The sequence below is a fragment of the Natator depressus genome, chromosome 18, assembly GCF_965152275.1.
Source record: "Natator depressus isolate rNatDep1 chromosome 18, rNatDep2.hap1, whole genome shotgun sequence".
In the NCBI taxonomy this organism is placed as follows: domain Eukaryota; kingdom Metazoa; phylum Chordata; order Testudines; family Cheloniidae; genus Natator; species Natator depressus.
In genome coordinates, this window is record NC_134251.1 from 3,505,878 (window position 1) to 3,648,548 (window position 142,671).

The 142,671-nt window shown below is 48.3% G+C and overlaps 3 protein-coding genes across 6 annotated transcripts; 2 read left to right on the forward strand and 1 right to left on the reverse strand.

Annotated features, from left to right (window-relative positions):
* Positions 1–1,983: 1,983 nt before the first annotated feature.
* On the reverse strand, positions 1,984–31,171 carry P3H1 (prolyl 3-hydroxylase 1). Of its 2 annotated transcripts, XR_012642347.1 has the most exons (16): positions 31,040–31,171; positions 24,857–25,009; positions 22,954–23,143; positions 22,496–22,627; positions 15,395–15,534; positions 14,249–14,338; positions 13,909–13,961; positions 13,280–13,401; positions 12,870–12,997; positions 11,903–11,998; positions 11,269–11,419; positions 9,703–9,820; positions 9,139–9,214; positions 6,657–6,797; positions 5,326–5,793; positions 1,984–4,572 (listed from the first exon to the last, which is right to left on the reverse strand). XR_012642347.1 is itself a non-coding variant. In XM_074975520.1 (15 exons), exons 2-15 carry the CDS (start codon positions 24,938–24,940, stop codon positions 5,650–5,652), a joined length of 1,665 nt encoding a protein of 554 aa, XP_074831621.1. In that variant the 5' UTR covers positions 24,941–25,009; positions 31,040–31,171; the 3' UTR covers positions 5,144–5,649. The 2 variants fall into 2 exon arrangements, 1 of the variants encoding a protein (XP_074831621.1); XM_074975520.1 differs by lacking the exon at positions 1,984–4,572 and having other exon boundaries at positions 5,144–5,793.
* Positions 31,172–31,460: 289 nt separating this feature from the next.
* Positions 31,461–44,576, forward strand: C18H1orf50 (chromosome 18 C1orf50 homolog). Its single transcript, XM_074934047.1, has 5 exons — positions 31,461–31,468; positions 31,644–31,800; positions 38,199–38,285; positions 39,934–40,065; positions 42,555–44,576. Exons 1-5 carry the CDS (start codon positions 31,461–31,463, stop codon positions 42,738–42,740), a joined length of 570 nt encoding a protein of 189 aa, XP_074790148.1. The 3' UTR covers positions 42,741–44,576.
* A 6,424-nt stretch (positions 44,577–51,000) lies between these two features.
* On the forward strand, positions 51,001–98,531 carry CDC42 (cell division cycle 42). 3 transcript variants are annotated; one of them, XM_074933973.1, is made up of 6 exons: positions 51,001–51,146; positions 67,153–67,294; positions 83,675–83,747; positions 87,469–87,578; positions 87,691–87,888; positions 96,584–98,531. In XM_074933973.1, exons 2-6 carry the CDS (start codon positions 67,190–67,192, stop codon positions 96,671–96,673), a joined length of 576 nt encoding a protein of 191 aa, XP_074790074.1. In that variant the 5' UTR covers positions 51,001–51,146; positions 67,153–67,189; the 3' UTR covers positions 96,674–98,531. The 3 variants fall into 3 exon arrangements, with proteins under 3 accessions (XP_074790074.1, XP_074790073.1, XP_074790075.1); XM_074933972.1 differs by lacking the exon at positions 96,584–98,531 and adding an exon at positions 95,048–95,900; XM_074933974.1 differs by lacking the exons at positions 51,001–51,146; positions 96,584–98,531 and adding exons at positions 51,712–52,025; positions 95,048–95,901.
* Positions 98,532–142,671: the final 44,140 nt, after the last annotated feature.

Sequence of the window (142,671 nt, forward strand, 5' to 3'; positions counted from 1 at the left end):
CAAAGTAAAACTATTTCCCCATGTTTCCCCCCCACCCGCCTCAATTCCTCAGACGTTCTTGTCAACTGCTGGAAATGGCCCACCTTGATCATCACTACAAAAGGTCCCCCCCCCCAGCTCTTCTGCTGGTAATAGCTCACCTTACCTGATCATTCTCGTTAGTGTGTATGGTAACACCCATTGTTTCATGTTCTCTGTATATAAATGTATATAAATCTCCCCACTGTATTTTTTCATGTTCTCTGTATATAAGTGTATATAAATCTCCCCACTGTATTTTCCACTGAATGCATCCTATGAAGTGAGCTGTAGCTCACGAAAGCTTATGCTCAAATAAGTTTGTTAGTCTCTAAGGTGCCACAAGTCCTCCTTTTCTTTTTGTAAAGGGTGTGGTAACTTGTGAAGTCAGCCTGTAAGTATTCCTAGCTGAAATGTGTCATCATCTGAGGAGCACACCTACTGTGGAAGGTAAATTTAACAACTCTGCCTGGAGATTGGTATCGTATTGAACCTTTCTTCCTCTATTACACTATTACTCACTTTTAGCAATGAACCTGACCAGCACTGGTTGTTTGGTCTCTTGAATATATTTCACACTGAACCAAAGTGTGGTCAAGCAATTGCCTGTGCAATTTATCAGCATCCTAAAACACCTCTGCATGCCCAGAGATGGCTGGATTCCTAGAAGAAGGGCACTGCTGGGCACCAGGTTATAGCAGTATGCTGGAGTTTGCTCTGCAGTATCCACCCAAATTCTGCATCCTTCCACACAGCTCAGGGGCAATCATTAAACTAGGGAACAGAACCGTGTAGCAGAGCACAGGCCTAAACTGAGTCACATACTGCCCAATGCTAAAGCCCCCTCCCCTTCCTTCTGTTGGTTACCCACATCCTCCCTCAGGTCCACCTTAGATTGGAGCTTCTTTGGAGGCAGGGACTGTGGGGGGCACATGGTCCCCCTTTGTTGGCTCTATACAAATAAATCTGAAGCTGGGCTGCTCACAGCCTGGGGAGCAGGGAATGGCTGACTGCATCAAGGCCCCTACGCTTACCTCTACATCAAAACGGGTCTTTGGGGTCCCCCACTTCCCATCCCTGGACCGCGGCATACCCTCAGATTTCAGAGCATGTACAAATAGCCTCAGGCAGCTGGAGGCTTCACAGGGGCTGCCAGCGTGCTCTCTAGGAACGCCCCTACTAGCTATCAGGGTAAGTGCTAGCAGGCAGCTGGGTTCCCTTGCGGGGCTATGAAGCCAAGAGGAAGAGGACGGGGCTGGTGCTGCTGGGAGCTGACACCAGCTTTTAGTTTCAGTTGGAATCTGATCCAAACCTTCTTCATCAGCAGCAGGTTGTTACTGCAAGTGTCCGGCTGGACATTCAAGCAGCTTCCCCCACAGGTCATCACAGGGGGCTTGGCCAGTCCCTCCAGCAGGTGAAAGTGGAGGAACCCAGCCCTTCGCCCTGCCTGCAGAGACCGGGCTGACAGATGAATTGCCTGTAGAGACCCTATCACTGCAAGCTGCCAGTATTTTTGCATGCCCCCAGCTCCTACATACAAACACGCCCCTTCCAGAGCCCAGCCCTTGGCCTAGTAACAGAGCTCTGGTGCTAATGGCCAGGTGTGCATTTCATTCCCATGGAGGTCAGAGAGAGGTGCAGAGACTCACTAGGGCTACTGCAGGCCACTTTACCTTTGAGAACATGAGAACAAACGGTTGTCTGTGCCCCAAATCGAACAGCCCTGCTCCCCCCCTCGCCCCCGGAAGGCTGCTGGCTCTCAGCAAAGAGGAGCCACATTAACGCTAATTGTGGGGACTCCACTGATTTTACAGATTGGTTCAAGCTAATAAAAGCCTCTTGCTAAGCTCTACGTGCAGCACACAGCCCCCTCCCTTCAACTCACTGCCTATGGGGAAAGCCGGCCTCCATGGCACAGCGTGCAGGCTGTTGAATCGGGGGGGGGGGAGGTGGCAGAGTCAAGGACCCCTCCCTGAAAACATCCTGCTGCAGCCCCTCTCAGTGAAGCTAAGAGCCTGCTATGCTGTAGCATCTCCACTGATTCATTCACCTGCTGCACTGTCACTCCTCAGGTAGCCAGGACTCAAACCACTGCAGGCTGTCAGCTGTGCAGCTGCTCCCTGGGAATTCTGTGCCAACCCCATCAGATGCTGCTGCTCTCACAGCCCGGTAGGCAATTGCTGCTGCTCTCCTACAAACCCTGTGCTGCTGGCCCCTTACTCCCTGGCTGGCAGGATCCTGTTCTGCCTGGTTAAATCCTTTACACATTCCCAGACAGCATCCAGCCAAGGGGACATCGCGACATGAAACAGTTCCACCCCCCAAAGTACAAATATAGTTGGAAACAAAGGCTTGATGAGAGCAGGTCCAATAATGAACAAGGGGAATAAAATAAGTGCTAACTTTACACTGGCTGAACTGCTGGCTGGCTTTGCAAACAGCAGGAGGTGATGCATGTCGCCCATTGTGCTCTCTAGCCCTGGGGTAGTTTCTTTCCCTGCCCTCACCCTGCCCCTTAGTTCTTCTTTCACAGGCACCACAAGTCAATATCGCGACTGATGCAGCAGTTAGATGGCTGAACATCAAGGGCAGCGAGGTGTTGCATTTCACCCTTCAACCATCTAAGTGCACACTCCTCCCACCTGTTTGACCATCTGCCCCGCAATCACATTGTGACGACTGGGGTTAAGCCAAATTTCTGTATTGTGGCAGCCACTCTCACTGTTCCACTAAGCAGCCTGTTAAGCACAGTCCAGGATCCGTGTCCCAGGGTGCAAACAAGTGGATGTGAATTCTAAAATTCATCGGCATGTCTGCGTCTCTATCCCACAGTAGCTGCCACTCTGCGAGGACACTGCTGTCTGCCCTGATAGCATTGTTCATCTGAGATTGGCACCAGACTGGCAGCACTGGACGTGAACGCACAAATGGCTGCTGCAAAAGGATGTCACGGAGTCAATCATAGCAAGTCAGCAGAAACTGCAGGTGGAGGGGTTTTCTTCTGGAGGTGGGCTGGTCTTCTGACAGGAAGCACATTGCTTATTTGCATCTATTGGAACCATTGTTAGCCTTGCATGCAGCAGGTTGTTTTCATCAGTCATAGCCCTCCATGCAGTTTTAAGGGTAATGACATTGGGTCGAAGTTTAGAGGGAGCTGTATGAGCCAACACACAGATGTTAACGTGTGGCCAAGGCAACCACTAATGATATGGATGGCTGTATTCAGCTCTGCATCAACGAGATGCGTACGCTGACTTCTGCCCAAACTGTAGCAATTCTACTGAAGCAAATACCAGCGCCAGGACTGAGGTTCATAAAACATCTGCCTCTGCTCCTCAGAAGGTTCCTGCTAGTTTCTGGATCAAGGTAGTGCGGGAGGTGAACTTTTTTCTTAAGTGTTCTAGATGGGACCTTTATGGTAGACTATGGTCCGGTCCGACTCCTAAATAAGTGACAACTGGCTGTAAAGTGAGTGGACAATTAACAACACCGACTGTAATGGGCTGATTGGCCAGGTGATTGTTTAGAAGGAAGGTTGCAGCCACTATCTTAGACTCGCTTAATGTACGACTCCACTGATGAAGGTAACTGGCCAGAGCATTCATGTCCTGGCTGAGTGACCTTCAATATTGCTTAGAGTGTTACCCACATCAGCGCAACAGATGTTCCCCTGCCCTCTCATGGCAAGTCGCATAAAACAAAATTTAAGTAGACAAGATGCAGGATGCATGCTTGCGTTCTAAGCAAATCCTAAGTTCAGTCCTTTTCATAGAGGGAAAGAGTCCCTGTGCCATGAACCGCTCAGCTCAGCTCACTCTCCGTTGGCCTGGTTAGGAACTGCTGCCCTCAAGTGGGCAAACTACAGCCAGAAGGCTCTTCAGCCAACAAAACCGGAAGAGACTATCTATCCCAGTGCAGGTTCTATCCTACTTGCTGAATGCAGAGGCATCGTTGCTTGCTGAGAGGCCTTTAGCATGGAAGGGCTTTGATTCCCAAAGGATGCTCCAGCTGGTCCAGTAATCCCCATTAGCTCTGAGCATGGAAAAGCAGGGAGCCAGCCAGAATGGCAGCTTACGTGACACTGGGATTCTAAATCCTTCTACATGTGCCATCTATCAGCTTCAAGAATTGCACTGACAACAGCACACGCAGAGAGCCCAGGAGATCCCAGGGGAATGTATATGGAGTATGGCAGGACAGCACAGCCCAGGCAAACTATATGGGGAACTAATATTCAATAATGGGCTCTTCAGGCTAGCAGACAAAGGTCTGACATGATCCAGTGGCTGGACGCTGAAGCTGGACAAGTTCAGACTGGAAAACAGGTGTCCATTTTTAGCAGAGAGTAATTAACCATTGGAAGAAGTTGCCAAGGGTCACAGAGGATTCTCCATCACTGGCCATTTTCAAATCAAGATGGAGGTTTTTCTCCCAGATCTGCTGTAGGAATGATTTTGGGGCAGGTCTCTGGCCTGTGTTACACAGGCAGTCAGATGAGGTGACCCCTTCAGGGCTTGGAATCCAGGACTCGACTTGCAGCATTCACAGCAAGCGCTACGGAAAATAAGCAGAGGAGCACAGATGAGGGTTACAGGCACGAAACCTCGAAGGTGCAGAGATGAGAGAAGGGCCAGAAAGGAAGCAGCAAGACAAGTGGGAGAGTGGAGACAGGCAAGGGAAGGATAAAGTGGGGGACAGAGCAGGGGACAAGAGCATCGCTGCCATAAGATGATACCACAAGCATGGACAATACACAAGGCAGAGTGGGATCCAGATGGTCCATTGCCAGAGGGAGACATTCATTAAAGGGCCGTTGCAGGGCAAAGGAGGACAAGGAATGCAGTGGATACCAGACACCTCCCAAATGAAGTCCTCAGTGGGGAGTACGGCACAGAATCCACAGCTCTGTAGCAAACAGACTTGCAACATGAACCCGGGCACTGAGTCAACAGACCCGTCCCCGTCTTCACAGCATCCCATGGTGCAGGGAGCCAATGGGTGTCTTGACTGCTGCCTATCCACTCAGTGGATCGACACTCTACTTATCCACACAGACACCAGGCTGTGACCCAGGGAGGAGCCGATCAAAGGAGACACCAACAGATTAGAAAAGAAACCTTTATTCCCTGGTTGTCATTGGAAGGCACAGCCGTGACACAGTGTGTTCGAACCAACAGGCCCTTTGAAAGTTCACTGGCTGCAGCTCCAACCCTGACCAGCATCCCCCTAACTCCAGGCACTGGAAGTCCTCCCAGCAGCCCAGAACTTTGATCCCTCCCAGAACGTGTATGTCTCACACAGTCTTACCCTGGGTTAGTCATGTCCTCGCTGCAGGAGATGGGGAGTCAGGATGTGACTAGTGACACCAGGCACTTCTCAGGCATGTGGCCCAAAGCAAATCCAGCAAAGCTTCCTCTCCAGCCCCAGCTATGCCTTGGCTTCTGGGCAGGCCAAGGAAATCTCTGCTCCTGACAAGAGCTTTAAGGGAGTTAGTTGCCTTCAGTTCCAGGTCCAGTGTCCTGAATCCACGAGCTGCAGTCAAGGGGGTTTGAGTCCTGAAACGCGATAGCTAGTCCCGCTTCCCTCAGCGGGGCCGAGCTGGCGCCTAACAGGGCCCTTCCTGGAGGGCCATCACAACTCGTCCTTTCCCTCTACACTCTGCCCAGGAGCCTCTGTCATGGCTGGCAGCTCTGCTTCCGGCCCCTTCAGCTGAGACAAATCCACCTCCTCTGTGTTGAAGAGCATCTTCACCAGGTCATCAGCCTGCACACGCTCCTGGGGGGGAAGGGCAGGTTAGAGCACGCTGCAAGAGCCAGCCCCCTGCTTTGCCCTTGTGGCGCTGGGGAGGGGATCCCCAGAGCATAATGGGATCACACCCCGAATGCAAGGGCATAGGACTCAGAGGGACCTCCTGGGTCAGTGAGTCCTGTCCCTGCTATCATAGCCAACCATTCAGATAACCCCATTCAGAAGCTTGGGAGCCTGCTCCAGAATCTCACTGCCTGGATGGCTAGAAACCTCCTAATGTCCAGCCTGAGTTTACTCCTGGCCAGCCCATTTTTTCTTGTGCTGATGCTGTTCTTTAGCCTAAACAGCTCTTCCCCGCACCTGGTATAGAAATAGACAGCAGTCAGCTCCCTCTCAGCCTGCGTTTCAGGCTACCCAAGCCCTGCTCTTTCAATTTGCTCTCGTAAGATCAGCTCTCCATCCCCCTGAGCATCCCAGCAGCCCTTCTCTGCCTCACTCCAGCATGGATTCATCTTTCTAGCACACAGGGGACCAGAACAGCACACACTGCTCCAGATGAGGTCTCACCAGGGCTTGGTACAATGACATTAGAACGTCCCAACCTCTACTTAAAACGTGCCCCTCCTCCCCTCCCCCCCACACACAGCCTAGGCTTGCCTTTGCTATTTTCACAGCCTGACACTTGCACAGCAGCTGCAGGGGGAAAGGCAAGTCCCCAGGGACCTCACCCAGCTGTTTTCCGTACCCCAGAGCCCATTCCAGCGCTATGGAAGCCTCCTTGAGGAAGGCAGGGCAGAGGAGGAGGAGGGGGTAGGCGCACAGCTGGGGGACAGGTATGTGTGTGAGTGGAGAGGTGCCGAGGCAGTATGCCAATGCGGGGCAGTACTTACTCGTTCGCTGTGTCGCGGGTCCAGAGTGAACCACAGGGCGATGGCACACCGCTGGCCCTTGGTCACGGCCTTCACCCCGTGAGGGTTCTCCGAGCCAGAGGAGAAGCCGACAGCACGCCCGCACTGCGGCTGCACCTCTGCCTGCAGGGGACAGGTGCACGGATTAGGACCCCCTAACCATCCAGGCAGCAGCGGGTAATGAGGGACGGGTGAGGTAAGAGCCAGCAGACAGGCCAGTCAACGGGGGAGACAGGACCCTGGGGGCCAGCTGGAGAGGGGATATTGGGGGGATTAGAGTCCCCAGTGCAGGGCAGAAGCAGAGGGGTGGCAGCAGGGGACTATGCTCTCAGACCCTGCTGTGCAGAGAGAACTCAAGGCAATGTCGGGCAGTGGGAGCGTCTGCCCAGGAAGTGGCTGAGACAGCCCAGGTCATACCCACTCGGCTCCCCAGCTCTCCTGGAGGTTCCATCTACACCCAGCCTGAGTGATGCAGCACATGCTCTGCCAGTGGCGTCGTCCCCCGTGGGAGGAGCTCCCCAGGTTCCTGGAGGCCATGGAGGCTAGCCAGGCAGTCAGGTGCCAGGGGATTAGCCTCCACAGGGATCACTCCTGCCCTGTACTGCGGCACAGCCCCAATTCTGCCCCTTGTGACGATGATGTTGTCTAATTTATAACTATGCAAATCATTATTGCTACCACCATTATATAATTCCAACTAATCTTATACAAAATATAACTCATGGCCAGAAAGGGTTAAACAGCTTGCAGGCTAACTAGCCCAAAGCCGACCTTTAAAGACATGTTAGAAATAGCAAGTAGGGCCATTCTATGGCTAGATAGGCTAGAACTTTGCAATGCAAACCTGTATTATCAGAAATTAGAAGTGATACTATTTGTGTGTATCTTAGATGCTAACTGTGTAAACAGACAGTGCCTGTCTGTCACTATAGCTACTAATTCAGAGCTCAAAAGGGAATATTAACATTTAGATGAATCCTGGGCGAAATAATGTCATTGTTTGTATGTCTCTGAAGTTTGTGATAGACTGCCTAATGGATAAATTGCCCTATGTTAATTTGTGTAACTAATTACTGGTGGTGTTTAGAAAACAGAAGGTTACATCCAAAGCCTATTGTTTATCCAGGACTGTGTGGTCAAGCGGATGCTAGAACATCAAGTGGATGTATAAAAAGACTCTTGGGTCCTGATCCTGTTTATCTCAGATCTGCTTAAGGTTTCATGCAGGGGAAGCCTACGCCACAAGGACTGAGCTCCTACCTCTGACTGGACCGCCCTGAAATATAACCATTGGACTATAACCTATGGACTATTTCTGAAAGAACTCCTTGCAACTACAAAGCTCACCATCTCTGCTATGAATCTGAACCTCAAGAATTGAACTCATGTCTGTATTTATATTGATCTTTTAACCATACTCTCTCTCTCTTGATTTTTAATAAATTTTAGTTTAGTTAATAAGAATTGGCTGCAGCGCGTATTTGGGTAAGATCTGGAATATTCAGTAACCTGGGAGGTGATGTGTCCGACCCTTTGGGATTGGTAGAACCTGTTCTTTTATACAGATGCTCCCTGGGTTACACAAGACCTGACTTATGCAAATCCGCACTTATGGAAAAAGTTCCATAAGCTAGAAATAGGAAGGGGTTTTTTTGTGTGGTTTTTTTTTTTTGGCGTAATGTTGGGTATACGTTTCCGACTTACGCAAAATTCAAGTTACGCAAGGCATTGCGGAACGGAACGATCGTGTAAGTCAGGGAGCGTCTGTATGATGAAGTAAGATTTTCAGAAATCTTCATCATATCTGACATGGGTACCTGGATGGAGGCCTGAGGCTGGGTCACTTCAAGGGAACTGTGCTGTTTGGACTTCTGAGTAACCAGTGAGGTATAACAGAAGCTGTTTAGTGCTGGCTGTGTAAATCTAAACATTGAATTATCCACCAGTTTTGGGGTTTGTCTGCCCCATTCTTTGCAGTTCACCCTAATTGAGTGACCTCGGCTGGCTCCCCACTGGGACCCTGGTCACACCCCTCTGTAGAGATGGCCCCATCCCACATCAGAGTGCAGCCATCTCCATTTCCCAGCCAGGGTAACAGCGGGAGTGCTGCCTCCCAGCCCTCTCAGCACCGGAACAGTCACGCTGCTCCAATGGGGAGTTATTCCTGATTAGCTCCATGCACAGATGCTCGTAGTCCAATGGATTACGCTAATTTGGAATAAAGCATTCTGGAATCAAAGCATCCACACAGGAAGTTAATTGGGAGTAGTTAATCCACTTTAAAGTCACAACCTGCCTCATTCTGGATTAATTTTCACGTGTAAACAAGCTCTCAGGGTGAACCCTGAGTGTCAGCCACAGGCAGAGTGATGCAGGAACTGGGTAGAGCAGAAATGAGTCTCCAACCTCTCCAGAGCTGCCCAAACCAGAATCACTGTGCCCTTGGGGCAGACAAGCTACTTACAGTCACGGTGGTGGCGTCCAGTTCGGTGAAGTAGAAGGCTCCTCCTTCGAAGTCCCCATTGAGATACAAGATGACACTAGAGCCAGACAGAGCAGAGAAGGCATTCACTACCCAGCAGCCTCACCACGCCTCCCTCTGCCCCAGGACTAGCCAGAGAAGAGACACACACCAATCCCTCTCCCCCTTTCCCAAGCAGGCAGCGAGCATGGCAGGGAGCCTTTCTGCAGCCTTGCTGCTATGGACTCTGAATGCCGGACAGCTCTGGATCTTCCTTCGCACACAACAATGTCGAGGAGCAGTTGTAGTCACACTTCTGAGACTCCCTATTCAGCAAGGTCCCTGTAACTAAGTGTGTTGGCCCCTTTAAGTGCAGGTGCGGGCAGCCTGTCTGTCACTGGGGCTCGGTGTGGAATTCTGGGAAATGTAGTTCCCCAGTAAGGACTGAAAGGCCAGTGATCAGGTCACCAAGTAGAACCAGGCAATTGCAGGATGGGGACTCAGCCTAGCTCCTGTGAGCCTAGGCAGACTGTGCCTTGAGCCAAGCACTGCTCGCATGGCTGTTACCTGTAGTCCCGGAACGTGTACGCTGGCGGCTCCTTGACGCACACCATGGCCTCTGCATTGAGGATGCAGTTATCCACGTGCACGGCGTGGCTGGAGTCTGTCCGGTCCGCTTGCTTATCTGAGATGGAACGAAGCGTGGGTGGTTACAGAGCCTGTCCTGAGATGGCAGGATGTCCATCTATGGTCACCAACCCCTGCACCCCAGGTCACTCACAGCAAGGATGCCCTAACCCCATGAGCCTCTCCCCTCACAACGCTCTGACCTGCGATTTTGGGGAGGCCAGAATTCAGTGGCAGCTGGCAGAACTGTGGTCCCTTGTTCCCTAGGCCTATAAGGAGTGGCACTGCTCCATGTTTTAGGGGTGCAATACCCCCAAACCTACCGCATCATCTCAATGGGAGCTCATGATTCCAGTTCAAACAATGACATGTTATAACTATCCCACTGCTCACCCTAGCGGACACATCCAGCCAATGCACTTTCCAGTTAGGTTGGATGCACTGGGGGATACTGGGAATGGCTGGCCAAGTTCCTGGGGTGGGGGAACTAGCAGTTCAAGCAACCCCCAGAATTCCCAGTCACATCTGCCCCCACCCATGAGACTCAGCACCTCCCTCCCAGATTTTTAAAGGTACGTACATATCGTTGGGCTCAGCACTGCAACAGCAAACTGATTTCAGAGCCTAAGTCTCATGCTCTTTAGGAGCCTAAACTCACTGACAGGATTTTGGCTCTGTTCCTAAATCACTTTGGAAATGAGAGTCTCCTAAGTCAGCTAGGCTCTGCAACACTGAGAACAGCAACACCATGATACATTTCACAATCTGGGCCAAGAGCTTTAAGTGCCTCTGAATGCTGCAAACCTGAATCACTTGCCTCCTCTGGTGTCAAGAGCTCCAACGCCCCCCTATCCAGCTGCCAACCCCCTGGCTGTCACTTTATGTGATGCTGTTATTTGCTGCCAGCAAAACATGGAGGCATTTTTGAATTGAAGCCACTGCAGAATCAAGGGCTGAGTTCTGCGGAAGTGACGGGGTTCAGCTTGCCACAGAGCAGGCAGGGCCTTGGTGCCAGTCTAGGACACACGGCTGAAGTTCTGAGCAGTGACTATAACACGCCGTCTCCCTCTCCCACTGCCTAGTTTGCTCTCCATGTCCTCTGGATTTAGCAACCAAATCTGCACAGCTTCTTTCTCCTGTTAGCCCTGCAGAGCCAGCCCAGACAAGAGGGAGGGAGCTGGAGTCTGTCCCCTCCTGCACATCAACAGAATGGTTAGCTAAGTGCCAATCAGTTACACCTGGGCCAACTCACTCACACTACCTGGGCTGCACAGGTGGCATCAAGGGCAGAATCCTTATTACGAGGCAGGTGTGAGACAGAGAGCCCACTGGAGAAGTGGTTTGATGGTTGTAAAGGGAGTCCCCCCGGCAGCAGCTACCCACAGGACTGTGGGAGGAGAGGGCGGGGTCCTGCCACCAGCAGCAGCCTGAATCACGAACACCGGGAAGGGGAAGTGCAAGACCAGCAGCCCACTGAGCAAGGGGGGGGGGGCGCCAGCTACTCGCCTGCGATTGCCGTGCGGCACACCAGGTGAGAGTAGGAAAAATAGAGCGGGGTGTCCAGGCGGAAGTAGGACTCCATCACGCGCCGCACCTTCTCCGTCACATTGTAGTAGAGCCGGGCACTGTGCATGGACACCTTGCCCTCCTGCCCCAGCTGCAGGGGGAGACAGAGAGCAGGAGCAGCAGTCAGGCAGCCTGGCTTCTTCCTCAGTGATCTCACCAGGCTTTGTCCCCAGAGCCAGCAGTTTGGGCTGGAGCGAAGGGCAGCAATGATAGAGACATCTCCTCCTCTCTGCAATCCATGAAGGTCCCCCCACCCCTTGGCTGATACAGGGACAGTTCTGTAAACTCACCAATCGTTACTGTGGGGGGCCTGAATGGGTAGGGCACACCCTGGCGACTCCTCCATTCTCCAAACTGGGCTTCCTCAGGGGGCTCCCCAAATTTGTTTATGCCTCCAGGTGAGAGAGCAGGTTGGGCGCAAAGCATCCTGCTAATGCCTCCTTCCCCCGACCTGCCTCATCCCTTCCAGCCCATCTCCCCCACCCCCCAAGCCTTTCCCCAGTGCTAGCCACCCACACTCTTCTCTCAACCACGTCCACAGCATCCCCCCCCTCAGTCAAACAAGCAAACCTACCTTGAGGGACTTATAGACCGTCACGCCATAGAAGGTCTCGCTGGGAGTGTGAGGGGAGGTTTTCCCGCGATAGCCATCCCCAGCAGACGCAGCTGCCTGCAAAACCCAGGGTCAGACGTGAGACCCCATGCTGCCGCCTGCTCCTCAGAGAAGGGCAGGAGTGGGCTCTAGCCAGGGCACGGAGACTGGCCAAACCCTCAGAGAAGCTGAGCAAGCGTGGTAGGGCCAGAACCACCCCTCCCCAGGCTTTTCCCTGGAAAGGAACAGATGTGATGCCAAAGAGCACTGGGGCCTGGACAGGCCAGAAACTGTAACAAAGTCCCAGTGAAATAGTTCAGGGTCCTTGGCAAGGAGTTCAGATCCTGCCCCCTTGACATGCTGGTACATGCTGCAGATCCTCATTACCCCAAATCCAGCCTCCAACCCGAGCTCTCCCCACCCTGTCCTGGACCAGCCCTCACTATCGCACCCCCTTCCTGCTGCCGGTCAGAGGCCCCACCCTGCAGACACAGACCCTCCCAATATCGGCCTGAGACCCGTGGTAGCCAATGCCACGGGGATGGGGGAGCACAGTTATTGCTCTGAGCTGGGTAACAGGATGATCCCGGTGTGCAGGTGCCGGTGGGGCAGACAGATGCGACATTCTCCCCAGTCAGGGGGCTAGGAGGGCTGCTCTGGGGAACTAAAGTCCTGGCTTAAGAATCGCAGAATGAGACTGGATTTAATTCCTCTCAAGTGGTTCACTCTGGATTGTACTTTTAAATAGGCGACAGCCCCACTCCCCAATGCTCTCCACACTCCAGCCCCATCCTCCCCTCCCAGGGTCACTCAAAGCAACCCCTTCCCTGCCCCTTGCTCAGCCCGCTCTCCCCCGTCGCTGAGCTGCCCTTCCCCAGCCTCCATGGCAGCCGGCTCCTCTCTTGCCTCCCCAGTCTCCGGGTGTTGGAGCCGGTGACGAGCTACTCACGTTGGTGAGTTTCTGCAGCTCCAGACACTCCTCCTCAGAGATGACTCCGTCCACCACCACTCGCTGAGAGCCATTCAGCAGCCGGGAGTTCATGGTGATACTGAGCCCATCGTACAGCAGGGGCCCACCTACAGGGCCAAGGAGCAATACTGGAGTCCGGGGAGCCCTCTGCCGGGGAGTGCGCATCAGAGGGCACTGCTGGCACTGGGTGCGTGACATGTACAGAGGATTGCATGCGCAAGGAGGGGGAGATGCCATTTCGCCTCAGCCACAGGCCACTCCTTTGGTAGCACTGAACATCCTGCTCCTTGCCCAGAGCCCCCAGCTACAGAGCACGCAGGGGTGATGGCTTGGCTGTCTGCTGGGTCACTGGGGGACACATGGGCACATTTCACAACTCCCTCTCTTACCTTCCCGCATGAACTTGCTCATGTCCGCAGACTCTCTGGTTTTCTCCTCCACCAGCGTCTCTATCTCTTTCATCAGGTTGCTGATCTCCTCGGAGATTCGAGCCGCTGTCTCGCGCTCCACCCTGGGCACAAAGAAGCTGTGAGCTGCTCTCCTGCCTCTGGGGCAGACGTCTAAGTGATCAGCCAATTGGGAGATGGGCAGGGGGCTGGCGGCAGCAATCCTGAGGCCTCCACAAAGGGGGCAGAGACCAAGAGGTGCAGGGGAAGGAGATGAAGCTGTGGGATGGGTTCAACAGTCAGGCAGATGGGGTGGGCAGTGCCCCTGGCTGGGGGCTCAGCAGTCTGATGACATGCCCGTAACACCTTCCTGATGGGTTCATTCCAGCCCTAGCTCCCATTTTACATAGCATCCCATCCCACTGGCATGCTCAGAAACTCTCGCAGCCTCCAGCCCAGCCCACGCAGCTACTCCTGGAACCACCAGGCTCCCCCGCCTGCTGCAGCAGATGGGTTCGGAAGATTCCAGCTACAACGTGCATTAACAGAAACCCCCACAACAGCGATTCCACATGCCAGCAGTGGGAGCAAAGAGATGATGCTCCTGAAAGTGTTACTGAACGAGTTCTCACTTCTGCTTCTCGCGCAGCCTCTTTGGGATCACCTCCTCTGGGGTCCACGTGTCCTAAAGACAGGAAAGAAACCAGAGATTACCTCATCCTTGCCCGAGACACCCCAATCCATGGCTCAGACACAAGGGTGCAGCCCTGTCCAGGGACAGACAGCAGTGCCATTGAAGAGCAATCAGCCCATCACAGTTCCCTCTTCTCCTCTACAAAACCACCCCCTCTTCCAGCACAGCTCCTCCCCTTGGTGCCCCACAGATCCCACCCCCGAGCATTCAGTCTAAACTTGCCCACTTCTAGTTCCTGCAGGTGTGTCCAGTACCAGGCCAAGGGAGTCTCCACTCACCGGGTCCACAAATGGAATCCCGAAGGCATCGTAGCTGAAAAAGAGCAGCTCCTTCTCCAGCAGGCTGCGCTGCCGATACACCTGGATATTCTGAAAGCGTGGGAGAGATGGATGCGTCAGAGCAGCCTACGTGGGCTTTCCAATAGACACGCTGGTCTGGCCACTGCGGGGAACCAGGCGCCATGAGATGAGCATTACAGAGAGCAACAGAATTCCAAAACTGGAGGTGTGGTGGGAAAGAAAGTGCAGGACTCTGCTATTCTATGCCATGTTTCAATCCCTCTCAATACACCTCAATCCAGTCCTGCAGCCCCCTGCTCTTCCAGTCCCAGGTCCCTGCATAGCTCTGTCGATGGAGACCATTTCCAGTCTGAAAAACTTAGGGATGAGCGTTAGCGCCAGGTTCAAATGGAAAGCTGCTCTCACCACTACCCATAGACTCTCTATAAAACATTCCCCCTTTCCATTAATTCCCACTTTGTAATGGTAGCAAATAAAGCCAAGAAGTTAATTTGGCGAGATGTTTTTATGACAGGTGGGGCTGGTTGTACCATCCCCATGTAAGCTGCCTGACACTCCCCATTATAAGATCCTGTTTTCATTTGCTTATCACTTTGCCAAGCTTTAACCATCCGGGCTGAAATGTCCCACACTGAATGTCTCCTTCAGGCTGGGTATTTTTCATTTTGGCCAGTTTGGCAATTTCTGCAAATGAAATGCCTGCAACACCAGCCAGTCCCTGATGTTTCAGAGGAAGGTGCAGAACCCCACACTGGATTAGCACGCACTAACATGCGGATGGGATAGGCTTCTCCCTAGCCCTGCCAGTCAGTGATTGGCCGGTGCCCTGAGGCAGGAGGCTAGCTTACGCTTATTCCTGGCTCACATAACCACAGAAATCTGCAAAGTACTCCAGCCATTTTTACTGCATTATGTCAGCTGAGCTTTGACCAGGGATTCTGCATCCAGTCCCTTCAGCACCAATTGGAACGTAAGTGTGAGGAATGAAGACGGCCAATCCTAATGCTGAGCAGACTGCAGCTCATCTGCCCTACAAATACCAATCCCAGGTCTGCAGATGCTGCTTCAACAGGCCTGGCAGAGCTCGAGGAGTGGTTTGCCGGGGACAGACTGAAGATCACTCACTTCTCGAGGATCGATAGGTGCAGCCAGCCCTTCCCCAAGGACAGCCGTGTAGTAGGCCAAGTTCTGATTCATCACTTCATCATTAGGGAAGAAAAGCAAGTAGGTCTTGGCGCATTCAATGGCTTTCTCATAATTCCCACCTGCAAAGAGAAATCAGCTCATTGAGAGAAGCCGTCCCTCTGTACTTTGCAGGATGCCGGCAAGGAGGGGCACAGATCAGGAACAGGGTACATTTCCAGCACAAGGACAGTCAGACTCAGATTTAGCAAAGGGTCAGATTCAGACATAAGAATGGCCATGCTGGGTCAGACTAATGGTCCATCTCACCCAGTCTCCTGTCTTCTGACAGTGCCAATGCCAGATATCTCAGAGGGAATAAACAGAACAATTATCAAGTGATCCAAACCCTGTCATCCACTCCCAGCTTCTGGCAGTCAGAGGCTAGGGAAACCCTGAGCATTGGGTTGCATCCTTGACCATTTTGGCTAATAGCCACTGATGGACTCATCCTCCATGAACTTATCTAGCTCCAATTCCCTGCAATGGGAAACCTTGGTGTTCAAACCCTTTTCTCTCTGAAGACTAGGACTGGTTAGTTACTCATGTTCAGTCTCATTATCATGATCAGACTGATTTCCATCTTTTGTCTCCCGGTTTCACAATCATGGGGAGCAATTTTTCCCTGCACTGCAGAAGAACTGCCATGAGAAATGGCTCTGAAGCACAGCTGTAACAGTACTGCAACACCTGCTATAACCCAGCCAGTATTTCTCAGAAATACAAGGGTCATGGTGTCAGACCTGGCGAGTGCTGTAAGTGATGAGAAATTGGCTCTGCAGCAGGAACTGTCCTGGCTTCTCTGGAACCAGGGAGATCTCTCCTCTCAGCTCTTCATTCTGCTTTGACTACTTCTACACCAGGCCAGATCCAAAGGCAAAGTCCCTCTTCCAAGTAGACAGAGGCAGGACCTCCCTGCACAAGCCTGGTTGGCTTGCAATCCTTCGCTGATGTACTTTGTAACTCCAGTAAAACACGAAGATGGACCAAGAGAACAAACCAGTTTGGAAATCACAAAAGGGAGCAGAAGGGAGCTCGGAATAAAAGAAGATCTCCAAGAAATGAGATCCAGTCTGTGCTGCAACCAGCTAGCATGAAATCATGCACCTCTTGTACAGGTGTGTATCAAGGGGAAGAGAGAAGAGTGAGTCTGGCATCTTCCCTCCTCCTCCCAGGCCTGGCCAATCTGCTTTGGACACAGCAGAGTTCACCTGATTTCAGAGGAATGAGCCCTGGAAACAACACCTCCCTCAGTCCTGAAAGGAGCTTTCAGAGAATGGTAGAGTGAGTCCACACCAGGATGGGAAAGGCTCAAAAGCATGTCTGCATTTGGTAAGAACCTTTGCAACAGGGTATAGCAAGGCCCCCCTTGGTCCTGCTTCTGCTCTGCTCCAAAAACCACTTTAGTGTAAGATTATGCATTTAGGGATTAATAAAAAGAGTTTTAGTTATAAGCTGGGGACGCATCAATTAGAAGTAACGGAGGAGGAGAAGGACCTTGGAGTATAGGTTGATCATAGGATGACTATGAGCCGCCAATGTGATATGGCTGTGAAAAAAGCTAATGCGGTCTTGGGATGCATCACGAGAGGTATTTCCAGTAGGGATAAGGAGGTTTTAGTACCGTTATACAAGGCACTGGTGAGACTCACCTGGAATACTGTGTGCAGTTCTGGTCTCCCATGTTTAAGAACGATGAATTCAAACTGGAACAGGTACAGAGAAGGGCTACTAAGATGATCCGAGGAATGGAAAACTTGTCTTATGAAAGGAGACTCAAGGAGCCTGGCTTGTTTAGCCTAACTAAAAGAAGGTTGAGGGGAGATACGATTGCTCTCTATAAATATATCAGAGGGATAAATACTGGAGAGGGAGAGGAATTATTTAAGCTCAATTTGGACACAAGAACAAATGGATAGAAACTGGCCACCAGGAACTTTAGACTTGAAATTAGATGAAGGTTTCTAACCATCAGAGGAGTGAAGTTTTGGAATAGCCTTCCAAGGGAAGCAGTGGGGGCAAAAGACCTATCTGGCTTTAAGATTAAACTCGATAAGTTTGTGGAGGAGATGGTATGATGGGATAACATGATTTTGGTAATTAATTGATCTTTAAATATTCACGGTAAATAGGCCTAATGGCCTGTGATGGGATGTTAGATGAGGTGGGATCTGAGTTATCCAGGAAAGAATTTTCTGTAGTATCTGGCTGATGAATCTTGCCCATATGCTCAGGGTTTAGCTGATCGCCATATTTGGGGTTGGGAAGGAATTTTCCTCCAGGGCAGATTGGAAGAGGCCCTGGAGGTTTCTCGCCTTCCTCTGTAGCATGGGGCACGGGTCACTTGCTGGAGGATTCTTTGCTCCTTGAAGTGTTTAAACCATGATTTGAGGACTTCAATAGCTCAGACATAGGTGAGGTTTTTCGCAGGAGTGGGTGGGTGAGATTCTGTGGCCTGCATTGTGCAGGAGGTCAGACTAGATGATCATAATGGTCCCTTCTGATGTTAGTATCTATGAATCTATGACTCAGCAATCATTGGTGCAGTTTATTTACAGGGTGCAAACCACCCTTTCTTACCATTTACAGCTTGGGGGTTTCAGCCTTAGGGCCTTCTCAATCTCTGCAGGAAGGAAGGAAGAACTACCAATCATCTTTCACTCTCTGGCTTCCCACCCTGCTTCCTTCCGCTGGGCCTGTATATAGCCCCAGGCTAATACAGCCCCAGGCTAATCAGGCTGGCAGCTGTTTCCCCGTTGCCAATCAGGTACAGGTTTTTCTAGCCAGCTCCAATTAATCTCCCTGAATTGGAGCTGGCATGACAGAGGGCTGGCTCTGCAGTTCCTCCTCCTCCTGTTACAGCCTTGTTTTGGGTCTGCAAGGGGTGACCATACTCCTGTGCAACTCAGGTTTGTGATGGTCCCACTGCCTGTGGGAAAGGAGGGGATGTGGGGGTGATGGGAGGGAGACCCTAGAATCAGCCCAAGTTAAGCAGGAGAGTGTAGCACTGCTCCCATAGCTGGTGTGGCCAAGAAACGGAGCCAGGCATGCACTTACTGCAGCTTCTCCACTGAGTGTGGAAGGCTCTGAGAGGAGCAGGGTGGAAGGAGTCTGGATTCAAGGTCTCACCATGCCATGCTTTGGCGAGCGCCCTTACCATATGCTCAGGTCTTCCACTCTCACCTGACAGTTTTGCTCAAAGTTCAACAGGAACAAAATATTGACAAGTGTCTGTTTTGTGATGGGAACATCCCTGGGCCTTTGCTACTCCCATGTCTATCGTGCTGCAACAGCCACTGAGTCGCTGGAGCCTGCACCTGGGGAGGGGAGCTCCCTGCTCAGAGCTGCCCGAACCTCACCACTCTGAAAACAGCTGCAGCCTCCTGCCAGACACCTACCAGCCTAGTGGAAAAGAAACCATGCCACCTGCTGAAGACAAAGAACTGTGTGCCAGGAAGCAATGAAATCACCCAGTTCTCATCTGCTGACAGGGAGGAAGTACACGAAAGCACCTGGACCAAAGCAGAATACACAGACGATGATTTCCTAGACAGCAGAGAGGCTTCAAAACAGTTTGGTTGGAGGCTGCAAGTAGGAAATAAATCAGACACTTGGAAGATAGAAATGGGATGGGAGCGTACCAGGAGCATGGACAGTTATCCCGGAGCTAGGGGACAGGTAACGGATGTTACCAAAGCAAGGAGAAGGATACTGGACTCAGAGGCTCACCCCATCTCCATATCATCAGGCACCACTGCTGCAGGCCTACTAGTTTTCACACTCGGAATACATGTCTAAGCACTATTTTTAAGCAGTGCACAGAGAGACCCAACACGTTCCATTATGACCCTCCATTTTCAGTCACTTATAACTCCAACCAACTAATCATCTGAGCTGAAGTTTTCCAGGTTTCATTTCTTCCTCGGTACTATGGGTACCCGCATGGCCCCACAGTATGCCAACATTTTTATGGCTGATTTAGAACAACGCTTCCTCAGCTCTCGTCCCCTAACGCCCCTACTCTACTTGCGCTATATTGATGACATCTTCATCATCTGGACCCATGGAAAAGAAGCCCTTGAGGAATTCCACCATGATTTCAACAATTTCCATCCCACCATCAACCTCAGCCTGGTCCAGTCCACACAAGAGATCCACTTTCTGGACACTACAGTGCTAATAAACAATGGTCACATAAACACCACCCTATACCGGAAACCTACTGACCGCTATTCCTACCTACATGCCTCCAGCTTTCACCCTGACCACACCACACGATCCATCGTCTACAGCCAAGCTCTGCGATACAACCACATTTGCTCCAGCCCCTCAGACAGAGACAAACACCTACAAGATCTCTATCAAGCATTCTTACAACTACAATACCCACCTGCGGAAGTGAAGAAACAGATTGATAGAGCCAGAAGAGTTCCCAGAAGTCACCTACTACAGGACAGGCCTAACAAAGAAAATAACAGAACGCCACTAGCCGTCACCTTCAGCCCCCAACTAAAACCCCTCCAACGCATTATTAAGGATCTACAACCTATCCTGAAGGATGACCCAACACTCTCACAAATCTTGGGAGACAGGCCAGTCCTTGCCTACAGACAGCCCCCCAACCTGAAGCAAATACTCACCAGCAACCACATACCACACAACAGAACCACTAACCCAGGAACCTATCCTTGCAACAAAGCCCGTTGCCAACTGTGCCCACATATCTATTCAGGGGACACCATCACAGGGCCTAATAACATCAGCTACACTATCAGAGGCTCGTTCACCTGCACATCCACCAATGTGATATATGCCATCATGTGCCAGCAATGCCCCTCTGCCATGGACATTGGTCAAACTGGACAGTCTCTATGTAAAAGAGTAAATGGACACAAATCAGATGTCAAGAATTATAACATTCAAAAACCAGTCGGAGAACACTTCAATCTCTCTGGTCACGCGATTACAGACATGAAAGTCGCTATTTTACAACAAAAAAAACTTCAAATCCAGACTCCAGCGAGAAACTGCTGAATTGGAATTCATTTGCAAATTGGATACAATTAACTTAGGCTTGAATAGAGACTGGGAGTGGCTTAGTCATTATGCAAGGTAGCCTATTTCCCCTTGTTTTTTCCTATCCCCCACCCCCCTCAGACGTTCTTGTTAAACCCTGGATTTGTGCTGGAAATGGCCCACCTTGATTATCATACACAATGTAAGGAGAGTGGTCACTTTGGATAAGCTATTACCAGCAGGAGAGTGGGGTGGGAGGAGGTATTTTTTCATGCTTTTTGTGTGTATATAAGAAGATCTTCTATACTTTCCACAGTATGCATCCGATGAAGTGAGCTGTAGCTCACGAAAGCTTATGCTCAAATAAATTGGTTAGTCTCTAAGGCGCCACAAGTACTCTATTTCTTCCTCGGGTTGACTTCGTTCTGGAAAGTTTATGCAGAAGCTGAGAGGCAGTTCAGCTGTTTCCCAGGAGGAGGATAGTGAAAAATAGCCAGTTTTGCCCATGTTAAAAAAAAATTCTGACTGTTTTCTGAATAGTTCTAATGCCTCTGTGGTTTGGAGCAGGAGCTTGAATGCTGGCAGGGGGCAGCTGTGGGACCAGGGAGGTGCCTTTCACTATCCTCACAAAACCTGTCCAGATCTGGCCTCAGAAAATCATTTGCACATACATAGCAGAACTTGTTCGACATTTGGCCCTTAATTTTCTGAATGTTCCAATTGCACTGGGCCTGACACCATGCCCGCCTGAGCTTCCTGCAACCAGCAAACACAGCGAGCTAGTGCACCAGATGGGATATGGACAAGAGAGAGGATGACCCTCCTCCAGCTGCTACTTCTACTTTCTTTCCCCAAAATATCCTTTGGCCAAGTGAGGGTCACTGGGTTAGAAGACCATGTGTTCTAGTCTGACCTTTCCCACTGACTGATGTTAATAACTTGGCACTTCACAGCTTTTCAAAAGTTGTAATTAACAGAGGCCTCCTGCTGGCTCCCAGTGTAGGGGTAAGTATAATTTCTCCCAACTTATAGATAAGATAGCCCAGTACCAGACACTGCACCAAGAATGGAACCCGAGTTTTAAATACGGCGGAGCTGGGTCTGCCAAAATTAAATGCTGCCTCAGGCTGAATTTACCAAACCTGCGACTCTAGGTCAGTAACGTGGAGTGGGTGGGCTGGGACACCATCACAGAGGCGAGGCCACTAGGGCAACGTTTGGAAAGGATTAGGAAACAAAACCAAACGAATCAAGTGCGGTGTATGTCGCTACACATTGTGCTAGTCTCAGCCGGTCTTGTTTGTCGGGACCGAAAGGGCCGATCTCACGCCCTTGCTTTGTCCAGCACCTGGCATGAGGGATCAGCGCAACCCCGATCGGGGCCTCTACGTGCTACTGTCATCCACATCAGGAACACTGATCTCAGGGTTAGGGCGCCGCCCTGGGAGCCCGGAGAACTACATTGTATTCCGGGTTCTGCCTGACTTGCTGTATAAAGTTGGGCAAGTCACTTAGACAAACATTTTCTGGGTGCCCAGCTGAAGACACCTAGGGTGTCATTTTTCAGCCCAGGAAGGAATAAAAGATTCCGTTGTCAGTGCAGCATCTGGATAACGAGCAGAAAATAAGTCCTGGGGCTACACAGTGAACGCCAAGCAACAGAAGAAATACTGAACAGCTGCCTCGTTCCCTTGCACCATCCCTCCTGGGCACTGAATGATGCAAGGGCTCTAGGGGAAAATATATGAGCTAGTGTAATTTACGGTTATATCATAACGCATGTACATAAAGGGGCAGAGCAAGTTGCCTGGATAACAGTAACTCTGGTGTTTCCTAACTTCTGAGTGCCTGACTCTGCAACACTGATGACCTTCTTCTAAGGTAGTTCTTTTGTCTGGACTCTTGTACACTCCACTATCTGTGCAAAAGAAAGAGGGATCAAGACAGCTAAGCTGTGTGCCAGTGATCCCAAGAACCCTAATGTCAAGGCTTCCCAAGCATCAGAGAAATAAGAGAAATGCTTCTTACTGTTGTAATAGGCAAACTGCAGGTAGTTGAAGTGGGATGGAAGGAAATCCTCAATGGGCTTGTCCTGGCCCGGCTGGGAGGCTAGTTCTGTAACACAGCTCTGCTTACAGCTCAGCACCTGCACGTAATGATCTGGGAGAAAAAGACAGCACATTTTATTGGTCAGGGGAGATCTGTACCAGAGCAGCCTTCTTCAGCCTGGAGGAGGCTTCACTCAGGCATTACTGTCATTAGGACCAAGAAAATGGGCTGGAGAATTTAAATCCCCATTAGCCCAACCTTAGCACAGTCTCTCGAGCCATCAACCCCCCATCTCTCTGGTGGAAAGTTCCCCAGAAATCTGAACTGATAACCAAAAACATTCAAAGAGAAAGCTGCAGCAGTAAGTACAGTATGCAGGGGCTCGAGGCAGGCAGTCCCTGTGCTACACGCCAGCTGGTTTACTGTGGTGCACACACCCGTAATGGCCTGGACCAGGTCAGCATTGTATTCCAGGTAGTTGTAGCCTTCGTAATCGTAGGGCCCCTCGCAGAGAGCTCGACATTCGGTGTCAGCTACAAAATATTCCTCCAGCGCCTTCTCCATATGCAGAATGGCTGGTTCTGGCTGCTCCTCTGTGTAAAACTTCACACCCAGGCGGAACTCGTGCTGCAAAGAGCCAGGAGGAAAAGTGAACCTAGAACCTAGGCCCCAGCCAGACACATTCCACCCTGGGTGCAGTTCAGCACTGTCCCCGCAAATATCTCGCCCACCCTCTGCTCACTGAGGCCCAGGGGCAGTAGATTGTGGCTGCCCAACTTCACAGGGTCCCTCAATAAAAAAGATCTCCAAGCAGATGGCAGGCTGAATACATAGCACACAGACCATGGGGCCAGAGGACAGATGCTCTCTCAACAACAAATCATTACAGCCTTCAAAGCAAAACTGCACCGTCAGAGAGGGGGTTAGTCTACTGTGGCCAACAATGCTATCCAGGGCTCAGGGTTCTCATCTTTCATGCATCTGTTTGGGCCAAGGTCAATACATGGCCAGTTAGGCATGTAACATTTTGGCTCTTCCCCATGATGTGTCCGAGTGTTTGGGGAGGGAATAGAGTGGAAGAAATCCCCCCATCCCAATATTTGCTGCTGGAAATTTCACAGTTCCACATTTCAGGTATTCCCAAAGATGAAGAGATCTCTGGTTCTGTGCTATGTGCACTGGGAGAGGCTCTCAATTCAGCACAGTGTCGCAGGAATGGTGCACTTCCACGCTGCTCCACATGGGAGAATCCTCCTCTCCCCAAAGGCCCCTTTACTGGTGCCCCCGACACGTGGCCACTTCACTGCAAACAGAACACAGCTCTTTTAGCCAGCCAGCCAGGCCATTGAGTTCTGGTCCCATATAACCTTTCCCTGTCCAGTTGCACCCCTGAATCTCATGTGTCGGTGACAATGCAGGCTGGATGGTTTAGGATCCCTGGTTCTGGGCCTTTTCAGTCATTTTAAATTAATTACCATCTATTTTTTAATTCTGCCAGTTAGAAAAACAGCTAGAGTTTTATTATCTGTGATGATGCTCCACAAATGCCCAGCCCCCTCCATATTCATTGGCTTCGATGCAGAATCTGACACAGCAGGGTAGTCAGGAGGGAACTGGGGGTAGGATACCAGGCTGTTGCCTCCTCCTGTCATGTGAGCCCCTTTGCTACAAACTCATAGCCAAGGCCAATCTCGAACCTTAGGGGTGGCCTGCTAAAGAAGTGATTTTGACACATGGGCTTGGGTTCCTTACGATGTGGGCCCTTCCCTGAAAGGTTGCTTCCCCTATCTCCTCCCAAAACACTCACAAGTACTGATGAGGTCAGGTTAGATCTTCCTTGGCTGTCCTGGAGGGCTTCACCTGAGCTGAAGGGCAGGGGAGTTGAATCTTTAACCAAGACATCCTTTCTCAACAGTGTTCACTGGGTGTTGGTAGTTAAATAGGTGTTTAAAAATAGCAAGACCTGAAAAGTTTTACAACATTGACAAAATCCTTTACTTCTCAATCACTCAGCTTTCACCTCTCTGCCCTGTTTCACTTGGTCGCCATCACCAGACAGGACCTGAACTTCTACCCCAGAAGCAGAACTCTCCCCCCAGCCTCTTTACTGTCATAAACCAGCAAACAGGACACCCCTTTTATTCCATCGTTTGTAGCCATTGCAGGTCAGCTCCAGAGATCACCCGCCTTGCAGGTGCTGAGGGAGACTTTGCTCATTCAAACTCTCCACACAGACTTTGAGTGCCCAAGGAAATGATGGTGCCAGGCTGGCAGGTGCGGGTGGAAGCCTTGACCCTGAAGAGAGACCTCAAACACTTGCGGGAGGAGGGTTGTTCTTACCATGTGAGGCTTGGCCTCCAGGTCTGTGAAGTCCGACTCTTTGACTCCTGCCATCATCTGGTAATACTCCAGGTTCTGCCTCATCTCCACATGGTCAGGGTTCCCAACAAAGAAGGTATGAGCGGCAGCCACAGCCTTATCGATCTTGTGGATCTAAGCAAAGAAAACATGGGGAAAGGTGAGACCGAAGCCCGGACTCCCCACCACACAGGGACAATGTACTCGGCACCCCGGGAACATGTTACTATATCAGCACAGCACAGGTCTCGGCCACTTCTCTCTACGGATTTGCCTAACTCCACCCAGCCATAGTCCCTGTCCCCCCAGCACACCCCAATTCAGCCACTCTCCATGGGCCCTGTGCATGCCCACACCACGTTAATAACAGGACTGGTAACCTCACAGCACCTGACCCCTCCCTAACAAAAAAATGCAATTTATCTGTGCCCACCAGAACTCCAATTCAGGTCTCTTATTCCCACCACCCAAGAGGGCCCTTGGCCTAGTCTGTGTGGCAGCACTGAACTGGGGCAGGAATAATCACTGCTGGTTGATAGAGATTGCGCTGGACAAGCTGCCTTGCCTCCCTGCTTCATGCTGCAGACACACTTAAAGAGGCAGTGGGGATCTCAGCTTAGAGAAACATTCCCCACTCCCAAATAACAATATAGCCAGGGCCCTAAGGTGTGGGAAGCTGCACTTCGATGGAGCAGTTCCTGGTTTTAATGAGTCTGTGGTTTGTTTTGCTTTGTCACACTGACTCTTTGGGGCAAGGGAACACGACTCTTAACGGAGGATTTCCTGGTTTTCGAATGCTCGAATTGGGGTATGGCGATCTCCTCCCCCACAACGGACATGGGGAGCAGATGGGACTGTTGAGGCAACAGCCTGAACTGCATCATAACTAAGTTGCTTAGAAATGAAACCATCAAGCACCTTTTGGTAAATGTCACAGGTCAACTTTACAAGGAGACTTGAGAGCACAAATAAACCACCCAGTGAATTCAGGATGATGCGCAATGCTGGAGAGTTTCAGAGCAGCATCCGTGTCAGTCTGTATTCGCAAAAAGAAAAGGAGGACTTGTGGCGCTTTAGAGACTAACAAATTTATTTGAGCATAAGCTTTCGTGAGCTACAGCTCACTTCATCGGATGCATGAGAGTGAAAATCCCACACTGCTCTGGGGGAATCCTAGGACCAGACAAACTTAATCTACTGGGGAAAGCTACTGGCTTCTTCAACTGCTTGTGTACTAGAACCACAGGAGAACTTCCCCTCAAGACAATTTGTGCGGAAAACTGTACCAGCCCAGCCTTCCCCTGCAGGGCACAACCAGTCCCTGCCAACTCACCGGGAACATGTCCCGGACCCAGACTGAATGAAACATCATAAACTGCCCATGTCACAGCTGGATGTCATTACTTACTAACCAAAACACTAATCCCATCTCTTCCTGTCATAAATATAAAGGGAAGGGTAAACCCCTTTAAAATCCCTCCTGGCCAGAGGAAAAATCTTCTCACCTGTAAAGGGTTAAGAAGCTAGGATAACCTCGCTGGCACCTGACCAAAATGACCAATGAGGAGACAAGATACTTTCAAAAGCTGGGGGGAGGAAAAAACAAAGTGTCGGTCTGTGTGATGCTTTTGCCGGGGACAGAACAGGAATGGAGTCTTAGAACTTAGTAAGTAATCTAGCTGGATATGCGTTAGATTATGATTTCTTTAAATGGCTGAGAAAATAAGCCGTGCTGAAAGGAATGGATATTCCTGTCTTTGTGTGTTTTTGTAACTTAAGGTTTTGCCTAGAGGGATTCGCTATGTTTTGAATCTAATTACCCTGTAAGGTATTTACCATCCTGATTTTACAGAGGTGATTCTTTTTTACTTTTTACTTCTTCTATTAAAATCCTTCTTTTCAGAAACTGAATGCTTTTTCATTGTTCTTAAGAGCCAAGGGTTTGGGTCTGTGGTCACCTATGCAAATTGGTGAGGATTTTTACCAAACCTTCCCCAGGAAGTGGGGTGCAAGGGTTGGGAGGATTTTGCGGGGGGAAAGACGTTTCCAAACAACGCTTTCCTAATAAAAATAAACCCACGTTTGATGGTGACAGTGGAAGTCCAAGGGCAAAGGGTAAAATAGTTTGTACCTTGGGGAAGTTTTAACCTAAGCTGGTAAAAGTAAGCTTAGGAGGTTTTCATGCAGGTCCCCACATCTGTACCCTAGAGTTCAGAGTGGGGAAGGAACCTTGACACTTCCCCAGCTCTCCATACACACCTTATACCTTGCATCAGTCTAAACATTTATTTTCTTTTGAGTTCCACAGAGCCCCAGGCTGTGGGCTGCTACTGCTTTAGCTAATCCCAGCTGTTTGAAAGTGTGGCTGTCCTGCAGGGGCAGCACAAAATTTCAACTAAGATCTAAAGGTCCCTGGTTCATTCCCAGGTTTTGGGAGGCTTTGCCCATGCTTCCTTATTTTGGAATGGAAGGATGGTTTTGAGATTAAAGCACTGGACTGGGACTCAGGAGATCTGAGTTCAGCTCTTCGCTCTGCCACAAACTTCCTGTATGACCTTGTGCAAATCTCTGGGCCTCATCTCCCCCGTCTGTACAAGGGGAATAATCATCTTTCCGGTCTCTCACCCATTATGTCTCTTTAGATTGCAAGGTCTTTAGGGCAGGGATTGTCTTTTATTACGTATAGTATGTACAACACTGAGAACAATGGGGCTCTGATCTCGGATGGGGCCTCTAGGTATGATGGTTAAGGCTGCATGCCTTCTGCAGTGTTCGGTGTGGCTGGCCCCGGGGCTGCCCGAGCAGATCAGGCGGCCCCTGGGCCAGCTGCACTGGCCGCTACTGGGGCAGTGTGGGTGTGGGAGGGGGCTCAGGGCTGGGATGGCACTTACCTGGGGCTCCCCAGAAGCGGCAGGCATGTCCCTGCAGCCCCTAGGCGGAGGAACCAGGAGGGGGCTCGGTACACTGTCCCCCGCCCACAGGCTCCGCCCCCTCAGTGCCCATTGGTTGCAGTTCCCAGCCAATGGGAGCTGCGGAGCTGGAACTCATGGCCGGGGCAGCGTGCTGGAGCCCCCTGGCCTTCCCTCCTCCTCAGAGCCGCAGGGACATGTGGAGCCAGGTAGGGAGCCTGCCAGCTCTGCTGCCTGGCTCCCCCTCCCACAGCAGGGGTCCCGGGCTGTGCACCGCCGCCCCCCCCAGCACCAGTGGGGGTCCCGGGACATCCCCCCAGCACCTCCGGCCCACCCTCCCAGAGCACCCTTGGCCCAAGTTTTAGTTAGGGGTATATAGTACAAATCATGGACAGGTCATGGGCCATGAAATTTTGTTTACTGCCTGTGACCTGTCCATGACTTTACTAAAAATACTCATGACTAAAACGTAGCCTTAGCGATGGTCATTCAAATGATAATTAATAAGAGTCTCCCAAGGGAAAACAGCCTCCTTTTCCCTTCCCCTGGGGGGAGAGAAAGAAATGGAGAAGACATCATGTGAGACAGATGTCAGGCATGTTGTTTAATGCAGCTCTGGAAGGCATTCAGACACTGTGCTGATGGGTTCAGTATAAAAACCTGAACAGAATATACAGGGCAGTAGTGGAAGGCCAGACTCTTAGGTTATTTTAAATTGGACGAGACAAAGCCCAGAATGCACCATACAGACTGATCCTGCCCTGGCAGGGGCTGAACAAGCTGGCTTTACAGGTCTTTTTCATTTCTGCCTTCTGAGAATCTATGAATTGCACCTTATCCCAATGGTTTAATTTTCATGAGAACTTAAAGAGGACCCATCCAGGTGAAATCTAATCAATAAAAACCAAAACAAAACACAGCTGAATAGTTTCAGGTTCTGCATCTACCCAATGCTGCGCTGCCAAATTTTTAGTTTTTTAATCTACATTTTTCCATTTAAAAAATATTTTCTCTTCCCTCTTGCTCTGTGAAAGACAAGTAACAAGAGACACCAACGGAGTGTAGAGTGGAGAGTGAAACTGTCAAATGCACAAAGTAAACAAACTGAAAACCAAATATTTTTTCCTCTCATTGCCTTCAGTATTTGATTTTAGCTGTTACTTGTAATGCCAGTAGGTAAAAACTATTCACACAGACATGGGATTAAATGGACATTTAATCAGCCTGACCCAGTATTTTCTTTAAAGCTTTCTTGGGGAGCAAAGCAGAGACAAAATGTCTGTGGCCCCCTATTCTTGGGCTACAGGAGAGTCTCTGTGCCACAGAGAGTCAATGTGATCACCGATGCAATACAAAACTTCCCGAAGGAATCAAGACCCCCAACGCCACATAAGAATATTCTTTGCAGTTATTTCCTTTAAGTGCCCAGTGGGGCAGATTGTTAGCGCTAGCATCATCATTACCACTAAAAATATAGATCTAATGGATGTAAACACTTATATGTCTCAGTAAGGTCACTGAATGGGACAAAGACATATCAGCGGCAAGGAAGGGAGTGTACAAAGGGGCCATTTTTTCCACTTTTCTGACTACAACTGCACTTGACATCAGTTCTGAAACATGTGACCCTCATGGATTACATTACACTGGGCATGAAGGATGATACAGCCCCCAGCTCACTACGTGGCATTTCAGCTTCTGAAGAAGGGAGGAGGAGAATAGAGGGGGCTGGACTTTCTGCTGCAGGAAAAGGAGGGGAAACATCTGGATTGCACATGTGGCATAAACTCCATTACCCTTCCCTGCCCTGGGGTCGGAGAAGCAGCGAGAGGGGAGGATGGAGAGCTCCGTGACTGGATTCTGTTACATGTGCTGAACTGGGAAAAAGGAAATGTGCTAAATACAAAGCAAGGCACAAAAGGAGTTAGGGGGGATATCCATTTCACTAGCATGTGGCACCCCCGTGAGGCTGGGGCCACAGACTTGGCACTGCCCCCACCATCTAGCCTACCCGTCACAGCACAATACTGGCCTGTAGCTAACTCCCAGAGAACACCCTTCTGCCCATCTCTAGTGTTATCTCATGCTCCCACTGATACCTCATGTATTTCCTTGGGTCATAGCCTGCACTTTCCACAGCACCCTTCCCACTGCCTCTCTCCTTGCACCATCCTGTTCCCCCTCCAGATGCAGCTGCCTCCCTTCCTAGCACCATCCAGCACCCCCGCCTAACACAACTGCTCGCAAGCCCTCCCCAAGGAGGAATGTGCCTGCATTAAGAGCAGCGCACAGCTCCTCTGGATTGGTACCCAGGGAAAGGACTAATGGATCTGCATGCCCTCCGTTTTGACCCTTGTTAAGGGAGCCAAGGTGGGTGAGGGAGTATCTTTTATTGGACCAATTTCTGTTGGTGAGAGAGACAAGCTTACACAGAGCTCTTCCTCAGGTCTGGGAAATGCACACAGAGTCACAGCTAGATACAAGGGCAACAGATTGTTTAGCATAATTAGTGAACACATATTTCAACAGACCATTCTTCCCAGATTCAACCCAGCCCACTAGGGACAGTACTGAGTGTGTGCACACCGTCAGAGTGGAATGGGCATGGGGTTTCAGCTGGGCCATAGCTTAATAAAACACTCAGCTCCACTACCACATAGGAGTGGATGCCCTGGATGGCGTCCGACGTGGACAGAACTCCCTTCCTTATTAGCAGGCAGCAGACAGACCAGATATGGTCCTGTGGCCTTTCAGTCTCACATTGAAATGAGCTCCTGCATTTGGTAACAGGTCTGATCTGCCAACAGAGTAATTTCTCAACCTCAAAAGTCCTAGCGGCTGCAAACAGCCCCCACGCTGCCGGCTGTAGCTGGTGAGTGAAGTGCGAGTGCCCAGCTTTGGGGCAGTTTGGAGCCCATGTACATCACAATGCAGAGCATGGGATGACAGGGACCCTGCACTTTGATTTCCCCTGGGATTTATCTAAGTGGAGCAGAGCGCGGGGCACCTGAGACAGAGCCACACCCACGGCTTCCCATTCCACCTGCTGTCAACCTCACCTGGGGCCCCAGCCCCTCCCTTCACTCTGAATTTGCCTGGAAAGTGCCCTGGGGATCCACCTGGAAACAGCCCCCCTGCAGAGACATGGGGGCCCAGGGCGGCCCTTTGTTCCCTGGGGGCTCCCCCATCCCCAGCCAGGCCTGCTCTGCCTCCCCGGTCCGGTCCCCCCGGTTCAGTCCCCCGCCCGGGCCCGCACCTTGAAGTAGGCCACCTGCAGATAGTTGTAGGGGCTGCGCCTGCGGAACTCGAGCTCCAGCTCCTCGCTGAGCAGGGAGCGGGACGCGGCGCCGGCGGCGCAGGCCCGCAGGCAGGCGGCGCGGCGCAGCAGCTGCCGGAAGAAGAGGAGGTCGCGCAGGGCGGGCGGCGGGCCCGGCTGCCCCGCGGGCCAGGCGGTGCTGTCGGCGCAGCGCAGCCGGCAGCGCACGAGCTGGGAGCGCAGCGCCCCCCGGGCCCGCAGCGCCCGCTCCATGTGCAGGATCACGGCGGGCCAGTCCCCGCGCGCGTACGCCTCGGCGCCGGCGGCGAACAGCGCGTCGGGCGGCTCGGCCGGCTCCGGGGGCTCCGCGCCGCACGGCGCCAGCAGCAGCAGCAGCAGCGGCGGCAGCGCGGCCCGCGCCATGGCCGAGTGGGGAGAGATGGGCGGGGCCGGCGGCAGAGCCCCGCCCCCGGCGAGGCCCCGCCCCTCCGGGCCCCGCCCCCCGCGCGCGGAGCGCGGCCCCGCCCACGGAGCGGGGCGGGCGCGGCGATGGCGGAAGGCCGGGCGGAGGCGGTGGCGGCGGCGGCCGCGGCGGGTGAGTGAGGCTGAGCGAGCGTGGCTGTATCGTCCCCCGCCCTGGGGCCGCGCCGCTTTCTAACGGGGTCTCTCTCTCCCTCCCTCCCGCAGGAGCCGCTGTGGCGCTGGTGGAGCGCGGCGCCGACCCCGGCGAGCTCGTGGCTCTGGCGCAGCAGGTGCAGAAGGTGAGGAGCCCGGCGAGCCTGGGGTTTGGAGGTCGGGGCCCCCGGGACTTTCCGGCGGGGGCGAGCCGGGCTGCCCCGTTCCCGGGGGTCGCGGGTGGCCCCATGGGCTGCCCCGGCCCGGGGAGCTGGCGCGGCGCTGCTCGAACCGGTTCCGTTCCCGCGGGCTGCGAACCGGCCCGGGCGGGCCCTGCCGGGAAAGGGGCGAGCGAAGCCCTCCCAGAAATGTGGGGCGTGAGGGGCTCTCGCCGGCTCGGCTCGCCCCGTCCCTGCGCCAAGGCAGGGCTAGAGCTAGCTAGGCCAGGGCTTCTCACACTCGCCTTGGTGGGACCCGCGCTGAAAAGATTTGTGGCTGTGGTGACCCCCCCAAAAGTGACGACCACCCATACCATGCCACCCTTATTTCTGTGCTGCTGGTAGTGGCCCTGCTGCCTGCAGAGCTGGGCACCTGGCCGGCAAAGGCTGCTCTCCAGTAGCCTTACAACCCCCATTTTTGGGTCTGCCCCCCTGGTTTGGGAAACACTGTGCTAGACCATCCTGGCAGGTGTTTGGCTACCAGTTCTAAAAATCTCCAATGATGGAGATTCCACAACCTCCATAGGTGATCTGCTCTAGTGCTTAACTACCCTGACTGCTAAGAAGTTTTCCTGATCTCTAACCTAAATTCCTTTGCTGCAAATTAAGCCCATTTCTTCCTGGCTGCTGCTAGCCTGTGCACTGCAATGGTGCCCACTGAAGTAATTGCCAAGTGGTGTGGCAAAGTGTCCTACTGTGGGGGAAGAAACAAGGCAGCCTTTCCCAGAAATCTTTGGCAGACGATTGCAGATTACCTCCAGGAAAGTTTCCTAGAGATCTCTATGGAAGCTTCACGGGACACCCTGGTGTTCATAAACCTGCTGTTTGGCAGGGCCCTCTCTCCCCCTCGTACAGGGGAATGAGAAGCAGACAGCAACTGTCTCTGTATTGGTTATTTCACTAGCTCTTCTAGCCTGATTAAAAATGCAGTACATGAGCAGATGTGTCCCTGCAGTATTGAAGCAAACTGTGTACTGACCAGACCTTCCCTCCCCTGCATCAGGCTTGCTAGAGCTAGACTGCTCAGGAGTCAAAAAGAGGTCCTGGCTCACCACTCCACCGGATCTCGCTGTCGCCTGCCCCGATCCTTCTTCGCCTCCACTTCCTCGTTCTCAGAGTTTGCTCTAGTGGTCTGTGACTCCAGTCCCGTCCCCCCCTCGAAGTATCCACTGGGTTCTTGCCTGTGGAGGTGGGGTCGCTGCAGTGGATGGCATACACCTCCTTGTAGAGGAGCATGTCTGCAGCTCTGTACCAGAGTGATTATTTGCCTCCCTTGCCTTCTGGTATGCCTGCCTAAGCTCCTTGATTTTTACGTGGCACTGCTGTGTTGCTGTCATTGCGCAGGGCATGGAGGACAAGGGCTATCTGGTCATAGATATTGAAGTGCCCATGACTGCACAGACTTCTCTCCCCACAGACTTGGGAGATCCACTACCTCCAGCGTACTCCAGGCAGGAGCCTGTTTGCGTGCGGCGCTGGCATGATCAGCTGGGCAGTTGCTATGTTAGCTCTCCATGCCAAGCAAACGGGAAGAGCAATTTCAAAACTTCCTGGGGCTTTAAAAGGGGAGAGGCGCATATTTGTGTACCTGGCTGCAGGACAGCAGACGTCAAAATGGTGACCAGAATGGTCACCGTGGGCATTATGGGACACCTGGAGGCCACTTAGGTCAGTGTAAGCACCACAGTGTCTACACCAGAGGTGGGCAAACTACGGGCCACATGCGGCCCGTGGGACCCTCCTGCCCAGCCCCAGAGCTCCTGGCCCAGGAGCCTAGCGCCCGGCCCCTCCCCCATAGCCTCAGCTCCGTGCACTGCTGGTGCAATGCTCTGGGTGGCGGGCTGCAAGCTCTTGCCGGCAGCGCAGCTACAGAGCTGTAGCCTGACCCAGTGCTCTGTGCTGCGCGGTGGTATGGCTGGCTCCAGCTGGGCAGCATGGCTGCCTGTCCTGGTGCTCTGGGCAGCACGGCTGTAGTGCTGCCAGCCACCAATGCTCCAGGCAGCACAGTAAGGGGGCAGGGAGGGTTGGATAAAGGGCAGGGGAGTTTGGGGTGGTGGTCAGGGGTGTGGATAGGTGTTGGGGTGGTCAGAGGATGGGGAATGGGGGGGCAGAATGGGGGCAGGGGTTCCGGGGGCAATCGGGGGACAGGGAGAAGGGGTGGTTGGATGGGGCAGGGGTCCCGGAGGGGGTGAGAAGCAGTGGGAGTCAGATGGGGGCAGGGGCCGGGCCATGCCTGGTTGTTTTGGGAGGCACTGCCTCCCCTAACTGGCCTTCCATACAATTTCGGAAATCTGATGCGGCCCTCATGCCAAAAAATTTTCCCGCCCCTAGTCTACACTGACACTGCCTCACTCTGTCAACCTAAGTGCTACATCTGTTGCCACAGTGGTTTTATTATGTCGGTGTTGTGGGGGAGTTCAAAGTGGTGGGAGAACCAATGCAGTGTGCACAGCTCCATAGCTAGGTCGATGTAAGATGCCTTATGTTGACCTAACTCTGTAGTATAGACTAGGGTTTGTTCATCCAATCGCTGCTACCCTTTTTGGTGAAAACAGCAAACAAGGCATTTAACACTTCAGACGTTGCTGGATTTTCTGTTACTATTTTTCCCTCCTCATTGAGTAAGGGGCCTGCCCTCTGTTTGCGCTTCCCCTTGCTTCTAATGTGGGCATCTTTAGAAGCATCTGTTGTGCGACTTGGCACCCTTGGGGTGGGATATCACCAGTGGGTCAGCAATGATCTCTACACAATGATGTCTGACTGTCTGAAGAACTCACACTGGACCCAGACGGGGAAGCAATGGAGGCCAGCAGAGCCCCTTGGTACACCTAAAACTTAGGTTGACCGAGGTGCGTCACTCGGGTGTAAATTTTTCACACAGGCCAAGAGTCATACTTAGCTCAACCTAAGCCTTGGTATAGACACCACTAGGCTGATGAATTAATTAGTTACTGCCTTGTGAGGGGGTGGCTTTATTGCAGTGACAGAAAAACCCCTTCCATCATTGTAGCACGTGTCTCCATGCTACAAGAGCAGTGCTGCACCTGTGCTGCTGTAGCGATAAGAACATGGGTTCACGTTTGGTTCATGCGACTGCCACTGCAATGACAAGAACTAGAAACAATTAAACCCTTGAAAGCTCAAATTCTGGAGCTCAATTCAGCAAGGGATGAAATCCACTGTAATTCTGCTGCTGCAGAATTTTGGAATACAGAGAGTCCTGGTTAAAACCAATAAGAGACCCGTTTGTAGTAATGGGCATTACTGCATATACAAATGGGTGGTACGTTCTCCTGTGGAATGCAGCATTCAGACAGGAAGACGGGCTCGTCTTCAGGTTAAAGTACTGGACTGGCAAAGCATAAGAATGGCCCTGCTGGGTCAGACCAAAGGTCCGTCTAGCCCAGTATCCTGTCTTCTGACAGTGGCCAATGCCCGGTGCCCCAGAGGGAATGAACAGAACAGGTAATCATCAAGTGGTTCATCCCCTGTTGCTCATTCCCAGCTTCTGACACCTGACATATGTCACCTGACATTAGGGCCCTGATCTTGCTTGGGGCCTCTATGCACTACTGTAATACAAATAATTCACTTTTGGTCCCTTCTTTCAAGGTTGTACTTGAAATAGAAAAAATCAAGGGAAAAGGCATCACTTGCTTATTAATCAGCATGAGGAAGAAGAGGCAGTTGCTTCCATAGCAGCAGACTAAGGGCTGTTCTACACTAGAAAACTAGTTTGACCCAGCTACTTTGCTCAGGGGTGTGAAAAATCCACACTCCTGAGCTACGTAGTTAAGCTGACCTAAGTCCCCATGTAAACAGCACTAGGTGGATGGAAGAATTCTGCCTTGCAGGGTGGTGGATTTTACTACAGTGATCGGAGAACATTGCTGTAGTAAATGTTTACACTGAAGCACTGCAGTGGTGCAGCTGCAGTAGTGTTTTAAGTTTAGACAGAGGCTTATACTCCATATGGCAGCGATCGAGATGGCTCAGAGAAGAGTGAGAAGAACGATAGAGGAAAGGACTGGACTTGTTTGCCTTTGAAAGGAGAACAAGAAGACAGGACATGATAAAAAATACGTAAAACAATGAACGGCTTAGAGAGGGTAGATCAGGAACTTCTGTTCTCCCTGTCTCAAAACACAAGAAGAAGGGAATGTTTAATGGAATTAAAAGGTGGGAAATTAAAAATAGATAAAAAGAAATACTTTTTCACAGAATGTGTGATTGAAGAGTGAAACTTATTGTTACAGGAAGTTTGGCTAAACTTTTATGCTATACCAGGGGTGGGCAAACATTTTGGCCTGAGGGCCACATCTGGGTGGGGAAATTGCTTGCAGGGCCATGAATGTAGGGCTGTGGCAAGGAGTTGGGGTGCAGGAGGGAGTGTGCGGTGTGGGAGGGGGTGCGGTGTGCAGGAAGGGGCTCAGAGCAAGGGGTTGGGGCAGAGGAGGGGTGCAGAGTGTACGAGGGGGCTCAGGGAAGGGGGTTGGTGTGCAGGAGAAGGTGCACAGTGCAGGAGGGGGCTCAGGGCATTGATGTAGGGAGGGGTGTGGAGTGCAGGAGGGGGTTCAGGACAGGTGGTTGGGGTGCAGGCAGGGGGTTCAGGGCAGGGCGTTGGGTACGGGGTGCAGGCAGGGGTTCGGGCTCCGGCCCAGCGCTGCTTACCTGGAGCAGCTCCAGGGTGGCAGCGGCATGCTCCGGGGCCGGGGCCAGGGCAGGCTGCCTGCCTGCCTGCCCGCCCTGGCCCTGCGCTGCTCTGGGAAGCGGCCGGCATCACATCCCTGCTGCCCCTGGGGAGGGGTGGGGGCAGAGAGCTCTGCACGCTGTACTTGACTGTGGGTATCTCCCCCGAAGCTCCCATTGGCTGTGGTTTCCCGTTCCTGGCCAGTGGGAGCTTTAGGGGAGGTACCCACAGACAAGGGCAGCATGCGAAGCTCTCTGCTCCCCTTTTGCCAGGGGCTGCATGGACGTGGTGCTGGCCGCTTCCCGGAGCGGCGTGTGGCCAACGGCACCACGGGGGTGGCAATCCCAAAACCCTGCGGGGCTGTATCTGGGCCGTAGTTTGCCCACCCCTGTACTATACCATCAAAGCACTCCTGGTGGACACAACTTACGCTGGCAAAACTCAGCTTCTACTGGTATAGCCTATTCCAGCTTCTTGAATTAAACGAGCGTTACCAGCAAAAGTGAGGTTATGCAGTCTAGCTGTATTTACACTAGGCACTTTTGCCAGCACAGTGGTGTCAGGGGTGTGATGAGGCGCAATCCCTGACTGACATGAGTATGCTAGCAAAAGTCTATAGTGTAGACATGGATTAACTATTGGAGATCAGGAGGAGACCAAATGAAGGAGACAGATTATCCCACAGTTCTGCCTACTACAGGGTTCTTACATCTTCCTCTGACAGTGGTCAGTAACAGATGCTTCAGAGACAGAATACTGAACTAGCTGGAACTCAAATCTGATCCAGTCTGGCAGTTCCTATAATCCTGAAAGGCCAAGACTATTTTTCTTAGTGATGTAAATCCTGATAAATTTTGAATTTAAAGTCTCAGTGACTGAAGAACAGCAAATGCAGAAGTACTGCAAGCTTCTTCCATGTAGCCCTGCCAACCTGCCTCAGACATGAACCTGCAGGACCACCATTACAGGTGAAAAGGGAGTTTAGTCTCCATGGCAGAATCAGTTCTTGACTTTTCTGCAGATGCTCAAATGGAGTGGTAGGGGCAATTTGTTCCAACTATGTTGGTAATTATGATGTGACTCTGTCCACCAGGAACGTGGTGCTGGCTGCTTCCTGGAGCGGCGTGGGGCCCACGGCGCCACGGGAGTCGCAATCCTGTAGGCTGGATCCAAAGCCCTGAGGGGCCATATCTGGCCCGCGGGCCGTAGTTTGCCCACCCATGCTCTAAAAGCAAATATGTGGCAAATAGCTTAGCAAGATTAAAAAAAATATTAGACACCTGAAAAGGAACCACATCTTCAGCGGATACTTTCCTGGCTAAATGACAAATCTTGTGTTTCAGAGCATACACCTCATCAGACAGGTTCAAAAAGAACTTACTTTATGACGATACCAAAACTCAGGCTGCTTATGGCAAGTTTTCATGCCAGTCTTCGTGTAAGAATGCACACTGTGCAATTTCCATAACGTTACCTGAAATAACCAGCCTGAGTTCTGGTGAGGTCAGAAAGGCCAACATGGTGGGAGTGGAGCTGGCAGGCATTAAACCCATACAGACTAATCTTTACAAGGAGTGAGAAGGCCAGTAAGTTTTCTCTGGTGCCTGTTTATTAACATTTCCCTCTTTCTTACAAGGCAGATGAATTCATCCGAGCTAATGCCTGCAACAGATTGACCGTCATAGCTGAGCAAATCCGGTATCTGCAGGAGCAGGCCCGGAAGGTAAGGGAGAATTTAGCATTATCAGTGCTTATCTGTCAGTCCTGCAGGTTGAACTGATTTCTAGTACCTGTCAGAATGGTACATGGTTTGTAGTTGTGTATCCATTTCATGGAAGAGAGAACAGGAAAAAACAGGCAGCAGTCCAACTCTTCTTTCTGAAACCATTCTGTCGCTGGCAGAGAAATGTTTACCTTTTTCCAGGTAGAGTGAGTATTGTGTGGAGGGCAAAAGTCTTGATACTTGAATATGTGACCAGAAACTGTAAGATCTTTGTTCTGGCTCCCAGCTTTATGAAGTAAAGAAGATTGCTCCTTTCCCAAACAGTATGAAGTGTACAGTCTCTAAAGCAAAAGCAGCTGTCTCTCTGGAATGATAGGATTTGTGACATAAACCTCCCATACCACAGAATTGTGCTCCAGTATCTAAGCTAACATCTTAGGTGTTACAGAGGAAGAAGCAACAAGGTTTGGATGCAGCCTGAATGTGTGGGGTACGGGAGAGAGAGCACTCAAAGATGGCTCACTCCCAGGTTTGGGAAGGAAGGAGGTTTGGGAAGCTTGGTTTTAGCTATGCTAAATTAATCTTGATTGCAAAACATCCAGGAAGAGATCTGGGATTCCATAGAGTGGAGAGCTAGAGCTGTTCTCTTCATAAAAAACTAAATGAAGCATGTGAGTAGGTAGATTTCCAGAGAGGATGGATGTAATGGGAGAAAAGGATTGGGTTTAGGATATAAACCTGGGGGACTATGGAGAATAGGAGGAGGGTCCACCAAAGGAGTTACTGTATGAATGACCAGGGAGGTGGAAGTCGAGCCCAGAGCTGACACAATTACAAAAGCCAAGGGAGGACAAGATTTGGAGGTCTGTATGGCTGACTGTGTCGAAAGTAGCAGAGGTATCAAGGATGGGTGTGTAACATGATTTTCATGGGGAATTTCTGTCCTCGCTTGTTAAAGACACAGTTCCCTATAGATACCCACCATAATAGATTTGATCTCAGCTACTTGGCTGATTTGTGATCCTGAGACAGATTTGAACCCATGTGTGAAAGGCAAGTGCTTTACCTAGTAAAGGCAGGATCTGTGTTGCTTCCCTGAATTCAGCAGCCCTGAGTCTTTGGTGGTGATCCATCATTGACAGGTCTTAGCCCTGCCACTCCATTGGGTTGTAATTGGCCATTGTAGACATATAGGTAAGCCTCAGAGTTAACAGAGAACTATACAAGTCCCGTCCCGTCCCGTCCCGTCCCGTCCTCCCCCCCCCCCCCCCCCCCACTTCTAACAAGCAAGACCTGGAACTTGAAATTTGGAGCCATAAAGCCCCATGCTCACAAATAAATCTGTGGCCTTTTTCTAGCAGGTCTGTTAGATGGAACGGCCAAGCTAGATTCCAAGGGAGGAGTCTACGTAGTGCCGATAGTTATGAGACGTCGGCACAAATTAGCCCACATCGTTGAGTTGACTTTACTGAGGGAGTTTCTTCCCTTGCTTTCCACAATTACAGCATAGTGCTCCTGGTGGAGAATTGCTGCTGTGTTTCAGTGCTGGAAGGCGTGCTGTATAGTCTGAGGTGTGAGTGTTGCACTTTTCTTTTCAGCTGTGTGGATTTCAGAGGGGACAAAGGTCTTACAATTCTGTTGTATGTAGGTCTTGGATGAAGCTAACAGAGATGCTGATCTTCATCATGTAGACTGCAATATTGTAAAGAAACCAGGAAACATCTACTACCTGTATCGGCGGGAAAGTGGCCAGAGATACTTTTCCATCCTTTCTCCTAAGGTAGGCGGTAACCTACTCTCCTGAAAGAGTAGGAATCAAGAGTGAGCATGAAGCGGATGTCACCAGCACACATTGGGGGCTGGCTCATTCTGTCTGGGGTCTCTCAGCAAAGAGTCCATTGACCCAATGGGGGTGCACTTATGAAAGCTGCTCTTAAGAGGGTAGGTTTTTTTAATGGTGACTTGGTTTGTGCTCGCAGGTTGGCTTGGGAGCTGTATTGTGAAATAGTCTTTGAGGAAAGTTGAAAAGATTTTAGCTGTTTAGAAAGCAGGCCAAAAAAATATTCTAGGTTGACCTGAGAAGTGAATGGGAGATTTCAAGGAGTCCCCTCCTGGTGGATCTAACACACATGCTTGCAGATCCCTCTCCTCTGAACCCCATGTCAGTGAATCTCCTCAGGACAATCTTTTCCAATGTTAAGCCCAAAAGTTGTTTCCCTGCCTCCTCACAGTTCAGCATTTCATGTGTTTAGACATGGAAACTGGGGGCTACTTAACTCTTAGTGGGAAGGTCTCAGAGAAGCTCCCTTCCTCTAGGCCCTTTCCTTGGGTGTGAACTAAAGAAGCTTTAGAGTTTTCATTAAATATAAAATTGAGGATTCTTGTTACAGATCAAGAGGATTACATATGACATGCCCCAAAGGGCTGGAAAGCTGTGATACTATCTCCTCCCATCCCCATGTACACCAGCAGCGGATTTCTAAGTAGTCCCCGTTCTGGTCACTATGCTCACTCTATACCAGTACTGTGATTGTTCAGGAATAGACAGGGGTGAAAGAAACTTAAAGGACTTACCAGTATGCTGGAGTCCTGAGCAGGGGGGCGGGGCCTCAACTGGAAGAGGCGGGGCCCTTAAATCCCCAGACTTTAAATCGAGATTTAAAGGACCCGGGGCTCTGGCTGAGGTAGTGGCGGCTGGGAGCTACCAGCTGCGGAGGAGGCTGGGAGCCCCGGGGCTCAGTGGCGATTTAAAGGGCTTGGGGCTCCGGCCGCCGCTACCGCAGTGGAGCCCTGGGCCCTTTAAATTGCCGACAGAGCCCCCAGCTGCCGTCGCTACCCCAGGGCTCTGGTGGAGAATTAAAGGGCCCGGGGCTCTGAGTGGTGGCTGGAGCCCCTCGCCCTTTAAATCACTGCCGCAGCCCCACCGCCACTACCCCAGGGCTCCAGCAGTGGGACTCGGGTGGCGATTTAAAGGGCCTGGGGCTCTGGCTGCCGCTACCACCCTGAGCCCTTTAAATTGCCACCGGAGCCCCCAGCCGCTGCCACTACCCCAGGGCTCCAGCAGCCGGGCTTGGGCGGTAATTTAAAGGGCCCGGGGCTCCCCGCAGTGGCCAGAGCCCTGGGCCCTTTAAATCACCGCCTGAGCCCCGCTGCCGGAGCCCCCCAGGGTGGTGGTGGTGGTCCGGGGCTCAAGCGCTGATTTAAAGGGCCTGGGGCTCCCAGCCACCGCTACCGCAGCGGAGCCCCGGGCCCTTTAAATCGCCGCCCAAGCCCCGGGATCCCAGTCACCTCTGCTACCTGGAGGGCTCTGGCAGCAATGGCCTGGGGAAGCCAGTCAAGTACGGCATACCAGCTCTTGCTGGTACCCCGTACTGGCTTACTTTCACCTCTGGGAATAGAGATCACTGCCTCCTAGGGCTTTGCTCATGATGTTACCCCACTCTGAGGAACCTCCTCTGAGGTAAAAGTTGTATTTTCTTTCTGATGTGTCCAATATTCAATTCACATTCTTTAATAAAAGCAGATTGTAATGGCATAGTACAGAAAAGAGCAAACCAGAAATTGAGGCCCATGGCAATGAATGCCTCTAGTTGGCTAAGCCACTACTCTGTCCCTGTCAGCTCTGTCACTGCACAGAGCTTGTCTTAGAAAGTATGGTAATGGGCCTTAAAATATGTCTGAGTCATTGTTCGTGTTGCTAACATGTCCAGGGAGGTCACAGACTCTGAATAGCCTGGTACTCGTGTTAAGTTTTTGAAACGAGTGTTTGGGTATTTCATCACCCCAAATCAAACTAATATGAGTGAGTTTGCTTGAATCCTCCAATTCATATGACTCCTGGTACCTGTCCTCTCTTTTCCCCCCCTGCTCTCCCCTTCCCCCAACAGATATGTCTAGGCAAAATCCTGAGTCCCATCCCCCGAAATATCGCATGCATATCTATTATATGCTTTACTATTCTTAACATACACTTTCCATTTTTATTTTCCTGTTGGAGAGTGCACGCTCAAATAAACCCCAGTTGTGCCTAGGTACAGCTTTTTCCTTCGGAGGGCTAACAAATCATTAATGCCACAAGAAGGGAAGCAAGCCTTCAAAACTGCAGAAAGTCCTTTGTTAGGAAGTTTGACAAGACTCTGAATATTAAAATCTATCAATGTTGGTAGAGCTGCTCAGTCCTAGTAGACAGAGCTGTGTATAATCTGTGTAACAGCTGAACTTCCCGTGAGTGAGACCAAATCCTGACATGAACTTGTCTGTTTTTTACAGGAATGGGGGACCAGTTGCCCTCATGAGTTCCTTGGTGCCTATAAGCTTCAGCACGACATGTCCTGGACTTCATCCGAGAACATTGAGAAACGAGATGCTGAAATTAGCATCCTTGACAAGCTGCTGAGCCAGCAGGCAGTGTTGCCTCAGTGTACAGAGCCCAACTTCCAAGGCCTCACCAAGTGAAGCAGGCTGGCAAGAACAGCGCAGGCATTCTGAACAGCTTCTAGAAGAGGATGGATTGTCCTTTCCTGACCACTGCAAAAGGAGTTCTAAGAATGGAGTCCAAGAAATGAAAACAGACCAGCTGCTCAGTTCAGCTACCCCTACTTCCAGATTTTCATTTAAAACTCTTAACACAAACCATTTCTGCCTTGCCCCACAGCATCTAACAACTTGTAGTTTAGTTAATTACTCTACCAGGTCTAAGAACAGACATCTATCTTAAGTTCCTCTAGTATCTTCTCCCATGGTCTACACTACAGAGTTAGGTGGACGTAAGGTAGCCTACATCGACCTAATTATGTCAGTGTACACACTACAGCCTTGCTCCTGCTGATGTAAGTGACCTACTACACGGATGTAATAATTCCACCTCTGTGAGAGGCATAGGGCTTATGGTAGTGTAGTTAGGGTGACAGTGTGTGTAGACACTGTGGGATATTTACATTGGCTGTCATTCTTGTCAATTTCATGGTTCAGTGCTGGAGCCATGAAATAGACAAGAAAGCTGCTTACAGCTCCGTCTGTTGCCCCAGGGTGAATGGAGGGCTCCCCCTCCCAGTCAGGCTGTTGCCCCCAGGGGCTCTCAACTCCCCACCAGGAATCTCATGTTCTTGAGTTCTACAACTGAAAGTTCCTTTTCTGTGCCCCCCTCTGCTCCCACACCATACCCCACTCACAGTGGTTGTTCTTGGTCAGTGAGGACCCAGGGTTCAGAAGTGCACCTATGTGAGTTCACCTCTTGCTCAGGGGAAAAGACACCTGGCTTGCTCTACCATCTGAGCACTTGCTCTGGCTGGCTGCCCTGCCAGCTGCTGCTCCTTGCTGCCTGTTAGTTACCTCTTGCTACCACCAGTCTGTCTCCTGTGATCTCTGCAGGTCAGTCTCTTAGTGATTTTTTGCTCTCAGTAGGTTGGGCAGAAACACTGCCCCACTGCAAGTGATTTCAGCTCTCATGGAGTACTTAACAAAGGCTCCTAATGACACCTATTTAGCTCTATCTTTGAACAGGGGGGAAGAACAGGTTAAACCAGACTGGGGACCCTTAGGGAGAGTCAGCACCTGTCCCTGCCCCTTTAACTTTCCCAAAAAGAAAAGGAGTACTTGTGGCACCTTAGAGACTAACCAATTTATTTGAGCATGAGCTTTCGTGAGCTACAGCTCACTTCATCGGATGCATACTGTGGAAGCTGCAGAAGATATTATATACACACAGAGACCATGAAACAATACCTCCTCCCACCCCACTCTCCTGCTGGTAAAACTGGACAGTCTCTACGTAAAAGAATAAATGGACACAAATCAGATGTCAAGAATTATAACACTCATAAACCAGTTGGAGAACACTTCAATCTCTCTGGTCACGCAATCACAGACATGAAGGTCGCTATCTTACAACAAAAAAACTTCAAATCCAGACTCCAGCGAGAAACTGCTGAATTGGAATTCATTTGCAAATTGGATACTATTAATTTAGGCTTAAATAGAGACTGGGAGTGGCTAAGTCATTATGCAAGGTAGCCTATTTCCCCTTGTTTTTTCCTACCCCCCCCAGACGTTCTGGTTAAACTTGGATTTATGCTGGAAATGGGTTTGTGTGTGTGTTTTGGGGGGGGGGGGGTGAGAAAACCTGGATTTGTGCTGGAAATGGCCCACCTTGATTATCATGCACATTGTAGGGAGAGTGGTCACTTTGGATGAGCTATTACCAGCAGGAGAGTGAGTTTGTGTGTGTGTGTGTTTTTTGGGGAAAAAAAAAGGGGGGGTGTGAGAAAACCTGTATTTGTGCTGGAAATGTCCCACCTTGATTTTCATGCACGTTGTAAGGAGAGTGGTCACTTTGGATAGGCTATTACCAGCAGGAGAGTGAGTTTGTGTGGGGGGGGGCGGAGGGTGAGAAAACCTGGATTTGTGCTGGAAATGGCCCAACTTGATGATCACTTTAGATAAGCTATTACCAGCAGGAGAGTGGGGTGGGAGGAGGTATTGTTTCATGGTCTCTGTGTGTGTATATAATGTCTTCTGCAGCTTCCACAGTATGCATCCGATGAAGTGAGCTGTAGCTCACGAAAGCTCATGCTCAAATAAATTGGTTAGTCTCTAAGGTGCCACAAGTACTCCTTTTCTTTTTGCGAATACAGACTAACACGGCTGTTACTCTGAAACCTAACTTTCACAGGGGTCTGGCATTTGAGCCATTGGCATAACAAGGTCCTTTCAGCTAAGGGTGATCCCCTCATTTGGATTAAGCACAGTTCTGCTCCCCTTTATTCATACAGTAAAGAAGACAACACTGATAACAGCATTTCACTACCCCTATATTCAGTATTAAAGTGATTTGTAACCCAATACCAGCCAAAGTTGATCACTTTGAGCAACACTGCTCCCTCTGCTGGATATCTAAGCAGAGTAGGTGTGTTCATGTAAATACAGTTTGCTCCTGAAGTCTCTCCACCTCCCAGTTACGTGTCAAGGGAGAGTTCATTCAGACCCTGCTTACAGTAGTTTGACTTGTGCCAAATGGTAGCAAGGTCAGTACTATCCAGTGGAGTAAATATATGTACCTTATTCTTGGAGATGCCTCACTTCCAGGGTACTGAGCAGGTTCCCCCTGGCTTGATGATGCATGAGCCAGACTCAGTGCGGGGAAGCTTTTCATAGAAGGCTCAAGAAACTAGGCCCTCTAGGCCACCTTTCATCTGCTGCCTCCTTCAGGGGAGTGAGGCCTGGGGGAGTCCAGCAGGTGCGATTTTGGGGTTTGTTTTTCTGATAAGGAAAAAACCATTTAAATTTTTTTAATTAAAGCTAATGTTAAAATTATCAAATACACAGGTTAAGGAAAGAGCATTTATACATCTGACTATAATGCTTAAATTATTCAAAAGTACAGAGTTTGGTTTAAAAGTCAGAAAATACATATAATCTAGAACTCTGCCAAAACACTTAGAATGCCATTTCCCATCCACATGCCTGGCGCTTGCAAAGTATCTAGTGACTGAGTGCAGGGCTCTTAGATGCTCATCTTAAATGTTGTAGCATTGTGTTAGGTTTTCCTCGAATATTGTAGAAATAAAAATATGCTCCACCACAAAAGAATTTCAGAAGCAGCTGTGCTGCCAGGAATAGGAAAGAGATGTCTGTTCTCCCTTCTTTATTATGCAATTCCCATTACTTGTTGGGTTTACTTTCACATGAATCATAACTTCTAAGCACAGGGAGTCAAAGCACTGGTTTTAAATCACAAAGCCTATGGGATTTCCAGCAGGGGCAGGAGGTGACTTAGTGAAGGTATTTTCTGTTGTTCTCAGCTGCTCGCTTATATTTCAGTACCAAAGAATAGAAATTTGAGAATTGAATTAAAAATATCTTAATTTGTTAGATGACACCTTCAGAGCCATAGGACTAAAATGCAAACTATTCCTTGTCTCCAACTTTATTACGGGTGATGCTATATTATTTATATAGAGATGAGGTGCACATAATGTTCAGTATGCACACAGGAAAACTAGGTCTCTGCCCTGGTAACTTAACCATCTTTTAAAAAAAAATCACTTCTAGCTAAAGATTTAAACATTGTAAAAAGAGCCTCAGTTATTTAAGCGGCAAAGAGTCCTGTGGCACCTTATAGACTAACAGACGTATTGGAGCATAAGCTTTCGTGGGTGAAAACCCACTTTGTCGGATGCACGTCAGTTATTTAAATTAGTCAGTTATATAACAGAGTATTGATCTCTCTGCCCATTGCACAGGAATCACTTTCAGCATCCTTTCTGTTGACTGGAATGTCACATGGACAGGGACATCCAGCCCAGTTCGAGAGTCAGTTAACTAGCTCTGGTTATAAATTGCAGTGTCTTACAGCAGTTAATGTTAATATTAAGAATATTTCCAGTGTTGTTTTCAGCCCTGGGGAAACACTTAAATAGGTGGGAGGCCCCTATGACTTGAGCTATGCCTGAAAGAGCATTTGAAATCTCATGCACTGGCTTTGCAGGAAGCAAAGAAAAGGTTCTGGGTTTCCCTCACAGCCTATGCACAATCTCCAGCTGTAGTGGCCAGTTTGGTGAATCCACATTGCTTCCATTTGGTGGCAGCACAGAGCATTTCTTGCTGTGAGGATTCAGAGTAGCAGGCGTGTTAGTCTGTATTCGCAAAAAGAAAAAGAGTACTTGTGGCACCTTAGAGACTAACCAATTTATTTGAGCATAAGCTTTCGTGAGCTATAGCTCACTTCATCGGATGCATACTGTGGAAAGTGTAGAAGATCTTTTTATACACACAAAGCATGAAAAAATACCTCCCCCCACCTCTCTCTCCTGCTGGTAATAGCTTATCTAAAGCGATCACTCTCCTTACAATGTGTATGATAATCAAGGTGGGCCATTTCCAGCACAAATCTAGGGTTTAACAAGAACGTCTGAGGAGGGTGGGGGGGGGGGGGTAGGAAAAAACAAGGGGAAATAGGTTACCTTGCATAATGACTTAGCCACTCCCAGTCTCTATTCAAGCCTAAGTTAATTGTATCCAATTTGCAAATGAATTCCAATTCAACAGTCTCTCGCTGGAGTCTGGATTTGAAGTTTTTTTTGTTGTAATTTCGCAACTTTCATGTCTGTAATCGCGTGACCAGAGAGATTGAAGTGTTCTCTGACTGGTTTATGAATGTTATAATTCTTGACATCTGATTTGTGTCCATTTATTCTTTTACCTAGAGACTGGACAGTGTTACGTAGAGATTGAAGTGTTCTCCGACTGGTTTATAACATTCATAAACCAGTCGGAGAACACTTCAATCTCTCTGGTCACGCGATTACAGACATGAAAGTTGCGAAATTACAACAAAAAAACTTCAAAACCAGACTCCAGCGAGAGACTGTTGAATTGGAATTCATTTGCAAATTGGATACAATTAACTTAGGCTTGAATAGAGACTGGGAGTGGCTAAGTCATTATGCAAGGTAACCTATTTCCCCTTGTTTTTTCCTACCCCCCCCCCCACCCTCCTCAGACGTTCTTGTTAAACCCTAGATTTGTGCTGGAAATGGCCCACCTTGATTATCATACACATTGTAAGGAGAGTGATCGCTTTAGATAAGCTGTTACCAGCAGGAGAGTGGGGTGGGGTGAGGTATTTTTTCATGCTTTGTGTGTATAAAAAGATCTTCTACACTTTCCACAGTATGCATCCGATGAAGTGAGCTGTAGCTCACGAAATCTTATGCTCAAATAAATTGGTTAGTCTCTAAGGTGTCACAAGTCCTCCTTTTCTTTTTGCTGTGAGGAGTTGCTCTAATTCACAGGGAGCTTTGAGTGACTCTTAAAAGGAATACATTACCTTTGTGCTCTTATAGGTACTGGCTGCCCCTTTAAAGTGCAGGTTTTAACCTAGAAAGCCTTAAATGGATTCTGTCCTGAACACCTGCAAGATGTGCCTGTTATAGCCCAGTGGCCCAGATCGTCCGAGACATCCAAGCTTAATCCTCCCTACCCAGGGGTGCTGGAACATTTTTTATAGTGAGGGTACAAACCCCTTATATATTTATAGGAAACCACTTCAAACCAGAGGCTGTGGTAGCACCCCTAGTTCCTGCACCTATGTCCCCAACCTATTTAACTGGAAGGGAGAGGGAGGGAAGCTCAGAGAGGGGGCTGCAATGGTGGAATCTGCTTCCTGCTTCAGTTTAGCAAAGTTTTGAAGCTGTTGCCCTTCAGATCATATTGCAAGGTCCATTTAATTGTTCTCCTGGTGGATAAGGGCTGAGCTTCTAAGAGAACTCCCATCCCCTTTCCTAGAGAGCTGGGGTTTGGGTGAGAGGTATGTTGGGGACCCTGTATGTGGATTGAATGGATGTGTCCCCAGAGCACCTAACCAGGCATTGCAGAAAGTGAAATAAATCAGTTGGTCTTAAATGACTAAAATGAAGTACCTTTTTCTTGGCGCGGCCCCTCTCCTGATGATCAAGGATCCTAGAAATCTGTTTGCCATGGAAAAATGTGGAATTTGCATTTTTACAGAGAATCTTTTGTTTTTACATTTTGTGAAAACATAAAAACACACAGTGGAACCCCGATTATCCAATCTAATTGAGACTGAGGCCAGATCAGATCATCAAAAATTTGGATAAAGGGGAGAATTGGTGGAGCTTGGGCTGTCAGCTTATATTTAAAATTTTTAACTATAAAACAGATATCCATATATATTGTGGCTAGGGAAACTAAAGTTCAGTGTTTTATTTTAATTGTTTTAAAACTTCTTTTTTTTACTGGACAATTTTGGGTTTTTTATCACAGAAAATTAGAATCCCTGATGATGATGCATGAGTCAGACCCAGTGGGGGGCGGCCTGTCATAGAAAGTTCAGGAAACTAGGGCCTGCAGGGCACCTTTCATCTGCTGCCTCTTTCAGGGGAGTGAGGTCTGGGGGAGTCCAGCAGATGCCACCCTTGGGTTTGCTTTTCTGATAAGAAAAAAAAAAAATCTAGGATTTTGCCAAAACACTTAGAATGCCATTTTCCATCTACATGCCTGGGGCTTGCAAAGTGTCTAGTGACTGAGCCCAGGGCTCCTCCGGACCCATGTGTCATTCAGTCCATATCTGACAAGTGCTGAGTTGTGAATGTGCTTCTAAGCAGGATGTGCATGTGTAGCCTGTCTTTGCTTCAGGAGGTGCTCTAAAGTGGTAAAAGTTACAGACTGTTTAATGTCTGACCCCCCAGTAAAACTAAAGTCTGGGTTTGGCAGAGCACTATGTTTCCTCCTAACTCGTTCAGTCTCTCTCCCTAGTTGAGAAAGGAGGCTAATACCAGTGCTGTGCACTTACATAACTAAGAGCATTGTGCACACAAGTGCATTGGTATTATTAACCCCAATAAGAGGGGTGCTGTCACCTACTGGGTAAGCCATTCTACGGCCAGATAAGCTTTGTTTCTCTTGATATGCTACAAACTTTCTGTGTTATCACTGGTAAATCACTTAAACTCAGGCCCAGATCCTCAGAGGTAATTAGGCTCCTAACTTCCAAGGGAGTTCAGTATCAAACTGCAGGCTCTGAGCATCTCACAATATTTACAGTATTTATTCTTCACCACCTCTGTGAGGCAGGGCAGGGCTAATATTTCCTGTGGCATAGAGAGACTAAGTGACATGCCCAAGGCCACACAGGGAGGCTATAGCAAAGCAGAAATTTTAACTCTGCTCTCAAGCCCCAGTTTAGTGCCCTAACCACTAGACCACCCACTGCACTATCACTGGTAAAGATAGGGTGGGAGCATATCCCAGCCACCAGTGATTTAACCAGTGTCACCTAACCATATTCAAGCAAGGCCCAGGTGACATGGTGATTAAAAATCTGGCAGATGACAGTGGCCTGTCCACTCCCCACTGTTTGTCCCCTCACTCTTCATGTCACTTTTACAGCTTGGATTAGAAGCTCCATTGAGCTGGGGCCAGGCACATGGGTGGTGCTGTAAAATAATTAACAGTAAATAATGCCCCCTCTTTTGCCCTCCAGTGTCCAAACTGGCTTCGCTGCTGGAGGAGAGACAAGAGAAAAAGCATAGAATAGGCAACAGCGCAGAGGGCTATGGAGAGGCCACAGGCTAGCAACAGGCACAATGCAATGCTCAAATAAATAGGGCAGGGTGCTCTGGCAGTGGGCGCCCAGAAGGATGGGGCAGGGCACTGTGATGATGGGTGCGCCCAGGGGGATGGAGTAGGGCTCTATAGCGATGGGTGCAATGGGGCACCCAGAGGGATGGGGCAGGGCACTGAGGCAATGGGTGCGCCCAGAGGGATGGAGGGAAAGTGCCCTGGCAATGGGGCACCCAGAGGGATGGGGCAGGGTACTGAGGCAATGGGTGCGCCCAGAGGGATGGAGGGAAAGTGCCCTGGCAATGGGGCACCCAGAGGGATGGGGCAGGGTGAGGTGGCAATAGGTACAATGGGAGCCCAGGGGATGCAGTAGTGCTCTATAGCGATGCGTGCAATGGGGCAGCCAGCGGGATGGGGGCAGGGCGCTGTGGGGATGGGTGCGCCCAGGGGGATGTAGGGCTCTATCACAATGGCCGCCCAGGGGGATGGGGAGGTGCCGCGCGCAATGGGCGTTCCCAGACAGACGGGGGGAGGGGCGAGCCTCTGACCCTCAGTGGGTGGAAACCGGCTCGGAGCGGGCGGGGCCGAAGGTCAGGTTTGGGGGCGGAGCTACCACCGCAAGGAGGCGGGGTCGGGAAGTTCCGCTAAGCAGCGGACCCAGCCCACAGCCTCTCTTGCGCCGGCCCCTCCGTGCGTGCGCGGTAACGTAGCGTGCGTGCCCCTGCTCCTGAGCGCAGGAGAACCCGCACAGAGCTGCCAACGCCCGGCGGAGACTCTGAGGTGAGGGAGTGCGGCGGGGAACGGGACCCAGCGAATCCCGGGGGGAGCCTCGCCCCGCGTCCGCCATGGAGTGGGGGGCGCGGGCATCCCCGCGCGCGTGGCTGGGGGGCCCTTCGCACAGCGGGCGGGCCGGGCCCGGGGTTCCGTGTACGCTGAGCCGCCCTCGGTGTGCGCCCCCGGAGCAGCGGGGATCTGGGCCCGCCGGGCGCAGCGGGGCCGGTGGGCGGTGGCCGCTTGTCTGCCGGAGGGGCTTCGATCTCCGGGCCCCGGGAGCTGGCGGGCGTTTCTGGGGGTAGGGGGCGGATACCGGGGGGGCGCTCGCTCGCTTCCCTTCCCCTGCGGCCCCGACTTCCTGCTTGTGCTGAGCCGCCGACATTTTACAGCACTAGGGAGGGCTGCGGGCCCCGGCCTCTCCGCTCGCGCCTTCCCTCCGTGCTGAACGGCCGCAGCGCCCGTGTCCGCTCCCAGCGCGGTGAGGGGGTTCCCGCAGCCCCCTGCTCTCTCGGCCCTCGCGGTGGGTGGGGTGGGGGAGGAACCCGCCTTTTGCTGTCCCTGCTCGTAGCAGCTGCGGCCTCCGTTGCCGAGGGTGGGTCTGCACTGCCGTCCTGCTAACAAAAATCCCCTAGGAGCGGAACGCGTAGGCCTCCGTGTATTAAACCATTTTTAGTGGGCTTACTGGGCGGCACCCCCAACACCGAAGGCGTATACTTCAAGTATACTGGGAGCAGAGATTGGAGGTAGAGGCCTCAGCACCTGGCTATTTCCTGGCATATGCTGCACGTACAAGGTTTTTAACTGTAACTTCAGATCTCCAGTACTTCACTGCTGTGACAAGCTAGATGTGTAAAAGGGACAGAAACCATCCTGTCTTTGTCAAAGGTAGATGCCACATATCATGCGTCAACCACCTAATGACACTTGTGTAGAGTAGAGCTGACTTAATATTACTTGACCAGCTTTATTTTTTCATTTCCTGATTCTTGTTCATTGAATATTTTAACTGTAATGTGACATTAACTTTTTTGTATACTTGTATGTTGTTTGTTCAGCCTTCTGGTCCATTGTCTAATGCCAGAGAATATATGAATACTAGTTTGTCTAAAAGGATTGCAGGATTGTTTTTTAGTTAAGTAATGAACAAAAGAGAATGAATGAAAGTAACTTCCTTTCTAGATATTTTAAAGTTGATCCACTTGAGCTGCAAAGTTAATAGAGTTCCTGTAAAAAGAACCAGTAGTTTCATTTAAGCTTGTTTGTTAATTCAAAAATAGTCATTGATGCCAAATCGCAAACAGATTGGAAAATGAGTTATGATTTTTCCGTGGAAGCAGTTTTCTTTGCCTTGTTCTCCCTTGCAGCCCAGTTATAGGTTATCTCATGTAGTGTAAAAGCAGGTACACGTAGGATAGCATACTTTCCCTCTAATACCGTGTAAATGTTTGGCCATTTTTTTAAACTGTTTCCAGAGTCATGTAACTTTGTTTCTGGCTAGAGCTACAAGAGAGTAAGATTCAGTGCTGCTTGGAGGATAGGCTGGTAGATCATTTATAAATCCCCTTTACTCCTTCCAAATCTCAAATGTGTTGTGAAAGTGATACATATGAACTACTGTAGTGCGCAAACCCTCCCCCTGTTTGTATTGTAAGTGTTCTTTTGGCTACTCAAGACTATGCCTACATTAGCCCTTTTTTGTGTGTGGAAAAACTTCATGCTGGTGTATATTTACTGGTAGTAGCAATAGTGGAAATGCTAGCAGGGACAAGAGTCCAAGCAGTAGCCACTATTCAAAGTGCCGTATGGCGAAAATTCTTGGAGCAGATTATCACAAAAGGATGGAACAAAGCCTGTTGCCTTGTCTACAATAAGACTCGTGAAAATCCACTGGATGTAGTGTTAGCAATGCTGGGAATTTTTTAAGCCAAAAGCATCATGTGAACAAGACCTCACTGAGGAAGCCATGTTGGTTGACAGTAATACAATTAGGAATAGTTTAGTTTGGCCATTTGTGTTTGAGTCCTTTGTGTCATGTTTACCTGTGGATATGGCTTGCTTCTGGGAAAATGAGGTGCATTTAAACTGTAAGGCATTATAGACTGCAGTGCCCAGGAAGTCTTTTTTTTTTTTTTTTTTTTTAAAGTGAGTTTGAGAAATGGGTCAAGAAATATCATGGTACTGCTTAGACTAATGCAGTAAGAACATAAGAATGACCATAGTGGGTCAGACCAAAGGTCCATCCAGCCCAGTATCCTGTCTACCGACAGTGGCCATTGCCAGGTGTCCCAGAGGGAGTGAACCTAACAGGTCATGATCAAGTGATCTCTCTCCTGCATCCATCTCCACCCCTGACAAACAGAGGCTAGGGACACCATTCCTTACCCATCCTCGCTAATAGCCATTAATGGACTTAGCCTCCATGAATTTATCCAGTTCTCTTTTAAACCCTGTTATAGTCCTAACCTTCACAACCTCCTCAGGCCAGGAGTTCCACAGGTTGACTGTGCGCTGAGTGAAGAAGAACTTCCTTTTATTTGTTTTAAATCTGCTACCCATTAATTTCATATGGTGACCTCTAGTTCTTATATTATGTGAACAAGTAAATAACTTTTCCTTATTCACTTTCTCCACACCACTCATGATTTTATATACCTCTATCATATCCCCCCTCAGTCTCCTCTTTTCCAAGCTGAAAAGTCCTAGCCTCTTTAATCTCTTCTCATATGGGACCTGTTCCAAACCCCTAATAATTTTAATTGCCTTTTTCTGAACCGTTTCTAATGCCAGTATATCTTTTTAGAGATGAGGGGACCACATCTGTACGCAGTATTCAAAATGTGGGTGTACCATGGATTTATATAAGGGCAGTAAGATATTCTCTGTCTTATTCTCTATCCCTTTTTTAATGATTCCTAACATCCCGTTTTTTTTTTTTTTTTGACTGCCACTGCACATTGTGTGGGTGTCTGCAGAGAACTATCCACAATGACTCCAAAATCTTTTTCCTGATTAGTTGTAGCTAAATTAGCCCCCATCATATTGTATGTATAGTATATGATAGTAGTATAGTATATTACAGTAGATCTGTAAATGTTTAGAGTTATCTTTGGTCAGTAAAGGGTTAACTTTTTCATAATAAAATAGAAATTATTTTACTATCCTAAAATTTATATCTGAAGCTTTTGGAAATACATGAATATGGCAAACTTCAAAGTACAGTCTTGTAAAATGGCAGCTTATGCTGCTAATCTTTGTTTTCCTTTGAGTGTGCTGAAGGAAGAATTAGCATAGAAGAGTCTGTTAGAAAAGAGCATATTGACATGTACAAGATTTATACACGTACAAGCACAGAATTGACTCAACATGTTGGAACCAGTAGATCAATATTTCCATTATTACCTTCTCTGTAAAGAGAGCACCTTGTTTTAAAAATCTCTGCCTGGAGTAATTGAACAGGAGAATGGTGACAAACATTGCTTCTGATGCAAGATGGAACATGTCCAAGATTTGTTAACTTGCTTATATGGTGAAACTTCGACAGATCTGTATGTGCATATATGTAATGTCTTATGGTTGTGTTTATTCATGACCTGTAACTGATGCATTTACTCTGATTGCCTTGTAGTGGATGTATGGTTGGCATGTTAAAATAAATTTGTTTGCCCTAAAGTGACAGTTTGTTCCAGACAGGTTCCCCAGAATCTGTTTTCCCTCTGATACAGAAAATTTGAAACTAGACTCTGATCATAAAATATCTCTGACTTGCTGATGTTTGAAATTATTTGTAGTAATAAATGTAGCTGGCAATATGACACCCAGATCATTTAAAAATGGGCTCTTTTGCAAGATTAGAATCACAGAGAAAATTAGAAATGAGGAAAGTAAAATGATTAGGAGATCAGAGAAGCTATAATCATTATACAAAATAATGAACAGTATAGAGCAGGTAATTTGGGTGCTTTTTATTTTTGTACTAAGAGAAGGGACAATGATAAATTGAAAAGGAACTGATACAAAGAACTAATTCTATGAGCATGTGATTCCATAAGTATTCATTATGGAATATTTTGCTCCTTCCTGTAAAATATCTAGTATAGGTCACTTTCAGAGACAAATACAAGACTAGATGGATCTCTGGTCTGATTCAGTATAGCAGTCCCTTTCTTCCTGCTAGACCTTTGATCTAGTACCAAAACTAAAATGCCCTAGATCTTGTTAGCCGTACTCATAAATATTCTAAATTTAACTTTTTAGCATTTGAATGTGTGCAGCCCTACAAATCAGGAAAGATGTGCCTTGATCCCTGCTTGGAATCTCCTAACATACATACATAATACTATAAGCCCGTGGCTCTCAACTTTTCTAGACTACCGGACTCCTTTTAGGAGTCTGTCATCTTGCATACCCCCAAATTTTGCCTCACTTAAAAACTATTTGTTTACAAAATCAGGCATAAAAATACAAAAGTGTCTCGGCACAATATGACTGCAAATTGCTTGCTTTCTCAGTTTTACCATATAATTATAAAATAAATCAATTGAAATATTAATATTGTACTTATATTTTCAGTATATAGAGCAGTATAAACAAGTCATTGTATGAAATTTTAGATTATACTGACTTTGCAACTGCTTTTTATTAGCCTGTTATAAAACTAGGCAAATATCTAGATGAGTTGATGTACCCCTTAGAAGACCTCTGCGTACCCCCAGGGATGTACCCCGGTTGAGAACCACTGCTATAAGCAATGTGCATTATTTCAATAACAGTAGTCTAGATGGATTTTGTTTAACTGACTTGTAATATCAACAACCTATCAATGACTTTCTGTTCTTTAGGCACCCACATCCCATCGAAGTTCAAGGAGAGTTGGGAATCTAATTTATTTAAGCTCCTTTGAAAATCCAAGCCATAATGAATGGGTCATATGCTATGTTAGCCAAAGGAATCAGTGAGAGGGAATTGCCACCAATTCTGATACTCAGTTTCAGTCTGCTAAGGTATCATGTGTATTGTAGGGTTTAAATTTGGTGCAGAACCGTGGACGTCTTGAGTTTGCACAGCCATATGGGAATACAGTCCATCTCCTGCTGCTTCTTTATAAGTCCTTCTGTAGCTTATGTAACAGCTTATAGCACTTCCCTCCCTACAGTAGTGTGGGTAGAAATGTCTAAAATCAGTGGGAAGAGCATAGAGGTGTGAAGAACTTAGTTTAAGGCAGGAGGTGGTCTGCGGTTTTCTGCTACATAGCCTGTAGTTTATTGAATTGCTGGGTGAAAGAAACAAGCCCACCCACCTCTGTTCCCTAGACACACTGTAACGTTAAACTGAATCAAGCAAGGTGCAGAATTTTAGAGATACCAATATTTAATTGTTTAAACTGCTCCTTCTGTCTCTTGCTAATGATTCCCACTTTCAAGAGAAGCAGTTTAAATCTCCAAATTGGCCACAGCATCCTCAGTTGATAATCAGGTCACCATGCGGGTCCTTCTTCTGAATGAGATAGGAGAGAGAGATTTTAATAACATTGTTAAATTTTTTAGAAATGTAGAAGAAACAGACACACAAGTTTTTTAAATCAGCACTTCTGAATTTCAGATGTTGTGCTGGTACTTTACCCTCTGTTCTATTTAGGACCTCTTGCCACACCATCACTACATGAGCATCCAACTTTTTGTACACAGTACTTTCAGCTGTCTAAGGAATAGACAATAAAATTGAAAACTGATTACGTATTGTTCATGAAACATTTGTTTTATAGTATCTCCAGACTCATTATTTGGGATCTGGGCCCCATTATGCTAAGTGGCATGGGCCTTTTCTGTGCTTTGAAAACTTACACCAGTGTAACTAAATCTAGTAATGCCAGTGTCCTTTTGCTTAATATTGGCAAAGTTATGAGAAGGCATGGCTCCTGCTCCAAAAAGCTTGCAAAAGAAGTAAAACCAAATATAACAAGTCAAAGTAACAAGAAGAGGGAGGGAATAGTTAAGGCAAGAGAAGATTAGGAGTATAGCTCTCTGTGGTTTCAACTTTATGGTTCTGAACTGAAACAAAATCTACCTTCTGTTTCTATATAATATAGCTGTAGGAACAGCTAAGGTTGTCTTAGTTACTTCCATTTTAACCACCTTTCAAACTGAAATTTACTATCCGTGGTTTTTGTCCAATATTGAAATTCTGTTTGGAAAAGATGAGTAAAAATACTTCTGTCTTTGTGAAATTAATGGGAAAATTCTTCCTCTGCCCAAACTACTTAAATCTGCAATTTTTTTTAAGAACAGTTTCAGGCTGATAGAATTGGGTGAAGGACATGGAAATTTTGCATGGGAATAGCCCTTAATAAGAAGCGTCTTCTAGCTGCTTGGTAAAAATCAGTCTTGATTTGATTGCTTTTTTAAGCCTTTGCTCATGTGCAGTAGAATTGGTTTGAGTTAATCAAGTTTGACATTCCAAGTGCAGTGTGTCCATGCTGTGGAAGTGCCTATGCTGTGGAAGTGCCTGATCCTCATGGACTATAAGCTTAACTCCGTTCTCTCCTGACCTTCTGCAGAGGTGGGTTTTAGAGATTTTTAAGCAATTATCAGAAACACAATCTTGTAAGAATTGCTGCTGTTCTCATTGAGAAAAGGCCTCCTTAGCTTATGCAGCAGTTCTCAAACTTCATTGCACCTTGACCCTGTTCTGACAACAAAAATTAGTACATAACCCCTGGTGGGGGTATGAGGGTGGAGCCTGAACCCCACCACCCCAAGGTAGCAGGGCTCAGGCTTTGGCCCCAGTGAGTCTAATACTTGCCCTGGCAACCCCATTAAAATGGGGTCATGACCAACTTTGGCGTCCTGACCCACAGTTTGAGAACCACTGGGTAATAAGCACAAAACTGGAAGGCAGGAGGTCTAGAGTTCTAAGATTTCCTCTTCCTTTTTCTGGCCCCAGTAATTGCTGTTTCTTCCTTAGGGGGGCCTCTGCATATACCTACTCTTGGGATAAGTCACCAACAGCATTGTAAGCTTCTGAATTTTTTCAGGCCCATGCTCACCACAGCACTTGAATGGTCAGCACCTGGTGTTGCACAAGAGAGGTATGACTCTCAACTGCTTCACTTCCTTCCTGTGGTTAGGCTGCATGGAGAGGAACCTCTCTCTTTAGTCTGGCTTTGCCCAGGCTTCTAGCCCTCTTGAAATTGAGTTGTTGGTGGTTTATGATGATAAAAATTAAGTAGTCTGATGTTTTCAGGATACTTTTTGTGCTATGCCTCCTTTCATATATTTGAGTGAAATCTGACACCACAACTACCCACAGAAGGGGCAAATATAATTTGTCCTTTTACTGATGGGCCTTTAGTTATCTCATAAATTACACTACTGCATTGTGCTGGGATAGAATGCCTAGAAGACACACACACACACAGGGCACAATATTCTGGGATATCCACTGGACAGAGAGCTGAGAGAGGAAGGATGATCATTCAAAACCAATTACATGGACATGGTCTTATCCATGCTTCAAAAAATGTGTGCTCAACCAGTGACAGGTTTCAGAGTAACAGCCGTGTTAGTCTGTATTCGTAAAAAGAAAAAAGAAAAGGAGTACTTGTGGCACCTTAGAGACTAACCAGTTTATTTGAGCATGAGCTTTCGTGAGCTACAGCTCACTTCATCGGATGCATAGCATATCGTGGAAACTGCAGAAGACATTATATACACACAGAGACCATGAAACAAAACTTCCTCCCACCCCACTCTCCTGCTGGTAACAGCTTATCTAAAGTGATCATCAAGGAGGGCCATTTCCAGCACAAATCCAGGTTTTCTCACCCCCCCCCCCCCACACACACACACATACAAACTCACTCTCCTGCTGGTAATAGCCCATCCCTCTTTGAAACCTCCAGTGTGTCAGAGTAGGGCACTGGCAAAAGTTAAACACTGTTAGCTTCCACGGTTATTAATGGTGTTAACCATGGGGTAAGCAGACACAAACAATGTCAAGAGTCAGCAAAGCAACAAACTAGCTGAAAAAGTAGTGAATAGGTATTGGAATTGGTGAACAAATAATTACATCCACAAACTGTAGAAGGGCACAAAATTAATTTTAAAAAAATCTGACATTTTTACTTACTGTTATTGCAAGTAACACAGAATATCACTCAACTTAAAGGGCAAAACGTTTTATTTTTCACTTTATATACTTAGTGTTTGACAGCATTTCATTGATGGTCAGTTTCCTCAACCTTTCACACAGCAGTAAGGCAGAGACAAATCTCTTTAAACTTCTCCCGCCCCCTCCCCCCCCCCCCAAAAAAAAGGAAAAAGAAGAAAATTGAGACTCGAAGGAATGTGTACAACCTGAAACTACTTGTTTGTTCAAAAAATAAGCAAGTTAATGTTACATCCCTGTAACATCTTTGGTGTGGTGAAAATTGTTTTGGGGGTGGAAATAGTTTGGAGTTAAGATAATCAGGAAGATAGTATCAAGTTTCTTAAGGCACTGTGAACAACCACTTACATGGGATTGTGTGCCATTTTACTACACCTGCTGTTTTGGTGATGAAGATAAACCTTCATTTTTATTTTTTGTCGGTGCTTGTAAGCTGCTGACATTTTCCATGCTTGGTCTCAGTTTAGAAGTCACTTTTGAAAGGGAATTTAGATCAAATTATCTCTAAACCAATTTGAATAAAAAAGTATTGTGTTTTTAGTTTGCTTTTTTACATGCAATACTGGAAGTAAAACCTTCAATATCCAAAGTCTTCAGATAAGATTCTTCTGCTGGGCTAAGAGTATAGTTGGATAGGTTAACAATATTGTTGGGTGGGTTAAGGGAACCACTGTTGTGGATAGCTCACCTTAAGTGATCACTCTGGTTACAGTGTGTATGGTAACACCCATTGTTTCATGTTCTCTATGTATATAAATCTCGCCACTGTATTTTCCACTGAATGCATCCGATGAAGTGAGCTGTAGCTCACGAAAGCTTATGCTCAAATAAATTTGTTAGTCTCTAAGGTGCCACAAGTCCTCCTTTTCTTTTTGCGAATACAGACTAACACGGCTGCTACTCTGAAACCTTTGGTTACTTTTTGTACTTATTTTGCAAGTTCACAAAGTAACAGAGTATAGCTTCACTGCAAAAAGAGGTGGTGTGCTTATCTCAGGTTAGCTAACTTGACTTTAAATAGCAGTGAAGACATGGCACCTTGCCTTTTAGCTCTCCTTAGAAGCTAAAGATAAAGCTTATAGGGGAAGGAGGGGAGAGTTGAACTTGAGCTCCTAACCAGAGTTAAAATCAGTTGCCTTCACTACTGTTTCACCTCAAGTTAGGAACACTTATATGTATTTTGCATTGGAGATGTCCTCTGAGTTAAGTGTCTTGCTATCATTGCAATCCAAGTTACTAATTGCGCTACTAAATACGTAGATAATAGATATAGGAAAGTCTCATACTCAGCAGAAGTAAGGCAGCTGGAACTTGTAGATTCTACAGGTAAATAGCTTTGATTTCTATTTTTTATTGAAAACTAAAATATGAACTTTAGTAATGCTAACAGTGCATTAATTTATTGGAATCTGTCAGTTACATAGTTAATACCGTTGGTTAATACTTACGCTCTGTGGTTTGAGCATTGGCCTGATAAACCCAGGCTTGTGAGTTCAATCCTTGAGGGGGCCATTTAGGGATCTGGGGCAAAAATTGGGGATTGGTCTTGCTTTGAGCAGGGGGTTGGACTAGATGACCTCCTGAGGTCCCTTCCACCCCTGATATTCTATGATACAGTACACATCCAACTGCAGGTCAGTATGAGTGGAATTGGGATCCATGTGATTCCACTGTGTCCCTGATTCCATGCATTATGAAGCACATTTAGCCTTGGTTTCTAGAGAAGTAATATGAATGCTGTAAGTAGGCTGTGAAGCCATTTAAACCATGGCTTTGCATCTGAAACCACTTTCAAAAATAGTTTCACTTTGTTCTAATGAAAACTTATTAAATATGAGCATTCAACAAGCAAAATGCCTCACTGAGCAAATTCCTTACTTGAGTAATTTGTGACTTAATCTCAGATCTTGTAATAATTGAGTTGATGTGTTGCAAATGATTTTTAATGTTCCAAAGAACTTGATTAAGTAAGTTCTCAGTTACCAACAAGCAGTTATTTACCTGTAGTGAACTTTAAGTTCAGCCAATCCATGCAATGAAATGGTCGCAGTTACATGGTCCATAAAAGAGGAAGTTGTGATGCAGCTGGTGCTCAACAGGAAACTAATACAGGAAGTGTACACAAATTTGATGGCTCAGTTTCCTCAGGCTAGATAGAGGTATGAACATTTTAGCCTAAAAAAGAGGCATTGATGCAAGTGTAAGTTACTTAGACTCAAGGCTGGAAATGGAAAAGCTATGTTTTCCATATCAATTCTAATTGCTCATGCTGCATATGTGAAGGTAAAAATTTAATAGCTTATAGATTCTGATTTTAGGGCTAGAAGGAATGTGATTGTCTATCCTTTTGCTAACAGCCCATAGAAATTGCCTTCTAATTCTTACAATAATCCCAATAACTTGTGGTTGAACTAGAGCATATTTTAACTAGTCTGCAATGTGTGGATGACTCTGTCGCCTTAGGAACCTTTTAAACTTTTTTTGTTTTAAATCTGGAAGTAAATCAAGAAACTTGCATTTTAATTTAATTACTGATAAGAGACTGTGCTTAAATAAGAAATCAAGGCATCTACTTCTGTAACTCTTTGAGCTGTGCATCAACCTGTTTTGAGTGTCACTTAGTTTCTACCAGAACACAATATTCCTGACCACTGAAGCTCCTTCTGTAGGAATCTAGTAGTTTTGCTGAGCTAAGGGGACAGACTTTATTAATGTGCTATGTACTTCATAGAGGAGATAGAAATGATCCTTAAGTAAAAAAGGAATAGAGAGATGGACTGGGCAGAAAACATGGAGAGGAGGCAAACACAGGAAGGAAATGTTATATAAGTTTCATCTTAATTACAGTTAATAACACCCAGGGACCCCATCCTACTAGATATACACACATGGATACTGTTCCTGCCTTGAAGTACTTACTACCTATAAGTATGAACAAGTATTTCCCTGCTTTTCTCAGCAGACAGTGTACTTTTTATTGGGTGTGAGAATTTGCTCATATTCTACGTTGGACTAGATTATTTCTTCTCTTAATGTGTAAAAAGAAAAGGAGTACTTGTGGCACCTTAGAGACTAACTAACAAATTTATTTGAGCAGAAGCTTTCGTGAGCTACACTGAATGCATCCGATGAAGTGAGCTGTAGCTCATGAAAGCTTCTGCTCAAATAAATTTGTTAGTCTCTAAGGTGCCACAAGTACTCCTTTTCTTTTTGCGAATACAGACTAACACAGCTGCTACTCTTAGTGTGTGTGAGTGTGTACTCTTTTTTTCCCCTGTAGATATTGTTTAATTTTCCTTTGTTAGACTTACACAAGGTGTCAGGTAAGACTTTCAGAAATGGAGGTCTAAACTTAAGATCCTAAATCTATATTTGGAAATCAGGCCATTTATTTAGGTGCCTAAATATGGCCTTAGAAGCAAAAATTTATATATGATTTTAAAAAAAATCTTGGCCCAAGATTTTTTGGACAATAACCAGCATGGATAAATCCTTAAACCTGACTCTTCTCCTCCTCCTCCTCCTCTCCCCCCCCCCCCCCCCCGCAAAAAAAAAAAAAAAGACCTCTGAATGTGTCTTTAAAAGGACACCACTGTATTTGGGAGTATTTTACACATGTTGTTGAAAAGGGATTATTTGGCATGTAAGTAACTTTGGAAAGATTCAGTTACAGTTTTAAATTCCACAAAGGAATTTCCTTTTTTTATGTATCTTTGTTTATGTTCCCTGTTGTATTTAATTATTGCACTTGTTATCTTTTTAGAACAAGTGATTCTGAAACTCTTTACTATCACACCTCGCTCTCCTGTCAAAGGAGATTAGTTCAGGCCCCATGTTCACATTGGCCGAAGCTATAAAGTTTTTATAATTAAACAATCAGAAGCTCATCCATTTCGTTACAAAGTGTCATTGTGTGTGTTTATTATTTCTAGTTGTGGAAAAACCTATCCAAACTTAAAACTGGGATTAGCCTTCAATGGAATTCGAGGGTAGGGCTCCAAAGGGAGAACAGAATGGGAGATAAAGGAGATTAAGGCCTGGGAGCTGCTATCTGCTACAGTTTCCTTCTGATGATTGTGGGTTGTCTGTAGTCACCAATAAGTGGAGCACTTACAGTGGAGAAGTTACCTTGTTCTCAGTGCTGGTATTGTAGCGGCTCCCAAGGATGGCCAAGAAGAGTTATTGCAGAGGAAGCGCTGAAGGGTGGGTGACTGACAGATTGTAACTAAAGCTGGTACAAGCATACAAAAAACTGAGAAGCCCATGCAGCAACTTGCATTTTCTTACATTTTTAACTTACCCTCTTGAAAACAGGAAGTGAGTTCCAAGCCTCGCCCGGATACTATCCACTCCCTACCAATGCAGCCTGGCCACACAGCTTGAGAGAGCCTACTGTAGAGCAAATCCAACAAGAAAATACAGATCAGCCTATCTTCCGGAATGTATCCCATTGGAGTGTTAGTGTGGCATATTCATAATTTTAGATCTGTTTTAAGTTGGTTCACACTTAGTATTTGAGCTTGTGGTCTGGTGTCACTTTTGAATACACTGGGTAACTTAGTTGGAGTTCTGGACTCCTTCCATTTTCATGTAGAAATTTTATAAAATGAGCCAGTAAATTCTCACTGAAGCTTAGTCTATGCTCAGTTCACTTCTTAACCAACTTTCTCTTGCCCCTTATCTTCTCTGGCCTTCAACTTCTTTCCTTTGCCTTATTTCTCCCACAGCTAAGCACATGGATATGTAGCTATTTCTTGCATCAGGTATATTCTAGTACACCTCTACCCCAATATAACGTGACCCGATATAACATGAATTCAGATATAATGCGGTAAAGCAGCGGGGCTGCGCGCTCTGGCAGATCAGTGCATCAGCATGTCTGGCTCTGACACGCTGCTCTGAGCGGCATGTTAAGGGTGCCGGGCCGAGGGGTTGGATAAGGGGCAGAGGATCTCGGGGGGAGGGGTGGTGGTCAGGGGACAGGGAGCAGGGGGAGTTGGATGGTTCGGAGGTTCTGGGGGCTGGGCGGTCAGGGGATGGGGAATGGGGGTGTTGGATAGGGCATGGGAGTCCCGGAGGGCCTGTTGGGGTGGGGGTGTGGATGGGGGGCGGGGCAGTCAGGGGACAGGGGGGTTGGGTGGGGTCTTGGGGGTGATTAGGGACGAGGGGGTCTCTGGAGGGGGTGGTCAGGGGACAAGGAGCAGGGGGCTTAGATAGGGGGTGGGGTCTTGAGGGGGTGGTTGGGGCAGGGGGTCTCTGGAGGGGGTAGTCAGGGGACAAGGAGCAGGGGGGTTGGATGGGTCGGGGGTTCTGAGGGGTCAGTCAGGGGGCAGGAAGTGTCTATTAATAACAGAAATGCTCGAGGCCAAAGCAAGTTTGATACAATGCAGTTTCACCTGTAATGTGGTAAGATTTTTTTGGCTCCCGAGGACCGCGTTATATCGGGGTAGAGGTGTATTGCCAGCAGCTGCAATGGTGTGGCTCTTGCCACTGATGGGGATTGCATCTGAATCCTTATATGTCCTTAGTGCAGTTCTGCATCCTAGCATGAATGAGTCACCATAAATCATTTTAAAAGTAGAGTAGTCTAGCCTCTATGTTTTTATGGATCTGTTGCTCTAAAACAGTGATACTCTGAGGCTTCACGAGCTGCAAGTGGCTCTTTAATGTGTGCTGCAAAGAGCTGTAGGAGACCTGATATTAAAACATAGTGTGATTTAATTTTTAACCAATCAGGTTGCTCTTACTATGTTGTTAACCAATTAAATTATCAACTTACACTAATTTATTGGCTGTGAGAATTTTATACATTAAAAATATATAATACTACAGTAAATGAAACCGTGAATTCACACTACTGTGGCTCTTTTAGGTAATGCTGATTGCTAATTTGGCTTCTGAACCACTGAGGTTTGAGTATCGCTGCTCTAAAACATCCCCACCCCCTTATTTTTTTTTAATAAGAATCCTGTTTCTTAAATCAGGACTGAGTTGGTCTCAGTGTTGTCTGCTTTTCACTCATGTTTTTTTCTCTGAAATATTATTCTTGTCCCTCAGAACAGAACATACTATAACTAAAAGCTAAACTCTGCCTTTGTATGCAAGTGCCATAGAATGTAGGGAAAATATTAAGTGAGATTGTGTAGGTCATTAAATATTTCTCCGGTCACTGGTCTTAACCTCAAATATGTAGTCAAATTGACCTGAATGAAAGGACTAAATCTACCAATAATCCTTTTGAACAAGGACTTGTCTTTTGAAAATACACTAACCCTGCACTCTCCTGAGGGGCCAGATTATTGAAACTAAGTATTAGGCACATGAATGTTGTGTGTTCCCTAAGATGTGGCATCAGATTAGATGTTGGAATTTTTGCAGCATACGTATGCGTCTACATAGGTTAGCAGATTCCTGTTTTTTCTGGTGCTAGCCAAAGTATGACACAGAGTAGAGGATTAATGTCATTGTCTACATAAGTCTTCCCCGTAGTAAAGGGCTTAATGTGTATGAAAAGAATGGTATAAATGACAATGTTGAAGGAGTGAAATGCCAGATGGTGCTTTATATGTTGTTCTGAAAAAGTATCTTTGGTACCATTTCCTAAAATTGGCTTAATTGTTATGCACCCATGGCTCAAAAGATAAGGTTGCAGTGAGGATTCTGTTTCAAACGTTTTTACCAACCACTGAAAATGTTTGGTCTAACAATTTCCAGATCTGTTCTGAAGACAAATAAGCATTTGAAGAAAAACTGGTAATTCTTCACTACTGTCACATGAATGGAGAATAACTTGTTATAAAAATGCAGATTGCATTAAAATACTTGGATTGAATTGAAATAATTATTGAAACTGTCTAAACAGAAGGTAACATTGACAACCAAATTAAGGCTGTCTACACTACAGACTTTACAGTGGCACAGTTGTACTGCTTGCTGAAAGCTCTCCCGCGGACATAGCGCTGTCCACACCAGCACTTCTGCTGGTGAAACTTATGTCGGTCGGTCAGTGGGCAGGAGGGGGGTGGGGGTGTTTTCATACCCCTGGCTGACAAGTTTTACCAGCAAAAGTGGTGGTGTAGACCAGCAGTTCTCAACCTTTTTCTTTCTGAGGTCCTGTCCAACATGCTATAAAAATTTCACTGCCCACCTGTTCCACAACAGCTGTTTCTGCATATCCAGTAGATTAAAAGTCAGGGTCGGCAGTAGGTGGTGGCAAGCAGGGCAACTGTTTGGGGACCTATGCTGCAGGGGGCACTATGAAGGTAAGTTGCTCAGACTTCAGCCCCAGGCGGTGGGGCTCAGGCTTCAGCTTTCTGCCCTGGGCCCCAGTGAGTCTAATACTGGCCCTGCTCTCTGGATTATTTTGACGGACCCTCTGCAATCTGCTTGTAGACCCCCTGCGGGCCCCAGACCTCTGGTTGGGAACCACTGGTGTAGACAAAGCCTAAGTTTAGTTTTGTCGTGGCCCAACCCTGTACTCTTCAGTGATATGGACTTGTGGACACCCTTCCCAAAAAGTTGGTTTCTGGACTCTTTTTTTTTCTTCATGCTGTTTGTCACCAGTTGGAGGCAAGATGCCAGCTGATACTGTAAATTGACCAATAGGTGCACTGAACAGAAAATATCCACTGAACTAAGGCTAAAAAATGCCTAGTGTATTAACCAGTTTCTATAACCTATTCGAAGCTTGTGTGAAATTATGAGAGTGTGGCTACCTTGGCCAGAGGGCTCCAGTGCTCCAAGATGCTCATTCTGTAGTTGAGACTGCTCGATGAAACTGGATTAACACTTTGTGCTTTTCTGTGAGAAAGTAAGCAAAAAATCTAAATATTTTCTTTTATTCCCTTAGATTCATATTGGATTTGATATACTAACGGACTTCAGCTATGCAGACAATTAAATGTGTGGTCGTGGGTGATGGTGCTGTTGGTAAAACATGTCTCTTAATTTCTTACACAACAAACAAATTCCCATCAGAATATGTACCGACGGTGAGTATAAAGGGTGAAAATGTTACTGGTTTTGGGTGTTGCGGGCAGGTGAAAGGAAAAACATAATTCTGTAGTTTAATTTATGGTCCTATATACTGTTACTTTCTTGTGCTCCTCCCAGATCTTTACTTTTACCACATCTCTCCCTCTCTACTTGATACCCAGACCTCATGACAAGCTTGGAAGCAAAGTGTTCAAGGCACATTCTGCTTATTATAAGCAAAAGTTATAATAGCTTCTGTATTGCTTCTCTTTGTGTGTTTTGAGACATTGGCATAAGCGAATTCTTGTCTGTGATTTATCTGTTCCTGCTGCATAGCCTTCATCTGAAGACCTAACTCATCTGTTGACAATACAGTTGGGTGCTCTGAGTGGGATTATTTCAAGCTCTTTTAACTTTAAGTGGAGTATGAGCAGCATACATGCTTAAAAGATGTAATTTTAAATAGGGATGCTTCCTGACCATTCATTTTTTCCAGCCTCAAATGCATGTGCTCACACTGCTTCTCCTGTCTTTGGGGAGTGATACTGTCCCTCCTTGTATCCATCTGCAAGATCTTGAGCCTGAGGACAAGAAAAAAGGCAGAACTGCCTACTGGCTCTCCTACTGCAAGAGATTCTGGCAATCAAGTCTTACAGTTCTGAAGCTTCCAGTACCTCAGTTTCTGTGATGGACCCATGTTTGTCTCATGACCCATCTGGGGCTAAGAGGTAGTGGAGGTAGCCATATACTTAAGATTGCAGGAATCAAGGCAAAGGAATCAAGGCAGATTTGACCAGCAAGGATCAGAAGGCCTGTTGGTACAAGGTATCAATATACTTCCCACTCTAGTTTAAGCTTAGAAGAAGCATGGCACGGTTGTGACTGCAGAAGATAGCTCTAGTAAGCATTACCCCACAGGTCCTAATCCTCTCTGTGGCCCTGAAACAAGGGCAAGAGGAGGTATCTAGAACCCCTTCTTCCTTTCCTTTGGAGGAGGAAAATAATCACTAAGTGAGAGTGCTGAGGTGGCAGTACAAGCTTCTGGTTCTATTGCAACTGATTCCCTAGTTCTCCAAGCGATTGTGCACATATGCATTCCATTGTAGGGGGGTGTGTGTGTGCACTTGAGTTGGAGACTTTTGCCAGTAGTACCACTAGTCAGCGCATGTGCCCCTGCTTTTCTCGTGCTCTCAGGCAAGGGCATAAAAGGGGCATGTCCACCACCTCCCTCATACTTTCTTCGCACTGCTTGTGTTAAGAGCTGGAGCTCCACTTAGCCTTAGCTTTGGTCAACCAGTTTAGAAAACAGTCTCTACAAAGTTGTTACACTTATACTATAAGTGTGTATATAGTATAGAATAGTATAGTTTATATATACTTTTATTACTACCTAGAAGATTTACTATGAAGAAATCCCTGGTTCTAAACAATATGCCACATGCAGGGCTGTTATCCTGGTCAGGTGGGCACGAGAGAGAAACAAGAGAAGGGACTGAGACTTGAACCTGCCTGGGCCCCCCACGTGGGGGGCCCAAAACCTGAGCTGTGTATGTCAAAGCTGAAACCCAAGGGCTTAAGCCCTGACAGCCCTGGGGTAGGGGCTGTAACCTGAGCCCCGTCACTCAGGGCTGAAGCCCTTGGGCTTTGGCCCCGGCCCTGGGCAGTGGGGCTTGGGATTCAGCCCCAGGCCTCAGCAAGTCTAATGCCACCCTTGGCAACCCTATTAAAACGGGGTTGTGACCCACTTTGGGGTCCCGACCCACTGTTTGAGAACTGCTGCGCTAGATCCTCTCTCCAACACAGACCTCAATATTCCCCTAAGAGGAGACCAAGATCTCCTAGACGTTACCAGCTGTCTTTAATGTAGTGGGCCCTTCTCATCAGATGTCTTCAAAACAGTGATTTGGACATTTTGGTTGAAGACAGTATATCAATAATATCTCCTTTTGAGTCACGTCTATCCCTTGTTTTCCCAAGCACAGTTTAAAAAAAAAAAAAAAATCACATCAGACAAGTGGGTACTCAGCACAGTTAAGGAGGGATATATTATCCAGTTCCTTTTAGCAACCCATATTCCTCATCCATCTTCAGGGCCCGTCTCATAAGACTGTTACTTCAAGTGCTATGGTCTTTTCTGGAATTGGGAGCAATAGCAGAAGTTCCTTACCAACATGAAGGGAAAGGCTTCTATTCCCGATACCTTCTGATTTAGAAGAAATCTGGGGGCTTCCATCGTATTTTAGACTTAAGAAAGCTGAATAGATTCATCAAAAAGATCAAGTTCAAGATGGTCACCCTTGCTTCTTCCCTGGAGATTGGTAGCTGTCCGCAATTTTACAAAATGTATACTTCCACATTGTGATACATCCCTCCCACATTAATTGCCTTAGATTTGTGGTAGGCACCAACTACTACCAGTACAGTTTCAGTTTGTCATAAGCTTTAAGGGTCTTCACCATGTGTATGTCCGTGTTAGCAGCGCCTCTGTCATTTAGGCATTCAAACTTTCATTTACTTGGACAATTGGCTGGTGTGGGCAGCATCAAGAGACCAGATCCAATGTCATAGTCATCAGTTGCCTGTCATTAAGTCATCGTTTGTCTATGCCTGAAACTAAATTTGGAGAGGTCTCAAGTGCAACCCACTCAATGTATATCTTTAACAGGGGCATACCTCATAGTCATGGCTTCTCTCCCAGTAGAAAGGTATAGAACTATAGCAACCCTTTCCAATGGCCTCAGATCCAGCCCTATAAGCGTGCATAAACCTGCCTGCAGCTCCTAGGCCTTGGTTCCATCATAGATGCATTTCTTCTTCCCTGGTCCAGTCTGCTCCTATATGCATTCCCTCCAGTTCCCTATCATTCCCAGAATTCTCAGGAAGCTGAAATAGGACAAAGTATTGTTGATCCTCATTTTAGCAGCATGGCCAAGACAATGTTGGTTCACAGATCTACATTGCCTCTCTATCCGTTCACTGAGAACTTCACCTCTAGTGGCAGATATTTTGTCACAGAACTAGGGTGAATCTCTGCACGCACCTTACTGCATGGATGATCTCTGGATGAACACTCATGAGAAACTGTGATCCTGATAGGTCCAGACCATCTTGGTGAGTAGCAGAAAGGAGTCCGCTAGAGCCACACACAAATCAAAGTGGAAGAGATTTTTCCCTTTGGGCACAGTCCCACAAATTATCACCACATCACAGTCCAGCTTTGATGCAGACCACATCGCACGATCCACTGTCTACAGCCAAGCTCTAAGATACAACCACATTTGCTCCAATCCCCCAGACAGAGACAAACACGTACAGGATCTCTATCAAGCGTTCTTAAAACTACAATATCCACCTGATGAAGTGAAGAAACAGATTGACGGAGCCAGAAGGGTACCCAGAAGTCACCTACTCCAAGACAGGCCCAACAAAAAAAGTAACAGAATGCCACTAGCCATCACCTACAGCCCCCAACTAAAACCTCTCCAGCGCATCATCAAGGATCTACACCCTATCCTGAAGGACGATCCCTCACTCTCACAGATCTTGGGAGACAGGCCAGTCCTTGCTTACAGGCAGCCCCCCAACCTAAAGCAAATACTCACCAGCTCCCACACAACAAAAACACTAACCCAGGAACCTAACCCTGCAACAAACCCCAGTGCCAACTAAGTCCGCAGATCTATTCAAGGGACACCATAATAGGACCTAACCACATCAGCCACACCATCAGGGGCTCGTTCACCTGCACATCTACTAATGTGATATATGCCATCATGTGCCAGCAATGCCCCTCCGCCATGTACATTGGCCAAACCAGACAATCTCTACGCAAAAGAATAAATGGACACACATCTGACATCAGGAATTATAACATTCAAAAACCAGTAGGAGTTCAATCTCCCGTGTCACTCAATAACAGATTTAAAAGTGGCGGCAGTTCAACAAAAAAACTTTCAAAAACAGATCTAACGAAAAACTGCAGAACTGGAATTAAATTGCAAACTGGACACCATCAAATTAGGCCTGAATAGAGACTGGGAGTGGATGCGTCACGACAGAAAGTAAATCTATTTGTTAGTCTCGAAGGTGCCACAAGAACTCCTAGTTGGTTTTTACAAAAACTAATTTCTCCTTGCTGAATACTCAGACCTTCTTGTCAACTGTTTGAAATGGGCTACCTTGTTTACTTTTGGCCGCCCCAACACTACAAAAGTGATTTCCACTCCTTGTCAACTGTTGAGAGTTGCCTACTTCCAACTTAAATTGAATTGGCTTGTTAGTACCGACCCCCCACTTGGTAAGGCAACTCCGATTTTTTTTTTCATATGCTGTGTATTTATACCTCCCTACTGTATGTTCCGCTCCATACATCTGATGAAGTGGGTTTTACCCCACAAAAGCTTATGCCCAAATAAATTTGTTAGCCTATAAAGGGCCACAAGGACTCCTCGTTGTTTTTGCTGATACAGACTAACACGGCTACCACTCTGAAACCTGTCCTACATTTGAAATCCACAGGCCTCTCAGATAGTTTTGAGAGTTCACCTGGGTTCTGTTTCAGCATTATATCTGCCAATACATGGATTTTCCATCTTCTCTCATCCTCTTGTTTTGAGATTGTCAAAAGGCCTAGTTAATACTTACCTTCCTGTGTCTGCTCTGGTGCCTGTATGAGATTTAAATTTAGTTCTCTAGATTCGTGGGTCCCCCTTTGAGCCTGTGGTGACAACTTCACTATCTATGTTGTCTCTGAAGATCACATTTTTAGTGGCAATCACTTCCATGAGGACGGTTTCAGAACTTAAAGCTCTTCTTGCTGACCTTCCTTTTAGAGCCTTTCATAAGGACAAGGTGTTTCTTAATACACATCCTAAGTTTATGTCTGAGGTAGTGTCAGCCTTCCATCTAAATCAAGTCATTAACCTTTTCAGGTAGTCGTGTCCCCCCCCCCCCCCCCCAAAAAAAAAATCCCATTCCTCTCAGGCTGAGGAAACTCTCCATTTGATGTTCATAGAGCTCTGGCATTTTATTTGGACTGTACTAGATTCTTTAGATAACCTTGTGACCCCCTGAGGGGTCGAACCCCTTATTACATGAGTGGTTGCAAGCTGTCAGCCTCCACCCCAAACCCCGCATCACCTCCAGCATTTATAATGGTGTTAAATATATATTAAATGTTTTTAATTTATAAGGGGCGTCACACTCAGAGGCTTGCTGTGTGAAAGGGGTCGCCAGTACAAAAGTTTGAGAACCACTGCTTTAGATCTTCTCCAAGACTTTGTAATCTTTATTGAAAGAGCGAAGGGTCAACCTGTATTGTCTGAGAAACTCACTGGATTTCTGGAACTACCAGCTCACTAAAGTCTCTCTCTGCCAGAGCTCAATCCTCCACTTCAGCTTTTCTGAGCAATGTTCCAATAGGTGGTGTTATATGGAAAGCACCAGCATGGTCAGAACTTTTCTACACTTTATGCCATCATGCAAGCCTCTCGTGATGATGCCAGCTTTGGTAAGTTGGTGCTACAGTCTGTTTAGATCTCAAGTCATTCCACCTGAAAGGGAACTGTTAAGTCACCTATAGTGGAATGTATATGTGCACAATCACTCACTTACAGTAACCTGTTCTTCAAGATGTGTTGTGCACAAAATACACTCCATGACCCTCCCACCTTCCCCACTAGTCATAACTGAGGAAGGACTGGAGAAGGAGATGGTGGAGATGCTCTTAGGTGACAGCATAGAAGAGGCATGAGGAGAGAAGGGACACATGCTCTGCCAGGTGGTACTACTGGCAAAAATCTCCAGCTCGAGTGCACTGAGTTTGTACACACCTACAGTGGAATGTATATGTGTGCAACACGTCTTGAACAACAGTTACTGTTTTCTGGAGCTCCTTAACAATAGGGCAGTCTCTTCCAGAGAAGAAAATGACTCTGATCCACTCCCGTATCTGGGACTATAGGAAGACTCCTACCTTCCTAATCTTGGACCTGGGGGCTGTCCAGACTGGCCTCTAGCATCCAATGTGGACCTGAAGCTGTTGGAGGTTAGGCTCAAAGCCCAAGGGTCTGTGCATATGCACTGATTTGAAACTCCACGTTCTAGCAAGAGTGAATCTTATTACATACATTGGAGAGATTGAGTTTGAAGCTTGAATGATGTGGCCGTACTGGCAATCTCTGTGATTCTACCTATACCACAGGAAGAGGATGGAGAAACTACCCTCTTGCAGATACACTACTCCTAGGATCAGGGATTATTAAGTCCACTTTTGAACCCATGGGAGATGGCTCACTGTTTTGTCTCTGAAAACTGCATTCCTTATAGCTGTAACAACTGCAAGAAGTGTCAGTTATCTTAAGGTTCTTATGACTGATCTTCTTTTCATGGTTTTCCATGAGAATAATGTGGTCCTTTGTAGTCACCATAAATTTTTTCCAAAATTGATAAGATTACCATATTGACCATTTGTTGTATATATTAGTATCTCTTCCAGCTCTCGGTTCCTAAACCAGTTGCTCTCAACCTTTCCAAACTACTATACCCCTTTCAGGAATCTGATTTGTCTTGTGTACCCCCAAATTTCACCTCACTTAAACTACTTGCTTACAAAATCAGACGTAAAAATACAAAAGTGTCACTGAAAACTGTTACTGGAAAATTGCTTGCTTTCTCATTTTTACCATATAAATAAATTGGAATAGAAATATTTTACATACATTTCAGAGTATGGTGTATAGAGCAGTATAAACAAATCACTGTCTGTACGAAATTTTAGTTTGTACCGACTTTGCTAGTGCTTTTTATGTAGCCTGTTGTAAAACTAGGCAAATATCTAGATGAGTTGATGTACCCCGTGGAAGACCTCTGCGTACCCCTAGGGCTACATGTACTTGCTTGTACAACTATTTGCAGCACATGTCAAGAGGGCTTTCTACCCTTAAAAATTCACCGTCCTTCATTGCATATGGTGATAAGGGAAATTTATTTTAGTGCGTGTCAAGTGAATCAGAGTCTGTATTCGCAAAAAGAAAAGGAGTACTTGTGGCATCTTAGAGACTAACCAATTTGAGCATAAGCTTTCGTGAGCTACAGCTCACTTCATCGGATGCATACTGTGGAAAATACAGAAGATGTTTTTATACACCCAAACCATGAAAAAATGGGTGTTTATCACTACAAAAGGTTTTCTCTCCCCCTCCCCCCCCCACTCTCCTGCTGGTAATAGCTTATCTAAAGTGATCACTCTCCTTACAATGTGTTTGATAATCGAGGTGGGCCATTTCCAGCACAAATCCAGGGTTTAACAAGAACGTCTGAGGAACAGTAGGTGGGGGGGAAGGAATAAGTTAGGGGAAATAGGTTACTTTTTATAATGACTCAACCATTCCCAGTCTCTATTCAAGCCTAAATTAATTGTATCCAATTTGCAAATTAATTCCAATTCAGCAGTCTCTCATTGGAGTCTGTTTTCGAATTTTTTTTGTTGAAGGATAGTCACTTTGAGATCAGAAATCGAGTGACCAGAGAGATTGAAGTGTTCTCCGACTGGTTTTTGAATGTTACAATTCTTGACATCTGATTTGTGTCCATTTATTCTTTTACGTAGAGACTGTCCAGTTTGCCCAATGTACACGGCAGAGGGGTATTGCTGGCACATGATGGCATATATGACATTGGTGGATGTGCAGGTGAACGAGCCTTTGATAGTGTGGCTGATGTTATTAGGCCCTGTGATGGTGTCCCCTGAATAGATATGTGGGCACAGTTGGCAACTGGCTTTGTTGCAAGGATAGATTCCTGGGTTAGTGGTTCTGTTGTGTGGTATGTGGTTGCTGGTGAGTATTTGCTTCAGGTTGGCGGGCTGTCTGTAGGCAAGGACTGACCTGTCTCCCAAGATTTGTGAGAGTGTTGGGTCATCCTTCAGGATAGGTTGTAGATCCTTGATAATGCGTTGGATGGGTTTTAGTTGGGGGCTGAAGGTGACGGCTAGTGGCGTTCTGTTACTTTCTTTGTTGGGCCTGTTCTGTAGTAGGTGACTTCTGGGAACTCTTCTGGCTCTATCAATCTGTTTCTTCACTTCCGCAGGTGGGTATTGTAGTTGTAAGAATGCTTGATAGAGATCTTGTAGGTTTGTCTCTGTGTGAGGGGTTGGAACAGATGCGGTTGTATCACAGAGCTTGGCTGTAGACAATGGATCGTGTGGTGTGTCCTGGGTGGAAGCTGGAGGCATGTAGGTAGGAATAGCGGTCAGTAGGTTTCCGGTATAGGGTGGTGTTTATGTGACCATTGTTTATTAGCACTGTAGTGTCCAGGAAGTGGATCTCTTTTGTGGACTGGACCAGGCTGAGGTTGATGGTGGGATAGAAATTGTTGAAATCATGGTGGAATTCCTCAAGGGCTTCTTTTCCATGGGTCCAGATGATGATGATGTCATCAATGTAGCGCAAGTAGAGTAGGGGCGTTAGGGGACGAGAGCTGAGGAAGCGTTGTTCTAAGTCAGCCATAAAAATGTTGCCATACTGTGGGGCCATGCGGGTACCCATAGCAGTGCCGCTGATTTGAAGGTATACGTTGTCTCCAAATGTAAAATAGTTATGGGTGAGGACAAAGTCACAAAGTTCAGCCACCAGGTTAGCTGTGACATTATCGGGGATAGTGTTCTTGACGGCTTGTAGTCCATCTTTGTGTGGAATGTTGGTGTAGAGGGCTTCTACATCCATAGTGGCCAGGATGGTGTCATCAGGAAGATTACCGATGGATTGTAGTTTCCTCAGGAAGTAGTGGTGTCTTGAAGGTAGCTGGGAGTGCTGGTAGCGTAGGGCCTGAGGAGGGAGTCTACATAGCCAGACAATCCTGCTGTCAGGGTGCCAATGCCTGAGATGATGGGGCATCCAGGATTTTCAGGTTTATGGATCTTGGGTAGTAGATAGAATATCCCAGGTCGGGGTTCCAGGGGTGTGTCTGTGCGGATTTGATCTTGTGCTTTTTCAGGGAGTTTCTTGAGCAAATGCTGTAGTTTCTTTTGGTAACTCTCAGTGGGATCAGGGGCTTGCCTACAGTGTATTCCCATTATAGAAATCTGTAGGGCTTCTACGTGGAGCTCAATACATGCTCTTAATAAGCCTTACGCCTTCCACTAAGCCTCAAGATATTATGCATGTTTGAGAGCAGTGTTCGGTCTAGTACTCCTAAGCCCTCCTTTCTGGGGAAGGATAGCACTGCTTGCTAAATTATTGTAAGCTAAGTGACCTTGAAACAAAAGTTACTTAGCAGTAGCTGGTGGTGGTCAAGATAGGCTTCTGCATGTTCATACTGCCCATCTTCCCTTCTTCCTTGGAGTTCTGTTATTCTCAAACTTTGAGGTTCAGGTGGAAGGAACTTTGGCTGTTACATCCCCTTTTCTAGCCTTGAATGCAGAATGTTCAGTCTGAAAGTGGGTAGGGTCTGCTTGCAGGAGCCCCAACAAGCACTGATGCTGGAATATTCCATTGGCCTGCAACTCTACAGGGCCATCTCCCTATAGTGTGAATGCACAGAGGCTTATTTCAAACTTTTGTTAGTGGACAGTGACTTTCATTTTTATTGCTAATGCTCAAAGTAATAAAACAACACAGGCAAAAAATATAGAAATGCAACAGCCAGTATGTTTCTAAAATGGAAATGATTCATCCATTTGTCAGCCAGCCTTAATGTCTCAAAGGCATTTATAGCTGAAAAAGAAACTTAACTGAGGGCCTGCAAGGCTATTTTCTGCTGTGGTCCTTGCAACACTGTTAAATGACCAGTTGTGATTCCTGGCAGGGAAACTTTAAAAGCACCTAAGGGTTCTGTGTGGGATTGTTGAAATATACTTTCTTATCCCCACTGGTATTTGTTACCTCAGAGGTAGAATCTGGGATGATTGTAGTTATGATGGACAGTAAGTCTCTTCTCACCCCCACCCCCCCCAGTACACCAATAAGAGTAGAGTGACTGGCTAGACATGACTCATTGAGTCAGTCTTATTATTCTAGCACGAGAAAAATGGAGATCCCCTTTTGCTGGTTGTGCTCAAGGAGAAGGGAGTATAAAGCAATCTGACAAGATAGAGTAGAGCAGGAATAGTCAATTTTTTGTCAAGGTCCAAATTTCTTGATGAGGGTCTAGTGAAGGTCCAGACTCCAGAGAATAGCAATAAGTATAATAATTAAAAAAATGATTTTAAAGTCCATTCTAAAGCATCTAGTGGTCCAGATTTGGCCAGCATTCTGTCTATTGACTGCTCTTAGAGTAGAGTGAAAGAGAAGGGGGATCGCCACTTTTTGCATACACTTGGGTTTTTAGGCACTGGTGTTTCCTGTGAACTCACACTTTCAGCTTACCCCCTGTTAGCTACACTGGTGCAAGTAATGGTTTGCACTTCTGCACCACACGAGCCATTCAAGTAGCTGCAATAGTGAAAACCCCAGTATAGACAAGGCCTTCATCTGAAACTACTGCATTGTCACTACACCAGTGTGGTGGATCCCCTTTCTCTTTCACTCTATTCCATCTCCTCAGCTTCCATCATTTCCCTCTTCCTAGAGCACGGTCAGCAATGGAAGGAAGGGGAATAATGCAAAGAAGTCCAAGATATTCACCACATATGAGAGTACCCTTGCAAAAAAGGAGCTATGGAGACAGTTCCTCGAGGGGTATCTGTGGGAGAGGGAGTAATGGAGTAGGATTCTACCTCAGGTGCTTGCTGATGCCAAAGACGGTAGAAGGCCTACCTGAATCTGAGATGAAACAGATTCATCAGGTCCCTCAAGTTCAGGATGCTGAGCTTGAACAGTCATCCCTACCCTTTCCTAAGCTGGCTGTGCAGATCTTCATCTAAACAAAATGCTAGCCTCTACATCAGGGGTGGGCAAACTTTGTAGCCTGAGGGCCATATCTGGGTATGGAAATGGTATGGCGGGCCATAAATGTTCACAAAATTAATAATTCATGTTCAGACAGGGAAAACACAAGTTTGTTTCAAAATCAACACTATTAAAAAAAATGTCGTTGAACAATGCGCTGTTAGACAATTACATTACTGGGCTGTTGATTTTACTACACAATTTTGCTCCTGTCTGAACACAAATTGTGTTACCCTGGCTTTGGATTTGTTGGGTGTCAGATTCCAGTTATTGGAACTCCATTGAGATTCACCAGCCCCCTGCTGTCAGAAATCTCCTCCCACATAGGTCTCAACAGCCCACAATCAAATAGCCTCTGGGTGCTAGGAAAGTCACCTAAGCCAACAAGTAGCAGGCACCTGGGCTTGCATGTTCCAGGCTCTGATGGTGCATGAGGCGTGTTTGGGTTGTGTAGCCAGAGTAACATGCGTGTTCTCATGCCCATAACGCAGGAGCGCCGGGCAGTTGGAGTGGGGGAAACCCCTGACCCCACTCCCCAGCTGGAGCACCGGGCAGGTAGAGCGGGAGTGCTGGAGTGGACCTTGAGGGCCAGATTAAAAGGTCGGACAGGCCGGAAGTGGCTCGTGGGTCATAGTTTGTCCACCCTTGCTCTACATAGCCATCTGACAGTTGCACTGGAAATATCTGACTGTTGGGGAGAAAGTTTACTATTGGTACAGAGGGCAATCCTTTGATCTATCCATGGCACCAGAGGTATTCAAAGTGCTTAGCTGTGGTAATTACTTGTCTTATTCTACCTGAACCTTTGGCTCATTCAAGCATGATTAAGCCAGGCACATGCATGCATACTTCTAGGTTGACATCCTCTGTTGCAGACTCTTGGTCTGCAAATAAACAAATAGTATGCTTGTTTTATACTGGAGGATATCCTATGAGGAGGAGCAGTTCTGGACCCAACTCTGGCAGAAGCAAGATCTGAAAAGCCATGTCTGTCTTAAAGAAACCCTGTCAGGGAACAGTGTTTTTCCTCAGATTGGTGTCTGTGTTCACATATGACTATAAATGGTCACCTACACGTGAGGCCTCTATCACACTGGGTGTCCTAAATCACACCCTAAAAATGGACACTTTAGACACTCTCTCCACCAATTCTTCATATCCTAAAACTGCTCAGATGGTGGGTGCCCAGGGACAATGTAATGAAAGTTTCCTTCAGCCCACTAGCTTCCTTAGCAGTTATCACCACAGATACTTCCAAACTGGGCTAGGAGCCCATTTACACAAACAAGAAGTCCATGGCCACGTAAATGCGCTGGAATGCAGAGGGATTTGTTTGCGTCCTTGTCATAAAAATAAAGGGAAGGGTAACCACCTATCTGTATACAGTGCTGTAAAATCCCTCCTGGCCAGAGGCAAAACCCTTTCACCCATAAAGGGTTAAGAAGCTAAAATAACCTCACTGGCACCTAAATTACCAATGAGGAGACAAGATACTTTCAAATCTGGAGGGAGGGGAACAAAGGGTCTGTGTGATGCTTTTGCCGGGAACAGATCAGGAATGCAGACTTATAACTCCTGTTAAGTTAGTAAGTAAGCTAGCTAGAAATGCGTTAGATTTCCTTTTGTTTAATGGATGGTAAAATAAGCTGTGCCAGGTGGAATGTATATTCCTGTTTTTGTGTCTTTTTGTAACTTAAGGTTTTGCCTAGAGGGATTCTCTGTTTTGAATCTGATTACCCTGTAAGGTATTTACCATCCTGATTTTACAGAGGTGATTCTTTTACTTTTTCTTTAATTAAAATTCAAGAACCTGATTGTTCTTAAGATCCAAGGGTTTGGGTCTGTGTTCACCTGTACAAATTGGTGAGGATTTTTATCAAGCCTTCCCCAGGAAAGGGGATGCAGGGCTTGGGGGGATATTATGGGGGAAGACGTCTCCAAGTGGGCTCTTTCCCTGTTCTTTGTTTAACACGCTTGGTGGTGGCAGCATACGGTTCAAGGACAAGGCAAAGTTTGTACCTTGGGGAAGGTTTTAACCTAAGGGGGTAAGAATAAGCTTAGGGGGTCTTTCATGCAGGTTCCCACATCTGTACCCTAGAGTTCAGAGTGGGGAAGGAACCTTGACAGCCCTAAAGTCACTTCTGCCATCTCTTCAAGGTCCAATTGTTCAGATGCTGACAGAAGCACAATGGCAGTGAACGTTCTGAACAAGCACGAGAGAAGTCTTTCCCAAATACTCTGCAAAGAAGCCCTGATTTTTTTCCCACTGGTATCTTGACAATCACATGCACCTAGTGGTTGGATTGCACTTGACAGAAAAGATTCAAAGCAAGCATGAGTGGTGTGTGAAATAATCGGAGATTGTTTCAGGTAGGGATTGTCGAGCAGAGCCCTTTGCTTCCATAGCAAATTCAAAGTTATACTTTCTTCTGTTCAGGGAAAATATTGCCGGTGAATACCTTCCTCCGGTACTTCCTCCCCTAACGCCCCTACTAATTCATCTCACTCCTGTGGTCGTTCAAAAGTTTGTTGACACAGAACAAGTGTTTCCATGGCTTCAGGATGGCTAAGGCATCGCTGACAGACCAACCTTATAGAGCAGTCACGGGAACTGTGCTGGTAATTGTTAATGCCTTTATTTGTATTGTGCTAATGCCTAGAGCAGGGGTGCGGAACCTATGGCCCGCGGGCCGGATCTGGCCCCTTGTTCATTTTCATCTGGCCTGCGGGCCTCACATGTTCAACTCACCTAGCGGGGTGACACAGAGGCTCAGGGCAGCCGGCACTCGCAGTTCCAGCCCCGCAGGTGGGCACTGATGCTCCAGCCCGTGGGGTTGGGGGCACTGAGACTTTTGGCCTCTTCTCTGTGGGGCTGGAACCGTGAGCGCCAGCTTGCCCCACCACCGGGGGGGGGGAGCCCTGAGTCTCGGTGTGCCCCTGCAGGGCTGGAGCCATGAGCGCCAGCTCGCCCCACTGTGGGTGCGGGGGAAGCTCCAAGCCTCTATGTCCACCTCCCTCCTATCCCCCCCTGCCCCCCGGGGTAAGTAAGTTGAACATGTGTGACCCACCATCTTTATTTTATTTTTTATTATTTTATTTATTTTTGGTGAGTCAATGGCCCCGATACAAAAACGATTCCCCACTCTTGGCCTAGAGGCAAGGACTCCATTGCTAAGCACTGTACAAACAAAAAGACAATCCATGCCCCAACGAGCTTACATTTTATCAACTTCCTCTGTTTTAGGATCGCCTATACTCCAGAGGTATGATAAAATTCTCCATCCCAATTTGGAGTTTCCAGACTTGATAGCATGTATCATAGGAAGCCGGCTTCCACAGAGCTAGCTTACTCTCTTCAATTTCAAGCAGTCTTGCAACAATCTAGGAATTCCACCTAAAATAAAGTTACACTAACACATGAAAGAAATTTTCAACATGGACAAGTCACTAATTCAGCTGCAGTACCGCTATCATCCTTCAAAATCAATCTGGCTGCCATATCAGGTTCTCATGCTCCAGCACATGGAGTTAGCATTCTTTCATCCCATCACTTTGATGCCTGAAAAGTCTCAAACGCTTTCCTGTTGCAGAAGAACCTGTCATCCCTCTTTTTGGAACTTTTAAACTGAGTGCTAACAAAACTGATGGAACCACTAGGAAAATGCTCTTTCCTGCCTGTCATCCAAGGCAGCATTCTTAATAGCCATCACTTCTATGAGAAGGTTTGGTGAACTTCAAGCCCTGATAACTGACCCACCCTATAATTCTGGTGTGAAAGGACAAAGTGTTAAACCATACCCAAAGTTTATTCTTGAAGTGGTTACAGATTTCTCTTCTACTGAGATATCCAGTAGAAAGTGTTACCCACTGGGCCTTATGACAATGTGCATAATATTCACCATGATGACCAGCAACGTGAGTACAGGGAATACTCATCTGTCCACGTCTGGTTGACCTACTTATCAGGTATTTCTACTATAGAGCATACAAACCATTATGGAGTTCACTGTGAGGATACTCGGGGCACGCTGCTTAATTGTTGACCACCCAATGCCTACACATACCATAATTCACCTGGGAGTAGTACTTGACCCCAAAGAAGGAATCTGCCAACACTTCAGATTACAGAAACTCCATTTCACCATAGATAAAAATCAGATTATAGAAGAAAGCCAAAACTGGGGCCACTTCCCCTTTGTGGGAATGAGGGTGTTGCTTATAATTTCCTGGGCCTTTTCAAAAATGTGGTGGCTATAATAGTGTCTTTTGTTCACACAGTAGCCCAAGAAACATTCCTTCATCGGGAACCTGGTTCAGATATCTTCAGATCAGATACCTTTCTTTCAGTGGTAGATTTCCCAACCTTTTGAAAGGATGTAATAACAGATATCACGGCAGGAGTGCAATTGGGCAGATAGTTGCTGACAAAGGAAGTGGGGCATTCACATGCAGTTCAGACCTTTAGCAGGATGTCTCCTATGATAGGCACCATCTTGGGGGGATGGGAATATCGCTAGGGATCTCTTAACATAGGGCTGGTGGTCAAGAAAAGAAAGTTCAAACTACATCTGCAGCTGAGGAGACTGACTGTGGTTGCAGCAATGCTAGTCAGTGTTGGGGGATCAACAAGGATGAAATTAGATAAACATGAGAACAAAGGTTCACAGGGCAATAATAGTTTTCCAGAGGCCAGAAATGATTAAGTCCCTTGTCATGTGGCATGAACCCTTAATAGACATAGCTTAGTTTATGCTTTCCCCAAATTTTAGAATTTCACTGTCACAAAGCTCATAGTTGAAAATGTGCAACTACATTGTAGACTTGAGGGAGATGGGTATTTTTGGCAGCTGAATAGGGTAATTAAATATTTTGGTGCCCAGAAAGGTAGGGAAGGATGGGTGTGTGTAGGGGCAGGGTGGGTGGGCACTGGAGCTTCTGGTATTAAGAAAGGTGTATATTTCCCTGCCATTTTGGGCAGCAGTGACTCTGTTTGGAAGTGGAGTGCTTTGAATGCCCCACTTCCTTTGTCAGCTACTAGCTGCCCAGTTGTTATCTGTTACTACGTCCAGCAGTAATGGAGGAACTCATGAACTTAATTCTGCTAAAATGATCGCAAGTGAAATGGTTAATATTGATATTTTAAATTGTGTTCCAGAGTTCTCAGTCCATTGAGATACTGTTTCAGGTCTGCATGCTCAAGTAGATTTCCCTTTATAAATTTATACTCCAATCATGTTGGAAGGATTTCTTTGATCTATGTGGGCTTAACTTTTTTAAATGAAAGCTTAGATTGACATACTGTTTTATGACAACTTAATTATTCTTTTCTCTGGGACCATTACATAAAGCGCAGTTTGAAAAATCATGTTGATATGCTGTTTTAAAATTAAATATTTCTGGAGCAGCAAATTGAGAGAATCTGAAAGGGGAGTAGGAGAACCCATATTGGACAAAATGGCTTGTTTTTATTCAAAACTTGTTTCTTGCTTCTCCCCCCCACCCCCCCTCCAGGTTTTTGATAACTATGCTGTAACAGTGATGATTGGTGGGGAGCCATATACCCTAGGATTGTTTGATACTGCAGGTGAGAATGTTAACTTTTCTGTATTTATACTAACTCGTAACATTTGGTACATTTTAGGTATTAATTATGCACAATCAGTTCCTTGAAGAAAAAACTATACTAGTATGCAACAGTCTATCTTGCCAGCCATCATGGCAGACTTATCAGTTAATAACAATTTTCCAATTTTTTAAAGGTGACTTGGTAGGGGGTGTGTGTGTGTGTGTGTGTGTGTATACACACACACTTTTTTTTTAAATTGAGCTTTTTCCTTCTTTATCTTATGCAAAATAAAGAGCCTGATGGGCTTTTATACTCTTTTCTGCCTTTTTTAAATCTTAAAACACCCCAGAGATGTCATTTCATTCTTCTCTGTTTTTTCTGGAGGATCTCTGGTGGGGCTTGCATAAACTAGGATAAATGGTGTATCTTTAAAGTCCTATCTACATTAGAGTTCTAAAATGTTCGCTGTCACCTTTAAAAAAACAAAACTCATCTTGGTCTAGGTAAACCCTGAGATGACTGAAAGATATTTGAACAAAAACCTTTATTAGACAGCTGGGAGTGTTGAATCTTGAACTGGGGGTTCTTTTCAAAATGCTAGCCATTGAAGTTAAATAAGAGTTGTTAAAAGTTTTTAAAAATCCTTACTAAAATTCCTTCCTATTTGTTGCATAACTTTCATTCTCAAGTCCATGTGGTACAGTAATTTTACTATTTTTTTCAGTAGCCTGTCTTCTGGCCTAGATAAAACCTGAATTTGTAAAGTCAAAAATTTGCTTGTGTTTAGGCCTCAACCTATCATGCTGGCTTTATCTGTCATGAAGCAAAATAGGCAGGATAACATGCCGAATGTTTGAATTATTGTTCATTAAAGGTGACCTTCAAATAAATAAATTTGGGTGTCGGTCAGTTTTGGCTGTTTTTTTGATGGAGGATAAAGGCTAGAAAGCTTTTATATTTTAAAATGTTTTGTTTTTTGTTTGTTTTTTTTTTTAGCCTCAGTTTCTAGTGTAAGGTCTACACTAAAATGCTCTAGGGTGACTGGACAATCGGCGCTATTATATACAAGAGTGACTAAAAATTCCATCCCCTTCTTGTTCAACTTTCAAACTGTTTAAAACTTTTGTTAGCCCCTATTCCAATGCCTAAAGAATTCTTGATCTGGAAAAAGGGGTCAACAGTGAGGTGGCAAAATTTGCAGATGATACAAAATTACTCAAGATAAGTCCAAATCAGACAGTGAAGAGTTACAAAGTGATCTCACTAAACTGGGTGACTGGTTAACAAAATGGAAGATGAAATACAATGTTGTGGAGGCCAAAAGTGTTAACTGGGTTCAAAAAAGAATAGGTCCATCAATGGCTATTAGCCAAGATGGTTAAGGATGCAAACCCATGCTCTGGGTGTCCCAAGCCTCTGATTGTCAGAAGCTGGGAGTGGACAGCAGGGGATGGATCACTCAGTGGCCTGTTTTGTTCATTCCCTCTGAAGCGCCTGGCATTGGACACTGTTGGAAGACAGGATACTGAGCTAGATGGGTCATTGGTCTGACCCAGTAGCGGCATTTTTATGTCACTATGAGGTGAATGAGTGTGAAGATACTTGATGCTATCCAAGACCATGCTTGTCCCAAAGAGATTGCTCATTGTCTGTCTTTTAGATAGACTAAATAGGAACAAAACACACAGAACCAGGGGAAAGCTGCCATATAACAAAGCCAAACTGACTCTTCCCAGTTCTGTTCTTCGTGAACCTACAGTTTCAGCACAGTATGTAGTAGATTTGTTGATTGATCCTTAACTATGTAGCACAAACAGCATAGATGGGAGCAATGAGAAGTAGTTCAAAAATACGCAATGATTCAGATTCAAATAGTGGGGACATTAATGACGTTTTCAGTTAAGTTTCTGTATTACTAGAAACACTGAAAGGAAATGAGGACTTCTCTTATTTAGATCAGTTTATGGGAAAAGTTTGTTGATGCCATTAATGCTATAAATATTTTACAATTGTAGAGCAAGTCTTTGACTGCATGTTAATGAGAGAGACTGGAGCTGTTTACCAGCTCAACTCTATGCTAGGTCAATTGTACAGAAAATAGTTAACATCAAACAGCAGTCGTTATTTGTCCATGTTACAAAACCCAGTATAACTGATGTCATTGTTAAATATCAGTAATTCAATACTGAATGGGCCTTGGAGACCACTTTTTTTTGCCACTAGAGGCAGTTCCGTATTAGAACTGATTTGCTGAGGATGCATTCATTGCTGCTTGTCTGTGCTGCAGCTATCTAGAGATAAACAGGTGACTTTGCTCTCTCAATCTGTGAATCCAGTACCTTTCCACACTTGACCGTTTCTTAAAATCCTTCTTTAAATCTGCACAACGCTTTCAGAAGACTAGCCTAGGAGCTTAAATTTGTAACTTTGCTAGACACTAAAAGTAATAATTTTAATAGACTCTGGATTTATGGTTTCTTACAACAATCTGTAACCCATTAAATCTCTTTTTGTCCTATGACTAAAGGGGTGTTAACGGGCCACCTCACCTTAAATGTTTCCTTAGTTTAGCGTAGGTAGTCACAAGGTTGAACAGATAGAATATATTCTATTTAGCTGTGATACTCTTAGCACCTTTCCCAGTCCTGAGGAAGAGCTCTGTGTAGCTTGGAGACCTGTCTCTCTCACCAACAGAAGTTGGTCCAATAAAAAAAATCTTCTCTCACCCACCTTGTCTTTCTAAAAAGAAAAGGCAGAGATGTTGATCACTTAAGATTAAGTACCAAACTACTGAGTTAGGCAAAATCTAACTGTTCCCTGCAAAGAGGGAGGAACCATCTCATAGCCTTGAAGAAGTGAGCCTTGTGGCATCCCTTTAGATCCCATCATCCAGGCCCTTCTTGGGCCTTCTTAAGGCATTTAAGGTGGTGCTATCATATGATTTGGATCCTTCATAATCCTAACTACTCCCCCTTAAATCTGTAGTTTCTGTAACAACACTATTATCAAATAGTCTCCATCTCTGCTTCACTTTTATCTTTAATTGATAAGGCCTTTATTCTGTAATCTGCATCTGATATTAAAACATTTTCTCACCACTCTGACTTCATTTTTTGTATCATTTCTGTAGCTTCATTTTTTGCTTAGGCTTTTTACATGGGAACAATGTGCGTTGGTGGCACAAGACTTTTTAATGAACAAAGATGACTCCCAGCATGCTGTTATCAAATTTAAGCAACTCTTGTGTGTGGACTCTGCTGTAGCTAGAATTTGCAGAACTGTACAACCAAGAGTAAAGAATTCTAGAGTTTGAAATACTTATGATTTGAAACTTAGTTATATATGGGGATTCTCTGATTCTTTTTTGTAAATGTTGTGCTTGCATCACTCCAAGGGCATAGTTAAGGTAGTTTTGATGGGGTATTTCCTTCTGAGTGTGGTGGTGATGCGCTGTGTCGAACTGGATGTGAAGACCATGCTTTCTATAAATTGTTGATTTTGGTTGCCTTGTAACATATTTGACATAACTAGATTTCTGCCCCGTTATGTGGGAGTGGGCGGTGGTATTCTCTTATGGTTAAGGTTAAGCAAAATGTCTTTTTATTGGAATACAAATTGGATATGCAACTCTTCACCAATACATCGTATAAACATTTGTAAGTTGACTAAAAGAATCCTTTTCTAGGAGAGACTTCTGAAGGCTCCCCTTTTAATGCTGCTGTTTTTTCTTTTTTTCTAGGACAGGAAGATTATGACAGATTGCGACCCCTCAGCTATCCACAGACAGATGTGTTTCTGGTTTGTTTTTCAGTGGTCTCTCCCTCTTCATTTGAAAATGTGAAAGAAAAGGTTTGTCACATCTTTCTACCCAAAACTGGAGCTGTAGCAATGCTTTAGGCAATATCATTTGAAATTGCCTTAGGAACTTGAATAGTAATAATACGTTCTTTGTCCCTTTTAGTGGGTACCTGAAATTACTCACCATTGTCCAAAAACCCCTTTCCTGCTTGTTGGGACCCAAATTGATCTCAGAGATGACCCCTCAACAATTGAGAAGCTTGCTAAGAACAAGCAGAAGCCCATAACTCCAGAGACTGCTGAAAAACTGGCCCGGGACCTGAAGGCTGTCAAATATGTGGAGTGTTCTGCACTTACACAGGTGAGAATCGTCCACTAAACATCTCTCATAGTTGTGTTCACTACTCATTTTTTTTTCCCTTCCTTCACAGCTGTGGAGTACAGCTAAATAGGGCATGTTAAAAGGTGAGAGTGCTCTTTCTGCTGGTATGGATGCAAAATGGCTGAGCAGAAAGGAAGTTTCTGAGGAATGAGGGATTAGAAGTGACACGAAGAAAATCCTAGCATGGAGAGTAAGCAGTCTAACTAGAGGATGGGGATTTTGTGGTTAGAAGAGGGATCTCATGCCGGGGTTTGTTCTATGTTGGAGGAACTGCAGTGTGGTGTTAATTATTTAAAGAGCACATTTAAATAGGAAGCTGTGATCTGGATGGTTTGTGGGTTAGGACACAAGATTAAGTTTATCATTGGGGAAAGCAGAGACTTTTTGCCAAGGTCCGTTTTCTTCCCTTTAAAGAAGGTTAAATTAACACACGCCCCTCCGCTGCGGCTCTCCCTCCCCCTCCCTGCCATGCTAATAACCTTATAGCAGTCTTGAAAGTCTTTCCCTTCCTGTGCAGCCTATGGTGAGCTGTTTGCCTGCCTCCCACCAGGAGTCTAATGTGTCACCAACTAACAATGAAATGGCAACTCTAAGACATTATCCCCATCCACAGAAATGGAGATAAACAGTGGCAGCTATTTATTTAAAAAAAAACAAACTCCAACATGTTTAACTTTAAAGCCAGTGGTGATTTAAGGCCAATGAAATTGGAAACCCTGTGGAGGTCCTAGAGAGTAGGTCAGCTTCTTTAATTACATAGACCCTAGTAATTTAAAATCTTGGCATGCTTGCTCTTAATCACATAATTATGTTAAAATATTACTAATCTGACTTGAATCCACAGAAAGCTGAAAATTGAGAGTTGGCGTCTTATGTCCCTGCCTTACATGCGTGGGGAAAGATATGAGATACAAAATGTCATGCTTTTCTCAGTTCCATGAATTGTCTTGGCCCAGTATCTGGAGTATGACGCCTTACCTCAGTTTCCTGTATTCTGTGAATCTTGCCTTAACCCCAAATTTGTTGTTCACAGATTTCAAGGCCAGAAGGGAACATTATGATCATCTAATCTGACCTTCTGTATAATGCAAGTCATAAACACCCCCAAAATAATTCCTAGAGCAGATCTTTGAGGAAAACAACCAACCTTTATTTAAAAATTCAGTGATGGAGAATCCACCTTGACCCTCTGTAAATTGTTCCAATGTTTTTAATTAGCCTCATTGGAAAAAAATTATGCTGTAATTGTCTAGCTTCAACTTTCAGCCTTTGGATCATGTTATACCTTTTTCTGCTAGATTGAAGAGCCCATTATTAAACATTTGTTCCCTGTGTAGGTGCTTAGACTGTAAGCAAGGCACCCCTTAACCTTCTCTTTGTTTAAGCTAAGTAGATAGACTCGGAGTTCAGTCACTGTCAGGCATGTTTTCTAATCTTTAATCATTTTCGTGGCACTTGTCTGAACTCTCTCCAATTTATCAACATCCTCCTTGAATTGTAGGTACCAAAACTGGGCACTGTATTCCAGCAGTGGCTTCTCCAGTGCCAAATACAGAGGTAAAATAATCTCTGTGCTCCTCCTCAAGATTCCCCCGTTTATGCATCCCAGGGTCACTTTTTGGCTCTTGGCCACAGTGTCACATTGGCAGTTCCATGTTCAGCTGATCATTCACCACACCCCCAAGAGTCTCTGTTTCCCAGGAAGATTTAAATCAAGGTTTTCTGCTTGCTGATTTTTAAATTGATTTAAATCTGATTTAAATCATTCCACCCTGTTTACAACTGTACGCATGCTGCTAACCAGGTTCTGGTGCATTCTTGCTGAACAGTGTGTCCAGGGATTTTTTTCTTACCCATGGCAGTGAAATTAGAGGCAACTCCCCCAGTAATCCATGGCATGGACTTCAGTTCTTTTACTTACCTTTTGCACGCTTTGAGCAAATGCAAGATAAGATCATTGTTTTAAATTACATGCAGCACTGACAGTTGTTGGAGTAAGAACTCATTCAGTATCAGAAATTCAACATCCATCAGTTGTTACTTCCAGATATTGAAATAGAAACTACATACTCAAAATTTTGCAGGAGGAGAAATTTCCATATTTCCTGGGGCTCTGTTTCTTGCTTTCCATATATTCTAGAAATGGTAGTTCAATTTGTAAGAAACTAACTTTTGTCTCAGACCATCTGGAAGCTTTTTTCCTCAGGGGCTCCATCCTCTTCCAAAATTCTACTAATGCACATCTTGATGATGTCTGAAGATGAAAGCAAGCAGGTCTTTACTTGGGAGTCCCAAATGCATGCACATTGGATCCATTGGTAATTTTACTGCTATCCAATATGATATTTAAAATTCGTGACCAGTATAAAGCAGTGTTGGCTAATGAATAGAGCACTGGCCTGGAAGAGCTGAGTTCTGTTCCTGGCTCTGTCAGTGGCCTGCTGGGTGATGGTGGACAAGTCATTTTTTCCCCCATCATTAAAATAAGGATAATGTGATTGACCTCTTGTAAAGCACTTTGAGATCCATGGATGAGAAGCGCTATATAAGAGCGAGATGGTGGTATTGTGTTGACATTCCCATCAATGGGTAAAGATGCCTTTCATGCCTCACCTCTTGTGTCCATAGATTGCTGCTGTTCTACTGTCTACTCCTTTAATATTAAATAGAGTAGTTAGTGGTTTTTCCCAGGGCTTTGGGAAAAGGGGATGGATAAATAGCTCTTAAATGTAACTAATCCCCTGAGTACTAATACCTTGTTCACCAAAATTACTGTTGGTGGTTAGCTGGAGTAAACAAACTGTTTACTTGTGGTCTTTTGTATGACCCAAATATACTTTTGTTGTGCATCTCTAAACTTGCCCAATAATTCTTAATGGAAAAAATTGTAGGTCCACCAATTTTTTCTTCTCTTCTCCATCTTTTTAATTCCCTGTTCTTTTTAATTTGCCCAGCCCCATCTCTTCCCTATTCTTTTTAATTTGCTACTGTATCTTTATTTTTTTGTTCTATTTTTTTCTTTAACTAAATCAGCCCCAGCCACTGAACAAAAATTTACATTCCCCGAAGCCTACAGAGGGAAGCTAAAGTTCCTAGTTAGCTTCCACCTGCTGATCTATTGTATGTGAGCTAAATGTAAAAGGAACCTGACTTTCCCTGGGTAGGATTAGTCTCTTTCCTTCCTTCTAGGGAAACTCATCAAATCTGGCATCGGGGAAATGGACTAGAATTGTATAGTCCTTGTTGGTTTCCCTTTTCAATGGATTCTATATGTAAAGTGCTTCTCCACTGCTGGCAGTGTCATGGCTAGTGACAGACAACTGATTGGGAAACCTGGTGGAGTTGCTTCCATGTGGCAGACAGAGACAATGCTTGATGGATGGGATTTAGTCTTTTGAGGGGAAAAATAAATTTCAAGCTCCAGTGTTTCCATCAAAGTAATAGTGAATCATAGGCAGATAAGTTCTGGGACTTTGATGTGAAGATAAACGTGCACTTATCTGGTACACACCTTGTGTTGGCTGGATGAGTCTGTTGTACAGCATTGGAGATTCAGTGACAGAGTTTCACATAGGAGGTCCAGGGTTAATTTATGGGTGTCTCTCCTGATTTGAGAGGAAGGGTAAACTTGTGGTTAAGACTGTGTTTCTAGCTCTGCTAATAGACTTCCTTTGGTAAATCAGCACCTCAATCCATCTGTAAAAAGTGTGTAATACTTCCCTACGTCATAAGAGGGTTGTGAGCTGCTTAGATACTAGTTATATGTTGCTGAAAAAACCTATCATTTTTTTTCTTTAAAACATGCCTTAAAAAGTAGGTGTTCGTGACTATGAAGAGGCTACTTAACCTGCTTTTGGTCTGTTGTCTCCTCAGTATATCACTTTTACAGCCTAATCTTTAAATTGTCCTAGATTTATTGAGCACTGAAAGGCTCTATTTACCCTAGACCATGGAGAGGTTTGAAAAATGGTTTTTTTTGTTTTTTTTAAACTGGTTGTCTTCCTCTTTCCCTGCTAAGTCAGACTTCAGCATTGTTAACTGACCATTTTGACACATCCATATTCAGTCTGAGTCATGTTTTGAATAAGGATTTCAAGCAAGGCTCTTAATGGACTACCTTTTTTCTCCATGTCAAAGACCCCCTTGATTTGAAATCTGTTTTCAAAGTAGTTGCGTATCTGCCCTGGTGACGTTAGTCACTTTCCTTTTAATTTTTTTTCTCTCTCCTCTGGTTGGTGCTTTTGAAAGATCCACAGAAACAAAAGGAGAAACTCGTCCTTTCTATAAGAAATGAAAACGATTTTACACAAAATGTTTGACATATGTATGAAGCATAGAGGAGAAACACTCTTTTTTTTCCAGTTATCTTTCAGTTGTAACAATCTTAGGTGTTACCTATAACAATAATAGGCTTAAACATTTTCAGCTAGAGGTGATTTTTTTCCCCCAAAAGGCGACTGTCTTCTTTAATGGATTCTAAGGTCTTTCTCTGCTAAATTGAAGAGCCCATTATTACATATTTGTTCCTCAGGTAGGTACTCACAGACAATCATGTCACCCCTTAACCTTCTCTTTGTTAAGCTAACTAGATTGACCTCCTTGAGTCTATCATAGTAAAGCATATTTTCTAATCCTTTATTCATTTTTGTGACTCTTCTCCGCATCTTCTTTATCAACATCTTTCTTGGACTGTGGGCACCAGAACTGGACAAAATATTCTACCAGTATAGAATATAGTCGCACCATTACCAAATAAAATAAAACAGATAAAATAACCTCTCTACTCCTACTCAGGATACCTCTGTTCATGCATCCCAGGGTTGTATTAGCTCTCTTGGACACAGTCACACTGGGAGCTCATAATCAGCCCAACAAGACCCCCACATTTTTTTCAGAGTCACTGCTGCTCAAGATAGTCTCCTGTCCTGTGAGTATGGCCTATAGTCTTTGTTTCTATATCGGGGCGGGCAAACTTTTTGGCCTCAAGGCCACATCAGGTTTCCAAAATTGTATGGAGGGCTGGTTAGGGGAGGCTGTGTCTCCCCAAACAGCCAGGTGTGGCCTGGCCCCAGCCTCCTATCCACCCCCCTAAACCCCCCCGGCTTCTCGCCCCCTGATGGCTCCCCTGGGACTCCTGCCCCATCCAACCCCCCTGTTCCCTGCCCTCTGACTGCCCCAACCCCTATCCACACCCCTGCCCCCTGACCACCTCCCCCAACTCCCCTGCCCCTCTATCCAACCCCCTCTGCCCCCTTACCGCGCTGCCTGGAGCACCGGTGACTGGCGGCACTACAGCCGTGCTGCCCAGAGCACCGGGTCAGGCAGTGGCTCTACAACTGCACTGCCTGGCTGCCCAGAGCGTTGCGCCTGTGGCATGGTGCGCTGAGGCTGCGGGGGAGGGGGAACAGCAGGGGAGGGGCCGGGGACTAGCCTCCCCGGCCGGGAGCTCAGGGGCCTGGCAGGAGGGTCCCATGGGCCGGATGTGGCCCGTGGGCCGTAGTTTGCCCACCTCTGTTCTAGATGCATACACTTGTAATTTGCTTGTGCCCATTTTATGAAGTGATCCATATCACTGAGTCAGTGACCAGTCCTCTTCGTTATTTACTGCTTCACCAGTTTGTGTCCTCTGCAAGCTCTAAAGCACAACTAGATATATTCCCATATACACACATTAAAAACCTACACTAAAGCTTTTCCTAAAACCAGTATTCAAAGCTGAGTGCTTTTCCCAATCAAATCAGTGGGGGAGAAATGCTTTTCAACTTGGGTGACTGAACTTCCTCCCTATGCACAGATGGTAGTCTCTGAGGAATGAGTTTTACCTTTTGTTTTCCTTTGTTTCTTACCCTGTAAATCTTTCTCTGAATTTCTGCAGGTCACACTCATGACAGTAAAGTTAGCAAGTCCAGTTAGTATAAACTGAGCAAGGTTTCTCTTCTGGTTCCCACGTGTAACTTCTTAGAATTGTATGGCAGTGAGAATATATTGTAGAATTCTTGTTTCTGTAGAGCTAATGCAGCGGTTCTCAAACTGTGGTTCAGTACCCCATTTTAATGGGGCCAGCATTAGATTTGCTGGGGCCCAGGGCTGAAGCCCAAGGAGGCCCCCTCCTCCCAGGGTGGTGGGGCTCTCCCCTCGCCCCTCCCTCCCCGTGGTCATGTAGTAATTTCATTGTCAGAAGGGGGTCGCGGTGCAAGGAAGTTTGAGAACTGCTGAGCTCAAATGCATGCTTTGTGCTCATGTGTAACCCTTGCAGACTTCTTAAAGCTTTTGACTGCTTGCTTGATGTTGGATTCCATAGTGTCAAAGAAGCATTCCAATTCTAACATCATTTTTCTCTCTCTCTGTAATTTGAGTGGTTATAATACGTGCTTTAGTAATAACATAGTTGACTGACTGGAATATACCATTTTTATAGTTGGCTGTCTAAATGTCAAAATAATAGCACTGATAAGGCATTGCCTTATGTTAAATGACTGAGCCCTTACATTGGAAGAGTGGTTTACCAGGCACAAGTCCTGCTTCCATCCCAGCATGAACATGCCCAGCAGTCTGTGTTGGAACTCTTCAGTTATTCAGGGGCTGAATTCACATAGCAATCCAGTAATTTCAAGGTACCACTTAAAACTAACTGCTTCTGCAGTAAGTGGGGAAATCAGCACAAGTTTGAAACTCCACATACCTAAAATGCTAACGTACCTAATATGGATAAGAAAGATATGTACCTGACCTTCCATCACAGCCACATGGGACAAGCTACTTTTGTCTGTATGTAAAACTCGTTGGGAATGTTCAGTCTAATAGTTCAGATAGGTGGCAGCAATGATTCTGTTAAGACTCTGAAACCTGTTAAGACACCAGTATTCTCACTAACCTCTGCTATGTTTGTCCTTTTGTCCTTATGGGTGTACGTGTTTCATCCAATTGTTGGCTTTCTGTACACTTCTGTCTTGATTGATCTCCTGATCATCTAAATGGTGAATTATTTTCTCCAGGATCTACTTTGTTACAACAAAGTAAATCTGCTTGCTGCTTCTGTGAATTCAGCCCAACTTATCCTGAATGCTCTTTATCTGCTTGTTTTTCTCTAATCCTCTAACCTGGCTGCTGTTTTTTTCTCCTCCCCTCTGTCTTGTAGAGAGGTCTGAAGAATGTGTTTGATGAGGCTATCCTAGCTGCCCTCGAGCCTCCGGAAACTCAGCCCAAAAGGAAGTGCTGTATATTCTAAACTGTTTTCTCCTTCCCCTCTTGCTGCTGCTTCTTCTGTCCCACTACTGTAGAAACTTGATTAAAAATGAATAAAACCATCCTGACTGAAAGCTTCCGTGTCTCTGCTTAACATCTTAGAGCAACCTCTGTATTAGCTTTTGGACTGAAAACAACATATACAGCTCCTTAGTAAAACATTTGTGACTGTGGAACATGAACTGGACTCCTTTAACTCTTTGCTGCGTGGGTTGCCAGATGTTGATAACTTTACAATTTAGGTTACTGGGGAAAAGGCCTGGGTGTGTCATTTAAAAACTGAACAACAACAAAAAAAAACCCTCATCAAGAAGGAATAAAGACATGTTTAATCTTCCTGAGCTCCAACTGGAAAAAAAATGCATACTTCATTTTCTACTTGAGTCTATTGTTAACTGTATTTGCATGATAAACATACATGAAAGTGACCTGCAAGTAATGGTGTAATGTGAAGGGTTTTCTGGTTCTCCTTTGTGCAGTGAGACTTTCTGTTGCTATTGCTTTGGCTGTCTGTGCTGTAGTGGAGTATTTGTCAGTCCTCTGGGGAAGGAAATATCAATGTATCTGCTACTGCTTTACAAAGATGTTAAATTCTTGCTTTCACTAACACCAGTAGACCTCTTCATTTTAATAATTGATTCTTAAAGCTTGTTAATGTAACATGTAAAGTTTGCCTTTTAATTTCATGCTTCTGATTTTTGTCTTAAGGGGAAAAACTTCAATTGTAGTTACCTTAAATTTTGGAATTAAAAATTGCAGTTTGTATAAATGACTGATGAAGCTTTTTTTCTGTTTGCATTCACTGGCTTCAATTTAACATTTATACAATGTTATAGTACCCATTTTGTAATTCTCCCATTTGAATTCTGTTATGGATACCATGCACAGCTTCTGAAATCTACCTGGCTGCTGCTAAACATTTGGTGTGGGGAACAGAAGCTTGATTAAAATATACCAGACTGCAATCCATCTTTGCATGCTTGCCTCCTGTATAACACAGGTGTCACTGCAACATGTTCTGGAATTACTACTATTCTGTGTTCCAGATCCAGCTGTTTCATCTGAATGCAGTACTTTCTGCTTTGTCATTAGTGTGTGAAATTCGTTACCAGCAAACTAATCGTAAAACCCCCATTGATTGAGGCAATTACTTCTGTATTTGTTTTGCTTCTTATGAAATACACTGGTCTGCAGAAAATGGTTTCAAACGACTGCTGTACTATTCTGAATATCAAATACTCTTCTAAAGAACTCAGTACTGCAACACAATTTGGACAAAGCCAAATTAAGCAAAATGACTTTCTGGAAATGTAGATCTCAATATTTTATTCACCATTATTGGGGTTTAATTCTGCCTTGGTTTTATTTTTGTTTTTTTATAACAACCCAGAAAATGAGACCGCCCCTTTCTCTCTTTGCCCCTTTTCAGAAAGGCCTAAAGAATGTATTTGACGAGGCGATATTGGCTGCCCTGGAGCCTCCGGAGCCGAAGAAGAGTCGCAGGTGTGTGCTGCTATGAGCGTCCCTCCACAGCCCCTCTGCAAAGCTGATGTTTGATGTCATACTAAAAGCAATGTTTAAATCAAACTAAAGATACAAATTTTAAAATTTGTTTTTGCAATAATGACAAATGCCCTGCACTCCCACACACTCCCTGTGTGAGTTGAGAATGTTAGTGTTCATTCCCAGTGCCCTTCCCAATTCAGTTAAAGACTAGTTAATTTTGAATAATTATGTATCAGAAAATACTGATCATTACTAGTTTTTTATTTTGTTTACTGTTTCTAATTTTTGTTTAAAATCCAGGCATGCTTGTGTTGACTTTCTCTGTAACAGACTAATTCTAGGCTGTGTTACTGAAATCTTGTCCCAAGCTGGCAAGACTCTGATTCGTTGACCTTTTGGGGCTATATTCTGTAATCAGCAGGCAGCCTGGGTATGAGGATGTTTCTGACTCAGTTTTGAGGACTGAAATTAAGATGTCCCAAGCTGGTGCTCCTTCTCTAAAAGTTGCCTTGTTACCTCTCCTCGTCACTTTCCTCTGAGCAGGTCAGAAATTCCTACCCTGTCCTTTTAAGTTATAAAACCTTTGAAATGGGAGGTGAATTGTTCCTTTCTCTGTGGATGCACCATCAACTTGTATTTAAGAAAATTAGTTTATTGGTGGTGGAGGTGAGGAATGGGTCATTTTCCCCCTCAAACTTGACATTACAGGCTTTCATCAAATGTGAAGAAATAACGGCACCTTTTTAAGCACACCCAACTTATAGTTGGTTTTTAACAAGAAAAAAACAAACCCAAAAAACCACATACTTCTCTCAATCACTGAATTGCTTGGTACGGGCAGGCTTACAAATTGCCAGTATGGTGTTGCTAGGACACTTCTAAAGAGCCTGGGATGTATTAAGGTGAGTTGGGGAAGTGGTGCTAGTGGGTGCATATCCTACAGAACAGTTCAGCCTCCTTTTAGGAGGGGTGGAAAAATAGACCTGCTTCAGTAGGAAAGAACTGCAGGGGAGGGATGTCTAGTGTTTGGTGTGGCACCATAGGGACCAGTTAAGGGAATCCCCTTTATCTACATTGTGCATGTAAGTAACCTTAAAGCCTGTAAGATGGGTTCCAGTCTAATAAGGATCATATATGAGATCTTTAGACTCCAGTGTTAATAGGGATTTTACCAAAACTATATTTTGGCTTGCAGATTCAAATTTTTTTAATACATGGGGAATCCTATGTCTTCCCAAATTCCTAATTCTTGTAGACTCATTAATGTTGAACCAATGCTTTTTCATGTCTAAGTTCTTTGTATATGCATTCTTTTCAGATGTATTAAACATGAAATATCTTCACAAGCCCGCCTAAGGGTAATTTTTCCCCCAGACTCTCATTATGGTTCTTTAAGGACTTGCAAACACAGCCAACTTTTCCCCTTTGAGCCCTGCTCTCCAGTTGAGTAGCTTTCATTCCATTCTTTACACCTAGTTCCAAATATTTATCCCTTCCCATTGCTCTCCTCCCCCATTAATGGTCTCATTTCTGTCAAGCTTGCTGTAATGCTCACAAAGTAATCCTTCCACATCAGAAAATTACTGCTGTAGCATCAGGGTCTGTAAAGAGATGTATACTGTTCGCTTACAACTTAGGGCTGTTGAGATTTTACCATTTAATATTTCAGGTGTTCCAAAATCTTTCATAAATGAAAAGATGACATCTTCAGATTACTTTTTCTGGAGTGAGATGCGATGCTATTACAGAAACTCCATGTTGCTTTCTGCTTGTGCATAGATCTCAGGAAACCAAATATTGTGATGTTCCCACTCCAAACATATGTTTTGGTTTTGTTAGCAATTTGTGGAGATCACTGAAGTCTTGCAGTGTGGAAGCATTATTTTGTATTAATGATTAAAACACTTTCCAAAGAGTTTTGTTGAAGATTACTTTTGTTTTAAGAAGTTGAATAGAATTGTACAACAACCTAAGTAGTCAAACTTAACCCGTGTGGCTTCCAACTTTTGAGCTTTGCTGTCGGTGTTGCCACTCAGCACTGCTTTTGCAGAGTTCAACTTCTGATTGCGTAGGAAGGCTGTGCTTCAAGGTGAGTTTCAGTGCTGTTGAAATACTGGCCTTGACATCCAATAAAGGTTGGGGGCTGCAGGCTTCTGACTCCGCTTATGGCAGAGACAGAAACTGGTATTTCCCGTGCTGTTCCTCAGACTCCAGAGCTGACCATGCTCCTGCAGAACATGCCAGTTTCATTGTTGGATTTAGATCACAGAGCTTGCTTAGGTAAAAGGCAGGCAGTAAAGCAGCAGTACCCAAACTTTTCCTGTCGTGCTCCCCTTCCCCACTTGGATTCTGTCTGCACAGCCAAAGCTTCCTCATCAGAGGAGCCTGGGCTGAAGGCAGAGCTGGGGCTAGAGGTGGAGCTGGGCTCAGGGCAGAGTGCAGCTGTGACTGGGCTCGGAGCACTTCCTCCCTCCCCTGTGAGTGATGGCTTGTGCCACCCCGCACGCTTACTGAATGTTCCTCCGCACCCCCCTAGGGAGTGCACCTCACAGTGTGGGGACCACTGCACTAAAGTGACTTACTGAAACAAAGCCTGAAATGGAGGAGACACATCAATTCCCATTGTTCTTCCTGAAGTAGCTGTTTTACTCTGTAAAGCTGTTGCTCTGGCTCATAAGCATCTCATTTTTCACCTGTGTACATCCTCATGGAGGAGCTGTGTATGCAGCTAGTTGGCTGGTTGGTCTCATTCAAGACCAGTAATGTCTCTTCATGTACCATCTCCCTCTCAAAAAGGGATATGCCAGTCTTCTACCCAACCCCAGCAACTTAGCTAGGAAGAAGGCCTGCAGTTCAGACTTGGCTGAGTGCCTAACTTCTCTCTGGAAGAGTATGGTGATGGTATTTGATTCATGGAGAAACTTTTGGGTTTTCAAGGGACTGTCTTGACTTAGTTCCTGGGTAGGATGAATTATCTAAATTGCAAAACTAGCTTACAAACCTTGTGCAGAGGGCCTCTGCTAGAGGAAGGGGGAAAAAAAGGTTTTGCTTAAATGTAATCAGTTTTCTCTTTTGGAACCCATCTGTCCTAAAAAATATTCAAGGCCACCCCCAGCAGCTGGCACCAACACCCAAAAAGTCTTTATACAAGTTGAATGTAGTGTAGTAATCTGTGGACTCTATTTGTCAGGCTCAAAGTGGTAGTAGGGGAGCTTAATAGAAGCATGTTTACTACATCATGTTGCCTCCTTTGCTTAGACTTTAAATAGGAGAACAAATGGCTAGATCCCCCAACCCCTCCCTCTTTGACAACAAATATCCTCCTATATGAGTAGTTTGTCATTGGGTAAAGTGGCGGGAGAGTAATTTTGTGGGAGCATTTTATTAAAACACTACCAGCACTCTGTTGTTCAAGACAGTAGTCTGTAGTAATGTATCTCAATGGCCTTGAATTTGCCTGATGGTGTCCTGGTCACAGATTGTACCTGTATCTGACTTCAGGCCACAGCATTCCACAGTCCAGAACCTGTGACTTTAGGCTGATTCTCCTATTATCTGTCCATTCAGAAAAGAGAATGCACTCAGAGGTTGGAAAGTATGCTCACAAGAGGTGGATTAGAGCATCCCCAAGAACTTTAGTCTGCTTAACAAACATAGTTAAGAGCAGAGTCCTGGTTTCGTATAAAGTAGTTGCCTGTTTCAAAGAGGCTACATGGTAAAGGTAATTTACTCTAATTTAGTAAAAAGAAAAGGAGTACTAGTGGCACATAAGCTTTCGTGATCTACAGCTCACTTCATCGGATGCATCCGATGAAGTGAGCTGTAGCTCACGAAAGCTTATGCTCAAATAAATTGGTTAGTCTCTAAGGTGCCACTAGTACTCCTTTTTCTTTTTGCGAATACAGACTAACACGGCTGCTACTCTGAAACATCTAATATAGTAGTAATATCGGATGGCTAGGGGCTGGAGCTGAGGTGTGGAAAGAAATTCTATTCCCTGCCACACTTCCAGTCTTTCTTAGCAGAAAGATCTTGCCAGTGAACAGATTATATTTCAACACTATAATAAGAGACAAGGTAGGTGAGGTAACATTCTTTTATTGGACCAACTTTAGTTACTAGAAAATCTGATTTCCTTCCCCAGACCTGAAGTGGGCTCTATGTAGCTCAAAAACTTGTACCTTCTACTACCAGAAGCTGTTCCAATTAATATTGCTCCCTCACCTATCTTGTCTTTCTCATGTTCTGGGACTAGCATGGCTATACCAATGCTGCAGATGCTATAATATAGCTTTTAGTCATTACTCTAGTGCTGTGAACAGTTCCCACTTCTCAAAAGTATTTTTTCTGTCTAGGTTAACTCTAAAAATCTGGTGCCAATACTAGTTCAGCTTTCCCCACTGTAGCAATATCAGATGCTCAAATGTAGATGGGCCACCGATCGTTTTTATCCATGTCAACTAGACCTGCTCTGAGCAAGGTTACATCACAGTGCGAGCCTACGTTAGCCAGGTAGCCTGTCTGCATTTCCCCTTAGTGCTAATATCAGCAGAGCTGAACTGCGTTGAGAAATGGTGGAAAAATTTTGGAAACTTCTGTGGGTGGAAAGGATCTCTAGCAGGCAATTTGATGGTTGCAAAGGAAAACCTTTAACCTAAGTATTAGGACTAGAAGCAGAATTTTTGGTTTAATGAAAGCTCTGATTCTGCAAAAATTGATATGGCACCAGAGAAGTATCATGCTGCACATCCCTCAGCATGGTGTTCCAAAGTAGTGGGAGTTTTAATCTTTTAAAGAGGAGGCCAAGCCAAGCAACAGAAAAGTGCTTGATGGGCCATGTATCTTCTAGCTAGTAAAACCAAGCCACTTAGGGAAGAAATTGCCTAGCAGGTTTACTTGTACTAACTCCATCCTTGTGGTAGAATAGCACCTGTATCGAAAGCTTTTTATTCTGAAAATGGGGTATCTTTACTTGGTTAGAGTGGTCCTACTGAGCAATAGGCCAACCTTTTTTTGGTTGTAGGTACCCAGAGCAATGCTCATATGATCTTCCTGCTGTTGATTTCTCTCGTAGGCTTATTATTTATAGAGATTTTTCCCTACAGCTTTACAAAGCAGTGTCCCAACTAACTCTGGGTCTGGAACACAACTGCAGTTAAAGGGGAGAAAGGCTTTTAGCAGCTAGGCTGTGGAGTTACTCTCTAAACCTAAGTTACTTCTGATCCTTGCTTAGTTGCAGGGAGTTGGCTCCAAATTCACTGTACCTTCCAGCTTTGTGTCTTGGTCATTTTTTGCAAAGATGTGTAGTGGTAAGAGTGACGATGGAACAGGGCCCTGTGTATATGCAGCGGTGGGCTAGAGCAGGACTTGTAAGACAATTTCGGCATAATAGTATGGCACACTTGAGTGCTTTCTGAATTTGTTGTGAATTTACTCCAGGTGGCTCTCTGTAGCTATCTCCAGGCTCAGTTACTGCTTCTGTTAAGGAATTAAGTCCTAAACATTGGAAAAAGCTCCATTTTGTACAAAAGGCAGCAGCCTCTTGGCAACTCAAGATTTGTTGTGAAACACATCAAACTGATGCTTTGCAGGGTTTCCCTACTGAGTAGAGTCCAGATCACTATCTGCCCTGATCGTCAAAGCCTTCAGTGCAGTTGGCCCTAGCACCCTGATGGCTGTATTCCACCGTAACAATGAAACCTCTGACCAGTGCAGAGGAGGCTTATGAGTGCTGGAGCTAGACCTAGACTGTAACCTGGACCGAGACGCTCTCTGCAAGAGAGACCACAGGCCTCACCCTATTCAGAACTCAGCTCGTCCACTTAACGCTCCCATTATCTTTATCTTTTTCTCAAAAAAAAAAAAAGGGGGGGGGGCAGGAAACTACTTGAGCTATTTCTCTACAGCCTGAAAATAATAAGGGGAGTGATGCACTTCCTGTTTTTTAAATACATGAGGAGCTCACAGGTATTATGGTGATTAGGAGAATAGATCTATTGAGGTAGGTGTTGCACCAGTCATTGTCACTGTTCCTTGCTGTATCCCCCAGTATATCCATTAGTGGAATCCAACTAAAGCAAGTTGGCAGTTTTACCTGTCTCGGCAGCAACATCTCCAATGATGGATCTCTTGACAAAGAGATCACAAAAAGAATACAGAAAGCTTCTCAGTCATTAGGAAAGCTACGTAACAAAGTCCTGAAATCCCACAACATAACCCTCTCAACAAAAACAGAACTTTATAATGCTTTTATGTTCACATCTCTCTTCTACGGCTGTGTGACCTGGACACCATACAAATAGCATATCAAACAGAGGCCTTCCATAACCGCACTCTGCACGCCATTATGGGGATCCCCTGGCAGGACAAAATTACCAACCAGAAGGTTCTCCAGCAGTCAAATGCCAGAAGCATTGAGACCATGCTGATAAAAACCCAAGTACGCTGGGTTGAACATCGACTCCCCAGAAAAATTTTCTATGGAGAATTGGCACAAGGACATCGGAATCAAGGCTACCCCAGAAAACACTACAAGGACAGCATCAAGAACAGCACACACTTTGGTGCAATAAAACTGGATGATCTTGAGAAGGCTGGGTTAAATAGATCAGCCTGGCAACACACAGCACTCAGAGCTTTCCAAGCCTTCGAAGAGGACAGAAATAATCGATTGTTAGCTGCAAGGGAAAGCATCATACTACGACTATAGCTATCAAGACTCTCACCAATGACTTTGTATGCTCGATCTGCTCACGAGTATGCACATCACGCTTTGGACTTCAGAATCACTCCAGAATCCGCAAAAAGAGAGAGCATGAAAACGTCATTGTTGAACTGATGGACTACACATCATAATCAGGTAGATACAGTTGTAGACTCACTTGTGGTGTTTTTAACCTTTTTAAAGCAAATATGGCACAGGGGAAACTGCAGTCCAAACTTCAAATGTAGCTTGTCTCATTAGGAGAGATGACCTTGAAGAGCAAAAAAGAAAGAAATGCAATGGAAGTTGCTTCTTTCCCACAATATTTATGCTAACATGGCAAGCGAAGGCCAGAGAATTTCACCCACTAAATTAGGCAGGAGCCCTGAATTGATCACTGGCGCTTTGTGGCAATACACTCTGTGAATCTCTTGATGTACTACACGTGCTGTTTGTTTGCTACTTTTTTACTTTTGGATGTTAAAACAAACAAACTGTTGAAAATAACTGGTTCCCTTATACCAGTGCAGTTCACCCTTTCCAGCACAAGAGCCAAACATACGATGGAAAAATTTCAAGGGGCCAGAGCATCCTGGGGCAGGTTCTCAGTCTAGTTCTGCTCAGTCAGTGCAAGGGAAGCAGAAATCACTTGGCAGTTCCCTGTTGGGGATTCCCTAGTATGTTCACAGCTGACCCAATTAGCCCATCTGCTTCTCTTTCTTCAGCGCCTGCTTCAGGGGGCATTGGAGATGGTGGCATATGATCCCTATAAGCTGCTCTAGCCTGTGCTGGGGCAGAGAATTAGGGGCTATTGCTATGGTTCCTCAGTAGCGTCCCTGTGGCTGCTCGACTTCAGGTGCCCACGCACTCTAGATGCCTTTTGATTAGTGGTTTTCGTTAGCAGTGCTGTTTTGCCTGTGCATGCACCCTACTCATGCTTGTACACAGCACCAAGGCTACAGAGGGCTGCGCAGGCAAACCAGCGTCCATTCCTTCTCAACCACCGTGGCCTAAGACAGAACTGTGGCATGTCCGCTACCGGCATGCCTCTTACTAGAATCATTTCCTTTTTATCTTCGTAGTAGTTTAGTTTTTAGTTTTTGTTTTAGAGGATTGCCTCTTTCTTTTCCTCTCTTCTCCCATCCTGGAGAGTTGTCTCCTTGGGAGGATATGCCCAGCTCCCTGGGCTTCAAACATTGCCTCACTTGCCTTACTCACACATCTCACAAATCTACGGCTAGGAAGAACCAAGAGATCAAACTGAGGCATCTGATGGTGGAGTGTTCTCTTTGCCCTATTGCAGAGCAAGGTCAGGATTCCCCTCTACATCGGTCTCTGGGCAGATCTAGCGCCCCTTTGACCTCAGCTCATCACTCCCCCAAGAAGGGGAAGGTCTCAGAGACCTCTAATGGCCCCAGGAAAAGGGTCTCTGACTCACTGTAAGGAGTCTGCTCCAAAGAGGCCTTGTCTTCTACTAAGTCAGCGGTCTTGGAATAATTGACTTCTAGATCCAGTGCTGCGGGCGCCGCAAGTTCCTCCATTGCGGTTAGGGCTAGAAAACCAAGAAAGTTAAAAAGTAAACACTGCTCCAAGCGAGCCTTGGTACCAACCAGGCACAACAAGAATGACTAGGAGAGAAACACATCCAGACAAGATGCATCTGTTATCAGTATCTCCGTTGGGCCTACAGGTGCCATAATAATCTAAACATCTTACTCCAGCACCTTCATCAGAGCATTCTGAACCCTCAGTATGGTCAGCTTCCTGAGACAGTTGCGTCAGTGCTGACACCCCATTCACTACTGCAGGGATTTTGATTCATTAAGGACCTAGCCATAGCAGAGGAACTGCAGTCTCATGGGCACCAAGGTTTCCACAGTACCAAGACTAGTTCAGTTGCTGGACTCCCATTTACCACTGACACTCAATTTGCCACCATTTTCAGTTGGGACTCCTCCATTGCTCTGAGGAAGAGGAGAATGAAGGAGACTTTCACTCAGTCCATTCAGCCTTGTCAATCTTAGTATAGAGTTTCCCCCACCTACTCATATAGGAACACTTTCTGTGTGGACCATGGAGACAGGAAAGAGTCCAGAGCAAGACATCGGAACCCTAGGTGCCACCATTGCTTTTCTATGGACCCTGCAGTGGCCATACTGGGACCACTGGGCTGCTTACCATCAGCAGTTTTCTCGGGCTCCAAACCCAGCCCACCGGGATGAGACTCAATCTCTGCTACCTCAGACCATTCCCAAGCAGGGGGAGACATTTGAGGAACAGGTTAGGGCAGATGAGGAGACTATTTACTGCTGTCTCATCACCTGATGAAGCAGTGATGCCCCCTCTACCATCTATGGCTGATGACTTTAAGCAATTCCAAGACCTCATCAAGCACTTGGCAGACTCTCTTCAGATACCGCTTAAGGAGTCGTAAAATAAGTTACTGGATATTCTCCAATCAGTTACATCTAGAGTTACCCTTCTGATTAACAAGGTGATCTTGGATCCTGACTGGATTGTTTGACAGACCCCAGCACCAACACCACCAACTTGCAAGAGGTCTGATAAGCTATACTACGTTTCCACCAGGGACTCTGAATTCCCATCCCTCTCCTAATTCCCTGCTGGTGGAGGTTAGTAAATAAATGGAGGAAGCAGCATCATGCCAAGGTAACTCCATATGACAAGGACCAGAAGAGTCTCGATCATTTTGGACAGAAGTCCTATTCATCGGCAACCCTACAATTTTGGATCACTAATTAATTACCAGGTGCTTATGTCCAAATACAAATAAATGCACTGAACTTTGCATAGTTGATATAATTATCATCTTCCTCTGGAACAAGAAGAGCTCCAAGCTTTCGTTGTGGAAGGACAGTTACTAGCCCTCCAATCCCTGCAAGTGTCCCTGCAGATGCTGCGGCCTGTTCAGTCTCTGGGGCACCAGTCATAGCTTCAGCAGCCTAGCTTCCCATGGGGGGGTCCCGAGTATGGTGGAGGACCTTCAATTCAACGGGCTCCAGTTATTTGTAGAGAACACGGATGAGTCCCTCCATACTCTACAAGACTTGAGCCACGCTGCAGTCACTATCAGTCTATACCCCTGCGAGCAAGAGGAGGTTTAGTAGATCGCACATTGCTCAAAGATCCCACCCAATACATTTCTCTGGGTTCCAGAGGCTAGCCGAGCCCCCTAGAAAAAAGAACAGCTTTCATAGGAAGAGAACCTCAAAATCGTCTGGTTCAAGCACTCAGTTGGCTTGGTCTTCAAAGCATCAGTTTTGATGGGCTGGTCTAGGGTTTGAAGCCGCTCCACTCTTTAACTTGCCAGCTCCAACAGTTTGCCCACCCTCCCCCATTTGGAAGCCATTGTTCCCATTTCTGATGTACATGGGAGCATATCACCACAGACATGGGTTTTGGAGATTTTCATTGGGCTATGCCATCCATTTACACGCGCACACACCCTTTCCAGTCCCTCTTCAGTGACCCCTCTCTCGAGCTCCTACTAAGACAGGAGATAATCTCCCTTCTTTGATTAGGAATGATAGTCTCTCAGCTCTACACGGGGTGGGGGTTTCTGCTTGATAATACTTTGTACCAAAAAAAACCTAAACCCAGAGTGTAGAGACCAATTTTAGATACAACACACTTTATATATAAAGTCAAGTCCCAAAAATTCAGGATAGTGACTCTTGGCAGCTATAATTCCTTCATTGAACCCAGGGGATTGGTTTTCAGCTCTCTAGCTCCAAGATGCATATTTCCATATCACCATACACCTAGCCCTCAGAAGGAACTTGCACTTTCTGATAGACTGGGATCACTACCAGTATTGTATACTTCCTTGTGGTTTTTCTTCAGCTCCAAGAATGTTCTCAAAGGTTCTAGCAGTAGTGGCTGCTTATCTTTGTCAAGAGGCTCTTATGGTAATCCCATACCTTGATAAGTGGCTGTTTCAAAGGTCTGTCTTACAGGGAGGTACTGGTGACCGCCCAGAGGGCACTAGAACTATTTCTGCAGTTCAGCCTCCAGACTGATGTAGACAAATCTGAATTGAACCCTGTGCAGAAAATACATTTCCGAGGGTTGTTTTTGGATTCGCTGACTGCCAGGGCCTGTCTTCCCACGGACAGATTCGTAACCTTATCAAACTTCATCAAGACTGTTTGAAGTGAACCCTTAAACCTCTGAGAGGCTCTGGCATATCCTAGGTCACATGGCAGCTTGTACTTTCATCACAGATCATGCAAGATTACGTCTTCTCTGCCTTCATGGGTGGCTCAGGCCAGTCCTCATCAAACAGACACTGCCTGGACAATCAAGTTTTTTTTCTGTTCCACACCAGGGGAAACATTCCCCAGACTGATGGAAATACCACCACAGTGTCAGGGATGGCGGCATTCTTCGGCTAATGCTGATTGTGTTCATACGGTCCGCGGCAGATAGTCACCTCAGAATGAAGGACCTGTATTATGCATTTTCCCCAACACCTCTAATTCTAAAAGTGACTGACAGGATCAGGTAGGACAAGGACATCGATAGTCCCCATGTAGACTAGACAAGCACAGAATCCTTATCTCTTTTTTGACTGTCTCTTCATCCCGCGATCAATATTCTATACTTGTCATCTCTCTCAAGATGTCAACCGAGTGCTTCACCCCAACATAAGGATTTTCCACCTTGATAGTTCTCTTCCTCTATGTTGGATTACCAGCTGCAATTAAAGAAAGCAGGCTTATCAATTAGCTTGATTTAAGGTTCATCTGGCTGCAGTATCAGCATCCATTCTCCAGTGGAAGGGTTCTCAGTTTTCTCTCACCCTACAATTGCAATGTTTGTTAAATTTACTTCCCTCAAGTAAGAGAGCTTTCATAGGGCCTCCTTTTGAACCTGTTGCAACCTGCTCTTTATTAAACCTGTTCATGAACACTGCCTTTTCAGTAGCCATTACATCGGCTCAAAGATGTGGGGAAATGGGGGCTTTGGTGGTGGATCCTTTCTTTACTGGTGGGTTGTTGTTGTTTTTTTTTTCCAGGGATAAAGTTTCCCTACAACCACATTCCAAATTCCTTCCTAAGGTATTGTCTGAGTTTCACTTGTACAGACCATACACTTACCATTTTCCCCCCGCAACTCCCAACCACATAATTTGGGTCAGGAATCTTTCTTACATACAGTAGATGTCAGAAGAGCTTTGGCTTTCTATCTCAGTAGGACCAACCCATTCTGGAAGTCTGGACTATTTATCTCCATTGTGGATGGGATGTATTATCACTTGCTATAAGATTGACAATATTCAACCTCCTGCTAGGGTTCTGGCCTACTCTCTACTAGATCACAGTTTACATCTATGCCTTTCGTAAGGATGTTCCAGTACCTGAAATCTGAAGGGTCTTCTCCCATTATGAGGCTTTTTTCCCCCATGCCTCTAGATCTGACGCGGCAGTGGGAAGTGCAGTTCTGTAGGCTGTACTAGACTCTGTTGTGACACTCCCTCCTGGGGATACCGTCCAGCAGTAACGGTAGAGAAGGAACTGAAGGTGGTTTGCCTGTGCAACCTCGGTGCGGGGCAAAAGGGTGTGTAGGGTGCATGTACGGGCCGAATGGACACTGCTAAAAAAATTGCCCAGCAAGGGCACATGCACACTTGAAGTGGAGCACCCCTGGGGACACACCTCTCGAATTCCAGTTACTGCACAGGGTGAGTAACCTTTCCTTCTTAGCTCTTCTCCCGCCCCCACCCCCCTTACCCTAGGTGGCTGGGGAGAAGGGGGCCATCCTGTGTTAGGGGGTTTCCTAGATTTAGATGGAGCCCATTGAGCTCTGATTCTTCTCTCTTGGGCTCCTGCAGCTGGGCAGGGAAGCAGCCAATGGAACAGCCTGTTCTCCTCCTCCAATATAGGTGCCCGCGGGGGGTGCTGCTGAGCACTGGGAAGAGGCAGTAGCAGTGTGGGAGGCTCCCAGCTCATATTATCGGTGGCCCTGGAGCTGCAGAGATAGGGGGGCCCCCACCTCCCTGGGGCTGATTCAAACACTTCCATTTAGAAGTTACAGGGCACAGCTTAGGGACGTGCTTTCACCTGAGAGTCAAATACACATTTGATCCTTAGTACTGTTGTGCTGAGGGCCACAACTGCTGCTTCCCCTGGCATGTTTTGGGCTCTCCTGCTTTAGACTGTTAGGAACTGTTCTCACGGAATGAGGGTAGATAAAAGCCACCGTGACCTGCGGTCAGTTGCCCTACAGAACAGTGGTATTTAGCTTCAGGCTTGAGCTGGGAAAATATAAGCGAACTTCCTAGTGTCCTTTTGGGAAAGCACCCACCCTTACCGCTTCCTCTGTGGCGTGCCAGCACTTGCTGTCAGCACTATGCACTGTACTCTGGAGGGTGTGGCCTTTGTCAAAACATGAGCAGAATATTGTGTAGAAAAATAAGCACATTGACTGCTGACCATCCGTAAGAGAACTGTGTGGTGGTATGCATCACTCTAGCACAGCGGAGAAGAGTGCATAGACTCCTGAGAATCTTTTAAGTCTTCTCTGGGAGTAGTAAAAAATTGCACCACAGTTGAGAACAGCATTGGGGGAATAGCTCATGTGTCTGCTCCTGCTGTACAAAGTGTGCTACCCCGCTCTCTCATCTCTTCAGCTGGGAGGACTGGACACAGGCCCTTCTCAAAAGCTGTGTCCTGCAGAAGGAGAATGGCCCTGTCTGCCACTGAAGCATCTTAATAATTGGTTTAAAGTGCCAGAGGAACCACCAACTGCTCTTTGCTTTGTAGTATTGCTTTGCTCACTCGCTGCTTTTATTTTTGTAAAGGCCAATATTTTAGACAAGAGAATCTTTATTGGATTTGCCCTTTTCAGTTTTTTAAAGCACTTCTAGTCTCTAGCTGTACCTTAGAAGTTCCTGCAGCCTAGCTTTTTGGCTTTAGGAAGGGCTTTGTTCTGGTCACTCACTGGTGCAAAGGCAGAGCTCTTGCCCTGGTGAATGGGAAGTGACACAGGTAGAAGAGATCCTGTCAAAAAGCCTTATCAACCCATAAACAAAAACCTATCTACAAACCAGTGACCATGCTGATCAATTTAAAAAATCCACTCTAAATAGAAAATACTAACAGCCAAATTGTTTCAGGAGACCCAGCCCTCTCCCAGGTATGGTATGAGGATTGCTAGGCAGCCTGTGCACTCCCACACCTTAATTCCCAACAGCTGCCTTTAAATCATCTCTCACTGTGGTTCTGTCGCACTCATTCATTGTCTCCCTTTACTGCTGTAGGCATTAAGATGCACAGACTGTATCACAGTGTGTATACACACACAGGGCTGAATTAAAGTTGCATGAGGAACTTGCTGTTTAGCATTTCCTAACGTTGTATACTTGACCTTTAACATTCTTCTGATACTTTTAATAATATTCTTGTACGTAATATACCATCTGCATCTGCTACAGGACCTGCAGCATTTGCATCCAAGCCATGTTAGGCAGTATGAGCAGGGTACTGCATTAGTGTAGTTTGGGCTGGTTCAGTCATGCTGCTGTAACTTGAAATGATGCAGACACAAAAGTAACAAACACAGATGGTTCCCATTTCCTAGGTTTGTTAGCTACCCTCCCTGATCGTCCTGCTCTTCCTCCCGCTTTCTCTTTAAGGTTGTTCTGTTAATAAAGTCAGTGTGCTATAGGTTTTATTTCTCTGAGGCCTCTTCTCTTTCCACTTACCTTTTGAATTTTGCCAGGACTGACTTTGAATTTCACTCACTTTAACACAGTTACCCTAAAGTGGTAACTATTGATTGCAGCTCTTTTCTCTTTAAAACCCTATACTATCCTTTACTTACCCTCTCCCCCTAGTAAAATCTCAGTGTGGTCGTACCCTTCCCGGCAGCCTCTAAAGTGCCCTGTGGAGGGTGGGGTGATCATGGTCAGCTATATGTAGTAGAAGGGAACATACTGTTTTATAGACTCTCCAAACACTTCCAAGGTTGGCTTTGGGCCTCCTCGCTATTTCTGCCCCCTCACATCCCCCTCAGAATTTTGGAAGTTGAAAAATTGTGGCCAGCTCTAGCATTCGCAACTAATAAGAGCCCTATGCCTAGGGGCTGGCCCTTTCAATTCAATTAGACTTTTGGGGCATAACAAGCTTTACCAGTGTTGCTTAGCTATGGGGTTTGTCTCTTTCTTACAGTCATCTGTCAGATGCTTACCTAAGCTAGGCACATCTTTGTCTGGGTTTGGGCCCTCATCCATTTATCATTTCGGAGCCAGCAATACGTTGTTTTAAAAGCAGTCTGATTGGGGAAGTTGGCTACTCGATCAGTACTGCCAGAAGCCTGGGAAGCCCTTGGCTATCTAGGACTCCTGCTTGGGTCAGCCTCTCCTAGATAGTCCACCTGTAGCTCCTTATATTATAGCCAGCTTGCCTCCTTCGGTGTCTCATTTCTTCTGGGTGATCCTAAAGCATTGTCTAGCAGTACCTGGGAATGGTATCCTCAGGACTCTAGCCTCATTCAGCAGGTCTCCCATATTCCCATTGACATGTGCACAGCCAAGTCCTACTTGTCTATCTCACGCCCTTCCTCTTCCCGCAATCCAGGTCTGGCTGGGAATGCTGATTTCTGATTGAAGGGTTGGGCCTTTGATGTTACAGCTGTGTGGTAACGCTGCAGGGTGAGACCTTAGTGCTCTGACACAAAGGTGTAGCCCGATGCCCCTCCTATTAATGAAGAGGGAAAAAAATTACCAGGAGAAAATCCTGTTTAAAACAGAGCAGGGGGAGAGATGTTTTACAGCGATTGAACAAAAAACCATGGGTTTTAGCACAAAGTCCCTCCCTCTTCTCTCACCTTCCCCGGTTAAGGAAGTGCAGTGTCATGAAGCTCTGATGATTCAGTGGAAATGTAAAGTCTTTAATTACCCCAGCGGACAGTTTAGGGCTTGAGTAGCACTTTGATTCCTGAGCAGGAAGGGCTGTTCGAAGACAGAAGTGGAAAGGGGCCCTAAACAAGCCCTGCTCAGTTCGTTCTTAGAAAGATACAGAGGAACAGAAAAAAAAAAAATCTGATTTTCAACAAGCCCCACAGCCCACCATCTTCGAGCCCTAGGGCCCCCTGAGCCATGCTCCCTGGCCTAAGGGAGCCTCCTCTCTGTCCCAACACTATCTGTTACCCGAGGCAGGTAGCTGGCCCCACTGCCACAGTAGCTGAGCACCTCACACTCTGGAAGGCATTTAACCCCAGGACCTCTGTGGGTAGAGCAATGCTGTGTCTCCATTTTACAGAGAGGAAGCTGAGGCACAGAGCGGTTACTTGGCTTGGCTGAGGTCACACAGCAAGTCACTGACCAAGCAGGACGTGAGTCCAGGTCTCACAAGTCTCAGAGGAGCATCTCCAAACACTGGACCATCCTTCCCCTTGTAAGTGTGCTGAGTGGGCCAGGAAATCTCCCCCCTCCCATACAACCTATCTAAACTGATAATGAAACAATGTCCTTTCTGGTCCCCACATGTCTACGCCCATGTGAGGAGAAAGCATCACTGCCTCCCTTTGTGGGACATGTGGCCTGTGGCTGGGACCTGGACAACACCCACCTCCTAAGGGGAGGCATTCTGCAGCACCTGCCTGCCCCACACTCAGCAACCTCAGGGTTGCTGGTGCAGCAGTTCCCATCCATGTACACTCAATGGGGCTAGGCACAGAGCTGATCCCAGAGAGCACCAGCCTCTCCACCCTTCATCTGGCTGGAGCTCAGCAGCTTGGGGCACACACCTGGCTCTGTGGGTTGCCCAGGTAACAGAACCAATCTGCTGATTGAACCCTTAGGACTGCTGTGGTTACTGGGATGGTTAGTTATGTTGAGCAACTCCCCACCCCCCAGTGTGTTCTAGATACTTTCCAGAAACAAGCCAAGTCTGCTTTGAGCTCCAAGCAGTTTTCAGTCTCAATTTAGCCCCATTAGATCATGTCTGCACTAGGAGCATAACAGGGACCAGGGTCTTTACATAGGACCTAGCCCCTAGAACTGGGTGAAAGCACCACACCCCGTAACACTTGTGTGGCCATTGCTAGGCCAGTGTGGAACAGGGAGAAATATTTCACTTTACAGCGGAGAATACTACTGGGAACAGGGCTGAGCTACCCAGGACTGAGCTATCCAGGACTGAGTCAGCAGCAGCTGGTTCCACCTTGGCCTAGCAAGAGGGTGTGAAGAGCTGACAGTGCTCGATGGTTTCCTTTCAGCTCCTGCTGGATGGCAACTGTAAAGCCTCAGGAGAAGGGCAGGTTTCAGCTCTGCAATGAGTCATTCCGGCAGCCCTGGAGTTGATAAATGCATTTCAAGATGCCCTCTGGTGGTTTCACAAGGAATGACTGGGATTTCCAAAGAAGTGATTTTTTTTTTTCACCTGTATTATTGCTGTCATGTGTGTAATGGCATCCACAGTAAATCAGGCAGAAGAGTCTCTGACCCCGTCCTGAGCCCAGTAACAGGAGCTCAGCGAGGGATCCAGCAGGGTGGGAAGTGCAGATGCCATGCTATGACTATAGCTGCCAAGCACCCTAGCTGGCATGTTGGGGATGCGTTGTGCTTCAAGGGTAACCTCATTCACATCGCTGTAGGGCATAGGAATGGCCAGACTGGCTCAGACCCAAAGGTCACCTAGCCACTATGCTATCTGCATGAGTGGCCAGAACCAGATGCTGCATTCACCCCCTCAACAGTAGGAGACAGTCTCTTTATCCAACATCCATTAACACAAACCACAGACCCCGTGGACCTGGGCTGCAGGTTGGCTGCTGAGCAGACCTCTCATCTCCTGCAGCCTGAGCCTGGGATAGTCAGACTCCCCAGCTGCCCTTGCGGACGCAGCCCTCGCTGCCCTCAAAACATCTACAGATTGTTACCAATCGCTAACCACAGGCTGAAGCTTATCCTAGGATAAACCTGCACATCTTGACTCTCCCCCGCCCACTGCCAACAATGCCAGCTGGGTGTGGAGCTGTCTCCAGCACAGAGCTCATGGGCAGCAGCTCAGCAGGTGCGTCTCTGCTCCTTTCCTCTTGCTTTTCACAGACTGCGCTGGCTACATGTAAGGAGCCACATGTAAGGCATCTGAACAAAGTGAATGGGGCTTCCATGTGGGAATCTCTTCCCCACCCCTTCCCATCACTGCACAACTCTGGCACTTTAGCAAGCAGGTGCCCTGCATGCCCCATGTTCCATATTGTCCCTTCCATCCAGTGTAGGGCCTGGCAGCCTGTGTCTGTGTGTCAGAGAGAAGGGTGGTTCTCCTGAAGCTTTCTTCTAAGTCCCCCTCTAACAGATGCACCTACTACCCAGCCAGCCAGTGGGAGAGAAGGTGCCCAAGATGCAGGAGCGCAACCTCAACATCAGTCAGCAATGCGATGCTGTTACAAAAAAAGCAAATGCAGTTTTAGGTTGTGTTAACAGAGGCATAGCATGTAAGTCACAGGAAGTGATAGTATCGCTCTACTTGGCGCTGGTTAGGCCTCAGCTGGAGTACTGTGTCCAATTTTGGTCACTAATGCATAGAAAGGATGTAGAGAAACCGGAAAGGATCCAGAGGCAAGTGACAATGATCAAAGGGACAGAATGCAAACCTACAAGCAAAGGCTGAAGGAACTGGGTATTTTAATTTGGAAAAGAGGAGATTAATGGGGACATGATAGCGCTCTTCAGATATTGAAAGGCTGCCATAAAAAAGATGAAGAAAAGTTGTTCTCTGTTGCCACAGAAGGCAGGACAAGAGGACATGGGCTCAAACTCCAGCAGAGCAGATTTAGATTAAACTAAATCTAGAAAAATCTTTCTAAACTGTAAGAACAGTCGGCCAATGGAACAGACGCCTCAGGAGATCATGGAAGCTCCTTCACTGGAGGCTTTCAAAAGGAGGCTGGAGCCGTCTGTCTTGGATGGTTTAGAACCACAAATGCTACATCTGGGCAGGGGGTTAGAGTAGATGGCCCTTGCGGTCCCTTCTAACCCTCTGGGTCTATGATTCCTCCTGGCTGCAGCGTGCATGAGTGAGGAGATAGTCCTCAACTCATGCCAGTAAAAGCTGTGTACCGCACCCCAGCGTCACATATTCCACATGGATACAGTGTGTGTGTGTGTGTGTGTGTGAGCGTGGTGAGAGCTGGGGGTGCAGCGCCATGTGAGGGTGGGGGATGTGTGAAGAGGCAACCAATAAGCAAAGGATTTGACTCACAAAGAGGCTGCAGCACCTTCACTTTCACCCCTGCTTCTGATGCTGGTGAGGAATCACCTCAGGGGATTGGTGCTAGTTTAACAAACCTCGGTGTGACCAGTGCTCAAATTACAGGTGACTCGGGGGCAGGGGAGTTAGCCCCTAAAAGGAGTAAGGGGGTCTATTTCACTTCTGTCTTCCCTGACTTCTTACTACTCTGTAAGTCAGCCACATGCTATTCAGGCCCTCCTACTTTTTCCCCATAATTTGACCGTGGTGTGAATCTTTGAACCCTCAAGGCCTTGCCTAAATTCCCACCTGGGGCCAAGCAGCAAGAGAGCGCCAGCCTGGCTCCGATCCCCCCAGAGAGAGCCTGCCTCAACCAGAAAGCAGCTCCCTTCACTCCATACATTCCTGCCTTTGTTGCTGTCTGATGCCAACACAAGCAGGAAATCAACTTGGCACGAGCCCTCCCCCGGGTAAGTGGTGTTTTAAATATACATAGGCTCAGGGTTGGGCTGCCAGAGCTGAGGGGAGGAAAAGGAGGGGCTGGAGAAGGGCTGGCAGAGAAGGAAGGGGTGGTAGGTGGAGAGGGATGAATGCAGCTGGTGGTGCATGTGGCTGGGAAACAGAAGAGACTGGGAAGATGCACTGAAATAAATAAAAACAACACAACTTTGGCGCTATCCTGATACTGCGCAGCTCTGAGATCCCTGCCCTGGGCGAGGGGCCCCACCCCAGGAGCCATGAGTGCAGCATCAGGTACAAGACTGAAGGAAGATCAGGTGAGGCCACTCAGCCTGAGGGACTGGGGAGCCGCTGTGTGGTCAGGATGCTTTCCTGGACCGCAGTTCCTGTGAACTTTCTCTCGGCTCCCTTCCCTGCCCCGGAAGGTCAGAGGAGAGATGTTGGAGCGACCCACTAGCCCCCTCTTCCCTGTCGCAGCCACGGGAAGGTGCATTTCCACTAGCACTCATTTGGATTTGTCAGTGATAAATGCTGCTGGCTCCACAGCCCTGGAGGCACAAGTCTTATCTGCAAGCAGCGACAGCCCAGGCAGCAGCCCAGCTCTGCGGGTGAGAGGAGTGGTCAGTCTTCATGGCACGTGATCAGCTGAGAGTGCCAGTTAGAGGGGCTGACTCATGATTTTTGATCTCTTGAGGTTGGCAGGAGTGAGCCAGCCAGAACCACAGCAGGAGCCATCGCCCCAGAGAGAGCCAGAGCCAGTGGGTGTAGCCAGGTGGCAGCAGGGAGAGCAACCGCCCAGACTTGCTGGACCAGCTGCCCTGCAGGCCAGCCTGTCTCCCCCCAGGCTGGGATTGCAGAGGAGAGGGAGCCTGGCTGGGCAGGCACAGGGCTGAGCCAGCTACAGAGAGGTGACAGAGCTTGGTCTCCTGCGCAGCAGCATTAGACCCTGATCCTCCTCCTGTTCCCTCCCCCATGAAGGCATTGAGAAACAGGGAGGCACAGTGTCAGGGGGAGACAGGCCTGGAGTGCGGAAGAGATTGGGAAGGAGAAATGGAAGTGTTGGGGGAACAGGATGCTTTGAGCCTTATGGGCCATGGGGGCGTCAGAAGGAACTTATACTGTAATATGTACGGGGGTGGCAATCACAGTCACGTCTGCCTGATGCATCGAAGGACAGATGTGCTCAGCGTCGCTGGGCGCTTCCTTCCAAGGACACACAGAGCCGGCTGGGTTTTTTAAATGGCAATTTCCTTATAATTAATCACAAGGACAGTGACACCTGTCTTGGGGCCAGGGGGCAGTTCTGAAGGGGGCGGTAATGATTAGGTGCTTCCTGGAGCGGGTTTCGTAATGGAATTGGACCAGGACTGTACTTATTTTGTTCAAGGATACTTTGGGTCTTAAGACAGGCGGTTGCTTAGCAACATGTTTGCCTGTGACAGGTATGACAGCATGAACAGCTGTGGCTGTATTTGCTGCACACGTAATGGTTTCAACCCCCACATGCAGAGAGCTTGTCTACACAATGTAATCAGCACCATGCCGCTGATGTCAACGGAGCCACCGTGAAGAGCTGGCTCAGAGAGTAAGAACAGGATATTTTTGTAATTGAACAAGTCTTTGTGCAGCAGCTTTCTGTGTGGTACTCAGCTGGTGGGAAAGCGAATGGGAAATGTACACTGTACACACACGTTCCTACAGAGCCACAGGGCAAGATGGACAACGGCTACGTGAGTTTTAGAAGGAGAAAAGGGAAGGCACCAAGAAATCTCTTCAGAGGGCTGAAAGGCTATAACAGAACCACTGAGAAACAGCTTCCAGGAGAATGCCAACAGAAAACGAGGATTAGCTATTTTCACAATGTAGACACAGGAAGCACAAGAAAAAGCTGGAGGTAATGCAGACAGGTAACGAGCCACCTTCATTTCTTCTGGAAGTGTCTTAAATTGAGGGACAGATTCGCTGATGTCTCAGCATTGCTGCAAGAATCCCCCAGTCCTTGTTCTGCAGTCAGGAAAGTGCTCACATTTTAATGAAATGATACCTGCTAAGTACAGCTGCAATGGCTGCCGATATGAGCATTTCACTGCTAGGGCTGCAAGGCCACAGTGCACCTCACAAGAGTAACAGGCTTAAGAGACATAAAGACTTAGGGACAGCGATGCAAGGAGCTAGATTCTAGTTGTCCCTGGCCAGCTGAGTGTTCCCCTGGCAGGGGGATAGATTCATCTGGCAGAAAGCCAGCTATTGTGCCAAGTGTATGGGGCATGTTGAGGGAAAGGGGGCAGAGTGGGGTGGGCCACAGCACCACTCCACACCGGTTCTCTAAGAACGGCCACACTGGCTCAGACCAATGGGCCATCTAGCCCAGTAGCCTGTCTGCAACAATGGCCAGTACTGGGGCTGCTTCTCTGAAGTGTCCCTGTGGACGCACCACTTCAGGTGCACGTGTACCCTACTTGCCTCTGAGCAGAGATTTTCCTTAGCAATGTCTGTTCAGACCACGCATGCTCCCTACACACCCTCCTGCCCCACACCAAGGCTAGATAGGGCTGTGTGGACAAACTGTTCAGTGGACAGAACAGGGCAATTCTGGAGAGATCCTGTCTTCCCCTCCCACCTTCTGGCAATTGGAGGCTTAAGGGTTACATCCCTGAGCATCTTGGGTAATAGCCATTGATGGACCTATCCTCCAGGAACTTCTTCAGTTCTTTTTTGAACCCAGTTATCACAACATCCCATGGCAATGAGTTTCACAGACTAATTGTGCATTGTGAAACACTTGCTGTCATAGGTGAGAACAGGACATGCTAGTGCTGGGGCCAGTTGCATTGCAGCTTGAGAATCAAGGAGCTGTAACCAACCCTGCCCCATTCCCTGCTGCCTGACACAGGAGAGATTCTAGCTTGTGCTGTTTCTATCGCATTCACACTTAGCTGAGGAGAAATGGTGCAAGTGGAATGGACAGAATAAAAATAAATCATTGCTTAAAACTCTTCTAATAGCATGGAAAATCACTGTACACCAGGACCAGCAGTGCCTTGGTTCGGCATGGTTTCCTGCTCATGTGCAGATAGCTGATATCTCGTTCTTACTGACCATGTAAGAAAATGATCCAAACTGGCAACAATTCTGTTTACCATAAATTAAAAACCCGAGTAAGTGAAATAGGATTCTGTTCCTGGGAGTATGTAACAGCTGGCCCAATGAGCAGGCTGGGAGCCTGACGTTGGTTGATTTTTAAAGCCCTGTTCAAATAAACTTTGAAAGGTTTTGCACAATTTATTTCCCTTCATTATTTCATAAATTCTGATCACCATGATTTGGTATGTGGTTGAATAACAGAGACAGTGATTTGTCTCACACACACAGCAGAGTGGCAACAGGCAGGGATGGAATTGGCTACAAGGAACAATCTAGAATTTATCATTTCTGTTTGGCACATCTGCTAGTTAAAATCCATGTCACTCATCTTGCCACAGTTGTTTCAAAACTTGCTATACGGTCCCCACCAGTGAATTTATGCCACTTTTCCATGGGCTCATTGCTCAAATCCAGATCCTGCATCTGTTACAGCAGATGCCTCATCTCCCTTCCTGCGAGACTGTAGTTCTTGACAGTGAGATTCAAAGGTCAGTGAGACTTGTACCCAAGGCTTGGGTCGTTTTGTTAAGACTGATGACAACTGATTACAGTCCGTCAGCAAGTCTGCTACTTACATGCAAACCTTTCTGCTGACCAGCAGGGGGCACAGGCCACCTTCCTACCACTGGTCCAGGCTTGTCCTCCAGAGTAGTTCTTCTTGGAGTGCTTGTTCACGTCCATTCCACATTAGGTGTGCGCGCGCCACATGCACGAGCGTCGGAAACTTTTTCCCTTAGCGGCTCCCGTCGGGCCAGCGGGCTGCCCCGAGTGGCGCCACTGTGCCGTGCATATATACCCCTGCCAGCCCGACCCCCCCAGCTCCTTCTTACCATCAGTGCTGGTGTTGGAACGGCCTCCTGCCCCGGGCCGTGGGGCATGCCGCAGGCCCATGGCTTCAAGGCTTGCGCCACGTGCCGCAAACCTATGCCAGTTAGTGACCCCCCCCCCCGACTCGTGTCTATGTTGCCTGTGGGATGGACATCAAACTGAAAGGTGTAGGATTTGCAAGGCGTTTAAGCCAAGGATAAGGAAAGAAAGAGACTTTCACCTAAAGCAACTGTTGATGGAGGCCGCATTGCAGCCACCGGGCCCGGAGTGCCCAACGCCGGCTTTCTCGGTGTGTAGTGCCCCGGAGCCGTCGAGAGACCCAGCACCGGCTAAGCGCCGTAAACTGTTGGCCCCGGAGCACCAGGCTAGGTGCCAGCACCGATCGTCCTCCCCGGTGCGGCCCCTGGCGCAGCCTAAAGGAAGGCGCGGTTGTTCCCCGCACAGGAGGCTGGCGCCTCCCGAGGCCCCGAGCGCCAAAAAGAGCGGGAAGGCTGCGGTACCAGCGCTGACACAGGCGGTCCCGGCAGCACAAGCCCCACCGAGCCCAGACCTAAGTGAGCTCAGTGCGGACGATGGGCTCGAGGGCTTAATGGAGCTGGCAGCCTTAATGGCTCAAGGGAGCTGGCAGCCTCAATGGGGGCCGCCAGGCCATTGGCCCTTCTGGACCCCCTAGGCCTATCAGGAGCGCCAAGGGGCTCCGTCCAGGGCAAGTTACTCGGTGCAGCGGTCCCAGTCCCCACACCGACACCAGACGGTGCCAGAGGCAACAGTATCCAGGCCTCCAGCATCCCCCCAGCATAGACCGGAGAGTCCGGCACCGAGCCCAGTGCCGAACCATGGACTCCCGCCCTGGCATGAGCCGGAGGCCCCTGCCACGAGAGATGCGGAGCAGGAGGATCAACCAGAGGAGGTCAAGCAGCAGCTAACCTCCTCGTCCTCCCTCAATGAGGCGGTGGTGGGTACAGAGGTGTCCGGCCCTCCACTGATAGACCATAGAGCCCACCAGGAACTGTTGCGCAGAGTCGCCCAAAATTTGGGGTTGCAGGCCGAGGAGGTTGAGCAGGAGGACCCCATGGTGGACATTTTGAGCCCCGAAGGTCCATCCAGAATAGCGCTCCTGCTCATTAAGACCATCTAGTCTAACTATAAGACTATATGGCAGACCCCGGCCTCCAGCGCTCCAACAGCTAAAGGAATGGAGCGTAAATACTTTGCCCCATCTAAAGGCTATGAGTTCCTGTTCTGCCACCCGAGTCCATGCTCCCTAGTGGTTTTGGCGGTGAACGAAAGGGAGCACCACGGACAGCAGGCCCTGGCCCCTAAGGCCAAGGAGGCGAAACGCCTGGACCTTTTTGATAGAAAGGGGTACTCATCTGGGGGCCTTCAGTTGAGGATTGCTAACCAGCAGGCCATCCTCAACGGGCACAATTTCAACTCCTGGGCGGCGGGTGGGGAAGTTTAAGGACAACCTCCCACAAGGTTCCCAACAGGAGTTCACGGCCCTGGTGGACGAGGGCAAGGCAGTAGCCAAGACCTCTCTCCAGGGCTCCCTGGATTCGGCAGACGTGGCGGCTAGAACAATCATGTCAAGGGTGGTCACGAGGCGCTCGGCGTGTTTCCAGGAGTCAGGCCTGCCCCTGGAGGTCCAGAATACACTCTAGGACCTCCCCTTCGAAGGGTCCGGGCTCTTGGACCAGACAGACGCAAGGCTGCATAGCCTCAAGGACTTGCGAGCTATGCTCAAGTCACTGGGTAATCACACCCCGGCGACCCAGAGGAAGCCCTTTAAGCTGCAGCCTCCCACTCAACGCCAGTACCAGCCTCGCCATAGGCATGAGCCTTACTGTAGGTGAGGCAGGGATAACAGGCAACGCGCAATAACAATAATAATAATGCGCCGGGCCAGAACCAAGGCCAGCACAAACCCCAGCCGGGCACTAAGCCAGGCTTTTGAAAGTGCGCTCGAGGACAGCGTACCAGACCAGTCACCGAATCCGTCCCTTTGTTTCCTGAACCGCCTGTCCCGTTTCTCCCGTGCGTGGTCTACCATTACGACAGACCGTTGGGTCTTACGCACGGTGCGGAATGGGTACTCGCTGCAGTTCGCCTCCCTCCTGCCCCCCTCCCTGTCCCTTTTCAGGGACCCCTTCATGAGCATCTCCTAGAGCAGGAAGTCTGCTCGCTGCTAGAGGCGGGAGCGGTAGAGGTGGTGCCTTACTGCCTAAGGGGAAAGGGGTTCTACTTCCGGCACTTCCTCATCCCCAAGGCCAAAGGGGGCCTTTGCCCCTCCTACACCTGCGCAGGCTCAACAAGTTCCTGGTCAAGGCCCAGTTCCGCATGGTCTCTCTGGGCACCATCATCCATTCCCTGGATCCAGGGGACTGGTATGCTGCCCTCAACATGAAGGACGTATACTTTCATATCGCCATCTTCCCAGCACACAGACTGTTCCTACGCTTCACTGTGGGCCGAGAACATTACCAGTTTGCGATTCTCCTGTTCGGTCTAGCTGTGGCCCCATGGGTGTTTACGAAGTGCGTGGTGGTGGTGGCGGCCTTCTTACGGAGGCAGAGAATCCGGGTGTACCCGTACCTCGACGACTGGCTCCTGGCGGGCCGATCCAAGGCAGAGGTGCGGGGCCATGAGGAGGTGGCCCTGAGATTGTTCCACGAACGGGGGCTCCTGGTCAACGTCCCAAGTCCACGCTCGTACCCACGCAGAGAGTGGAATTCATGGGGTGGTCCTGGACGCGGTGCAAGCCAGGGCAAGCCTTCCAGTATCCCGATTCTGAGCGATCCAGCAAGAGGTGGCCTCCCTGTGCCAGTTTCCAACGACAACAGCCAGGTGCTGCCTGCGGCTGCTGGGCCACATGGCAGCATGCACGCACGTGGTCAGGCATGCCAGACTGAGACTCAGGACTCTGCAGGCGTGGCTCGCTCAGGTGTACTGCCCAGGCAGGGACCCCCTGGACTTGGTAGTGACAGCCCCAAGAGATGTGCTGGACTCCCTGCTGTGGTGGCAGTCCCAGCCTGTGGTTTGCGAAGGCATCCCCTTTGCCTCCCCACTTCCAGACCTGACGCTGGTAACGGATGCGTCAGACCACAGATGGGGGGCTCAGCTGGGGGACCTTATGACGCAGGGGTTGTGGTCCGAGGCAGAGCGGTCGCTCCATATCAACGTGAAGGAGCTCAGGGTGGTTTGTCTCACCTGCCAGACTAGGCCACTCTGAGTGGTCACAGGGTGACAGTTCTGACGGACAACACTACTGCCATGTTTTATATAAACAAGCAGGGTGGGGCTCATTCCTCGCCACTCTGCGCAGGGACAGGGTGGCGGTGATCCTCATCGCCCCAGCCTGGGCCAGCCAACACTGGTACACATCGCTCCTAGAGCTGTCGGTGGAGGCCCCAGTAGTCCTGCCCTTACACCGGGCTCTCATTACACAGGACGGCGGGCGGCTTCTCCACCCCGACCTGCAGTTACTGCACCTGATGGCGTGGAGGCTCTGTGGCTAAACGTCCTGGAGAGCCAGTGCTCCCTTCCTGTGCAGCAGATTCTGCTTGGCAGTAGAAAGCGCTCTACCAAGGTGGTCTATATGGCCAAGTGGAAAAGGTTCTGAGGTCAGCGATGCTTTGCATCATCAGAAGTTGCCAGAGAACACAACCCAAATTACAATTAATTTACAGAGCTTCCAAGTGTGCTAGGCACAATTCTGGAATTAAGGCCCTGCCCAGCATAGTTTACGATCTAAATAGACAAACAAACCCACCAAAATATTGTTTATAAGCATTATAGTTAACAAGTAACATCTTCTGCAACACACAAGCCCCGAGGTGTTATCCTCATTTTACAGGTGGGGACACTGAGGCAGAGGAGAGACAGGGTTTACCTAAGGCACCCTGTTAAGGCTGAAGATCCAGAAATCTAGAATGCTTCCCCTCTTGCAAGCACAGTGTAGCAAAAACTTTTATTAAAAGGAGGAAATTAACTCAGCATTAATTTGGGAAAACACCACAACTAGGGCTCATAAACACAAACCATGAGCAAAAGACCCACTCCCAAGTAAGTTGGGCAGGGTCCTTTTCCCCTCAGGGTCTTAAGTCCAGTAACCCAAAAGTCCCTTTAATGTGCCCATCCCTTCTCTGTACCCCACTCACAGTTGCTGTCATTGGCCAGTGCAGCCCCAGAGTTCACCTCCCACCCTGCGTCGAAGGCGGGGGTAAGGAGCACCTTACATGCTGCACTGCTTGGGCACTCACTCGTTGCCCCAGTGGCCAATTGCCATGCCTCTACAGGGCTCTGCTCTGGCCCTCTCCACCAGCCACCCTGCTAGTCACTTGTCATGCCTCTCCAACAGCCACCCTGTTGGCCACACCTCTCCACCAGCTGCCTGGCTGACTACTCACCAAGATGCCTTCAGGCCCCCCACTTAACACAGCTCTCAGTGATTTCAGGTGTTAGTGGGGGAGCCTCACTGCTGGTACACACACAGCAATTTCTTGCAATAAAAAGGTGAAAGGCCCTCCCCTAAGCCTAGATATCCATGATTTCAGAACCCACGCCACCCAATACAAGTACTTCTTCCCTGCCTCTCCCAACTCATTGGGCTTTGGAATGAGCCATGTCCCCTGCCTAGGAAGTGCCATTTAGTTGAGGGTGAATCCCTCTATTGGGGTATGCCAGGTACAGTTCTGTTGCCCTCAGTTCACGCAACAAGGATAACAACCCTTCATTATTCCTGCCCCACTAACAAGGAGACTGGGGATCCAACACCAGCCACAAGTGATCATTTGGGCAAGCAATCCCATCATGCTGAGCACCTAGGCAGGGTGGGTATGTCCATGCAAATGAGACCAGCTTCTGAAGTCCTTTTCCACAGCTCACCACTAGATGTCAGGGGCATTCAGACCCTTCTTATATCTAGATACAAAAATAATACAAGCATACAAATATGACAATCATATTCAGTAATTCATAACCTTTCCAATGCTATCTCATGCATCTCAGATATGCTATAATGATATAACAATATTTCTATGAAGAATATGGGACGTAATGTCACAACCACATCTGGTTTTGTCCCAGTATCGGCCAGGGGAAAATCACCCAAAAAGAGGCCCGTGGGGTTTAAAACCGTATGAATGGCCTGCCTGTGTGTGGGGCTGGTGGTAGAGTTGCCAACTTTCTAATCACACAAAACCAAACACCCCTGCCCCATCCCCTTCCCTGAGGCCTTGCCCTGCCCCTTGTCTGAGGCCCCACCCCCACTCGTTCCATCCCCCCTCCCTCTGTCACTCATTCTCCCCCATTCTCACTCACTTTCACTGGGCTGGGGCAGGGGGTTGGGTGCAGGAGGGAGGTGAGGGCTCCAGCTGGGGGTGTGGGCTCTGGGGTGGGGCAGGGGATGAGGAGTTTGGGGTGCATGAGAGGGTTCCGGGCTGGGGCAGGGGATTGGTGTGCGGTGGAGGGGTATAGGCTCTGGGCTGGGGGTGCGGGCTCCGGATGGGGCCAGAAATGACGAGTTCAGGGTGTGAGAGAGGGCTCTGGGCTGAAGCAGGGGGTTGGTGTGCGGGGGAGGTGAGGAATCTGGCTGGGGGTATAGTCTCTGGGGTGGGGCCAGGAATGAGGGGTTTGGGGTTTGGGAGAGGGCTCCGGGCTGGGGCAGGGGGTTGGGGGTGTTGGGAGGGTGTGGGATGTGGGCTCTGGGAGGGAATTTGGGTGCAGGAGGGGACTCTGGGCTGGGGCAGGGGGATGGGGTGCAGGAGGGGGTTTGGGGTGCTGGGTCCCAGCAGCACTTCCTGTGGCTCCCAGGAAGTGGCCGCCAGGTACCTGTGTCCCCTAAGCGCATGGGCGGCAAGGGAGGCTCTGCGTGCTGCTGGTGTGCCCGCAGGCACCGCCCCCGCAGCTCCCATTGGTCACGGTTCCTGGCCAATGGGAGCTATGGAGCCAGCAATAAGGGTGGGGGCAGAGCACGGAGCCTACCTGGCAGCCCCATTGCCTAGGGGCCGCAGGGACCTGTCGGCCACTTCCAGGAGCTGCGCGGAGCTAAGGCAGGCCTTAGCCCCGGGACCCTGCTGCGCCACCGACTGGATTTTAATGGCCGAAAACTGGACGCCTGGCAACCCTAGCTGGTGGCCTGTGCCATGCAGGTCAGACTGGCCTTCAGGCTGTAACCCTAGGACTCTAACTGAAGCTGGCCACAGCTGGCTTGTCCCCTTCTCCCCAGCAGAGGGAGCCAAGAGCGCCGCCCAATCTACTTACTAAGGCAACCCACGAGCTGCATTTTGTCTTTTTAGTGACCCAACCAGGGTCCAAATTCATGGGTGGGAGGGGGGACCCAAACTCATAGGCCAGTGCCCTTCTCCAGCTCCTCCCCACCTGCTGAGGGGGCACCAGCCACCACCCTCCGCCTGGCACCCTAATCCCAGCCTGGTGCAGAGGGGAGGCCGCGAGCGGGGGTTGAAGCATGAGCCACCCAGCAGCAGCGGGCATGTGTCGCTGGGGCTGGGCCTGGGTCCCTGCTCTGGGCATTGTGACCTGGCAGGGCCACTGAGGTTAGGCCTGGCTACCGCAAACTTGAGTGGGTGGTGTTAATTTGCAACCAAGGCTCACAGGATCACAGCACCACTGTGTCCGAGCCGGCCTCCGTCATGATAGAGGGTTGGCCAGGCCAACACAGAGTGGTGCCAGGACCTTGTGTGAACATCCAGAGTGGGGAGCCAGGCTCAGGAGCTGCAACTGTAGGATGAGTGTGAGGTGCATTCGCTCTCCAACCCACACCCCCGGGCTTCCCCGCTGCGCCGGGCCTGCAACACATCTCGACCTGTACCACGACCCATTTGTGGCTCAGAACCCACATTTGGGAAGCCCTGCTCTAGATCTCTGAGCCCCGGGCCTGGGGCATCACTGAGTTTGCGTATCAGACAGAAAGTGTCCAGATGACCACAGTGTAAGCTGACAAAGCTGAAGCATGTTCTGATTTTAGGAACAAAGGAATTGCCAGAGCATAGAATCATAGACTCATAGAATATCAGGGTTGGAAGAGACCTCAGGAGGTCATCTAATTCAATCCCCTGCTCAAAGCAGGACCAACCCCAACTAAATCATCCCAGCCAGGGCTTTGTCAAGCTGGGCCTTAAAAACCTCTAAGTATGGAGATTCCACCACCTCCCTAGGTAACCCATTCCAGTGCTTCACCACCCTCCTAATGAAATAGTGTTTCCTAATATTCAACCTAGACCTCCCCCACTGCAACTTGAGACCCTTGCTCCTTGTTCTGTCATCTACCGCCACTGAGAACATCCGAGCTCCATCCTCTTTGGAACCCCCCTTCAGATAGTTGAAGGCTGTTATCAAATCCCCCCTTATTCTTCTCTTCTGCAGACTAAATAACCCCAGTTCCCTCAGCCTCTCCTCGTAAGTCATGTGCCCCAGTCCCCTAATCATTTTCATTGCCCTCTGCTGGATTCTCTCCAATTTTCCACATCCCTTCTGTAGCGGGGAACCAAAACTGGACACAATACTCCAGGTGTGGCCTCACCAGTGCCGAATAGAGGGGAATAATCACTTTCCTCGATCTGCTGGCAATGCTCCTACTAATACAGCCCAATATGCCATTAGCCTTCTTGGCAGCAAGCGCACACTGCTGACTCATATCCAGCTTTTTGTCCACTGTAATCCCCAGGTCCTTTTCTGCAGAACTGCTGCTTAGCCAGTCGGTCCCCAGCCTATAACAGTGCATGGGATTCTTCCATCCTAAGTGCAGAACTCTCCACTTGTCCGTGTTGAACTTCATCAGAATTATTTTGGCTCAATTCTCCAATTTGTCTAGGTCAGTCTGGACCCTATTCCTACCCTCCAGCATATCTACCTCTCCCCTCAGTTTCATGTCATCTGTGAACTTGATGAGGGTGCAACCCATCCCATCATCCAGATCATTAATAAAGATGTTGAAAAAACTCGCCACTGGACTGAACCCTGGGGCACTCTCTTGATACCGGCTGCCAAGCAGACACTGAGCCATTGATCACTAACTGTTGAGCCCAACAATCTAGCCAGTTTTCTGTCCACTGTGACAAAGTTCCTCCTCTACTCTGAATCCTCTACCTTGGTGGATCTTGTGCTTATTGGTGGATTTATTGATGTAGGAATGAAATCAGGAGGGCCAAATCGCACCTGGAGCTGCAGCTAGCAAGAGATGTCAAGAGTAACAAGAAGGGTTTCTTCAGGTATGTTGGCAACAAGAAGAAAGCCAAGGAAAGTGTGGGCCCCTTACTGAATGAGGGAGGCAACCTAGTGACAGAGGATGTGGAAAAAGCTAATGTGCTCAATGCTTTTTTTGCCTCTGTCTTCACTAACAAGGACAGCTCCCAGACTGCTGTGCTGGGCATCACAACATGGGGAGTAGATGGCCAGCCCTCTGTGGAGAAAGAGGTGGTTAGGGACTATTTAGAAAAGCTGGACGTGCACAAGTCCATGGGGCCAGACGAGTTGCATCCGAGAGTGCTAAAGGAATTGGCAGATGTGATTGCAGAGCCATTGGCCATTATCTTTGAAAACTCGTGGCGAACGGGGGAAGTCCCGGATGACTGGAAAAAGGCTAATGTAGTGCCAATCTTTAAAAAAGGGAAGAAGGAGGATCCTGGGAACTACAGGCCAGTCAGCCTCACCTCAGTCCCCGGAAAAATCATGGAGCAGGTCCTCAAGGAATCAATTCTGAAGCACTTACACGCGAGGAAAGTGATCAGGAACAGTCATCATGGATTCACCAAGGGTAGGTCATGCCTGACTAATCTAATCGCCTTCTATGAGGAGATTACTGGTTCTGTGGATGAAGGGAAAGCAGTGGATGTATTGTTTCTTGACTTTAGCAAAGCTTTTGACACGGTCTCCCACAGTATTCTTGTCAGCAAGTTAAAGAAGTATGGGCTGGATGAATGGACTATAAGGAGGGTAGAAAGTGGGCTAGATTGTCGGGCTCAATGGATAGTGATCAATGGCTCCATGTCTAGTTAGCAGCCGGTGTCAAGTGGAGTGCCCCAGGGGTCGGTCCTGGGGCCGGTTTTGTTCAATATCTTCATAAATGATCTGGAGGATGGTGTGGATTGCACTCTCAGCAAATTTGCGGATGATACTAAACTGGGAGGAGTGGTAGATACGCTGGAGGGCAGCGATAGGATACAGAGGGACCTAGACAAGTTGGAGGATTGGGCCAAAAGAAATCTGATGAGATTCAATAAGGATAAGTGCAGGGTCCTGCATTTAGGACGGAAGAACCCAATGCACAGCTACAGACTAGGGACCGAAAGGCTAGGCAGCAGTTCTGCGGAAAAGGACCTAGGGGTTACAGTGGACGAGAAGCTGGATATGAGTCAGCAGTGTGCCCTTGTTGCCAAGAAGGCCAATGGCATTTTGGGATGTATAAGTAGGGGCATAGCGAGCAGATCGAGGGACATGATCGTTCCCCTCTATTCGACATTGGTGAGGCCTCATCTGGAGTACTGTGTCCAGTTTTGGGCCCCACATTACAAGAAGGATGTGGATAAATTGGAGAGAGTCCAGCGAAGGGCAACAAAAATGATTAGGGGTCTGGAACACATGACTTCTGAGGAGAGGCTGAGGGAACTGGGATTGTTTAGTCTGCGGAAGAGAAGAATGAGGGGGGATTTGATAGCTGCTTTCAACTACCTGAGAGGTGGTTCCAGAGAGGATGGTTCTAGACTATTCTCAGTGGTAGAAGAGGACAGGACAAGGAGTAATGGTCTCAAGTTGCAATGGGGGAGGTTTAGGTTGGGTATTAGGAAAAACTTTTTCACTAGGAGGGTGGTGAAACACTGGAATGCGTTACCTAGGGAGGTGGTAGAATCTCCTTCCTTAGAAGTTTTTAAGGTCAGGCTTGACAAAGCCCTGGCTGGGATGATTTGATTGGGGATTGGTCTATGATTCTATGATTTGCTCGCCTTGGAGCTTCACGGCAGCCCTCAGTTTGGCCGTTTTCGTGATCCCACAGTCCAGATCAACTCCTCCTGTGTCTGACCAGGAGTTGGGAGGTTTGGGGGGAACCCGGGCCCGCCCTCTACTCCGCATTCCAGCCCAGGCCCCTGTGGAATGCAGCTGTCTAGAGTGCCTCCTGGAACAGCTGTGCGACAGCCACAACTCCCTGGGCTACTTCCCCTTGGCCTCCTCCCAACACCTTCTTTATCCTCACCATAGGACCTTCCTCCTGGTGTCTGGTCATGCTTGTACTCCTTAGTCCTCCAATAGCCCACATTCTCACTCTCAGCTCCTAGCGCCTCTTTGCTCCCAGCTTCTTACACGCGCACCACAAACTGAAGTGAGCTCCTTTTTAAACCCAGGTGCCCTGATTATAGATCATAGACTATCAGGGTTGGAAGGGACCTCAGGAGGTCATCTAGTCCAACCCCTTGCTCAACGCAGGATCAATCCCCAGTTTTTTCCCCAGATCCCTAAATGGCCCCCCTCAAGGATTGAACTCACAACCCTGGGTTTAGCAGGCCAATGCTCAAACCACTGAGCTATCCCCCCCCCCCGATTAGCCTGCCTTAATTGTCTCTAGAAGGTTCCTGATTGTTCTGGAACCTTCCTTGTTACCTTACCCAGGGAAAAGGGACCTACTTAGCCTGCTCTCCTGCTGCTGCCCTCTGGCCTGGGCTTTCCTTGCTTTTGCCCCTGCTTTTGGCTTCCCCCCCCCCCCCCCCGCGACCGGGCCAGACACTCTCCCCCCTTTCTTTTCCTTTTGGTGTTTTTTTTTCTTTCTCCGCTGTTGCTAGAGTGCTGGCCGGCTGCCCGCCTGCCCTCGGACGCTGCTGCCACTCCAGCTGAAACCCCCATCCCTGAGAGAGGGGGGACCTGCCGGCCTGCTTCCCCGGAGGGGGGAGTAGAAGGACCCAGCCCCCAGACCCAGCCGCTTGCTGTTTGTCTGCGGACTCGTCTCCGGCTGAGAGAATTTCTTATCATCCGCTCCAGCATCCCTGGAATGCGAAAAAGAAAGCCCGGAACAGAGAGAGAAACAGCCATCTATCAGAGGAACACCGCCCAGGGAATCTACAAATCGCCGTGGAGGGGGCCCAAGACTGAGTAACTTTCGACCTGTGCTCTCGTGTGGAGGGAGGCCTTGACTGTGTCATGACTGTGTTTGTAGGGACACAGGGGGTGTGGCATGGAGCTGCCCCCCAATCCATCTGTGTCCTCCCAACCCCCACACTACTATTCTCATCACTGCCCCCTCCATCGTCATTGCTGGCTGTTTAACATCTGCCTCTGGACTTAGCTGCTCGCCTTGATTCCACCGTGGGCCAGAAACACCAGCCAGCCAAACAGGACTCTCTGGACAAGCGTATGGTGGTTCATGTGCCCCCCCCCCCCCCGAACTGCCCATCCCACAGCCTGTCCCTTTTTACCTGACCCCAACTCCTGTTAACCACCTGTCACCACCCCTGCTGGGGCATTGGCAATGGAGGGCACTGGGGTGACCTCCGCCGCTACCATGCCCACCGCCTCCCCAGACTCTAGAGGAGCCCCCCAGCCGGCGGGAAAGGCCAGGGCAAGAAGAAGGGGAAGGGCCCTGCTAAAACCACCAGGCCCTCCGTGGCAGGGGCCACCCCCACTGCTGCGGCCCCGCCACCGACCACGGCGTCCCTCCCCGCTGCCCCTTCCACTGGCTCTGTGGGTGTCCCTCCCTCCCCCCCAGGATGTATGCCCAGGCGGCAGCAGCCCCCCCGCCTGCCGCCTCATCATCTCTCCCGCCCACCGCGTCCGCCACCATCAACAGCAGCCGGGGCCCCTTCCCCACCATGACAAGGAAACACGGTGTCCGAAGCCTCCTGGTGCCCGCCTCGCCCCACGTGGAGACCTACGTGCGGGCGTTGGTGAGGGTGGTGGGGCCCTCGGCCATTGTGGCGGCCTCCAAAATGTATGGGAAGGTGGTCTTCTTCTTGGCATGGGAGGCTGCCGCCCAGGAGGCGGTGGAGAGGGGCCTGGCGGTGGGGGGGGTGTTTGTCCCCCTAGAACCGCTGGAGGACCTGGGCGTCCGCCTGGTCCTGACCTCTGTCCCTCCTTTTCTTCCCAGTGCTGCCCTGTTACCTGCCCTTTCCACCCTGGGGAAACCTGTTTCTGTCATCAGCCCTCTCCCGTTGGGCTGCAAGGACCCCACCCTCCGTCACATCTTTTCCTTCCGCCGGCAAGTGCAGCTTCTACTGCTGTCGGCGGCGCGTGGCGGAGAGGCGCTCGAGGGGTCCTTCCTAGTCCCCCACCAGGGGGCCCTTTACCGGGTGTATTTCTCCACGGGGGAAGCCCGGTGCTACCTCTGCCAGGCGTCAGGGCATGTCCGGAGGGACTGCCCCTTAGCCCGGCAAGGAGAGGCACCTGGGATCCCTGAGACCCAGCAGGACATCGGCCCCATCATTGCCGACACCCCTGGCTGCCCAGTACCCAAACCCGTCCCCCCCTCCTCTTCAGACCACCCCTTCTCCCGCTCAGGCCCAAGGGGCACCTCCCCTACAACACCCAGACGAGCAGGAGAGCCCCACCCTCGCTGCTGACAATCTGGCAGGGCCGATGGAGGAGGGTGTGGCAGAGATACCACCAGGCATGGGAGAGAGCCTGCCCCAGGGAGAATCCTCCCTCCCTTATGCCGTCCCACCGTCCCCCAGCCAAGTCCCTGAGCCATCGCCTTTACCCCCTGACACGACCCCTGCTAACCAGCCCCCAGATGATGCCATGGAGGGCTGGGCCCTAGTCCAGGGGAAGCGAGGCAAGCAGAAGGCTCGAACTACGCCTCATCTACCCAAAGCAGAGGCCCCCCCGGGAGACCAGGAAGGGGGCACCGATGCCGAACCTTCCGCTTTGCCCATGAGTGCGTCCCATCCACCGGTGTCAGCCGGGAAAGACGTGGTTGCACTGGAAGGTAGTGTCTCCCCTCCATGGGAGACCCTCCCCTCCGAGACCCTCGAGGAAGCCCCTTCTGTCCTGACACTACCCGAAGCCCCCGTGAACCCCGAGGCAACCGTCGTGGCAGGTGCCAGCGGGGAGAACCCCGGGGCGACGGAAAGTGTCCTCTCCTCCATGTTTGAGGAGATCGAGGCCCTAGATCTGACCCCAGTCGCCTAGGGGGAGGACGACCTTTTGCCAGCAAACCTCGATTTGGGCGACCTCACTCCACCCCTCTTTTCCCCATGCTCCCTCCCCCTAACTGCTGCTTCTGCTCCCACCTCTGAGGAGCCCCTGGACTCCTCCGTCGACCTGGCCGCTGATGGCACCCCGCTGACGACCACCGAGCCTGCTCAGGTGACAGCCGGCGCCACGCGGCCGGGACACGAGGCACCAGGGGCACTCCCCATTGGTGCGGAGCAATCAACTTCCTTCCCGGGCGGGGGCCCTACAGAAGATAATCCACCTCCTGATGCTGTGGCCACTAAATCCACCATAGAGCCCGTGCCTGATATCACTGAGAGCTCCCTCCCCACCCCCTTAACCCTCGAGCCTGATTGGGAGGTGCCACCATCCAGCTGCTTGCCTCCCAAAACCCAGAACCTCGCCTCTGCCCCTGCCCCTGCCCCTGCCCCTACCCCTATCCAGTCTACCTCCTGCGATGTTATCGCCGCCCCCAGGGCTGTCTCCTTCCCTTTTCCAACCGATGACCCCCAGGGAGCGGCCTTTGCGTTCTCCTGCCCCGACCCATTAGGGGCTGTTATTTTCCCTCCACCGCCCCCTATCGCCCGAGGGCTTGAGGTGGGCCTAGAAGCTCCAGCCCATCAGGCACCCCATCGGGGGTCTGCACCCTGCTTGCCCGTTTTAGTGGTCCACGGGGCTGCACCAAGGGCCCCGCCAGGGAACAACAGGGAAACCGTAACCCCACCCCCCCATGAGCTGCGAGGAGAGCTGCGGAAGTTTTTAGAGGATGTCCGTGGCTCCCGCAACAAGGTACAGCTTGCTTTTCAGCGATGGGGGGACTTTTCTCAAATCCTCCGCGCCACAAGGGCCCTTATGGGGGTGGGTGAAAGGACTGGGAAGCAGGCCGCCGCGGCCTACCAGCGGGTCTGTGGCTTCCGTGACTCCTTACTCACCTACAGGGTAGGTCACGGTTTGCTGCGTGGCCCAATGGGGGCCCCGAGCGTCCCTGCTTGCGAGAATCCCCCCCAGCCCTCCTCATGGCACCGCTCTTCATCGCAACATTGAACACTTGGGGCTGTAGGATGGGTCTCCGCAGGTCCCAGGTGCTCTCCTTCCTTCGGGAGGGGGGTACTCTGTGGTTTTCCTGCAGGAGACCCATACAGATCCGGCCGCCGAAGACAGCTGGCGGCTGGACTGGGGGGACAGGGTCTACTTTAGCCATCTCATAGTTCATATGGCTGGAGTGGCGACCCTGTTCTCCCCCGACCTACGGCCCGAGGTGCTGGGGGTCGCCGAGTCTGTGCCGGGCTGCCTGCTGCACCTCCAGGTCCGTATGGAGGGGCTTGTGGTCAATCTCGTTAACATCTATGCCCTGACATCGGTCCCGGAGCGGCTGCAATTCTGTCAGCAGGCATCCGCCTTCCTCAGCACTTTGGATCCTCACGAGTGCCTGGTCCTGGGCGGGGACTTTAACACCACCCTCGAGGAGCGGGACCGCTCGGGGACCAAGCAGTGCCCGGCCTCCGCGGACGTCTTCTGGGAGATAGTCGAACACCACTCCCTGGTGGACATCTGGCGCAACCACCACCTGGATGACATTTCCACGTTCACCTTTGTCCGGGTGGAGGCCCATCGGTCAACGCCACTCCTGGTTGGACCGCATTTATTTATCACGCTTCCACCTTTCATGAGCCCACTCCTCCAGCATCCGGCCGGCCCCTTTTTCTGACCATCATTTAGCCACCGTGATGGCCTCTCTCTGCGTGGAGGGGCCGAGGCCTATTGGCATTTCAACAATAGCTTGTTGGAGGATGTGGGCTTTGTGATATCCTTCCGGGAGTTCTGGCTGGCCTGGCGAGGGCAGCAGCATGCCTTTCCCTCAGCGCGGCGGTGGTGGGACCTGGGGACCTTCTGCCGTGACTGCACCCGGGGCGCCAGTCGACAGAGGGATGTGGCAATAGAGCAGCTGGAACGGGAGGTCTTAGAGCTGGAGAGGCATCTGGCCGCCAGCCCCGAGGATCCACCCCTCTGCGGAGCATGCTGGGAGAAGCAGGAGGAGCTCTGGGTCCTTGAAGATCATCGGGCCCAGAGCGCCTTTGTTTGATCCCGCATCTGTCTCCTTCAGGAGATGGATTGTGGCTCCTGCTTCTTCTACGCCCTGGAGAAAAGAAGGGGGGCCAAGAAACACGTCACCTGCCTCCTGGCAGAAGACAGCACCCCCCTCATGGAACCGGTGGAGATGTGCTGGAGGGTGAGAGCCTTCTGCGCAAGCCTTTTCTCCCCAGATCCGACCGATCCTAACGCTTGCAGAGTGCTCTGGGAGGAGCTCCCGACGGTCAGCGTGGGCAACCGAGACCGGCTAGAGCTGCTTCTCTCTCTGGCCGAGTTCTCGGAAGCCCTCCGTCGCATGCCCACCAACAAATCTCCGGGAATGGACAGGCTGACCGTGGAGTTCTACCGCGTGTTCTGGGACATCCTCAGCCCAGACCTAGTCACCGTCTGGGCCGAGTCCTTGCAAAGCGGGGTCCTCCCTCTCTCATGCAGGTGAGCTGTGCTCGCCTTATTGCCGAAGAAGGGGGACCTCCGCGATTTACTAAATTGGCGTCCCGTCTTGCTCCTCAGCACGGACTACAAAGTCGTGGCAAAAGCCATCTTGCTGTGGCTAGGGTCCATGCTGGCGGACGTGGTCCACCCAGACCAGACCTTCACCGGCCTGGACCACAGCATCTTTGACAACCTACATCTGGTCCGGGACCTTTTGGAACTCGGGTGTAGGGATGGTCTGTCGTTCGCCCTCCTGTCTTTGGATCAGGAGAAGGCGTTCAACAGGGTGGACCACGAGTATCTCCTGAGCACTCTGTGAGTGTTTGGCTTCGGACCCCAGTTTGTGGGTTTTCTCCAGGTGCTGTATGCCTCCGCAGAGTGTCTGGTCAGGCTCAACTGGACCCTGACCGAACCGGTCAGCTTCGGGTGAGGAGTACGGCAGGGGTGCCCCCTCTCGGGCCAGCTGTAAGCTCTGGCGATCGAGCCCTTCCTCTGTCTCCTCCGCAGGAGGTTGACAGGGTTGGTGCTCTGGGAGCCGGAGCTGCGGCTGGTCCTGTCGGCGTACGCCGATGACATGCTCCTCATGGTCCAGGACCTGGGTGACTTGGCGTGGGTGGAGGCTTGCCAGGCCATCTATTCGGCAGCTTCCTCCGCCCGGGTCAACTGGGTCAAGAGCTCTGGCCTGGTGGTTGGGGACGGCTGGCAGGCGAGCTCCCTCCCACCTGCGCTTCAGGCCATCCGGTGGAGCACGGGTCCGCTGCTCTATCTCAGCATTTACCTTTCTGCCACGCATCCCTCTGTGCTGGACAACTGGCATGATTTAGAGGGCAGGGTGATAGAGCGGCTCCGGAAATGGGCAGGACTACTCTGGTGCCTCTCCCTTCGAGGGAGAGCACTGGTGCTTAATCAACTAGTCCTGTCCATGCTCTGGTACCGGCTCAACCCACTGGTCCCGGCCCCGGGTTTCCTGGCCACCCTCCGGACATCAATTCTGGAGTTCTTTTGGTCAGGACTGCACTGGGTCCCTGCAGGGGTTCTCCATCTACCCCTGGAGGAGGGAGGGCAGGGCCTGAAGTGTCTGCACACTCAGGTCCATGTCTTCCACCTCCAGGCCCTGCAGAGACTCCTTTACGGTGCAGGTAGTCCGGCGTGGAGCATACTGGCGCACGCCTTCCTGCACCACTTCCGAGGGCTCCAATACGACCGGCAGCTCGTTTATCTCCATCCGAGAGGTCTTCCGCGAGACCTCTCCGGGCTGCTGGTCTTCTACCAGGACCTCCTCCGGACCTGGAAACTGCTTTCAATGACCAGGTCCATGGCGGCCACCGAGGGGGCAGATCTCCCTGAGGAGCCCCTGCTACACAGCCCCCAGCTCAGTGTGCAGGTGGCGGAGTCCCTCTCAGTGTGCCAGAGGTTGGCCCTGGCAGAAATCACAAGAGTCGGAGACCTCCTGGACTACAACCGGGGAGACTGGCTGGATCCCCTGACGCTCGCTCAGCGCATGGGGCTCTCCAGATCGCGTACTCCCCGGTGAGTACTTCAGGAGGTGAGGGCCGGTTTGCAGCCCGCTGCTCGGGTTTACCTTGACCGAGTCCTGCACGAGGGCGTGCCCCACCTACCCTCCACCCCAGGCCCGCCGGACCTTTTCATTGGGCCCCTGCCCCGTGGACCCAACCGACCCCCCCCCACCCCTTCACCGTGAGCTGGCTGCACGAGCTGCAGCCGATCTGCTTCCAGAATGCACCAAGAAAACATCTATACACGCTCGTGCTCCACACCCTTCACGCCCTCACCCTCTTGTCCCGCCCCGATACAAAATGGCGGGACCTCCTGCCACCTTTGGAGGGTGAGGAGCCCCAGGGGGCCAGTCTATATTCCACCTTGGTCCCGAGGCCTGCCAGGGATATCAGTTGGCGGCTCCTTCACGGAGCTGTGAGCAAGGGCATGTACTTGGCGCGGTTCACCCCTATCCCAGACACCTGCCCCTTTTGCGGTGTGAGGGAAACCCTGGCACACATATATTTGGAGTGTGCCAGGCTGCAGCCCCTATTCCGGCTCCTCACAAATATTTAGTTGCACTTTTCCTCTCACCTTCTTATTTATACACTTCCCAATCTGCGGCTCCACAAAGTCACGGGATCTCCTGGTCAACCTCCTCCTGGCCCTAGCTAAAATGGCCATTTATAAAACCAGAGTGAGGAGGTTGGCCGATGGAGTCTCCTGTGACTATTGGGCCTATTTCCGATCCTCGGTCCATTCACATATCCGGGCAGAGTTCCTCTGGGTGACGTCCACTGACTCCCTTGATGCCTTTGATGAGCAGTGGGCGCTGTCCGGGGTTCTCTGCTCGGTGTCCCTCTCTGGTTCCCTTCGTTTGACCCTTTGACCACACTCCTGTCCCTGTTATTTCATTAGTTGTCCCCCATATTTATTTGGTGTCCAGGTCCTGTGGATCCCCCTCTTAGGCTGGGGGGGATCCTTTAGCAGTGGGCAGGCAGAGCACTTCCCAGATCCCAATAGGATTACTCTCCTGTAGCCCTCTGGCCTGACCCTGTCACACCACCTTATAGTCCATTCATCCAGTCCATACTTTTTTAACTTGCTGGCAAGAATACTGTGGGAGACCGTATCAAAAGCTTTGCTGAAGTCAAGGTATGTCACAACCACTACTTTCCCCATATCCACAGAGCCAATTATCTCATCATAGAAGGCAATCAGATTGGTCAGGCATGACTTGCCCTTGGTGAATCCATGTTGACGGTTCCTGATCACCTTCCTCTCCTCCAAGTGGTTCAAAATAGATTCCTTGAGGACCGGCTCCATGATTTTTCCGGGAACTGAGGTGAGGCTGACCGGTCTGTAGTTCCCCAGATTCTCCTTCTTCCCTTTTTTAAAGCTGGGCACCATATTTGCCTTTTTCCAATTATCCGGGACCTCCCCCTATTGCCACAAGTTTTCAAAGATAATGGCCAATGGCTCTGCAATCATATCAGCCAACTCCCTCAGCACTCTCGGATGCAGCACATCCGGACTCATGGACTTGTGCATGTCCAGCTTTTCTAAATAGTCCTTAACCCGTTCTTTTACTGCTGGGGGCTGCTCCTCCTCATACTGTGCTGCCCAGTGCAGTAGTCTGGGAGCTGACCTTGTCTGTGAAGACCGAGGCAAAAAAAGCATTGAGTACTTCAGTTTTTTCCACATCATCCATCACTAGGTTGCCTCCCCCATTCAGTAAGATTCCCACACTTTCCCTGACCTTCTTCTTATTGCTAACATACCTGTAGAAAGCAGATCAGAGCCATCAGTGTCCCATCTGTGTTGTCAGCCAGCATCAGATGCCTCGGAGGAAGGAACCCTTTGTCATGGAGCCACATGATCTGAGCCACTGATCTGTGACCAGTCCCTTGGGAGTGAACCCTTTAGTGTGCCAGGCCCCAAGGACCCACACAGTTCCACAGGGGCAGGCCCATGGCCTCCAAGACTCTGAGGCCTTCGGGCCCCAGTGATCCCTGTCTCTCCTTGTGGCTCCTGCAGCAAATCCAGCCGAGCCAGACTCCTGCGGGAGGTTTGTCTTGGGCTGGGCCTCTTCAGGGCGCAAGGCTCTCAGGGGATATTTGCAGTGACACCAAGGGAACCATTTATTAGTCCCCTGGCTACAGGCTCTGCGAGTTCTTAGGGCAGCACAGAGAAGTCTAAGCCATGCTCCAGCCAGTGCAATCAGCCAGCCAAGCTGTTGTGGACTTCATTTTGGTCTCTGTCAGTCCTAGAGTGTGTTTGTGTCTCTGCGAAGTCCAGCTCTTAACCCAGCCACCCTACACCTGCCCCCTTTGTTCTCCAGCTGGGGCCTTTGACCTGCTTCTCTACCGAGAGGTGCGGGAAAATCTCCTTCCTCTTGGTTGGCAGTTGCTCCGTGTGATTGTTCTGGCCTTCGGAGCTCCCATTGTCTTTCTGTTTCAACCACTGAGTTGGGTTGGTTTCAGCCAACCCTTAGCGACCCATTCATTCAGCCCCAGACAGCCATGGGCCCCCTGCTCTGCCTCCAGAGCATCTTTTTAATCCCTCACACGCCATGCATAACACAAAACACAGGGGAAACTGAGGCAGGCATAGGAATCATAAACATATTAGCAAAATTCCCACTTCATCACACCCTTGTAACTTGCCAAGGGGAAGTTGTGGCCTAGTCCCTGTCAGTTTGGGCTGAGTCACGTGCAAAGCAGGAAGAGTTACCTCCCTTACCGACGCAAACCCGCACAATCCCTGCGCCCCACCCACTCCAGGCCAGGGATTAAAGACACAAACCTCTTTCTGGCCTTGTCTAGACTAGGGAAAAGGCACCTTTTGCAATGACTCCGCTCCCTCCGTCGAACTCCCCCTCCCCTCAACATCAGTGCAGGCACAGCTATTCGATGGGCAGAGGCACCTTCTTCCGAGGCTGGACGAGGGAGCTCCATCCTGAGCCTTCCCCGTGGGCACCATCCTCCTGCTGGGATCAGACGGGTTTGCAGCTGCCGCCCCCTGTTGCAGGTTCTGTCTCGTGCTGACAGCATGTTTCCTGTGCTGGCTGCTGCAGCAGTTTCTCTCTGGACAGAGCCTACTGTGGACCTGTTGCTACCGGCTCATGGCTGACACTAACTCCAGCACCTCTCTAGGCTTGTGGCAGGGTAACTGATGACTCCTCGAGGTGCTACGCTGGACTGGATGGAGGCCTGTGACTGGGTTCTCGGCCCTAGGAGCTGGCTGCTGCTTGACTAGGGCTCAGAGTAGGGTCTGGGTGCTTCCGGACAGCAGCTGGAGGAGGCTCTGGCTAGGTACTGGCCCCTCACTGGGTGCCTGGCTCTGGGGTTGAAGTTCCCTCCCCTCAGAGCTCCCCATGGCCCCAGTTGGTTCTTGACTGACTCAGGGAGGAGGTAACACTCTCACCTTGGAGGCCCCCAGTCCAAATACTGAAACCAGCATGACTTGCTGCTGGTGAGAAAACAAGACTTCTGACTGAGATGGAGGGGCAGGGATTGAGCTGGTGCTGCTGGGTTGTCACCTTGCACCAGTCATTCACCTGGGAGTCCTGGCACCACGTGGGAGGAAACACGCTGGGTCCTCACCACAGTGCTCAGAGGCAGCCCCGATTCCCCGCAAGCAGCATGCAGAGGAAGCAATAATGGGGTTATTCTCCATGGCGGCCGTGTGCTCCGTCCATTACCTGGGAATCCCCAGCACTGAGCACAGCTAACTGGTCTTTGATGGAGCTGGAATAGCCCCAGCACGAGGAGCTGATTGTCCTGCAGTGACCACATCCACCAGCAAAGCCGAACACAGACATCCCCTAAACGCAGCCTCTTGCCTGGCTTGTAAAGCAGCAGCAGGACCCACGGAACGGAGACAGGGCTTGGTTGGCTCTTCTGCTCCCAGCAAGGGGCAGGGCGCTGGAACAATGTGTATGGTGCGGGTGCTGAGAGCCACTGGATCAAATTGTAAACCCTGTGTATGACGGAAACCACTTCCAGCCAGGGGGGTGTGGCAGCGCCCCCAGCACCCCTAGTTCCAGCTCCTATGGTGAGGGGCAATTGCTAGGCCAAGTCGGCCTGGGCTGCTCCTGCAGGAGCCTGGCATGCCAGTCCAGAGCAGACAGGCCCTGGGGAAGAAGCTCGCAGCTCTTCCAGAGCCCACTAGATGGCAAACGTGGAATTTCCCCTGGAGAGAGCAGGACCCTGTTTGAATGCCAAGGAGCGGGCTGGAGTTTCAGCCTGGGGCTGCTTCCACCAGCGGCCACCGGCTGTAGCTCCATCGCAATCATTTACATTTCCTGTGCCTTTGTATAACATCAATACTGGAGAGTGTACAAACTGCTGAGCTGTTTACAAATGTGCTGCTGTTCTGAAATCAACAGAGGTTCCCGAATTAGCATCCTCCAGCTGGGCTCACACGCTTGGGGACCTGGTGCTGCATAAGGGAGAAGAGTGTACACACAGGGTTATTTTTGGCTTCACCCCAGTGAATCCCCCCCAGGTTCATACAGGCTAAGGAGGCAGAGAATGGAATCAGCGGGGTGGGACACTTGACAGGGTAACTCATTTCCAATGGCAAAATGTGCTGAGCCACCGAAGCAGAGCAGCTGGGGGCTCTGTCCCCCCACGGGCTCTGCCAGGGCTGCTGTGTGCTGAAGTACTGGGGCACTTCCCACATGCGGACATCCCATGGGCAGCCCGTCACTCCCATGACAGCAGGTTGCACTGCATGAGCCCAGGTGAGGTGTGCTCACTGGGGCAGAGGTGGGCAGCGGGTTCGCCAGTGTTGGGCACCCCACCAGCGTGCCCCCATTTGTGGGCAGGTAAAAGCTTTCACCAGCTGCCAGGGTGACGCCACTGCCTAATAAGCCCCCTACCCTATTTGTTGCTAATCACCTTTCCTGCTCCCCTCACTTAACATGTTCTGTGAGTTCTGGAGTGACCCAGGGGGACCATGTGGCTCTGCTGCTGATGCCTTCTCGGGAGGAAGGAGGCCAAAAAGTCCAGAGCTGTCTAGTTGTATTTCATAAATCTGCAGTTCATAATTGGTAAGCTGGGCTTATTGGAACAATGTTCATTTTAACACAGCCGAATACAAGGCTACAAAGAATGTAGATCACACTTACAGGCTGGGGGATTGTATCCTGGGAAGCAGTGACTGGAAAGAATTTAGGGCTCATGATGGAAACCAACTGACTATGAGCTCCCAATTCCATGCTATGGCTGAAAGAGGGTAGGGATAGGGTCCAGAGTGAGCTAGACGGATTGGGCCAAAAGAAATCTGATGAGGTTCAACAAGGACAAGTGCAGAGTCCTGCACTTAGGAAGGAAGAATCCCATGCACTGCTACAGGCTGGGGACCGACTGGTTAAGCGGCAGTTCTGCAGAAAAGGACCTGGGGATTACAGTGGATGAGAAGCTGGATATGAGTCAGCAGTGTGCCCTTGTTGCCAAGAAGGCCAACGGCATATTGGGCTGT

Coding starts and splice junctions, on each gene's coding strand:
- P3H1 (XM_074975520.1), bottom strand. CDS start 24,940: ATGAGGCAGAACCTGGAGTATTACCAGATGATGGCAGGAGTCAAAGAG. Junction 11,420..11,902: donor CGGTCTATAAGTCCCTCAAG/GTAGGTTTGCTT, acceptor CTCCCCCTGCAG/CTGGGGCAGGAGGGCAAGGT. Junction 9,821..11,268: donor GTGCCGCACGGCAATCGCAG/GCGAGTAGCTGG, acceptor GTTCCATCTCAG/ATAAGCAAGCGGACCGGACA.
- CDC42 (XM_074933973.1), top strand. CDS start 67,190: ATGCAGACAATTAAATGTGTGGTCGTGGGTGATGGTGCTGTTGGTAAA. Junction 67,295..83,674: donor CATCAGAATATGTACCGACG/GTGAGTATAAAG, acceptor CCCCCCCTCCAG/GTTTTTGATAACTATGCTGT. Junction 87,579..87,690: donor TTGAAAATGTGAAAGAAAAG/GTTTGTCACATC, acceptor TGTCCCTTTTAG/TGGGTACCTGAAATTACTCA.
- C18H1orf50 (XM_074934047.1), top strand. Junction 31,801..38,198: donor TGGCGCAGCAGGTGCAGAAG/GTGAGGAGCCCG, acceptor CTTTCTTACAAG/GCAGATGAATTCATCCGAGC. Junction 38,286..39,933: donor TGCAGGAGCAGGCCCGGAAG/GTAAGGGAGAAT, acceptor TGTTGTATGTAG/GTCTTGGATGAAGCTAACAG.